At 39.9% G+C, this 130,514-nt stretch overlaps 2 protein-coding genes and 1 long non-coding RNA gene across 5 annotated transcripts; 1 reads left to right on the top strand and 2 right to left on the bottom strand.

The window, feature by feature from the left end:
- Window positions 1-3,189: 3,189 nt before the first annotated feature.
- znf281b (zinc finger protein 281b) lies at window positions 3,190-15,052 on the bottom strand. Its single transcript, XM_047376709.1, has 7 exons — window positions 14,899-15,052; window positions 11,809-12,335; window positions 11,548-11,661; window positions 11,329-11,452; window positions 7,686-7,769; window positions 7,461-7,579; window positions 3,190-7,216 (listed from the first exon to the last, which is right to left on the bottom strand). Exons 2-7 carry the CDS (start codon window positions 12,259-12,261, stop codon window positions 5,603-5,605), a joined length of 2,508 nt encoding a protein of 835 aa, XP_047232665.1. The 5' UTR covers window positions 12,262-12,335; window positions 14,899-15,052; the 3' UTR covers window positions 3,190-5,602.
- A 5,009-nt stretch (window positions 15,053-20,061) lies between these two features.
- LOC124874985 (G protein-activated inward rectifier potassium channel 1-like) lies at window positions 20,062-47,518 on the top strand. Of its 3 annotated transcripts, XM_047376711.1 has the most exons (4): window positions 20,158-22,533; window positions 32,535-32,751; window positions 47,247-47,316; window positions 47,413-47,518. In XM_047376711.1, the coding sequence occupies exons 1-4, from the start codon at window positions 21,865-21,867 to the stop codon at window positions 47,423-47,425; spliced, it is 969 nt and encodes a 322-aa protein (XP_047232667.1). In that variant the 5' UTR covers window positions 20,158-21,864; the 3' UTR covers window positions 47,426-47,518. The 3 variants fall into 3 exon arrangements, with proteins under 3 accessions (XP_047232666.1, XP_047232668.1, XP_047232667.1); XM_047376710.1 differs by lacking the exons at window positions 47,247-47,316; window positions 47,413-47,518 and adding an exon at window positions 33,115-36,661 and having other exon boundaries at window positions 20,062-22,533; XM_047376712.1 differs by lacking the exons at window positions 47,247-47,316; window positions 47,413-47,518 and adding an exon at window positions 33,087-33,292 and having other exon boundaries at window positions 20,137-22,533.
- On the bottom strand, window positions 47,433-72,407 carry LOC124874987. The gene is made up of 3 exons (XR_007039930.1): window positions 72,350-72,407; window positions 70,670-70,672; window positions 47,433-47,660 (listed from the first exon to the last, which is right to left on the bottom strand). It is a non-coding gene; the product is annotated as an uncharacterized LOC124874987 (long non-coding RNA).
- Between the last annotated feature and the right edge of the window lie 58,107 nt (window positions 72,408-130,514).

The following is a 130,514-nucleotide window of genomic DNA, read 5'->3' on the forward strand; positions in this document are numbered from 1 at the left end:
AGGGAGGGAAACAGATATCTGGTGAGCTAAAGCTGACAGTCTGTCTCCTGAAGGCCTTTGACCCTGCAGTCACTGTGTCTTTAATGAGAGAAGAACAGATAGAGTGAGAAGTTAATAAAATTACTTATTTGATTATGATTTATGAGTCCAAAATGGGTTCGGTCTCTATAAGCTTAGAAAATGAAACGGTGGAATGGATATTGACTGCAAGTAGAATGGAGTCTCACTGGAAACAGCTGCGTTGGAGGAAACCACGTAAATGTAAAACAAAGTTTCACTTGGTTAGCTTTATCTAATTTCCATAGAAAGTCATTTTCGCAAACATTCGTCCAATAAATAAACCATCTTGTTTTTCCTTTGACAACCATTTATAGTGATGTGAAATAGATTTTGCATCATTATAGATTTCTTGTTCTTGCTTCTTTGTCAGTTAACTTTTTCAGAAAATCAAATCAATTGTGATATTAGACTAAGCTAACATGAGTAAATGTAAAATACAGATTTCAAATGATTATTTCAATTATTAATGGAAAAACAAACGCCCGTCATATTTACTCAAGCCATGTTTGTCACCTTATTTTTTGACCTGAGACATTTTAACGGGGCGGAAAAACTCCCAAAAAACAAAATAGATTTGTAAGAAGGCAAATGCTTGTTTACTGCATTGCATTTCCTAGAACTGCTTACTGTAGATCATAAAAGTTATTAATATTAGCAGAGTCAGCTAAACTTTTTAATCTACTGTGATACTGACGGTAATATTGCTTGGCATGTGGTACTTAGCAATAAAAATGATTACTATATATACACCAATAATTTCCTTATTATTAGAGTCTGTATAATATATTATATTATATATATATTGGCTTATTCAATGGAAAATGTGGGTATCCTGGGGATCAAAATTGCTCAGTAAGCAGACTGAAAGCTATTCACTCTTTATAAAACCCTCGGTTTTATAAAGGCTACACATGAGTACCTCAAGGGATTGGACTTTATTCTCTGTTACCATGAGAACTGCTTGAAAAACATCTAAAGCTTTCAAGGTCAACACTCTTATGTAAAGGGGGAAGTAGCGTTTTTCTGACGCTGTATAAAAGTGTGATAAATTAGAACCCATTACCGAGTCCACTTGACCAGTGTGCACAAGATGCGCCATATTTTACAGCCATTTTTCTATTAAAACTTACTGCGTTGTTCCGGTTATGGTGGACGTGGACATGGCGGAAAACAGTTCCACCTTATGGCATCAAAGCTTAATGCATTTAGGGATGCGTTATCAGACCTAATCTGTATTTAAAGGCTTTCTTGCATATCATTTATGCAATGGTTTTGTGTATTTCCTGCAGGTTTCGGCTGAACTTTTTCAAAATAAAAGAACCAGAGCTCATTTAAAGGATTTTAAAGCACTAATGTTACCTTGTCACACATCGAAACTTTACAGCGCAGCATGGTGAAAAGAAAGTGCTGTAACCAAGCATAGCAGTTTGGTGTAACATCTTGATTCTCACACATTTTACATGAATGCATTAGCTGATCTCTTTTTAATATGTTAATATACAAATATATAGATCCATCAAAAATAACTTAATATCCTAATATTTAGATAACTGTCCCTTAGCAAGTTATAGGGAAACCAAACAAACTTCTTATGATCATTAACAAGCTTCTAGTATAATTCTGCTAGGACATGACCACCCAGATTAGTAGTTCATTAAAACCTGCTCGTTTGCTGCAATGTCCTGCAGCTGTTAAGCATGGTTATGGTAATACTGTGCTGAGAGCCAGTGATACTGGTGCATGGCACAAAGTGAGTGGAATAATAGAGGATCCTGATATTTATTTTTTACCTCAAGTCAAGAGCTAGGTGGATGAAACTCCACTTACTGTATGATTTTCAAGACAAAGATCCTGAACACATCAAAACAGGCTTTGGAAATGTATGAGAAAGGCTAACATGGACTGTCTAAAAGAGACTTCTTAAAGATCCCATTGAATATTTGTTAACTAAGCTTCAAAACAATGCGGAGAAACAAATGAGCCCTAACAATACTGCCAAATCTCCAACCTGTTTTACAAAAATCATTGAAGTTCTTTTCACCTCGTGAAAGCAACAGTTCAAATAAATAATTCAGACCCAAAAACAATCCCAGATTGAAGCCCATGATGAACGTGCAGGTGCATCTTAATAAAATCTAACAAATCTATATGTTTCACTTTTTTAATTATTGAAATAAATCAGTCAGTCAGGGGCTGCACGGTGGTGCAGTTGGTAGCACTGTTGCCTTGCAGCAAGAAGGTCCTGGGTTCGTTTCCTGTCCGAGGGTCTTTCTGCATGGAGTTTTCATGTTCTCCCTGTGCATGCATGGGTTCTCACCGGGTACTCCAGCTTCCTCCCACAGTCCAAAGACATGCCTGTTAGGTTAATTGGTCTCTCTAAATTGCCCTTAGGTGTATGAATGAGTGTGTGCTTGGTTGTTTGTGTGTTGCCCTGCGATGGACTGGCGACCTGTCCAGGGTGTACCCTGCCTCTCGCCCATAGACTGCTGGAGATAGGCACCAGATTCCCCGCGACCCACTATGGAATAAGCGGTAGAAAATGACTGACTGACTGAAATAAATCATCTTTAAGGAGTATGTGCTCAGTTAAAAGATGCATTCTGGTAATGGTATAAACTGACCTGCAGTTGAGCCCAAAATTATACAATCATCTGGACAATTTGGAAATTTGTTTCTGATTGGAAGTGAGAAAAGCATCTTTTCAAATGTAACTATTTTTTTGAAAAAAATGCATTATTTCAGAAATGGCATGCCAAAAATGATTTCTACCTTTCTCAATAGTCGATGGAAACCCCTGGTCTAACAGCAATAAAACCCTTCTTATAACTGCTGAGCAGCTTTCTGCATGTTTCCATTTGTATTTTGGTGACGAGCTCCAAGACTTCAAGGTTGGATGACCTACTTGCCATCACCCTAATCTTTAGCTCCCTCCACAGATTCTGGTTCAGAATATCTTGGCCTCTCCAAAATATTACTTCCAGTCACAAGAAACATGTTGGTAAAATTAAAATATTACTTTAAACCTAAATCGACCAGGGGTATGAATAATTTAGGACTTATATTCATCTACATGGTATTAAACATTGATCTACGTGGCTTCTGGGAAAGAAAAACCATAATATACCCAGCTTTAGTAACAAAACGTTTTTATTGGCTTCTCTAATTCGTTCATCATCTCAATAACAGGTATAGCCTGGGAAATCATAACACAAGGGGTCTAGAACGAATAAGACAAAGGAACTGCAGGGTGGGGGGGCATCTGCTACAAAAATTTGGTATTGAGGTGACAGAAAAAAAGCCGTACAAAATGTTTTCATGCATATTGGAAAAACAAAACAGATTTTTAGTGTTTTTGTACATTTTTGTAAACAATATCCTTCTAGAGATCATATCAAAACACATTATGGCAAGTAACAAAAATAAGGGATATAATGAGAAGAATGTTCTATGAGGCATCTATAATTCAACACTGCTTGGTGTGGATGTTTTTTTTTTTGTACAGAAAACAAAAATAATACATTTGCATTTTGATGAGTCGTTTGCTCTAAAATTGTAAACACAGGCAGTGTTAAATGATTATACAATATGTCGAACCTATACTACAAATATGTCCACTACATACATAAAACGCGTGTCCCTGCTTTTTTTTTTTTTAACGCTTTAATGATATGAGGTATATTTAGGTCAATCTTTTTGTCTTTTTTCTTTCCCCTCCATCTCATCCACTCATTTTTTGTCTCTTTAAAAGCATAGTGTGATTGGAGTGAAGTTGCTGGTCAGTCAGTCTTTGTCCCCACGTGATCTGAGCAGCTTCGAAGTCTCTGGTGGAGCTGTGGTGTTCACAGACATGGGAAAAGGAAGGGGAGGGGGTCACAGGAAACCAACTAAATTAAATATCAACCCTGGCTGCCGGACAGATTGGCTTTAGCCAAGGAAGACAAAGAAGGCCATTGTTTATTCTTGTGAATGCAGGGCTGCATTTTGGGTTAGGAAGCTGGATTGAACTCAACTTTGTTTCTGGACTGCGTTACTGAAGCTGTTTCTCGTAATCGAAAACAAAACAGAAATAAGGGGAGGGATTTGTTGTAGGTCCGTGATTATTTGCCTAAAAGAATTTGCTACAGAGTTTGTTTGAGTGATGCTATTGGTAAATAAATAGAAGGATATGTAAATAACATACCCATATAAGGGATCCAGCATGTCAGCCCAACTCTCAAAAACACTTAAATACAAAGAGGTACTCTCAACATATTGTATAACAAAATTATGGCAAATCATCTTTTTACAATATCACCTGAAAAACCGCAAAGAAAAAGAAGTCCCACCCATCCTATCCCTCATGTTTTACCGTTCAAAATAAAAAAGCAACAAAATACCCTTAAATGCCCACAGGGGCCTCGTAAAAAAAAAAGAAAAATCACTTGCCCGACCCACCCTTTAACCCTCCCTCCCATTCACAGTTTTCTCCTCTTAAAAACTAGCAATAACCGTTAGCATAATAATCACGTATCACACATGCAAATTGAATGGGTTATTGATGTTTCCAATGATTTGTTTAAAAGTGCTTGTCGATTCCATTGACACAAAAAAGGAACAGCAAGGAGTGGAGTAGAAAAGTGGTGACTTGTAAAAAAATGTAAAATAAAATAAAAAGATCACCGTCTGAGGCTCGTTGCATCCCGCAGTTATTTCTGGATAGAAATGAGTCACCTGACGCTACAATACTCAGTAATGTTGAAACGTCTTGGTAGGAAACGTGCCGCATGAAACGCAACCGGCGACTCTGCTACAGCTGACAGAAATTCATGTAGAAGAAATGTGGATGTCTTCACATTGACACAACAGTACCATAATCTCGACAAAGCTAAGCGAAGCACAAACCGAACATTACCGTGTATTGTAAATTTTGTTGTTCTTACAAGTAATAAAATAAAACAAAACTAAAGACACGAAAAAGCTTTGTAGTCTCAAAATACGCCTGTAAAAACTGTGCTAATTGCATCTCATAATACAAAGTCTTATTACACAATTTTGCCTATTTTCCTGAGTTTATATGTTTCTTGTAACAGACAATATATACTTTTTTTTTGCCATTTGAATTCTGGGCCTTTCCCTGACACAATGTTATTATTATTGAAATCATCAACATTATTCATTACTTTACAATGGTATGATGACTGATAAAAATCACAAAGAGTTCAGAAAAAGAAGGAAATAAAACAACAAAAAAAAAACAAGCAAGTTCATAGCTACCCTCTAAATTTTTTTTTTTAAATTACATTTAAATCTACGGTACGTTCATATCAAAAATCACTACTCTTAAACAAAAACGTAGGCGACTACATGATAAAAATGAGAATATCTTTAAAAAATTGCATTTTGAGGCCATAGAAGACCCTCCCTGGTCATTTTGTATTAACATTTCATGGCAGTGTTCATAAAAACAAAACTTTGCTACAGGAACAAAATTGGAGCGAGTGTGGGGGTCGGGTGGACAGCGAAGAAAAATGGCCCCCCTTACAGGCTTAACCTCGTCTGACCCTTATCTGAAACTTTGGCTTGTCGGGGTTTTTGATCCTGTACTCACTGGCTCACTGACGTCAGCTAACAAGCTGGTATACCCTGAGAATTCTGACACCGGAGTCCGTATTCTGTGTTCCACCTCTGCTCCTGGGTCGCTGCTGTAGCTCAGAGGGGTTCGTCGGCCAGACTTGAACTGGGAGCCGAAGGCCTGGGCAAAGTTCTCAATCTGGTACGTTGTTTCTTTTGGGGGGTTGAGCGGGGACAGGGCTGGATAGGTGGAGCCATTGGAGGCCGTCGCACTCCCTACGGCCTTGGACTGCTGCACCTTGGAGCCCTCTGCTGTGGTAGTGAGCTCCTGGGGCGGAAGGTTGAAGGTGCCCGGGGAGTGCTGCTTCTCCAGCTGTTCGGTCAACTCCTGGGACGGAGTCAGCTGCTGGTGACTGGTAGATTCCAGGCTGAGGTGGTAACCTGTCTGAGAGGGGGACCCAACGAGCATTCCGTAATGGGACTTGGAGGAGGACGAAGAGGAGGCCGACGAAGGGGGAGCAATGGGCAGTGGGGATGACACGGCAGGCGGGTAGCCGCAATCTAGAGGAGAGGTGCTGTATGTGTGTTTGTCGGAGAACAGGGGCCCCGTGGGGCTGGAACTGCTGGACAGAAGGGGGAATGGACCTGTTGGGCCGAGGCTGGGGAAGGGTCCGCTATGGCTGGTGCGCTCCAACGCCTGAAGGAGGAATTTTGAGTACTCGCTCATTACTGCCGTTTTGTCGCCACCGTTGGGGGAATCATCATCCAATTCAGGGGTTACAGGGGCTGCTGGCTGGAGATCCACATGGTGTGGGTGGTCTGACAGGTCAAAAGTCACATCATGGTGGGTTCCCTCAGGTTTATGGCTGTAATGATCAAGCAGGCTTTGCAGTACCTCGTCTGGAATGCCTGATTTATCGTGTTTAAGTTCCAGCGGCGAGGAGTCCAGCATGGCCAGGGTTGGCTCCGGCCCCAGAGAACCCTGGATCACGTTGTTACCCTGGGACGCCATGTGAAGGGAGCCAGCTCCGTAATCATTGTTGACCGCATGGAGATAGCGCCGCTTTTTGACAAACTGCATTGCATCATCATAGTTGCTGCTGGTGGTGGGACCAGGCTTATTGCCCTCAGGTCCCTGGAGTAGACCCATGTTGTCGAGGGCAGAACCCTCAACATGATCAATGGCATCAGGCTTGTGACATAAAAGCTTCTGTCCATCAGCACCATCTTCCAGGGACAGGAGGCCCTTGTCTAGCCCTTTGCGTCCAGTTTTCTTAAAGATCAATTTGGGGGTAGGCCCCTGCATGGTGGGATCAGAGCCTGAGGGGTGCTCCATACTGAAGTCCTGCAGGCCCAGGTCTCGGGCCATCCCCCCAGAGGATGCTGCTGCTGAGGCATTCTTTTTCTTCTTGCGTTCACCACCTTCGCCGATTTTGGACTTTGCCCTCTTTCGTCCAGAGGTGGTTGAGTTTCCCTGAGAGAGTGAATAGCTGCCTTGGCCTAGCTCTGCTTCATTGAGCTCCAGCATGCTTGGATCTAGAACCTTTTTTATGGCTTCTCCACAAGTCCGTTTGTGCTTCAGTAACCGGTCTGTTCTTGAGAAAAACTGAAAGAAGAAAATATGACTAGGTTTACACATGGAAAAAAAAAAAAAAACAAGTTTTTTTTTTTTCCCCCGCAAAAGAAAATACAAACACCTAGTTGAACATGTGAAGTTACACCCTGACTTGAGTGGTACCCAGTTACCTAAACACTAATGGATGAAAGAAAACTATACCCCACAAACTAGTTTATCTACATGAAAAAAAATGGAATTTAAAAACAGAAACTATGGAAAATAAGTACATTACCTGTTGGCATGTATCGCAGCGGTAAGGCTTCTCGCCGCTGTGTGTCCTTTTATGTCGCTCCATGTGGTACTTCTGGATAAAGCGCATGTTACACTGGTCACAGCTGAAAGGTTTTTCCCCTGTAAAAGATAACAGTAACAGTGTCAGGATCTGCGCAACTTCAGCAAAGATTATGGCAGGAAGTGATACATCTCACATTCTAGAAATTCAACTGCTCGGACTCACCACTGTGGATTTTCTCATGCCGCTGAAGAAGATATTTCTGAATGAAGCTCATGTTACATTGACTACAACGGAAAGGCCTCTCACCTGTTCGACCAAGAACAAAACATTTAAAACATTTAATTTGAATGTCAGTCAGTCATTTTCTACCGCTTATTCCATAGTGGGTCGCGGGGGAGCTGGTTCCTATCTCCAGCTGGTAATCCAGTTGGTAATGTACAATAGTAGTAAGCTAACCTTCCATTACTACCTGCTATTTTGATTGCAGAACAGAATTTACTAAAACAACAGAAGTGGGGGACAAGGAGGTTTTCAGCCTTCTTGAAGGTCAGCCTAAAACTCTTCCTAAAATATACATTTAGTGTCAAGCGTCTCCAACATTTCCAATGTTGTAGACCTAGGGTTCTGGGAAAGTCAATCCATGTCTGACATCATGAAAATGAAATGCTTCTATTTGAAGCTGCACAATATATCGCAAATATATTTTTCATCGCCATTTTAGTGTACAATATTTATATCCTTGGAATGTAATAATAAGTGTTGTGAACTTCTATTTTACATGCTAAAAAATATTTAGCTAGCTGGACAGAGTCTCAAAATGCTACAGGTCACAGAGTGATGGGAGCACAGATATAAAAAGGAGGAAAATAAGAAAATAGGCACCTATTGCAACTGATATCGTCACTGCAAAATGTACCAGTATTATTGCCATCGCAGGATTTTCTAACATCGTGCAGCTCTACTTTTACTCCGTTTAATGATTCATTTTTTTTGTGAATCTAAGTGTGAAGTGAGCACATTCTTTCATCAAAAAAGTTTCTATTCATATAGATAATGTTTAACAAAAGACGATATGGATACATCAAACTGAATTTAAAGCTTAAAAAAATCTGTAATTGATCTAAATATTTTTTGTAAAATAAAAGAAAACAGTACCATGTCTTTTTTGTAGAATTAAAAAAAATCAAATACACCTGTAATGAATCCTCTTTCACCGTGTTCATAGAAAAGGGTAAAATGCAACTTAATTGTCTTGACTCAGATTTTCTGGATTTTATTCTGTTTCTATGGAACATCACTTTTGGATAATATTTCAGTGCTATCTTTTACTTAGTATCTCCGTGTTAAATTCAATTCAATTCAGTTTTATTTATATAGCGTCAATTCACAACACATGTCGTCTCAAGGCACTTCACAACAGTCAGATACATACACTCCAAGTAATCCTAACCATTGAACAGTGCAGTCGGAGTTAGCTTTTTATTCAAATTGGATAAAAAGTTTTTCTATCTAAGGAAACCCAGCAGATTGCATCCAGTCAGTGACTTGCAGCATTCACTCCTCCTGGATGAGCATGTAGTGACAGTGGACAGTCATTGGCGTTGACTTTGCAGCAATCCCTCATACTGAGCATGCATGTAGCGACAGTGGAGAGGAAAAACTCCCTTTTAACAGGAAGAAACCTCCAGCAGAACCAGGCTCAGTGTGAGCGGCCATCTGCCACGACCGACTGGGGGTTTGAGAGAACAGAGCAGAGACACAAAGAGAACAAAGAAGCACTGATCCAGGAGTACTTTCTATGGGAAGGAAAAGTAAATGTTAATGGATGTAGCTCCTTTAGTCGTTTCACCTAGAAAGAAAGAACAGATCAATTCTGATCCAGTTTTCAAGGTTAGAGTCTAAAAGAGAGCACATAGAATTAGTCACAGTAAAAGCTCAGTCAATCGCCATGTCTAGGAGAGAGAAAGGGTTAAACACTAAAAGACAGGGCTCTGTGGATCATCGGTAGAGGGTGAGCATTAAGATGTTGCCAGCAGAAGCTCGGACGATGCCCCTCTCCAGAATGGTGTCACAGGTAGACACAGAGCCAGGCCAGGTGTACCTTCTAGGAAGAGAAAAGAGAGAGAAAATAAAGTTAAAAGCTGAAATAACAGCAAATAATGCAAAATTGGAGAGTAGTGTGAGAATGTAGCGAAGAGGGTGAAAGTGGTCATTATGTCCTCCAGCAGCCTAAGCCTATAGCAGCATAACTACAGAGATAGCTCAGGATAACCTAAGCCACTCTAACTATAAGTTTTATCTAAAAGGAAAGTTTTAAGCCTGGCCTTAAAAGTAGACATTTTGTCCATCTAGAGCCCACTGATGGTCATTGTTCTACTAAAAACCACAAGGATTGGGATACCTCTCTCTGTCAGATTGATTATAACCATTGGAAAAAAGAGGGGGTCATACAGGTAGCAGAAATGGAGGGTGTGTTTGCAACTCAACCATAACTGAGCCGGTTTAGGCTAAACCTGACTCCCCCTTACTCCAACCAACAGGGAGGGAGGAAGACTGAGGTAAAAAATAAGGAAGATGGCTCAGGATAACCTAAGCCACTCTAACTATAAGCTTTATCAAAAAGGAAAGTTTTAAGCCTAGCCTTAAAAGTAGACAGGGTGTCTGCCTCACGGACTAAAACTGGGAGCTGGTTCCACAGGAGAGAAGCCTGATAACTAAAGGATCTGCCTCCCATTCTACTTCTAGAGACTCTAGGAACCACCAAACCACAAAGTGCCCTGTTAAGGACATATGGAACAATCAGATCTCTGATGTATGATGGAGCTAGATCATTAAGGGCTTTATATGTGAGGAGGAGAATTTTAATATAATAATTTAATATAAATATGATGGTAGTACAAATATACAAGTTTGATCTTTAGCACATTCTATAGAATCCAATTTACCCTTTTTCCTACATTTTAAATATGAATACCTAATTACAGTCTGATTATAGACTGATTTGGAAATATGGAAAATGGTGTTACTGCCAGAGGATAAACCCAAATTATTAGAAAGCTGGGTACGAAGGTCCTAGACAGTTTTAATTGCAAAAGTTTATATTTTTCCGGACTCACGTTTGCAGATTTTAGCCTTTTTTTATTATACAAGTAAAAAAAGTTCCCCATAATGTTACAGCAGTTAATTCTAAAGGGCTTGGGTTTAAAAAAAAAAAAACAACGCACGCTGCAAACACCTTAATAAAATACACACTAATCAAACTAACAAATAATGACATAAATAAACAGGGAACAATCTTGAAAATGTTTTCATCAAGAGTTAAAGTCTATTTTCTTTGAAATATATTCAAAAAATAGTGGTGTTCCAAGACTTTTGCACAGAACTACATATATTGTCAAAAAGGAAAAGGTGACTTATCCTTTAAATCTTTTACGAGGTCAGATTCAAAAAGTCAAGTAAAGAATTCCCAGCAAAGAGAGTGACTAAGATGCTGAGAAACACATGAGCAACCACTGAGTCATCGCTGCAGTTAGTAAATGTCTGGTTTTGAGTGAAAGCCCCTGGATTGAAGTCTTATGAGCACAAAGCATATTTTATATTAGCAAACTCAGTTAACATGGTCCTAACCAAAGTTACTAATTTAAATCACCTGAAAGTAAAGGGTGTAGTTCAATCACACTTAACAGCCAACACAGTGACTCATAAAGCTTCCTTTCATCTGCTGCTCATTTAACATTTAATCTCTGCAGTTTTCCTGTGGCTGTATTTTTTTAATAAGAGATTAAAATAGGATACAAATACTGCAGAGTAGGACATACTTCAGATAAAATTATAGATAAGAAAAATGAAGAAGAGAATGTCTCACCTGTGTGTATGAGCACATGTCTACGTAAGTGGTAGGAGCTGCGGAAGGCAGCGTTGCAGTGCTCACAGATATGTGGTTTTGAGTTCGGGGATAGGCAGGCGCCGTCCCCATCCAACATCATAGCCTACAGAGAAGGTACAAAGAAATGGTTTTTGTTTTTTCTTTCTTTCAGACATTGTTAAAGTACTGATGCAGGTAGGGGAAATCTTAAGGATTAACCTTTGAAGAATCGTTGCGTTTCCTCCGTGCTTTGCCTCCTTGCCCATCCCCGTTGCTCCTTCGGCCTCTTCTACCTGAGGACTCTTTTGGCTCTTTACCTGGTCTTCCAGGCATCTGAAAGAAAACAACGGTTTTTAAAGAAAGCACATTTAAATGACTTCCTTAAAAAGAAAGGAAGATCCAGAGCAAAAACGGAAAAGATGAACAAAAAGGTGGACTAAACAAACGCATATATTGTTTACAGCCAAAACGGCTTCTTACCTGTTCTCCCAAGGTACGAACATTGCTGAGGCTAAGGTCATGCAGTAGCATGTTCTGGTGATTTTGGTGCTGGTTGCCAAAAGACATATCGGACATGTCAGTGCCACTCTTTCCCGTGACCCCTCCAGGACAGTTGACCCCTACTCCTCCACCCCCGCTGTAGAGGGGCATTCGATAATCCAGCTCACTCAGCCGCTCCTGTTTTATGCCCATGCTGTGGAGGAAGCCCCCCGTGTTGGCAGCTACAGGGCCTTGGTGTTCTGGGGGTGAGTCTCGCTCTTTTTTCAGGATCATCTCCTGGGGAAGCTCGCCGATGACAGACTGGGATGCCAGCCGTGTAAAGCTGGTGACGGGGGGCAAGTGGCTGAACATAAGCATACCTGGCGCGAAATTGGGGTCCATGCCTCCATTGCGCAAAAACTCATTGCCCAACTTGTCCTGAATAATACTCATGATGGTGATTTACTTTGTGCCAGGGGGGAGAAGGAGGGTAATTAATCTAATGAGGAATGCAGGAGGAGACCATTCTGAAAAAGATGACAGATAAAAAAATCATGTCTTCATGATAACAGACATGAAAAGTACAGATAGCAAAACTGAAAGCAACATTTTGGTTAATTGCACTTTTAACACCTCAAACGTTATCAGGTTTTGGTGCGATCATTACTGTGATAAGCAAGAATTACAAACATTTCAGTTACATAATAGAAACACATAAAAGGAAGTCCACTGTTTTGTGAAAAACCGAGGATAAATAGAAACAAGCAGACGATGGCAGCTAAATTGTAAGAGAAAAAAATCGATCTAATGACAAATCTCATATTTTTTTACTCCTAATGTCAACTGCAATCGCTTCTGCATAGACCACTGAAACAGTCGATCATTAAGGGGGAAATGTAAGAACATTTGAAAAAGACGTGGTATGTTTCAACATTCTTGTGGACCATTCAGGTTTGCAAGAGAGAGCAAGACTTTCAGAAGATAACAGGAAGGCTGAATGGAATACAGCAAAGAGACTGCTGTTTTAGTAAAGCTATTCACACTAACTGCTAATGAGAGCTAGAAAAACATGTTATTCACACTGTTAATTGTAGTTCCTAAAGAGAAATCTTGTAGAAGTAATTTAAAGAGTTACAAGAACCAGAGATTGAAAATCAGCCACATATCTTCTTGGGCAGCATGATATTAGAAGAACATGCAGTGCAGTGTTATTATGAAGTCTTTTCCACCGACCAACGGTAAAATAAATGCATGACTCATGAAATATGGCTCTCTACCGAGCAACCCTTTGCAACAGCGATATCACACACCTTAGCATTGTGATGCTGGTGCATCTCAAATCTTAGCTCTTAATGTCATACACTGAAGATAAATAAAAAATAAAGCTGAAATCGACTATAACCATGTACATAATGGTTTAAAGGACAAAACGGATCATTTCAAATCTGAATTTCAAATGCATGTGCCTTTACTTAAACAGACCTCATTGTCACTAGGGAGTGAGGCTACAACCTCAAAAGGATTCTTTAACAGATATCTTTTATTTGTTCTTTATTTTTTTTATTATAAATATAAAGTATGTAAATGCAGAAACACCTTATGAAACATTCATGTATGTTTATCTGAATTGGCGGTCTCCATCTTCATTGTGTAAGGGCATAAAACATGAAGCTCTGAGCACATAAAATTAAACATTTAATTGACTGTAGCTTTTATATAAAATATCTTAATTAAAAAAAAAAAAAAAAAAAGATAAAACATCTAATATGGCATTTGAGATGTTAAATCGACCTGGTATTGTTCCAAATTCAGCACCACGTGACTTGGACTGTAGCCAAACTATAACTGGTATAGTGGCTATACAGCTTTTAAACGCGCATCCCTGTTGTTTTCACACTTTTAAAAGAAGCTCAATCATGGCACTTCTAACTGAAAAAAAAGGATAAATGCAAAAGCTCGGGAGGTTTGCTACGATAGCACCAGCAAAATAATCGCTTCCGCACACTAGCCTAAAAACAAAACAAAACAGTATTTAGGTCAAATCTGGGGATACATTTCGGGGTTATATCAGACAGGCGCAGTATGGTGACTTTAAATGAGACGTGTAGCTAAACACGTACAGAGGAATAGCCTACGTAAGAATGTATTGTTTAGTCTAGACCTGCTGACCATTTGGCTACGCGACGCCGCATTGAACACAAAACGGATGAGCTTTTGTGATGCATAATAGTTAGCCAGCTAGTTAGCATAGTTAGCCTGTTACAATGAGACAATCAAAGCATCTCTGCGTCCTCAACCAAAACAATCAACCCAGTCGCCCCTAAAACCAATTTCTATCACTCAAATGAACCCGTGTTAACCTTAAAAGTCAAGAGACCACGTATATCTCCAAATGTAGTCAGTAATGTCAAACTAAAATCACCAGTGTAACGTTTTAGCATGTTACCTGGAGTTGCTATTAAGCTAGCTAATGCTAAAACAGGACTCGTGATTTAATGCGTACCCCACGTTTATTAACCCATTCAGAAAGATATTATTTTGGAAAGCACACAAGAGTCAAATTAGCTTAATAAACCAGGAACAGCATAGGCTTATTTAAATAAACTGGGCGAAATAGCACGTTTGCTTTGAAGTTATGTCTGCGGCACGTATTGCTCATTCTCCAATTCCCCAGCTTTGATGACGCCCGTGAAATCAAATCTGTCTGGCTGCGAGCAGCGCTGGCGCTCTATTTATTGATAGCTAACTTTAGCTGTAATTACCAGCGAATCAATCCTACAAAGCCCAGTTATCTCTGCGAGATATTCATCAGCGATTGTGCTCCGAGTAGTTTAATCTCTAAAAGACCGAGCGGAATCAAACGACTCACTTCGGGGGAGTTCTGTTTATAACAATCAAGCCGCCACGAGCTAGCAGGTTAGCTTCTTAGCTACCCGGTCTGAAAGCCGCATTAGGGCCCATGCAACAGAAACAATGATGCTGCGACTCCGTGCATCTCCTGTTTGCGCTTTGCCACGCAATTGTTCGCCTAAATCTCGACAAAGGCTCCACGCTCGACACAAACAAAAATCAGCTTAGCTTCCCACTCACCTACGCATGACCGCAGCTGGTTTCAAACGTGCCTATATTCTCTCCGTATTCGCCGCTGAGGGGGGTTTTATTGCCAAAACATTGTTCTCCGGCGGCCGCTGCTTTCTTCCATCTTGTCCCGGAGCGGGGAATTATGGGTGCAGCGGACGGGTCGTGAGAGGAGACAGGCGAAGGCTGCAGAGGTGTAGAGCTCAGTACTGCCGGAGAGAAAATAAGTTGGGATTTAATACATTGGCGTCCATAAAAATTGGTCTTCCTCTAATTAATTATCTCAGCTCCGTTTTCTCATTAAGTTCTCAAATGAACTTACAAGGTGAGAAACAAAATGAAAGTGAAATGTTTGGTAGGTTGGGAAACAGTTTCTGTGATGTTGTAGCTAGTCCAGTGCTTAAGATTTTTATTTCTGGTTGTTTTCCATTCTAAAAACATCTGTATTTGAGTTTATCTGTCTTTTTAAGGTAGATTTTGTAGTATTCCAGGTCTTTCTTCTCAATTTCCCTATATTACTCTGAACCCTTTGCACTGCCCTCGTTTCACTTGTTCTACAAGTTCCTGTTTTCCCAGTTTTTTCACTGTCCTTGAAATTTTCTTTCTCTATCTTTCTGCATTTAGGATGCAATTTTATTAACCTACATTCAATTGTGTTAAAGAAGTAAAGATGAAAATATTGGACATTCTATAGCCACAGATTTCAGCTCCATCATTTGTGTAGACTTATACAACTTTAAAACTAATAAAACATTGGCACCACTTTTACTTTTTACTTGTTTCCTCAAAATAAATAGATATCAGTAATATCCCACCTTTCCAATCCTGACCACATCCTAACAATTGTGAAGTGGAAAAAATCTCAAAAGCGGGAGATCCCTCCTCTCCATCTGCCTAGCTGCTTTTCCTTTCTTGCAGTCCCATATCATGAGTAACGGGAAAATGTTCTCCTGGTTTCTTTAGATCGTCCTCTTTAATGTTTCACTGGGATGGCCCCAAAATAACATACCAGCATTATCATCTCGTGACACAAATTCAAGCTTCATCACTAAACACTTCCTTCATCCAATCATCAGGATTCCATGAGTGCTTCTCTTTGGCCTGCTGGAACATTGCTTTCTTATTCTCTTTACATGTTATTGGTAACATTGACTCTTCCAGCCAATCTGCCACATGCAGCAGCTTGTTAAGGTTTGCAAGAAATCTCTTTTAACTGCAGACTGATTTCATGACCAATCAGACATGTACAGGTCCTTCTCAAAATATTAGCATATTGGGATAAAGTTCATTATTTTCCATAATGTCATGATGACGATTTAACATTCATATATTTTAGATTCATTGCACACTAACTGAAATATTTCAGGTCTTTTATTGTCTTAATACGGATGATTTTGGCATACAGCTCATGAAAATCCAAAATTCCTATCTCACAAAATTAGCATATTTCATACGACCAATAAAAGAAAAGTGTTTTTAATACAAAAAACATCAACCTTCAAATAATCATGTACAGTTATGCACTCAATACTTGGTCGGGAATCCTTTTGCAGAAATGACTGCTTCAATGCGGCGTGGCATGGAGGCAATCAGCCTGTGGCACTGCTGAGGTCTTATGGAGGCCCAGGATGCTTCGATAGCGGCCTTTAGCTCATCCAGAGTGTTGGGTCTTGAGTCTCTCAACGTTCTCTTCACAATATCCCACAGATTCTCTATGGGGTTCAGGTCAGGAGAGATGGCAGGCCAATTGAGCACAGTGATACCATGGTCAGTAAACCATTTACCAGTGGTTTTGGCACTGTGAGCAGGTGCCAGGTCGTGCTGAAAAAGGAAATCTTCATCTCCATAAAGCTTTTCAGCAGATGGAAACATGAAGTGCTCCAAAATCTCCTGATAGCTAGCTGCATTGACCCTGCCCTTGATAAAACACAGTGGACCAACACCAGCAGCTGACACGGCACCACAGACCATCACTGACTGTGGGTACTTGACACTGGACTTCTGGCATTTTGGCATTTCCTTCTCCCCAGTCTTCCTCCAGACTCTGGCACCTTGATTTCAGCATGACATGCAGAATTTGCTTTCATCTGAAAAAAGTACTTTGGACCACTGAGCAACAGTCCAGTGCTGCTTCTCTGTAGACCAGGTCTGGGGAATGCGGCACCTGTAGCCCATTTCCTGCACACGCCTGTGCACGGTGGCTCTGGATGTTTCTACTCCAGACTCAGTCCACTGCTTCCGCAGGTCCCCCAAGGTCTGGAATCGGCCCTTCTCCACAATCTTCCTCAGGGTCCGGTCACCTCTTCTCGTTGTGCAGCGTTTTCTGCCACACTTTTTCCTTCCCACAGACTTCCCACTGAGGTGCCTTGATACAGCACTCTGGGAACAGCCTATTCGTTCAGAAATTTCTTTCTGTGTCTTACCCTCTTGCTTGAGGGTGTCAATTGTGGCCTTCTGGACAGCAGTCAGGTCGGCAGTCTTACCCATGATTGGGGTTTTGAGTGATGAACCAGGCTGGGAGTTTTAAAGGCCTCAGGAATCTTTTGCAGGTGTTTAGAGTTAACTCGTTGATTCAGATGATTAGGTTCATAGCTCGTTTAGAGACCCTTTTAATGATATGCTAATTTTGTGAGATAGGAATTTTGGGTTTTCATGAGCTGTACGCCAAAATCATCCATATTAAGACAATAAAAGACCTGAAATATTTCAGTTAGTGTGCAATGAATCTAAAATATATGAATGTTAAATTTTCATCATGACATTATGGAAAATAATTAACTTTATCACAATATGCTAATATTTTGAGAAGGACCTGTACAGGTAATTCCATAATTATTTTTTCTTTACTTGACTTAAAAACAATATTTGTCTTAAATTAGAATAATGTCATTGTTGATGTATGTTGTTTGAGCTATTAATTAATTTATTGCACCAAATACATACCACTGATTTAGTATCCTGCAGGGGAGTTATCCTATAACCTCTGTCCAGAAACTCACATTTATTTCATTGTGGTGTGATATAAATGAATTTGCTTTGCGTGCAAGAAACAACTTTCTTTCTCCCATATAGAATGGACAATGTAATTTTCATTGTTTCATGACATCCTGTAATGGGCACAAGTCTGTTTCCTGTGTTTAATTTTAATAAATTCTTTCCTTTAAAGAAGGTTAGAGGAAAATAACTGTGTACCTTAGATACAAAGAAAAACAACAGCAGAACAAGTTGCTTCCTACATTATTTCAGAAAATATTCTAATATTTAACAAAACACACAAATAAAATGGCATTAAAAATAAAAATCCCCCTAAAAAAGACTTTTGTGAGTAGAGACATGTCTAAAGGCAATGAAAACATGTTTTTGAGTAACTGTTATTTTTTTTTTATAAATAACTTATTAAGTGACCAACATGAGTATTTTTAGCATGTGAACAAGTATAAGCTGAGCTGTCCACTGATCACCACCTGGTGGTGAGTTGGATCCACTGGAGGAGGAGAAAGCCGGACAGACTTGGCAGGCCCAACGCATAGTGAGGGTCTGCAGGGAACGTCTGGCGGAGCCCTCGGCCAGGGATGTATTCAACTCCCACCTCCGGGAGAGCTTCGACCAGATCCCGGGGGATGTTGGAGACTTAGAGTCCGAGTGGACCATGTTCTACGCATCTATTGCCGCATCTGCTGCCCGTAGCTGCGGCCGTAAGGTCTGCGGTGCCTGTCGCGGCGGCAATCCCAGAACCCGGTGGTGGACACTGGCAGTAAAGGACGCTGTCAAGCTAAAGAAGGAGTCCTATTGGCTGTGGTTGGCTTGTGGGACTCCTGAGGCGGATGACGGGTACCGTGAGGCCAAGCGTGCTGCGGCCCGGGCTGTGGCAGAGGCAAAAACTCGGGCCTTGGAGTAGTTCGGTGAGGCCATGGAGAAGGACTACCGGTTGGCCTCGAAGTGATTCTGGCAAACCGTCCGGCGCCTCAGGAGGGGGAAGCAGTGCTTCGCCAACACTGTTACAGTGGGCGTGGGAGACTGCTGACCTTGACTGAGGACATTATCGGGCGGTGGAAGGAGTACTTCGAGGATCTCCTCAATCCTGCCATCACGCATTCCCTGGTGGAAACAGAGGCTGGGGACTCAGGGTTGGACTCTTTCATCACCCAGGCTGAAGTCACCGAGGTGGTCAAAAAGCTCCGCGGTGGCAGGGCTTTGGGGGTGGCAGACTGGGGTGGTGGTCCCCCTTCATAAGAAGGGTGACCGGAGAGTGTGTTCCAACTACAGGGGGATCCCACTCCTCAGCCTCCCTGATAAGGCCTACGCCAGGGTAATTGGAGAGGAGAGTCCGGCCGGTAGTCGAACCTCAGCTTCAGGAGGAGCAGTGTGGTTTTTGTCCCGGCCGTGGGACACTGGACCAGCTCTATACCCTCTACAGGGTACTCGAGGGTTCATGGGAGTTTGCCCAACCGGTCCACATGTGTTTTGTGGACCTGGAGAAAGCATTCGACTGTGTCCCTCATGATGCCCTGTGGGGGGTGCTCCAGTAGTATGGAATTGGGGGCCCTTTATTAGGGGCCATCCGGTCCCTGTGCAAGCGGAGCAGGAGTTTGGTCCGCATTGCCGGCACTAAGTTGGACCTGTTGGACCAGGGCTGCCCTATGTCACCGGTCCTGTTCATAACTTTTATGGACAGGATTTCTAGACGCAGCCAAGGGCCGGAGGGGATCTGGTTTGGGGACCAGTGGATTTCGTCTCTTCTTTTTGCAGATAATGATATTTAACAATCATAAAACAAACATTTCTAAAACAGGTCGAAATAGAATTATATTGAGAACAGACAACAAACTCAGTCTAAAGTCTCCCGTTCATTATGTTGAAACTCACTTATCAAAGAGCATATAAGGCCAGGAAGGTGGTGGACCAGGACTCAGTATGAGGTCTGGGGAAATAAGTACAAAACATATTTATTCTGATTATTTATGATCTGGCTTACATTATTCAAATCAAAAGTTATTCTGTGAAATGTGTTGCCATAAAGTCTGATAAACATCAGGGGATCTTACAGTTCAAAGATCGAGGACTGCTAGGACGCCAGGAGGAGTTTTATTGTCTATGTGGTCAAAATTTGAAATGGGGACCCTAAGATATGTCCAAGCATGCAGCAGTTTAAATCACCGTTTAAAGAAATGGTGTGTCTGAAGTACAAGTTGGAGAAGACCTGATGACAATCAAGGAAATGTGCAGGGAAATTGTGTATTTATTTCATTTTATTATATTTAGGTAAAATGGGCCGATGGTCTACGGGTAAGAGGCGGGGTATATCCCAGACAGGTCGCCAGTCCATCACAGGACAACACAGATACACACAGGACAAACAACCATGCACACATCCATTCACACCTAAGGGCAATTTAGAGAGGCCAGTTAACCTAATACACATGCTTCTGGACTGTGGGGAAAAGCCAGAGTACCCAGAGAGAACTCAAGCATGCTCAAGGAGAACCCCAGCGCTAAGTCAGAATCAGGATCTTCTCGTTGCAAGGTAAAAGTGCTACTCACTGCTCCACCATGCAGCCATTACATTATATTATATATAGAAAAGCTTCTGCATAGAATTTGAAAATTTCCCATGTGCATTTGTGGGTTCTCTCTGGGTACTCCTGTTTCTTCTCTTAGTCGAAAAACTTTAAAGATTAATTGGTCTCTCTGGTGACCTGTCCAGGGTGTACACTTTACCTCAACCACCCAATTTACTTGAGTGACGTATAGTATACATATATATGCAAAACCATAATGAAAAAAAAATATTACATTGTATTGTATAATGCAAACAACGCTATAGCTTGAATTGAGTGGGGGTGGAATTTGATAAGTGGCTTTTTCATTCCACTCCCAATATACCCGTGTACATGTTGTCTTTAAGAATGATTTTGCTTGTATACTTTTTTTAATAAAGTAAAAAACTAAAACAATAAACAAAAGAAACAAACAAAAATTGTTGAATTGCAACATGTTAAGGCGTATTTAATAGTTTCTCCTGGTCCATGATTTTAAAACTGTATGTTTTCTTGTTTTTTTCTCTTCTTGTATGTAGTCTCATGATATTTTAATTCCGTTTTGGAGGTGTGAATAATGATCGACAACAAGACAAACATGCCAATAAATCCCTTGCCCTTGTCTTTGTCCGATTTCACAGAAGTATGACACAAAATAAAAATCACCTGGGACACCGAGTACACACATTTGTGCCAAAAATATTAAGCCCAGCTTTCATTTAAAAAATGCCCTGACAGTAAACTTTTCTATTTTCTGAACGGAGAACATTAAACACAAATAAATATTCCCAGCTGTTCATAAGATATTTCTTCACCTGAAGCAATACTTTTACAGAATTGCCTCAGTTCTACTTCTAACGGAGCAACACTAGGGGGAGCTAAGCAGCCGTAAAGAGGCAGCTGGCTACAGAAAGCTGCAAATTCTAGGTGGTGCGGTGGCCCACACTTATCTGCTCGAGATATGAAAATGAATTAATAAATAAATAAATAAAATCTAGCCTACGTAAAGTTGGCGCGCATTGCTTGTTTCTGAATGGATCAGGGCGTATAAAAACATGTCACTACTACTAGAACACTCCTGTGCCAGTGGTGCGCACTAAACTGTTTCTCTGGCACAGTAAAGGGGAGCTGTATTTGAATACAACGCACAGCTTATATTTTCAGTCCTAAGCCCTCCCCCTGAGAGGAGGAAGAACGCAAAGTTGGCACTTGGATGAGACCTCTCTGCGTAAAAGGAGCGACCCTGGATCGTGCATTGCGCAGAATCTCTGCTTGCTTACGATTAATTTACAGAAGAGAGGCGCATCTCCATCTCACAGAATGCAAGAATAGCGCGCTGAAGAGCGCTGCATGGTTTTGGGCACGGAGGACAAAAAGTTGCGCAAAAAGCCCAGTCCTGCGCCAGGAGAACCCTATTGTTGTCGGTTAGGCGAGTGGAAGGATGTCGGCTCTACGGAGGAAATTTGGCGAGGACTATCAGGTGGTGAACACCAGCAGCAGCATGACTTTTTCTGCGCAGGTGAAGAGGAAGCGGCAGCGCTTCGTGGAGAAGAACGGCCACTGCAACGTCCAGCACGGTAACCTTGGCGGAGAGACCAGCAGGTACCTGTCCGATCTCTTCACCACGCTGGTAGATCTTAAGTGGAGGTGGAACCTGCTCATCTTCATCCTCACCTACACGGTGGCGTGGCTGGTCATGGCTTCGATGTGGTGGGTGATCGCGTACATCCGCGGGGACCTGAGCAACACCGGCCACGACCCGTCCTACACGCCGTGCGTCGCCAACGTGTATAACTTTCCCTCCGCGTTCCTGTTCTTCATCGAGACCGAGGCGACAATCGGATATGGCTCCCGCTACATCACCGAAAAGTGCCCAGAGGGCATCATCCTCTTCCTTTTCCAGTCCCTGCTGGGTTCCATCGTGGACGCCTTCCTGATCGGTTGCATGTTCATCAAGATGTCGCAGCCGAAGAAGCGCGCAGAGACGCTCATGTTCAGCCAGGACGCCGTCATTTCGCAGCGGGACGGAAAGTTGTGCCTCATGTTTCGAGTGGGAAACCTGCGGAACAGCCACATGGTGTCCGCGCAGATCAGGTGCAAACTCATTAAGGTAGGCTGTGACCGGAATCCAAGGTGCTGCTTTTTGCGCAACCCTAACTCTGGAGATGCCATTATCAAGGGAGATACTAATTGTCTGTCACTTAATTCGCTGTGAGATTCTTCATTAGGTTCTCAGAGGACGCCACAACTTATCCATTGAGTTTCTGTTCTTTTAAAAAATTGCTGAAATTCCCTGCAGGTCTTTTATTCCATTATTAGATATACTTTAATCGATCACCATTCGATCAAGATACATTGGAGCTGAATTAATAACTGCGCTTGGCACTTTTTCTTCCTCTCAGCTTTGGAGCTGCTGAGTGTGCTGCCTGATAGTCAGGGTCATCAGAAGCAACGTCCCCGCGGTGTCAGGGCTTTACACTACCATGTTACAGCTACATGCTTTAATGTATTTTATTGGAATTTGACATGAAAGGCCACCATAAAGTCGCCCATAATTGTGAAGTGGAAGGAAAATAACACATGAATAGAAATCTGCAAAGTGTGCATTTACAGCTGGCCTCATTGTGGAATCATCTTCCACTGCAATTACATCTGCAAGCCTTTTAGAGTGTCTCAAATAGCTTTGCACATAGCAACTCACATTTTTTATTTATTCTTCTCCACAAAATAGCTCAAGTTCAGTTAAAATCTTGCCTCAGATTCTCAATAGGAATTATGTTTTTGACTTTGACTAAACCATTCTAACACACAAGTATAGTTCGCTGTAGCTCTAGCTGTTTGTTTAGGCTGGAAGGAGAACCTCTCTCCCAGGCCTACGTCTTTTGCAGCCTCTTCCAGGATCTCCCCAGTATTCCCAGTATTTAGCTTTATCCATCATCCCATCAATTTAGCTTCTCTGTCCCTGCTGAAAAAAAGCAACCTAGTGGTGGGAATTGTGTTTTCAGGGTGATATGGGGAGTTAGCTTTGCATCTAATTTTGGGTTTTTCTAACCAGAAGTCTTTTTTACTTGCTTTCTCTGCAGCTCCAGTCACTATAAGCATCTTGGCTGCTTCTCTGTGTAGTTGTAATTAGGGCTGCATGATATCAGGAAAACATGCAGTATAGGATAATGTCGATAAATGTTGCAATGATGATATGACTTAAGATAAATAAACAAAAGTATATAGCGTTAATGTCTTTCTCCTTTGGGTTTATTACAAATATACACCCAGATGTAGGCTTAAACTATGGCTCCTGATTAAAATAATGATTGAACCAATATCCATACATACTAGGCGGTACCCAATGAATACAAACCTCTAGAGTGCTTTTTCCTGAACATAAAAACCCTGCACAGATCTGAAGCACAGAGAGCTGACAGTGAAAATGCGTTTTATGAATCGCTGTCAGTACCAAAAAAAGCATGAAGATAAAAGCAAAGCTGAGGCAGCTTCTGGTGGCTGTTATAGAAGAAAGGAGGAACACACACAACAAGCAAATTCACAACTGAAACAAAAGAGTCTAACTTCAGCAACAAAACAGGGTTTTTACATCTTTTGTTGTCACTGGGGAGATGCGTTTTGCATTTCTTTACAGTAATATTTTTACATCAGTGCTAAAAAAGCAAACCTCTGCACCAAAATATCACACTGCATGGTCTTCCTCGGTAGCTCCCCTGTTCAAACCATTAACATATGTCTAAAGGGGCTTGCATTGCTGCGTATCTGTGACAGGTAGAGTTAGTGGTGCGTTCAGGGTCTCCGCGTTATGATCTAATGTCACAGGCTACTTTCCAGTTTCCAGTTAGAACTTCTACTACTAAAGGGTTTCTGCTTTATTCTCCAGACCTTACATGACATCATGTATAAAAAAAGGACTTCTTGCTTGCTCTCTGTCATTTTTCATTTTAGTTTTAAGACTAAAACAAATCACTGCACATTTAAAAGCTATGGATAATTAATTATTTATATCTTTAGTTTCAGCTCCTTCTAAGATAGCTTACATTTCACTTTGTTATCACTCCTTCCCCAATTAATAGCCTGGAAAGGCAAAGAAAAATATGGTCTCTTGATTGCACTTAACAACCAATCAAAGAGGACAATTCAGTGGAAAAAATGCACAATCATCACCTTTTCTCCCTGCACAAAGAACAATAATAAGTCTTGGACAGTTTTATGTTCCGTTATCATTCTTTCTAATTCAGTCTGTTGCAGTTTTAAACAGCCAAGAAGAATCGTATATCATGTTGACATTATCTCTGTGGATTTACTATGTAGGAACTAGATTGTTAGGACAGTTTTAGCTTTGTTTTTTTATTCCAAGCTTCCCTTTACCTCTTAGATTTAATGTATGATAAATTACTGTACGAACTTTAATTGTCTTTATGTATTTCATATGTCCTTCAGTTAAATCGTGACTTCTTATGTGGTCATTAATTTACCTTTTCAAGCCAATTTATTTGTTTAAATGTCTATCTAATTATTATTCCTGAAAAGCTTCACACTCAGTTGTGCCTACAGGAAAAGCTATAAAAAATCCAAATGTGTTATCCCAACCCTTTGTTATAGTGCTGTTTTATTCCATATAGGCATAAAGCTCTCTGAAGCAGATGTGGTGATTTATGATAAACTAAGAGCCAGTCAGAGTATTCCGGAGTTTTAAACAGTATGCAGCATAAGGGTGAATCATCTCTAGATTAAAGTCTTAGAACCCATAAAGCTGCTGCTGCTCTATATGTTGCATATTATTACAGAGCCTTGCAGAAAGGTTTTTTACACCTTGATCTTTTCCAAATTTTGTCAACTAACAACCTAAAACTTTGATACATTTTTTTGGGGGGGTGGAAACTTAGAGCTACATTGTTTTCAAGTTGCAAATGAAAATCTGAAAAGCGTGGAGTGCTTTTGTATTCATCCCATTTTACTCTAAAACCACTAAGTAAAGCCAATTGCTGTTTCCTTTAGAGATCACCTACAGTAACTAGTTGGTAGTATACCTTTGTGTAATTTCATCTCATCGAAATTCGAGGTGTTCTGTGAAGGCTTCAGGGGTTTGTTAGAGAGCATTAGTGAACAAACAGCATCATGAAGACTGAGGAGCGCTACAGACAGGTCTGAGATAAAATGGTGGAGAAGTTTAGACCAGGGTTAGGTTAAAAAAACCATGCTTCAAACTTTGAACATCTTACAGAGCCCAAATCAGTCTAACATCTGAAAATGAAAAGAGCATGGCGCAACGGCAAACCTACCAAGACGTGTATGTTTACCTAAACTAAGAGGCTGGGTCAGGAAATCTTGTGTTCCCATGAGAACTCTTGTGGGGCTGCAGATATCCCCTGCTAAGGTGAAAGAATCTGGTGAGAGGACAACTATCACTTGTGCACTCTTCAAATCTGACCTTTATGGAAGAGTGGCAACAAGAAAGCCACTATAAAATGACTCTATAAGAAGTCCTTTATGCAGTTTGCCACAAACCATTTAGAAGACAAAGCAAGGTTGTGGAAGAACCAAATGTAACTTTTTGGCTAACACTGATACTGCTATGTGTGTTGGCAAACTGCCAGCACAGCTCAACCCATCCCCCGATGTGATACATGGTGGTGGCAGTATCAAAATCTTTGGAAACAAAAGCCGCCAGGTTTTAGTTTTAGTCTCTGGATGTGCAAAACTGATACAGATATTCCCCAAAAGTGCTTCCGCAATATATTGTATGTCAAGGGCTGAATACAAATACAGGCCACACTTATCAGATTTTATTTATTAAAGAATGAGACAACCATGGATATTTTTTGTCTGATTTCACAGCCATTCACAGCTTTATGTTGGTATATCATGTCACATCCCAATAAAAGTAAATTGAAGTCTGTTGTAACGTGACAAAATGTAAACCACTGTACACATCACCAGGAAGTACTACACAAGCAATTTTGGAAACAATGTGCCATTTTGTGGTCTGGTAACATAGTTCTTAGGGTCACTCAGATGGTCTTCTCAAAACCTTGTCCTGCAGAAATAAGAGCTGCTGCAGTAAATCTCAGTGAATGGTGTCTAACTGCTGTGTGACATGGCAGTTACTGGGAAATTCAGGGTCAGGAACAGGCTGTAAATTCCTTAGAGGCCTGGATACTCAGGGTTTTAGCAAAAAAGTAATTAAATGGTGCATATTTTGGTACAGTACCTCATGTCTTAAACTGTGTTATCATTAGTGAAAGGAAAATGATACATATTTCTGTTCCCGGTGTGTCTGCTGTCAACAAACATTGGAGTTAGCCTTGATCTACTTCATTTTCTCAGAATAATATTATACAATTTGAAATGAAATCCTGCAGAACAACCTGACAGTGTTGTGGTAAGTATTTTTGGCTGCCTGAAAGAAATATTACTGGTTTAAATCTTTGTTTCCTATGTGCAGCCTGCACCATCTCTGGCTTTGTTAACATATTTATCCAAAAACACCCAAGCTGGTTAACTGGTGATTCTAAAGAACAGCTGGTATTAAGTATGTTCTTCCATCATTGTGCACCCTGGCACCCTGACCAGCTTTGATTGTCTACACACTATTAATTATACAACAGTTATATTGAAAATAAATTACACAAATCCTATAGCACTTTGAAAATTTGTTACAGTGTCATCATCCTTTGGTACCCACTGTGTCTGTGCTTTGTGGGTTTTCTTTTCTAGGCTATCTGCCTGTAGTATGCAGAATGTGATCCTGAATCTCCAGTCTTAATACAAGTATAAGACAAAAATAAAAATCAAAGCAAAGCTATGCAAGTGGGCACCCCTTCTGAGTGTCATTTTTCCAGTGAATTACTTTTAATCTAATCCTAATGGGTCTTTAATAACTTAATAACACAAATAGAAGTTGCAGTTGATGTTACATAATCTTCTTTTATGTAAGATTTTGTGGCCTTTATTTGATGGTTGTCTTACAGGGACGGTGGCAGAGATAGAAGGGGACAACATACAATAAATGGCCAGGGCTGGGAGTTAAGCTTGCGAAGCTGTGTTGAGGATTGACAGCTTCAGTACATGGTGCACCCAATTTCCCCACTGAGCCTTATGGCACCCTGCGCCTTCTGCTTTTTAACTGTTTCCACATAATCATGTCATTTAAATCAGTTAGGCTGGACAGAAAGGCCTAAACTGTTTAAATTAGCAGCTACTGTGGCTAGAATGCTATAAATATGCAAACATTAAATTTACTGTGCTCCTTTACTTTTAAACTCCTAATTAGTTAATAGAGTCCATCTGTGTGTGATTTAATTTCGGTATAAATCCAGCTGTTCTGTGAAGGCTTCAGAGGTTTGTTAGTGAACAAACAGCATCATGAAGACCAAGGAACACAGCAGACAAGTCAGTGATAAAGTTGTCAAGAAGTTTAAACAAAATACTAGCCCATGAACATCTCCAAAAAGACTGTTCCACTGATCATCTGAAAATGGTAGACGTTTGGCACTACTGCAACCCTACCAAGACATGGCTGTCTACCTAAACTGGTCTAAAAAAGGGAGCATTAATCAGATCACATAACTGTCCAGGACCACAGTTCAATTGGTAAAATCTGTTGAAAGGACAGCTATTAGTTTTCCACTCCACAAATCTGACCTTTATAAAAGAGCAGCAAGTAGAAAGCCAGCTTTGAAAGAAAGCTATGAGATTTCCTCTTTCACTTTGCCACAAGCTACGTGCATGAAAGTCCCCTGGTCAGAGGAGACCAACACATGGCTTACTGTAAAGCATGGTGGTGGCAGCATCATGCTGTGTGGGATGCCTTTTTTCAGTAGGGACAGGGAAGCTTGTCATTAGAAAACATGTAAGAGGCTGCAAGGCTTGAGATGGCAGCAGAGATTCTTGAAATATGAACATTATGCAGTAATAACTTAAAAGCCTTTAGACAGAAACCTAGCCTAAACTGTAACTGTGTGCTTACACGCTGCCCTCAGTTTACTCACTTTAATTCTGAAGAACAGCAATTATGTGGGAAAGAGATATCAATGTAGTAGGACAGCTTCTGTCACTTTTAAAATACTCTAAATGAGAATTATAATCATGCTGCATTGTCAAAGGCTTTGTGGAGTCTGCCGATATTCTGTCACATTTATCGCTCATTTGGAAATGTAAAAAAAATATTTCAAGGATTAAATTGACAAGAATGCATTACCTGGACTAAAGAATACAGGGATTATTGTGTCTTCTCTCTGTGAATTGAATGAAACTATTTTCCATCTTTAATTACCAGCAGAAATGCTAACTGCACATTCTTTATATGTCCATGCATGGGATCTTAAAGAGATACAAGTCCTTCAATCTCTATTAATATTAATGCTGCTATTATTAATAAAACATCAGAATGCAGAGGTGCACTGAGCCCTGCATCATTATGGGATATGGTTTTAAAAAAATGTCTGCTATTAGACCCCTACGGGAAAAAAACTGAAAAATGCGAGGAACCATGCAGTAAACAGCAGCAATGTGGCAAATTGGACTAAGATGCAAAGAAAGGGAATGACAGCTGGATGGTGCTCATCAGTGTCAGCAGAAGCTTGTTTTAGCAGGTTGCGAAGACAGCAGGAGATGGGAGACAGACATGCAGGAAGACAAGTCCACATTACTTGAAACATCTGGCACTGCCAAACACAGGAGGACAAGAAGAAAAAACAGGAAAAAGAAAAAAAGGAGCCAAAAACAGCAATATCCGACCAGTTTTCAATCTCATTCAGAAAATGTTGTGAATGACGTCTCAGATGAGCCTTGAACATTTGATGTATGGCACCGAAGCTGAGCTGAACATTTAAACGTCAGTAGATTTCCATTGTCAAAGCCAAGGACAAATCTAAAACAACATGCTTCTTTTGCATTTCATTTGTACAGTTTGTGTTACTTTACAAGTTGTAAGCACTCACACTCAGCGTTGCACTGTTGCAGGTGGAAGTGAGTCACTGGGGATTGGCCTTGGTTTTCCACCACCTGACTCTCAGGTGGCCTGGTAAATTAAACACTCCCCCCATATCAGGACCTCTTTTAAAGGCCATTAATTCCTTCCCCCTGTGGCACTGAGTGTTCAGCAGCAGGAGAACACATAAGGCTTTCACCTTGTTAGACCTTTCAAAGTCAAACATGGTTATTGTTCCTTAGCAGGGTGTATTGGTTTAATTTAGCTAGTGGACTTTAGTGTAAGTCAGTGCATCTAAAAATAAAAACGTCACCTTTATTGCTAAAGTATTTTAAATAGGACATCCAAGGAAATTATTTTTCTTTTTTTAATTGATTTGCACTGCAGATTATTCAAAATAAAATTCAAAAAGTAATAGGTGAGGTATTGCAGTGTGCGAGTAAGCTTTTATTTTGTTTAGCATGTCAATATGAGAGAAAGTCTGCAGCAACAAACATATTTTTTTCAGAAAATGTTTTTTTTTTGTGTTTGTTTTATTTGAGAGCAGCACAAAAGTCAAAATAACAGCTCAAACCTAAGCTCCCCTTGTTTTGGCTTACATACAAGCAAGTGTTGGCTCTGCAGCACTGCTAGCTGGTAGAGGAAGTTAGAAAAGTATCAGTTTAAAATTCCAGCATGAATTGTCCTCAGTCATTAGGTAGTTTAATTGTGTTTTTTTATTATAGCACTATGATTTAGGCAGACATTTCCATAGTAAGAAGAAAGTACACCCACTATCAGTATTTGGGATTTTTAGTAAATTATTGATCCGCTCTTTTCCAAGCAGTAAAGATCTAAGCCAGTGTGTACAAAAATTCACGCCATTATTTGTTAAACAATAAACCCCAAATTTGTGAACATTGCTTCCATTCATTGAGGTTTAGAAGCATTTTCTTTAAGCCCTGCCAAAACATTTCAGTCAGCTTGAGCTCCAGACATTGACTAGGCCATCGTTTCTGTTATTGTCCTGTTGGATGACCAAGTTACAGTCAAGCTTTAGCAGTTGGATAGATAGCCTCACATTTGATTTTAAAATATGTTGCTGCACTGATGAGTTCATGGCTGGCTAAATGACTGCGAGGTGCCAAGATCCAGATCCGGTTTTATCAAAACATGGCCAAAAATATATTTTTTGGTCTCATGTATCCACAAGGCATTTTACCAGAGGTCTGGTGGTTATTTCAGATAATGTTTTGCAAACCTTATTAGTGGTTTTGCTTGCCCTTCTAAACTTTGCATGGCATCATGTGCCCTAAAAAAGACAGCACAACCCGTTACGGGTAGGGGTGTGTTCTGTTGTTTTGTCTGGTCGTGCTCCATTACAGTAAAAAAATAAAGACAGTACAAAAGTAGCTGCAGTGTGGGTTTTTTCTACTACTTTGTATGGCTGAAAGCAACCACAAACATTTTATTCATTGCAAAGTGTTAAATAAATTTCTAAAACCACTTAAAGGTAACACTTATGAGGAAAACTGTTCTAGTAGTTTATGAAGAATTTACTGCCACATGTTGAATAGTGGCAGACTTTCTCTATATTAATATCTACTATTTAAAAGAAGAGCTAAAAGTGAAAGTTATGTGTTTGAAGTGGCAGACTACATTCATGCTGATGTCGTAACTTATTTGCAGATGGAGCATTTTGGCACAAAAAGGCTATCTTCTTACTTTAACCCTTCAGCAAAGTCAAATGCTAACTGTACTGTCATGTAGTTTAACATTTAAAATGCTTACTGGAGCTTGTAAAATCTGAAATGGATTTCTCTTCTAATGGTTTCTTCCTTGCTGAGTGGCCTTTCTGTCCATGTTGATTCATGACTTGCTTCACTGTGGATGATGACTCTTTCTTACTAGCTTTAGCACATTAATATCTGGGACAATGAACCCATCTCCTTCCTGAACAGTATGACGGCTGGACATTTGCATTGTGTTTATACTTAAATATAATTGTTTAAATAGACGAACATGGTACCTTCAGGCATCTGGAAATTGCACCCAAGGATGAATCAGACTTGTGAAGGTTCATATTTCTCTTCCTAATATATTGGCTGCTTAGCTTACATTTTTTCCGTGATGTCACACAAAGAAGCATGACACTATGTTGAGTTTTGTTCTTGTGGTATCTGAATTTTTGCTTAACTCCAAAGATTAATTAATTTAGAAGCTTCATAGTGGTTAAAGACATCAAACTGACTCACTGATTTCCTCTCTCAAGAGTCTGTTCAGACTGGAAGATTTACACATTAAATACACCAGACTGGGCTTGTATGTGACTGTCTGTGTCAGTTTCAAGAAGAATACCATTGTTCTGCAGCCAAAAATGGTGCCTACAGTATTTTCTTGCAGCCTAATGTGCTGTTAGAAATAGGCAATGTGTTTCCTGAAATAATCTACCTTGGAGATTGATACATAATCACATCATTGATTGTTGTGGCTTTTTTTAATAGCTTTTTTTAGCCTTGTATTACTCATATTAAACAGCTCATGGCCTTGCTCTCTGCGTTTCTGATCTAACTTTGGTGGATGTGTAACATAGGCTCCATGTCTGCGTATTACAGAAGAAAAAGACACTGATGCTGCATGATGGATGACACTTTCCCTCATGATGGTTAGCCAGGAATCTGTGGGCACAGACGTCTTCCCGTGAAATGTCACACCCTTCTGTCCTCAACATCACTGTGAATACAAATGACAGCCTGTTTGCCATCTGTGGACCAAGTGACTCCTTACTAACCGATCCCAAAAGCAAAAAAGTTTACATTAGGCAACAGAAAGAGGTTCTTGATTTTAGACAGGGTTCCATAATTTCATATTGTTGCTGACTCAAGTTAACAGAGGTCTTAGTCCTATGTGGATTAGATTAAATCAACATTCAAATCAATTAAATTTTTGTTTTTGCAATTTTTCTTTGTATGATTCTGACATTGTGGGAAAATAACTGCTCGTATGCATCATTAAAAAGCCCAAAGTTACAGTAATACCCATGCTCATGATGAGTGTCTGTAACCCTTTTACCTGAACTTTGTGTTCAATCTGCTCATTTCTGGTGACATTTACTGTCTGTCTGAAAAGTTCTACTTTTGGCAAATAAAAATGTCAATTTAACTCACAAATGTGTGAATCATGTGTGCTTCCAGTCTAGACAGACCCCAGAGGGAGAGTTCCTGCCCCTGGACCAGTGCGAGCTGGATGTTGGTTTTGGCACGGGGGCGGACCAGCTTTTCTTGGTGTCACCTCTCACCATCTGCCACGAGATCAACACTAAGAGCCCATTCTTTGATCTCTCCCAGCGCTCGCTCATGAACGAGCAGTTTGAGATAGTAGTTATTCTAGAGGGCATTGTGGAAACCACAGGTAAGAGCAATATCTTACTTTGTCATTTCTGTCTTTTTTGCTGTAACATTTAAAGAAGCGCTCCTGGTCCCTATCTTTTGTTTCATACTTTTTTACCCCGTGGCACAGGGCCCTTTCTCAGTAATATTAAATATTGAACAGAATGTTTAATTTCATGGTTTTAATTATTCAGTAGCACAAGCTTTTATCCATCATGGCTGTATTTTTTATGTCTCTTTCTCCCTTCTTCCTGAAGCAATTCACATTTTCCCTTTCTTTTTGGCTTTCTGTACTTATGTACTTTTCTTTGTTTCTGTTTTTGTACTTATCCCTTTTCTGGTTTGCTTTTTAAACAGTTCTCTGCTTTGCGACACCTCTTTGTAGGTATGACATGCCAGGCAAGAACATCTTACACTGAGGATGAAGTCTTGTGGGGCCATCGGTTTCTCCCTGTCATGTCTCTAGAAGAAGGATTTTTCAGAGTAGACTACTCCCAATTCCACAACACCTTTGAGGTCCCCACACCTCCCTACAGTGCCAAAGAGCAGGAGGAGAAATCCTCTCTGACGTCACCGACTTCCATACCCATTGCTCCCTCTCTCCCTTCCCCTCCAATGGGTAACAGAGTGGGCCGCCGGGAAAGGCTCCTGTCGGCCGATCACGCAGAGCACCCAGAGGACCAGGCCTCCAGGTTGCCCAGCAAACTCCAGCGGATGAGCTCCACCAAGGAGGAGCATCTGTGGAGGGCGCTGAAAACAGGGACGGCATTACCTGGGGGTAAAGCCTCCAGCACAGGAGACCTTTCGCTCAGTATCCAGCGGCTCAGGTCCAGCTCCATCCCCGCCGTGAGGCAAGGACAGCCTGAGGAGCAAGTCAAGCTCCTGTCCCTTGATTTTAATGCTGAGGAAGGGGATCAGGTGAAACACAGACAGCCAGCAGCAATTAGCACCATCACCGCTGCAACACCAGCCCCAGTCCAATTCCCCCTGGTGGGGAGTCGGCCAGAGGACAATTTACCCCCAAAACTGCGCAAAATGAACGCTGATCGCTGATAAAAACTCTAAAAACTCAAACAGTCTTGAAGGACATTGCATAAAATCAAAGACTACTGTGACCTAGGTTTTCTCCCCCCTCTGCAGTTTTGGTTCTTTACAATTCTTACAATTCTTTACAATTTACCAATTGACAATTTGGTTCTTTTCGATTGCCACAAATAGGAAGATGCCAATAAGCCATCCATCCGCTCAAACTGTGAGTCAGTTTTGATAGATCACCATCTGTGCCCCCCCACAGACTTCTAACACTTATCTCTGTGTGCTATTTTATGTTCTACACAGTTACATAAAATGCTCTATTATCTTAGTTAGCTGGTGCACCCTTTTCTAACTGAAAAAGCAACAAAGTGATGAGTAAATAAGCAGAACTGACCATTTGCTAAACCTTCCCCCAAACCACTAGCTGACCAGACACACCTTAGCAAAATAAAAAAGGAAAACGATAAAGAAGCTAATTAGAAGTTTTTTGTAATTTTGTTATTGAAGTTCTGATTAATTAATTGATTCAGTATTTATTTGCAATGTTGTTTTTATATTAACTGACATTTTTTGTTTTTCTGCATTTAGCCTTTAGAGTTAGCCTTTCTCAGGATTATATATGTAGCCATTACTGGTTGTACTCATGAGTATTTATGAGCTACACCTTCAGAGAAGACCAGGAGAAACTATAACTTGATTGTTGAGTTGTTGGTTTTATTGCGAAGTAGGGATGAATAAGACTCAATATGCTTGATCAACTTGGTCTTTCTACTTGGCCTGTAGGGCCAAACATTTGCTCTAAATGGCAGCCCTACTCCAGAAAAGAAGTTTAGCCACTGTTTTCACCTCTTGTCATGATCCTAACTTTGCAACAGGAAATATTAATCATTCAGGGTTAACATAAAAAACTGGTTGCCATGGCTCACTATTTTCTTTAACTGTCATTATTCACCAGGGTTAGGTGTTTGAGTTTCTTTTTTGTCTGTTTCTCTGCACTTTCTTGTTTATGTCTTATCTTTAGTTGCTGCTGTTCTAGTTCATTCATTAGGTTCTTGGTTCATTATTGTGTTTTGTTACATCTAGATATTTGTTACTTCCCTGGATATCTCTGTGTTCCTGCTCATCTGTGTTGATTAGCATCTCTTCTTCTGCTGGTCTGCATTCTCCCTGCCATAGCTGCTCCATATTTCATCTGATTAGCTGTTCTGGTTCATTAATCATTTCTCCAGCCTGCCTCTGAATATAACCCGTTTGGTCTTCATTGTTCTTTACTGGATTCAACTGTTGGCTTACCTGCTCGATGTCTGTTGCTTCCATGCTAGTTACTCTGCCTCTGCTCTGTGTCTTACTTTTCCCTGTAAGGTACCAGTTTTCATTAAAACATTTCTTCTCACCATGCTCTGACGCTCCTACTTGCACTTTGGTCCCCTGAACAACCAGCACTAACACATTTCTGTCACATTAGGACTTTTTCAATGTCTTCTCATACTGTGAAAGTTACACCCTGAGTGGTTAGCGTTAAATTAAAGTCAAGAGCAGTATGTCATCCCTTCACAGCCCATTACATGCCATGAAACTCACAACTCATAAATGCATAATGGGACTCAGTATGTGCAAATTATATTTAATAAAACCAGCTATAATTAAATTGCATTTTTTGAAATGGAAAAAAGTTTTCAAATCTGCTGCCATAATTGCTGCAAACTGCACATTCACAGTATAGACTGGTACTAGATTGAGAGAGGTATGACATGAGTGACTCACTGTTAAGTTGCTTACTAAATCAGATAGTTTTACTCTTCCATCTCCAGAAAAGAGCAAAACAATTAAGCTATAAAAGAATAAGTTGGGGTACTTTACTCATTGTTAATATAAAAATATAGTAACTACTGTACTTTTATATATGGTGCATATTATTATATGAAGAACTCAGCTCTTCTGAGTTACAGGTGGAATAAACCAGCTGGAATGCCTACTGAATTGGGAATTGTGCTTTGGAATATTGGAGGTCCCTGAGCTACCTGGAGTTCAAAATACATTTTGCAGGAAATGTCAGCCATATCTAATTATTCCAGTGGCATTCATAGGAATGTACAAGCCCTATTTGTGAGCATGTTCCTTTAGAGTTTGAATGCACAGGCTGTAAATGGACAGGAATACAACATTATTGTCTTGCATTGCTAACAGTTGTTAGCCATCCACAGCAATTAGCAAATCCTGCTGGTTTTGTGATTTGCAACTAGAAAACTTCCAACTCAGGTGTCGTCTCATTCTTAGATCCGAGACCCGACTTCTGAGTAAGCACAGCATAGGATTATAGGCATATTTGTGACCTAGCTCTGTTAACATTTTCTTTTATTTTGGCTCACAGGTTCTAAAAGTTTAAATACTGGTTTCGACCTTTTAATGTGTAAACTGAAAGCTGTTCCTATCAATACATTTTGGTGGTTTCAAGGTTCATTGGCTGGTAAATTAGAAAAAAAATAAATTTTGGCTGAGATTCTTTAAACTTTGGCACTATTTTCTATATTTCTACAAACACTCTTCTGCTTAGACATGATTTTGAAACATATTCGGGTAACCTGTCAACAGCAAAACATTTGAAACAGATGGGGGAGCAAGGTTTAGCATATGGTCAGTCATTTTGATTTGGTTCAGAACTTACTGATAAAATATCAGGTCAAGTCGGACACATATGCTTAAAATATTAATCACTTTTTCTCTTTGTATGTTATTTTCAGTCTTGATTTAAGCTGTTTGCTATGTTTGAATAACTCAAATTTTTTGACGCAGTCCATCACCTTGGTAGCATGGTTGAATACATTGTGGAAAATAAGTATCCGATTCCCTGCTGATTTTCTAAGTTTGTTTTCTTTCAAATAAAAGCATAGTCTCTAGATTATTTGGTATCTTCGTTTTAATGAAAAACATCAATGAAATACCATATCCCATCAAACCCAACCAGAATATTGGTTTCCACCATGGACAGACCAAAGAGCTGAAAGATCATGGATACGTTACTGGATCTGCACAAGACTGGAATGAGAAAGTTGAAGGATCAGTCACAATTAAACAGGAGGACCTTGTTAATGATCTAAAGTCAGAATGCCAAGTATGACCTGAAGAACACTCTCTCCACTGTGAAGCACAGAGGTGGAAATGTTATGCTTTGGGACAATTTTTCTGCAAGGGGTACACAACAACTTTTGCTGTGAAATCTAGAATGACTAAAAACTCTAAAAACAGCTAATGGATGTATCTTCTTCTTTGACACCTTAAATAGACTTCTTCAACAACAACAGAGTGGTCAAAGAAGAACCTTAAGGTCATTGAGTGCCCTGGTCAGTCTCAAGATCTTGTTCCTAAAGAAAATCTGTAGAGCAATCTGGTTACCAGGAAGCAGCCATAAAACCTAAACGATACTGAGAATTTCTTTAAAGAGGAGTGGGTCAAAATCCCTCCTAAGAAGTGTAAAAACCTTTTACTAGCTACAGAAAAGGTCTTAGTGCTGTGCTTCCAGCTTGCCAAAACAGGTTTCTCCAGTAGGTGCTAAGTCATGCTTTGACGGGGGGTCAAATACTTATTTCACTTAATAACATGGTAAATGGTACAGTTTCTTTCCTCATGCTCCACAACTGCTTTACTAAAAACGTTAAACAAAGTCTAGGAATACAGGGATGGTATAGAGGACATGTGTATTATTACAAATATACAGTAAGACATAACTTCATGGTACAACTCTTAAACAATAAATTCTCTAACCAAAAACAGTAAGCACTTTTTGATATATTAAAAAAGAAAAATCTTATTTTTTGTATAACTGCACTGTGCTTGGTGAAGGTATTCAATATCCATAGCTCTCTCAGATTGCAAAATGCATCAACAGCGGCTCATATTTCACCTTGAATGGTTAAATCACAAATCATTAAATATTAAAGCCTTGCACATGAGTCTAAGATTTTTCCCCTCTTTTTGAAGGAAGTTTAAGAGGGCACAGGTTATAAGTGTAAGAAACTCCAGAATAAAATTCCCTGGTTGCTGATAACCCCTCGCTGGAAGGTTAACTAACTTCCCTCCTTGTTCTTTCTTGAAAATCAAAGCCCTTGACCTTCTCCTCCATCCCCAGATTTGGCTAATTATTGCATCTTCAAGCCTGCATAAGTCACGGTGTTGACTGGCTCGTTCTGGGTCTGGTGTTGCCTTGATTATCGCTATCAAGATGAGAGGCAATTTTCCAGACATTACACATCTGAGGACGTCCAGTGCTAATTAGTCATACAGCAGAGAATAGCAGAAAAAAAATGATTATGCAACTTGTTGACAGTTCAAAATGACCTCCATCCAGCTTAAGTTTAAAGTGGCTTAGATAAAAGATGTGGGAAGAATGTTTTCAAAGGTAAATTTTCACTTAGAGATAATAGCATAAAATGACAGACTTAGCTGTAGTGATTTAATATTCATTCAGATTACATTCTTGGGCTTCATGCAGTTATATGCATGAAAAATAGACATCACATTTAAATTATGTGATTAAATAAACATAATAACTAATAATAACTCATAATATTTTAACTAAACAAGTCTGAAAAGAGCCGGTTCATACAATAGTGTTGCCATGGGTCAGTTCCCCTGCTCTGCTCCAGAGAATGTGACAAGAAATTAAATTATTGACCTTTATTTCTTTTATTTTTTCAGAAAACTATGTTTTTCCATAGATTTGAAAACAAGTGTACTCAAATTGCACTCATAATGTTGTTTTAAATTGGAAACCTTTATCATAGCTATGGTCTCCTGGAAAATGAAGCACATTGGTCTTGTACTGGTTGGAGGCGGGCCCCTTGCTGAGGAGTACTGTTGTAGAGTCATTCACTCCAGATCTGACAAGTCTTAATATTAGATTTTTAAAATATAGATTTTCACGTCTGTCTCAATCTAAGGTTGTCTTAATGCCAAAAAAAACATAGAAATTATTTTGTTGTGTTTTCACAAAGAGAATAACGATATCACACATCACAAACCATGTTTTAGAAATTAGATTTTGAATTGTAGATAATCAAATTCAGTCCAGAGTCCACTCTAATTAAACACTGATTTGAATATTAGGAAGCAGGTACAAACTTCAGGATAAGTATCCAGCTGTGGTGTACAGTTATAGTTTCTTACAAAGCTTGTAATTTTAAAAATATTTAAAAATTACATGTAGATTACATAAATTACATAATTACATAAATTGTTAAATAGCATTATTTGATCCCACATAACATTAACTTAAAAGATATACTGTGATTGTCATCTCTTTTGTATCTTATTATTCCCATTAGCATTTCTATCATATTTATATAAATACTTGAAATCCTAAATGTGGTGGTCTGATGACCCAAACGCATGCAATCAGCAAATAAACAATAAAACATTTTTGTGGGGGGATGGGTCGTGCCACCCCTGACACATTGACACCCTGGGTCAGACTCCATATTGCCTCAGAAGCCAGTACTACGTGTGAACATTCTTATAAAATAGTGGATTCACAACGAATAGCATCTGAGTGCAGGCTATAAATGAAATAGCTATTTATATTAATTATATATATAATATATATTTTTATATAACTATGTGCTTAACCAGAATGATAAATGTGATAAACACCAAACTGTACACCCATCTGTAAACACACCTTTCCTCCCTGATATTTATAAAGCATATGCTATATTCAATACAAGTAGATTAGAAAGGCTATAATAAAGACTGACCTTGAGGTAAGCTATGAAGAGCTTGTGTTTTATGAGCTTTCCTTCATACAACACATTTTTATGTCACAACGTAATGTTTCTCTGCCACATTAATTTAATTACTGCGACTACTAGGTTCCATTTGATACACAATTGTTTGCTCCGTAAAATGGTATGCAAATATATTGTTTATCGAAGAGTAAATGTATGAGTAGCATCTGCCGGGTTATGGCAGTAAACAGGATGATAGCTGTCGTGTTTTGACAAAGCCGCTTTACCCTGAAACTGAAAACAAATGTATACTGGCAGGAAGACATTTAGAGATGTCTAAAAGAATATATTTAAAGAACTGTTCCTCAGTTTGTCTATTATTTTAAAGAAAACAGTACAATTATGTTCATATACTAGACCAGATATTAGATCACTAAGAGCCATGTTGCATTATATTATTATAAAACAATCACAGCTATTATGTGATTGATGATTTTGAATGATTCAGGTCTACTAACTTGCGACATATTGATAAAATTTACTCTACAACTAAGCAGAAATTGCAGTTTTATCTTTGTATTAAATGTATCAATTAAAAAGTATTTAAAAAACACGTAGAACTTATTAAAAATTGTCAAATAGGGTTATTCAATCCCAGGAAACATGAACTTTTAGAAATTTCCTGTGATTTTCATCCCTTCTGTATCTTATTATTCCCATTAACATTTGTATTATAATATATTATAATATTATAATATAATTATTATAAAGTCCTTGAAATCTTTAATAACTCAATCTTTAATATCGCAATATCAAAAGCTTCAAAGAACTCAGGTTTGAGCCTAAATGGAAGAAATGACTAAATGACCATAAGTAAAAGTTTCTACAGGTACAGTTCAATTAATTAGATTATCAGAAAGTTCATTTCTTTCAGTTGAAAAGTCAAACTTATATAGATTCATTACATACAAAACAATATTTATCAAGTTTTTCTGTTGCTTTTGTTAAACCAAACTTCAGTTTCTCAGAAAACTTGATTACATTAGATTCTCCATAGAAGTGTGGGTGAGGCGAGTTAGCAAGCCAATCCAGCACAGTGAAAACCATGGTCGTTAAACCATGTATTAACAGTGTGGGCAGTACCTTTGGCAGTGTGGGTAGGCGCCGAGCACCGCTGGAAGAGTAGCTAAAGCTTGTCTGTGGAGGGACGGATGAAAACACCGCCAGATAACATGGTTGCTGAAATCATCACAGACTCTGGAAACGCCACACTGGACCTCAAGCTTCTTGGATTCAGTACCACTCCGCCTTTTCTTCCGACTCTGTTATCTTGATCACCAAATAAAAAAACAAATACTGAAATCTGAAATGTAGATTTTGGAGCACTGACCAACAGTCTGATCCAAATTATCACTACTCCAGGTAATATGTTTTTGACCTTTTCAGTGGTTCAGAAGTAGCTTAAACACAGGGAATATGACAATTGGTGATCAGGTCATGGATATCTCTATGTGTGGTGGGCCTTGAAGCTCAGAATCCAGCTTCAATCAATGCCACTTGAATGTGCTCCAAACTCTTAAATGACATTTGCTTTGCAATCCTCTAACAGTAGTGGTTGTGGCAGTGTCTTTTTCTACCACGTTTTCCACATTATAGCAATCTCTGAATGGCCAACTTCTTTAGCAAATACCCTGTTTGGATATTTTTTGGTACGATACATGAGCTTAATGTTTTGAATTGAAATACTGAAATAAATGAACTTTTCAAGGATATCCTGATTTACTGAGTTGAACCTGTATACACAACGGCAGAGGGGATTATGGACTGAATAGAAACTAAGAGGACATAAAAAAAAACTCAAAACACAGCATGCCAGATTATGACACTTTAGGCGTGAAGAATCAGATTTCATGTCACAGTAATATTGATAGATATGTCAAATTCATTAATAAATTTCCAACTGAAAATTCAGTCTCCAACTCCAATCAACAGTCACTGGACTGCAATTCGTAGATGCAATCCTGTTCCAAAACCCCTGAATCAACTGAATTACTCATTACCAGAACTCTGGAGAACATAAAGCTGAGGAGGTAATCCACCCAATGGATTCATGTGTGTTTAAACTGGGAAGCATCTTAAACTACTGTAGCAGAAGAGTAGATCCACAGGACTGGAGTTAGAGATTCCTGATCTACTCGCTCACTTTGGTCAGTTATAATGCTGGTATAGTACTGCAATAACAGCAAGACCACTTGTATTTTTTAATTGGTCTTGACTGTTATGTTTTGGTGGGACTTTAGGGACTTTATTCTTGCTATTTACTATTTATCAATTTTCACTCTGGTACTGAGAAAAATAAGAGTAAGCCCAATACATACTTGGCAAAAACAGAAAAATCTGTTATGTCTCCCAGAACTGCAAGAAGAAAATTACGTTCTGTCCTTCTGTCCTGTTCTTGACACATATTCTGGGCAGAACTTTTTATTGTCTTGTGTCTGACAACTGACATCATCTAAAATCCTCCAGCACTTTCCTCATTGTTAAATCCTTCACAAACAGAGCTGGTGATGTAACCTCCCTGCCTTGTTCCTTCTGGCTGCCGCGGTGGGTTGGGGGCTCTCGGGGAGCCTCCCTTGCTGGGTGCTGGGCGGTTTTGTTACCGGGGATTGGTGCTGGCTCTGGGCTGCCAGTGGGGCTTGGGTCACTGAGCTTAGCCAGTCTGCATGTTTGAAGATGGCAGTGTGGCGGGGTTGCCTGTGCCTCTTTGGCCTGGGGGCTGCTGCTCCTGTGCTTCACTGACGACATACATCTGTGAAGTGCGTATGGGTGTCCTGGGATGATGCCTTTTTTGGGTCTGAATGGGGCTGCTGTGGTCTTTCAGAGCAGAGTCCACCTGTCCTTTGCTGCTTTTGGGTGCTGTCTGTTGCCGACTTTTTAACAACTAAGAACTGTGCACCTCCAGGTGACAGTCAGCAGAATCACACTTACGCTCATCCACCCACACAAACACCCAAACACCCATGCACCAACACACAAATAATCTAAATGGTTTAAGGCTATACAAACACAGGTTATTATTATATCAATGTGGCCTCCCTTTCTTTGATGCTGGATCCAGTCTGGATTTAATTAAGTCAATCAGGCAATTAGGATTCATCTTTAGAAATCCTTTTTATAGAATAATTCTCTGACCTATGAGGTCTCAGATTTTGTAGAGCATGGAGAGACCTATGAGGACTGCACTTGTGTTCTTGAGAAGTATGACCAGAACGAACCTAATGTTCTTGCCACCTCAAGTAAAAGAACAAATTTATTTGTTCTTGATGAATATGTGTCTAAATTTACTTAAGAAAATCACAGATTATCTTTTCACTGTCAAAAGAAATATATTCACTGATTTCAGCAGTGACGTCATCTAAAATCCTCCAGCATTTCCTCATTGTTAAATCCTTCACAAACAGCTTGCATTACTTCCATTTCAGTCTAAAGTTGCGATTGCATCCACCGTAGGGGTTGATGTGGGTGTGGAGCGTGACTTTGCGTTCTGCGAATCCGCTTGTTTATCTTGTGCACAGGGAAACACATCAGGCATCTCTCTGGGGGAGCACTGTGATCAGATAACACATCCACATTGACCAGATGCTCATACATAGTCAATGAGCACGAAAAAATGTCGCTTCCCGGCGATGCCATTAGGTTTATGAGTTACATTTTCATGTGAATTGAGAGCTCATCTGGGATGTGGGGGATTCAGCTGAGCTGTGTTTTAACCTCTTGGCTCAGATTCAGTCATTTACAGGTATGCAGCAGCGATGTGTACATCTGCATGTGGGTGCTTATATCACTTGAAAGGTACGTTTCCTCTCAGTGGTGGAGAGATGATTAAACTAATGAAGTTGAGTGTTTGTATCCTAACTACTACTGTTTCTGCACATAAGAAGAAAAAAAAAACCACATTTGAAAAGAGCAAAAGTATCATCCAAATGTGCCGAAAAGATGTTTTTGAAGCTGAAATGTTCCTAAACAGGACAATGTTTTATTCAGCAAAGAATGAAATGTCCAAATGATGAGGGAGTCAAACCGATTTTGAAATATTGTCTTTTGATCACAAGGAGACATCATTTATTCTCAGTGTGATCCGTGTGTTGCGCCCACGGGGCTCACCGTGGGCAACACGTAGTAAGCAGTGCTTGGCTCTACCCTGCAGAATCTCAATTGCTTTTCTTTCTTTGCTTTTCCAAGACTCACTCAATACATCAGTTAAAAAGCTTTTATTGTTGGAACGTCCTTTTATTGAGGACTGCAGACTGTTGAGAGAAATCATTTATATCGGTAACTTCAGAAAAAGCCTGAGAATGACATTTTTTAGAGATGTTTTTTTTATATATCTGGGTTTTTGTCTCCACAACACTTGAGAGAACTGCAATCTCACTCCCTTTTATTATTTACTATATACAGTTTTTACTTTATAATATCATGGTTATTTTTTGGACTATAAACCAAATAGTGTTATTTAATATGTTAACATTTTTCCAACAAAAAAATCATCCAGAACACAATTTATTAATTTTGTGTATTTAAGTTTGAGAGAAAATCACACTCTTAACAGTGGAGATGGCAGTTACTAGAGTGTAAAAAGAGGGGATTTTTTGAGGAGAAATGATTTTCAACTGCCACTCACAGCCACAGATTTCGCTCTAAAGTCACCATTTTCGGTCAGATTGTAGGGCCGGTCCTCTGCTTTCACACAATAACTTCAAAATTGTTCCAAGTCTCATAGTTTTCTGTCAAACACCCCTCGATCGCCAAGAGTCAGTAGATTTCTGTAGGCCTTCTCCCATGTATTTTCAATGAGAGCTTGACCTGTAATCCACGAGTGACACCATTTATTTCCATAATCATATTTTATACTGTGAATGACATAGAGCTATGAAAATCTCCATGATTGGGGACGAGGGATAGCTGTCGCCCACAGTTTAAAAAATTTCAAATACCATGTACGGATTCCGAGATATTAGACTTTGTTCGGGAGCATGTTCGGGAATTTTTGCCTTTTTCTCCATTTTCCCTCTCTTTTCACCCAGTGTTGTGCCTTTATTATTATATTTTCAAAAATAAAGGATGAATATTAATGTTCCCCTGTCCGTTCTGATAAAAACGGTCCAAGAATGACATCGATAGCCCCTATGCTTTCCGAGTTATGGCCAGTCGTTCGGGAGCATGCGCCTCCATGTTATAAAGCCTAGACCAGGGGAGACAGAGAGAGAGGTGCTGCGTGAGTGAGAAACAGCAGGTGTCACGTTACACTGACGCTCTTTGCTGATTGGCTGATTCATTCCTCACTGTTCTATTTATAGCTCTGTGTATCTCCTACTGTAGATGTCTGGATGGGATTCTGTCTTTCTGCCTCTCTGTGTCTCACACACATCCATGGATTACTATCTTTCTGAGGACTTCCATTGACTTTCATTCATTCCTATGGCTTAAACCTGACCTAACCTTTTGACCATCTTCATAGGAGGCAACTACATGGCGGCCATTTGGTGTAGGGTCCTTAAACAGCATGTACTGCTGTTCCAACATCCAGACAACAGTGATTAGTCCTAAAGGGCAATTTATTTCATCAACCTTCAATGGTTACTAATGAGTTTTGAAAGCTGATAATAGCACAGACAATGATTTTAGAATAGCACATGGGTTCTACATAATTAATGGAAGTAACCCAGACCTGACAGGAGAACCATGCTGGATTTTCAAAATAAGACAAAACATGCTCTACAAAATAAAAGCCTTTAAACAATAGATGATTGCAGCACTGGGCTTCACACTAATGTTGGAGCTCACCCAGTGTTGGAAATGGGACCATGCTGGTCCTTTGAAATAAGGCTTAGTGAAACTATCAAAATAAAAGCCCCAATCTTTAATAATTACTAGTGATTGTACAAAAGACAAAAGAAGACAAAAGACTGCCTTCGCTCATGCTTTGAAAATTTTTACAATAGCCTGTATTGCTTTCGATTGCGAAGGATCTGTTCGGACTACTGTTTTGAGTAAATCCTGCTGAATCAAAGGGGCAGAAATGGAGTTCGAAGGCCTGAGCAGTCAATCACACAGCTGTTGGGGCTGAAATATTTCAGGTCTTTTATTGTCTTAATACGGATGATTTTGGCATACAGCTCATGAAAACCCAAAATTCCTATCTCACAAAATTAGCATATCATTAAAAGGGTCTCTAAACGAGCTATGAACCTAATCATCTGAATCAACGAGTTAACTCTAAACACCTGCAAAAGATTCCTGAGGCCTTTAAAACTCCCAGCCTGGTTCATCACTCAAAACCCCAATCATGGGTAAGACTGCCGACCTGACTGCTGTCCAGAAGGCCACTATTGACACCCTCAAGCAAGAGGGTAAGACACAGAAAGAAATTTCTGAACGAATAGGTTGTTCCCAGAGTGCTGTATCAAGGCACCTCAGTGGGAAGTCTGTGGGAAGGAAAAAGTGTGGCAGAAAACGCTGCACAACGAGAAGAGGAGACCGGACCCTGAGGAAGATTGTGGAGAAGGGCGGATTCCAGACCTTGGGGGACCTGCGGAAGCAGTGGACTGAGTCTGGAGTAGAAACATCCAGAGCCACCGTGCACAGGCGTGTGCAGGAAATGGGCTACAGGTGCCGCATTCCCCAGGTCAAGCCACTTTTGAACCAGAAACAGCGGCAGAAGCGCCTGACCTGGGCTACAGAGAAGCAGCACTGGACTGTTGCTCAGTGGTCCAAAGTACTTTTTTCAGATGAAAGCAAATTCTGCATGTCATTCGGAAATCAAGGTGCCAGAGTCTGGAGGAAGACTGGGGAGAAGGAAATGCCAAAATGCCAGAAGTCCAGTGTCAAGTACCCACAGTCAGTGATGGTCTGGGGTGCCGTGTCAGCTGCTGGTGTTGGTCCACTGTGTTTTATCAAGGGCAGGGTCAATGCAGCTAGCTATCAGGAGATTTTGGAGCACTTCATGCTTCCATCTGCTGAAAAGCTTTATGGAGATGAAGATTTCATTTTTCAGCACGACCTGGCACCTGCTCACAGTGCCAAAACCACTGGTAAATGGTTTACTGACGATGGTATTAAAGTGCTCAATTGGCCTGCCAACTCTCCTGACCTGAACCCCATAGAGAATCTGTGGGATATTGTGAAGAGAACGTTGAGAGACTCAAGACCCAACACTCTGGATGAGCTAAAGGCCGCTATCGAAACATCCTGGGCCTCCATAAGACCTCAGCAGTGCCACAGGCTGATTGCCTCCATGCCACGCCGCATTGAAGCATTCATTTCTGCAAAAGGATTCCCGACCAAGTATTGAGTGCATAACTGTACATGATTATTTGAAGGTTGACGTGTTTTGTATTAAAAACACTTTTCTTTTATTGGTCGGATGAAATATGCTAATTTTGTGAGATAGGAATTTTGGGTTTTCATGAGCTGTATGCCACAATCATCCATATTAAGACAATAAAAGACCTGAAATATTTCAGTTAGTGTGCAATGAATCTAAAATATATGAATGTTAAATTTTCATCATGACATTATGGAAAATAATGAACTTTATCACAATATGCTAATATTTTGAGAAGGACCTGTAGTTAGAAATCTGCATGTTCATGATTTTAAATGATGATGATTTTTCTTAAGGCTTGAAAGTTTTATCTTGATGTCTGTGTTTCATTCAACATGCCGTGGGACTGGTCATCGCCATCAACAACTTGACCAACAGCTGGAGCGTCAACGAGGCGGGAGCAAACCTCAAGCATTTGCGGCACACAGTCTGCAACCTCTGGACTTATGTAAGCTTAATTTCCACTGCATTTGTTAATTATCAAATAAATCAAAAAATGTACCATGTATATTAATGTTTTATTTATTTAAATTGAATTTTACAGGTGGCTATTTTGAACTTTCCTCCACTTCTCACCATGAAGGCTCTGATGTGAAGCAGCAGATCACATCCCAACAGGAAACTAAAGTGTCTCAAGTCAAAGAGCTTCAGAAGAAACTATAGCAGGAGATCACTGAGCTGAACTAATTACATGTATTGCTTTGTCAGACCAAATGTTATTGTTCAAATCCGTTCTGAAGGAAACTAATTGTCATGTTTGTCATCGCTAAGGACTTCAGTCATTTCATAGTGCTTTTTCTTAGTTCTTCAAGTTTATTTGGATCAATAAATGTCTATCAGTTGGTCGTGGCAGATGGCTGCTCACACTGAGCCTGGTTCTGCTGGAGGTTTCTTCCTGTTAAAAGAGAGTTTTTCCTCTCCACTGTTGCTACATGCATGCTCAGTTTGAGGGATTGCTGCAAAGTCAACGCCAGTGACTGTCCACTGTCTCTACATGCTCATCCAGGAGGAGTGAATGCTGCAAGTCACTGACTGGATGCAATCTGCTGGGTTTCCTTAGATAGAAAAACTTTTTATCCAATTTGAATAAAAAGCTAACTCCGACTGCACTGTTCAATGGTTAGGATTAATTGGAATGTATGAACCTGACTGTTGTGAAGTGCCTTGAGACAACATGTGTTGTGAATTGGTGCTATATAAATAAAATTGAATTGAATTATCTCAAGTATCAAGAAGTGGATTTACTTGTGTAAATTACCATTAAAACTCATGGTACAAACGCATCCTGATTCAGAAAGTTTTTATTTCCTCATCAACATGAATCATACTCTTGGCTACAGAATAAAATTTAACTACAATATTTAATAAAAACATTTAGTCATGTAAATGTAGAATGCTGAATTTGGTTGAACATTATTATTGCTGCTAAACTATTGTTCCCAGCTGTTTTTGAAATGCATTATTATGACAGGTTCCAGTCTGAGGCCATGTTTTAACCTCACGTAATGAAACCTGAATCCTGTTTCAGGTAAATGGAAAACAGTTTTTGGTGACTTTAATTGAACTAACACACAAATTTACAGTTCTTTTAAGCTCTTCATAGTTCTGCCCTCAAACCTGATGGGAGCTAAACCTAACGGCCAGAGAAACTTTGTGGTCCCAGAAGCACGCACCAAGAGGCAGGCCCCGTCTAAATTTCTTCTGAAATTTTCTAGTTAATTTATTCTATGCTATAGATGCACAGAAATTGTGTTTTATAAAAGCAACAAACAAAAGCATTGCAACAGTATCTTTTTTCCTACCAGGTTGTGCGTCCCAGGACCAGGACAGCCCCGATAGAAATCTGCTCTTCTGTCACTTCATTACATCGTGATAGAATCTGATTACATGCCCTCCTTGGCATCCTAATCGAGTTTTCCCACTCAAAGCTTTTTCAGAACCCTGTATTGCAATCCAACCACACGACACGCAAAATCACTCATCGCACATTAGCGGATGATGCACCTCTGGAGAGGAGAGCCCGATTTGAATAAGTAATTCTCTTTTACAGCATTTTTTTTCTTATTGGCTTTAAATAGACGGAGTCCTGAATTGTTAAAGACTGGCAGACTTGCAGAGTTACTGAAGCAGGCAGAATCATTTATGGTTAAATTGTTACATGAGTGAAAATTTATGAGCACGTTCAACTCTCTTGTGAGCTGTATGCTCGTCTAATAAATATTTGATTGATCTTTTAAGAAGTGGGAAGGATTCCTTTGGGAAGACTTTCATTTTTAAGTGAATGATTTCGTCTCTAATCCAAGACAATGACTATAGCTTTAAAGCTATGAGAGCCATATTATTATTGTATTATAAGATTTCATGGTGAAAAGATTTAAGTGTTTTGTATTACCATAAAAAAGCAGATCTAGATGAGAAATTTGTTTTTTTGCTTTATTATGATGATCTAAAGGCTGTAAACAAATGTGCTCCAAGGTGCATTTTTCTTTGCTTTTAATACAAATACAACTAAACTCTGTTACATGCCTCTCCTACACACTAGTCCATCTAAGAGCCTTGATTCAAATGAGACCTTTGGAGAGCGACGAAGGCATTATTCACCTGCCTTCTTTGTCTTTTATATGTGGAGAAAAATACACCTACAGCACTTTTGTTGAGCAGCACTAAAACCTTTGATCTTCCAGAAAAAGGCCTTGCTTCACTTATACACTGCACAATCTCCATCAGATTAGTCTATCTACCCCATTTGGATTACCTAAATAACAGATTCAATAAGTACCATGTGGGACAATTTAGTAAACTTCAAAGAGAGGCTTGACAAAGACAACTTGTTCGTGTCCTAGAAAATTTACATATTTTCTGGGGCACAGCGATGTCTTAGTGTCTCTTGTTGATTTTCATCATTCCTCCTACATATGAGAGCTTTGTCTCGACTTCCAAGCAAATACATTGGAAGCTAACAGGTTTTGAGCAATACATTACTAGTCAGACGTTTACATACACTCAGGATGGGCATGAATGTCATGCTAAATTGTTTTTAATGAACCATTTTTTTTCCAAAGTTGAAGGATCATACAAAATGCTTGAGTACAGATGCCTGAAGGTGCCATATTAATCTGTTTAAACAATTATGTGCAAGTATAAGCAGCATGGAAATGTCCAATCAGGCCATTTAGGACGAATATGGATCACCGTCCCAAACGTAAAAAACATGTTTTGGTGCATTTCAACCTCAGAACAAGAAGCAAATGGCCTTGTGAAGATTGTGGCTGAGGCTGGTAAGAAAGGGTCATTGTCCACAGTTAAACAGCTCAAAGGCCACTCCGGAAGGAAGAATCCATTTGTCCAAAAGCAAAAAAAAAGCCAGATAAAGTTTGCAAATGTACTTAATGTTAAAGACTTTAATTTCTGGAGACATGTCCTGTGATCTGATGAAACTGAAAAAGAGCTTAGCCATATTGATCACCAATAACGTCACCCAGGAGTAACTGGTGCACATCAAAATAATTGGAGAATTTGAGGTAAGAACATTATATGTAAATACTGACATCAGTCAGGAAGCCAGGAAAACGTTTGGGAAAATGGGTCTTCAAAACAAACAATGACTTGACTGAACTTGACTGCATACTGAGGAGGTAATACGGCCATAGATTCAGGTGTGTTTGACCAGGTAAACATCTAAACGTTTGAGGACACCGGCCCTCGAAGACTGGAGTTTGACATCCCTGCTATAGTGGTTTCCCTTTGCTGACTTCAGGCTTGTACTGGAGTATTCCTGGACCTCAAGCCTCAAGTCATCTACCTCCTAACAAGAACTCCTAATTTCCTCCATGGCAACCTCATAGCTCCTCATTTCCCTCCTCTCTGTGCAACCTGTTCACTCTCCAACGCTTAGGTCAAGGTCCTCCGACGTCTACTGCTTGTCCACCTTTTCATCTCACACTCGAATTCTGCTCATTCCCCTGGTGTCATTATCTGCAGCTACCAGTAAGCCTCCATTGTTCTCCTTCCCTAAATCTCTGATCATTATAATCCCACTCACATCTCCTCTCCTCCTCAGTGATGCTGCAGTCCCATTACCCTCAGACGTTCCTGGTCAAGATCAAAATCTCACTAGTCATTTTTCATCATTGTATTCAAAACCTTTTAAATTCTTCCCAGTCTCCTGAGAGTGTTGTGCATGTAGGTCAGGCAATTAAACAAAACCATGATACACGAAGCTTCTGAGAAGCTTGTGAAGGGATACCCAAAATGTTTCATCAAAGTCATAAAGTTTAAAATAACATTTCATCAAACACCAACATGTGTGTAACCTTCAAAATCTGAAGGAACTTAAAAAAAAATTAAAACAGTCTCTCCTATTATTTAGACATTTAACAATACAAATAATATGGTCTCCAAACTGAGCTAAATCAGGAGCTGTTCACTCTAATTATCAGACAGTGGGGAAAAAAAGGTTGGTGTGTCTTTTTATACAGTGTATGCAAATATCTGGTTTCAACTGTATTTGAGTTTTTATTCATATATCTGATTTTGTAGATTAGAGAAAATCCACAATAAATTTAAGCTCATGCAGCTAATTCTGGTTTTAAAAAGTAATTGAAGTTGTACATTGTATAAAACAGTCCAAAAGAACATTTTAAATAAATCATAAAAAGCTAAATATTTATGCTTGTGATGATTATATAAAAATCTCTGTCCAAAACTATAAATGTTAACTGGATCCAAAAGAAATATATCTGGTTTTTAAGAATAACGTCTTTGCATTCTGCCATGTTTCAGCCGACTTGGTGTTAATCCTCTCTTTGTTTTGTCCAGGTGTATTTCTTCAAAACAAATAGCTTCCAACACCAATTCAATTTGCCAAGCGCACAGACCTATTTGGAGTGGTGCTATGACAGGTTATTGAGTCATGGATGTTTCTTGCCGACTAAATTTGATAAATAATTCAAACTTTTATAATATCCAGATGCCAGGAAGCAATTCTCAGGAGAGCTGAGATGACATTAGTGGCTGCTGATGTGAGTCAGTGAACTCAAGAAGACGCTGCAGCTAAGAGCCTTCTCAAGGATCTACAGAGGAAAGAAAACAGTTAGTATGTTTCGTATCTCGGTGGCCCAGGTCTATTTGTAGAAGGAAATTGAATCTTTTCATTCAAAATTCATATGGTTAAGCTCAACATTTACATGTCAGTGGTTCCAGTTATTTATTACTGTTACATATACTAGTCACAATCTACATTCACAATATTTTTATATTTTAGCTACATTCATGACTGCTTGGTCCTTCATTAGGATACAGGGTCAAGAGAGATGTGTTTCAAACATAAAACAAAATGTAAAGAATACTTAATTACCAGAAATTTATACAACAAATCTTTTTGACAAAAAAAACAACTATTTCTCAAAGGATTTGTTCAACTGATGAAACATTCCCATTTTAGTTGCATAGTGTATATACAAACATCTAAAACTTGACCTTTCACCCACATTCAACTGCTTTCAACAAGGCCGTTCAAACCGACCTTGCCGGACTCTCAGCCTAGACACGATAACCTCTGTTGATGGCGTTCTGAGTCTTCAAAATAGGAAGGTTTTTATGACCTTGAGAGTGCTCAATGTATCTTGCCTGAATGTCTGTCGATTTTCTCAAATTTTCTAATGTAAATGCTTTAGCTGATTTAGAAACTCAGAAAACTGTTAAAGTAATTGTTAAGTAGTTTAATAACTTTAAATATTCTCTAACTGTTAAACTCCTCAGTCTGTCGGTAGAAGTATAACATGTTTATACACACAGTATTTTATTTATAAGGATATTTTGTCCAGATTCTACTTCACTCTATGAGTCTAGAGTGTAGTTGAAAACAATTGTAGAATTCAATTTTGTTATTGGCTGCTTAGCTTGATATGACTCATAGATCTTCTGATTGGCTGATCGGATACTTGTGACGACTCCTACTCCTGGAAGCTGCTGGATACAAGTGCAGCTGAATTCTAAGACACAAATACAGAGACAAAAAGAACCACGGACCCAGTAAGAAGCCTTGCTCATCACCCTCTCGAGATTTGGTTGGGATAATTTTTTTCTTTGCATTAAATACTTTTTACTTTGGTTTAATTTTGTTTCTTCTGCACACCTGCAATAAGCTCAGTGTCACACAGTGATTTTCTCTGAGAACATTTTATTCTTTTTATTTGCAATTTAGTTACAAAGTGATCTAAAGTAGGAAACCATCCAAACAAATATCCGAAGTGCATCCAGTGACTTTGGCCAGCCAAACCAGCTGCCTCCTTCTGTCACAACATTAACTTCAGGATTGTTTGAATAGCTGCTGTAGTGAGGTTTTGGGTAACAGAACCATGAGAACTGCAGAAACTCTACAGGCTTACTCCAGTTATTTAGAGGGAACACAGGAAAATCCGGACTACAGTAAGGCATTATATTTTGCTTGTAATGCAGTTTTCTGGTGTTTAAGAAAGATTCTGGTAGTTCAGAAACTATTTTCAGATAATATTAGATATTTTGAATATTCAGCTTCCTATTTAGAAACATTTCCCTATTTCCATGTAGCAGTAAAGCAGAATTAGTGATGCATCTCATTTTCTATTTATTTGTCTTATTTCAATGTAATTAAACCGACAGGAAAAAGACATTAGTGTGAATAAAAATAAAATTGCTTCTTGATTACAGACATTTCTGGCTTTTTTAAATTGTGTTGAGAATCTTTCGTTTCTTTATTTTGACAGATCATGAGACTGATTAATTTGAATAAATTATGAGACTAATTGAGGTATATTATTATGGACATGAAGCTTGTTGTTTGACATAACTTATCAACTTCTATTGTTAGCATGACATGTCAGAGCCATAAAGTTGCACATAGAGATGGTAGGAACCACTAAAGAAGCTAGCTCCTACAAATAACTTTTACATTTTTCTTGAACATAAAAAGTAGTCCTGGACCAATGCTTCTGTATTTTTGTTTGTTTGCCCTTTCTTCCCAAACATCCCGGTCGGTCACAGCACATGGCCACTCACACTGAGCAATGTTCTGCAGGATATTTATATCTGTTAAAGAGGCGTTCTCCATTCCACCGTCGCCACATGCATGCTCTGTGTGCAGCAAAGATAACACCACCATGCAACATGCAAGTTTAGCAGGAGCAATTGCAGCAAAGTCAGTGACTCAATGCAGTTGGCTGTTTAATAATTGGAATAGTAAACTGGACTTAACTTCATTGTTTTCTAGCTTCTAGAATTAGAACATCTGTAATTAACTTTAAATCTACCTTAATGATTGGATTGGATACAACTGACTTCACCTTTATTAATATGAATTAGTTTTATTTTGGTTTGTGTGCGTTAAGTGCCTTGAGATTACATTTGTTGTGAATCTGCGCTATTTAAATAAACCGAAACAAATTTATGGATTACATCAGCCACACCGTAAACATGTGTTTCTAACATCTGGTTTCCAACACCTATTGGAGCATTTGGAGGTTTGGTACAACCACAACTATTTTGGCTTTAGCAGAGACTTTTGGAGTTGGGTTTGTCCAATGTTCCTGCCTTGCCTCATGGAACACTGGATAAATTACTTATAGGTAAAAACGACGCTGTGCTCCATGCCCAGCAGTTTCAATGATTTCAGACTGCAGAGCATTTAAGCAAATAAGGAGAGGCCAAATAGATGAGAAATTGACAGATTGTGTACACCTCTTGTATAGGTGGTAATATTGCAAGTAACATGAAAAAGCGCTGGATGATTTCAAGCACAGCCTGCTTGCGCAGACTTCAGCTGGTTGTGCTTGAGAGTGCAACATAACAGAAGCAGTGGCTATCGAGTTGAAGATGGCTGCTCAGTTTAAGCATCTCAACCCTCTGCAGAACTACATGGCATTTATTTTAATAACTCAGTTGTACTTATGGTACATGGAGTATACAAATATTTTAAATAACTGTCTGATTTCTTGTTTTTCCTTGTTTTCTCGTACTCGTCGTCTTCCGCTTTATCCGGGACCGGGTCGCGGGGGCAGCAGACTCAGCAGAGACACCCAGACGTCCCTCTCTCCAGACACCTCCTCCAGCTCCTCCAGGGGGAGCCCAAGGCGTTCCCAAGCCAGTCGAGAGACATAGTCCCTCCAGCGTGTCCTGGGCCGTCCCCTGGGCCTCCTCCCGGTGGGACGTGCCTGGAACACCTCCCGAGGAAGGCGTCCAGGACGCATCCGGTATAGATGCCCGAGCCACCTCAGCTGGCTCCTCTCAATGTGGAGGAGCAGCGGCTCTACTCCGAGCCCCTCCCGGATGGCCGAGCTTCTCACCCTATCTCTAAGGGAGTGCCCGGCCACCCTACGGAGTTTTCCTTGTTTTCCAAAAGTTAAATCCCAGCATTGAAGGCATAAAAGCAATTCAAGCAGCAAAACGGATTTTGGACAGTCTATGTAACTTTCAGTGGTTTTATACACAGTATGGGTAAATCTGTCTGACTGCCAACAGATAACAGATTTGTCAACAGTGCAGGAGTATAGTGATAAAATTGTCTCACACATTTTCCAATTTCATGGGAAAAATAAAGATACAAAAAAAAGAAAAAGCAGCTGAGCAAACTGGCTCTCCAATCTGGCAAACACATTAATGTTGACTGCAAATGTCCCGACTGGCCACAATGCAGGTCTGCCCTTAGGGAAAATGATGCAGCACTCGCCAGAACATGAGTTTTGCAGAGGCTTAATGTTCTCTTCTTTTTAATGCAATGCTTACCGGGTTGATTTACAGCATCTGGCTGTAGTTAATGACAGGATTGTTTGCGGGGAACAAAATCATAAGCTGGGAAGTGAGTCATTTGCTCCACAAATGCTGACCTCTGCTCTCTAATTCTACTCCACAACCAGATTTTTTGGCTTTTAAGGTAAACGTTGGCAGCACTACAGTGACACTGTAAACATGTTTAGGGCAGAAAATATATATTTTGGTCAGCACTTCAGATTGAACCCTTCAGTGCAGCTGTGACCTATCCGGCTTTTTGCCCTGGCTCCAGTATCCCAAATCAGTTGGGACTAGTTCCAATCAATTAGCTCTCCATTACGTACCAGGCAAAGCCCTTGTGTATAATAACTCAGGCAACAACAATTAATGTACCTCTCATCCACCCTCTGGAGAACTAACCAGCAGGAAAAATGAGTCAATTCAACCAAATCCCAGAAGAAAGATATCATGCCCATTCTTTCCTTCTACATAAAACCTGATTCATTTGTATTTATTTAGTATTTTTATAGGGTCCTTATATGGCTTTCTAACTGCGAAAATATTATAGAGCAAAAGTATCTCTGTTTTGGTGTATTGAAAAAAAAAAGTAGAAACTAATTATGGAACACCATCGCAACTGAAAACTATAAAGGACATAGTAATGGTGAAACAGGCACCATGTTTGATCTTGTGTTCACTTCATATCTGCCACAGAAGTCAAACCAAGTCTATTACAGGGGGCTTAAAAAAACTAAAAAGGCATTAAAAGTATGTCTTCGGGAAATCCTTGGCAGCCTTTAAATGCTGTGTTGGATACCTTGTGCCAGTAATGTAGGTAGAGTTTATATACTAACACCATGATCTGAGGAAATTTGCTTCATTTTGTATGTGTCTGTGTTACACAGCAGAACCAGTCAGTTTTTGAGAAAAACACCAATATGTGCAGCAAGAAACAAGACATTATGACATCTGTGATGTTGAGTTAAAAAGAGTTTTTCTGGAGAGTTCTCTGCCATCTGGCTTAGTTGGACTGTTGGGAAGTTGTATCAAGGGGAAGGTTTATATGATTAACACGCACAGAAAACTTTTTCTGGCTCTGTATCCTGCTGCAGATATTCAAGGTATAGCGTGTGTTGCACAATGCATTTTTTAGTCTCTTGCTCTGCTAAAAGTAATTTATTTGAGACAAAATCCTCCCTGTACTGATAATCCTAAGAAGACATTCTTGCAGTTCAGCAGTTTTTGATATGAGTGGCATGGCTGTCCACCCAGGGCTGTATGGCCTGGAGGGTGTCACATAGCAAATAATAAATACTTGTCAGTTGAGTGTTGAACAAGTTTTCTGTTAGTTACTGTCATGTCCAGTCAGTTGGGCCCCTTTTCCTTTGTTGTGTACAAATAATACTGAAAATACTGACAATGGTGTCTGATTGACATTAAATGGGGCAGGGGTCTGCAACCTTTACAATACATAGAGCCAATTTCACACTTAGTCCAGCTAAATAAAACGTGCAAATGTTACATGACCACAGGTTGCAGATCCCTGGGCTTAGCGATAAAGGCTATTTCTGAGTTTATAATCATTATAGGCTAATTTCACCATTTCTAGCTTAAAATCTTAGAACGTTGGCATGCTCCAACCTCAACTGGATTATTCAAAACATTTCCAATGTTTTTTTGACAACAGGACCACCTGAAGACAAGTGTGAAAAGCACGGGGGGAGAGAGGCCTGAAACAAACCGGTGTATGAACAAAGGCTGCATTCCAGTTGAACACCCACTGGTTGGTTACAACTACTCAACTTCTGTCCCACTGGTATAAACCAAGCAACTGGTTCAAGAAAGAACTTAGTAGTATTTCCTGTGCACATGCACCTGTTATTGTCCTACTGTTTTAAGTCAAAACATTTCACAACAAAACAGGTCTAGAGTACAGAGCAGATGGTTTAATTGTAAAGGTCAGAGGGGAGTTGGTCATGTACACATTTCTAATAATCTTTGGGTGAATACAGGTACCAAGCTATATGCAGAGCAAATACAGGGGAATTATTTCAGTAAAATGTAATCTCAAAATGTGTTTATTGTTTCCATTAGCTTCATTAAGATTCACTGTGATTAAACAACAAGAGATAGTCAAAAACATCCAAAGCTTAAAAAAATCAAAAAATCCAAATTGTTTAGCTGCTCACAATTGCTTTTAAACCGAGAATAAACATTTGTTATTTTGCAGCATTTTCTATTATTGATCTTTTCTCTGTGTTATACCCTCAACCCTTATTGCCTTGAGTGTGTACAGATTACATCTATGCTTCAGTTCTTAATGCTCAGCCATTAAGCAGCCTTCATTTCCTTCATTATTAACAGCTTCCTTGCAGTGACGCAATAAGGGAAACAGACTACTAATGCCAAGATGCAGGAAACTGTCAGCTTAGTGGAAATCCCTTCAAAAGAACCTACCACCTGTTAAAGGTGTTAATTAAAAATTCTGCCCTCTAAAAATCTGTAAATTTGGTCAGTAAATCAATGACTTTATGCGAGAACTGAACAGCTTTGACTTGATGGATCGGGGACATGTGAGTATTCTCAAAAACAGCAGGGGTCTTATCTTTATTACAAAGCCAACGCACAGTTCCAGGAGCTTCAGTAATGATGGGAATTATTGTTTTGAGTGAACATGTTTTAAGAAACACCCAAATAACTAGAGGTCAGTGAAGCACAACACATATCCATCCATTAATCAATCAGTCCATCCATCCATCCATCCATCCATCCATCCATCCAGGGGTGGATGGGTGGTTGTCTGTCTCCAGCAGTCAAGGTACTGGAGTGGAAGTACTCCCTGGACTGAGACTGATTCCTGTATTCAGAAATATCTTTACATTTGACATTATCATCTTCAAAAGCAGGTTTCTTTGTTGCGAGGGTGACCTTCTCATCCAGTCACCATTAAGGGACCAAAATAGGTCCCTTTAAAAAGTGAGCGAGGGGGTTTTACATTCAGTTCGCTGTTAGAGCTGGAAGAAGTCACGGCTTGATTCATACCTCCCAGTCTGTTCAGCTGCAAAGACTGTGTAGCACAAGATTCATCTTCGGTACTTTCATCTCTTTCTTCCTTTCTTCGAAATAGATGGAATAGACAACCGGATTATCATGCCCTTTGACACTGCAGTGAAAACTGCATATGAACATTCTGATTTAAATGAATCCAGAAACATATATGTTGGTGAGATCCATGCAGCTTGCATAAAATGATACAGAGATGCTAAGGACACAGGTATGTTGAGACCTTAAAACATTAAAACCCATAAAAATGCCAAAATTAAACATATAGATGTCAGGAATATAAAACAAAAATATATAATATATTTAATTAGACTTCAGCAGCTGCACCTATGACAGTTTATAATTGCCTGGCACCAGCTCTAAATGATTTGTGCTTGTTTCAACATGTCTTGTTGATAACTGTGTTAAAAATGATGCCTAAAAACCAAAGCCCCATCTGTCCTTCATTAAAATTAAGAGAGTTTGAACATCTGCTCCTGCTATAAACACTGTTATCTTTATACTTAACAAAAAAAAACTTTAAAAAGTGGGTAAAATAAGAATGAAACGCATCAATGATTTGCTCAATTTAAATATTTCTAATAAGGCTGTTTACATGACATTCACATCAGATGTTGGCAACAACAGAAGTTATCCACACATTCAATACAAAATCTAATTAGTTGACAAATTAAGTCATGAGTAAGAAATTCAAATGACACCAAGAATAAATATTGAACACTAACAGAATTGTTTTAATACTTGTTTGAATACATTAAATACTTTGTAGAAACTTGTCACATGCATTGCTAAGGTATGATTTTGACCCATTCTTCTGCTCAAAATGTCTTTAAATCTCGAAGGTTTTGGGGGTCATTTCTATGCACTCTGATCTTCAGTTATTTCTGTAGATTTTCAGATGGATACAAGTCTTATTTTCTTTCTCTGAAACCAATTAGGAGTTTCCTTGGGTGTGTATTTGGGGCTATTGGAAGTCCACACTTACTTCTTCAGATTCTTATCAAGAATACCCTGGTACATTTCTCCATTCATCCTTTCTTCAGTTACATTAAGTCTACCAGTACCATATGCTGTAAGACAGCCCACACCATGATGGTACCACCTACATTCGTAACCTCTGGCATGGTGTTTTTAATGTGATGTGCAGAACAATTCTTCCTCCATAAATATATGTGAAATGTCAACCAAACCAACCAACCAATCTGCTTCGGCATCAATTAAAGCGAGTATGTCCTTTGAATATTTCACTGGCTTATCCAAACCTTTTGCAGCTAAATTTAAGTAAGCTTCAACATGTTTTTTCTTCAGCAGTGAAGTCTTCTGTACATTACTAATAATTTGTATGAGAAAAACTTAACCTGCTATTTGCAGGTCTTTCTAAAGCTCTCTTTCTCCTTGGCTCATGGACAACTCTTTTGACTTCTTTTATTCCGCTATCTGAGGTCTCATGAGGGGCATGATGAAATTAGATTCTTTCCACTTCCACTGGCACTCACTGGAACATTCAGAAGTTCAGTATTGTAGCTGTACCCATTGCCATTAGTATGTTTTGCAACATTAAGACTTTTTTGTGAAGGTCTCTTTGCTTTTTCCAATTGTACCACTCTGCAAAACTTTAGTAATGAGAAACCTTTTTTAGGCCATCAGTTAAAATTAAACCAGCTGACGTTGATTTGAATGTTAGCAGCAACAGAAATTCTCTTTAAATTTCAGCTGGTTTCTTGGCTTTCTGTGCCTTTTTACATTATTGTCTTCACTTGTTCAGCACCTGTTCCTTGTACAATTCAATTTCATTACACATAATTCAATGTATGGACTAAGTTGTTTTGCTTTCTTTGTATGTGTGGATGACTTGGGTTGTTACTAACATCTGGTGTGGCTTTCTTGTCAATTGAAAAACTAGACATAATGTTTACTCTAAAAAAACTGATGTGTTAAGTTCTTATTTCACCTGCTGTATAGAATCAGCATCCACTTGAGTCCAAATAGCAAATTTTCTTCAATATTTGTATAGGGGAAATAGTCATCCTTAGGCTGACTCATTGTCTTTTTTCTCATATTTAAATACATTTGATAAGGCCTAAAATCACTGTAGGCTCAAAAAACATAATAGCTAAACTGATACATATTGGAATTAAGGAAAATCCAAAGTTAAGACACAGGAAAAATACTTAATCTTATTAGCTGACATACCAATTTTACTGGAAATTAAGATTCCTAGCTCTTGTCTTTGAAGGGGAAGACAGAGCACCTCCTGCTTTCTCTCATCAGTATTCATAGTGAATCGTGTGTCATGAAATACACCTAATACAATTTGTCATGCTCTAATTAACCATAGAGGGGAAAAACAGATACAATCATTGCTCTGAATATTGTTATCATGATAAGTCAATATTTATCTAAAGGTTTCTTTCTCCTAAGGTTCACCATCAACTCAGATGGTTTAACTTGTTTAGATCAAATCTTTTCTGCAGCTATGAGGCTGCAAACAGGAAAAATTGACTAGAATGAAACTCATTTGTTAAGTTGACAGGATCTATAATGAATGCCAAATTGAGGATATGCTTAAAAAATGCTTCAGGATCAAGAAAGCTCTGCAACTCTCTTTAGCGAGTTGAAGTCCAAGAGTCACTGTTTTACAGTGAATAAATGGTTTATTAAGAGCTTTATATTTAGTAACAAGGTTAATATTGCTGTGTGCTCTTGATGTTATCACCCAAAGCCGTCAGCAGTGCCATCAGAGTTCAGCAGAAAAAAAACCAAAATCTGTGACAGTCGGGATGCAGGATGTTTGCTGACTGATTTCTTCCTGTCTCATCATTACCTGTGATTGGCAGCTACGTCATTAGCATTATGATAAGTGTGTCAGTCTGTGACTCAGACACACACTTGGCTGCATTTCATCTGATAGGATGTATTTCATTACAGCCTTTGCTGGCAGACATACAGGGGTTGGACAATAAAACTGAAACACCTGTCATTAGGTTTCAAGGCTAAATTGGACCAGCCTGGTAGCCAGTCTTCATTGATTGCACATTGCACCAGTAAGAGCAGAGTGTGAAGGTTCAATTAGCAGGGTAAGAGCACAGTTTTGCTCAAAATATTGAAATGCACACAACATTATGGGTGACATACCAGAGTTCAAAAGAGGACAAATTGTTGGTGCACGTCTTGCTGGCGCATCTGTGACCAAGACAGCAAGTCTTTGTGATGTATCAAGAGCCACGGTATCCAGGGTAATGTCAGCATACCACCAAGAAGGACGAACCACATCCAACAGGATTAACTGTGGACGCAAGAGGAAGCTGTCTGAAAGGGATGTTCGGGTGCTATCCCGGATTGTATCCAAAAAGCATAAAACCACGGCTGCCCAAATCACGGCAGAATTAAATGTGCACCTCAACTCTCCTGTTTCCACCAGAACTGTCCGTCTGGAGCTCCACAGGGTCAATATACACGGCTGGACTGCTATAGCCAAACCTTTGGTCACTCATGCCAATGCCAAACGTCGGTTTCAATGGTGCAAAGAGCACAAATCTTGGGCTGTGGACAATGTGAAACATGTATTGTTCTCTGATGTGTCCACCTTTACTGTTTTCCCCACATCCGGGAGAGTTACGCTGTGGAGAAGCCCCAAAGAAGCGTACCACCCAGACTGTTGCATGCCCAGAGTGAAGCATGGGGGTGGATCAGTGATGGTTTGGGCTGCCATATCATGGCATTCCCTTGGCCCAATACTTGTGCTAGATGGGGGCATCACTGCCAAGGACTACCGAACCATTCTTGAGGACCATGTGCATCCAATGGTTCATATATTGTATCCTGAAGGCGGTACCGTGTATCAGGATGACAATGCACCAATACACACAGCAAGACTGGTGAAAGATTGGTTTGATGAACATAAAAGTGAAGTTGAACATCTCCCATGGCCTGCACAGTCACCAGTTCGAAATAGTATTGAGCCACTTCGGGGTGTTTTGGAGGAGCGAGTCAGGAAACGTTTTCCTCCACCAGTGTCACGTAGTGACCTGGCCACTATCCTGCAAGAAGAATAGCTTAAAATCCCTCTGACTACTGTGCAGGACTTGTATATGTCATTCCCAAGACGAATTGACGTTGTATTGACCGCAAAAGGAGGCCCTACACCATACTAATAAATTATTGTGGTCTAAAACCAGGTGTTTCAGTTTCATTGTCCAACCCTGTATGTCTATAGCAGCATGCTCTTCTCCGTCTTTCAGGACTCAACTTGAGCACTGACATTTTACTCTTTGACCAAATTGTGAAAGTAATAAAAAATACATTCAATTTGTGTTTGTCAACTTTCTATAGAGCATCTTACTGTCAAAACAAGCAAAAAGAAAACAGTTTAAAACTGTACAAATAAAATTGGGTTTCAATTACATGTCGACAGAGAGAAGGAAATGTAAGATAAAATAAGTCAGTTTGAGAAGATGAGTGTCAAATACAGGTCCTTCTCAAAATATTAGCATATTGTGATAAAGTTCATTATTTTCCATAATGTCATGATGAAAATTTAACATTCATATATTTTAGATTCATTGCACACTAACTGAAATATTTCAGGTTTTTTATTGTCTTAATACGGATGATTTTGGCATACAGCTCATGAAAACCCAAAATTCCTATCTCACAAAATTAGCATATTTCATCCGACCAATAAAAGAAAAGTGTTTTTAATACAAAAAACGTCAACCTTCAAATAATCATGTACAGTTATGCACTCAATACTTGGTCAGGAATCCTTTTGCAGAAATGACTGCTTCAATGCGGCGTGGCATGGAGGCAATCAGCCTGTGGCACTGCTGAGGTCTTATGGAGGCCCAGGATGCTTCGATAGCGGCCTTTAGCTCATCCAGAGTGTTGGGTCTTGAGTCTCTCAACGTTCTCTTCACAATATCCCACAGATTCTCTATGGGGTTCAGGTCAGGAGAGTTGGCAGGCCAATTGAGCACAGTGATACCATGGTCAGTAAACCATTTACCAGTGGTTTTGGCACTGTGAGCAGGTGCCAGGTCGTGGTGAAAAATGAAATCTTCATCTCCATAAAGCTTTTCAGCAGATGGAAGCATAAAGTGCTCCAAAATCACCTGATAGCTAGCTGCATTGACCCTGCCCTTGATAAAACACAGTGGACCAACACCAGCAGCTGACACGGCAAGCCCAGACCATCACTGACTGTGGGTACTTGATACTGGACTTCTGGCATTTTGGCATTTCCTTCTCCCCAGTCTTCCTCCAGACTCTGGCACCTTGATTTCCGAATGACATGCAGAATTTGCTTTCATCTGAAAAAAGTACTTTGGACCACTGAGCAACAGTCCAGTGCTGCCTCTCTGTAGCCCAGGTCAGGCGCTTCTGCCGCTGTTTCTGGTTCAAAAGTGGCTTGACCTGGGGAATGCGGCACCTGTAGCCCATTTCCTGCACACGCCTGTGCACGGTGGCTCTGGATGTTTCTACTCCAGACTCAGTCCACTGCTTCCGCAGGTCCCCCAAGGTCTGGAATCGGCCTTCTCCACAATCTTCCTCAGGGTCCGGTCACCTCTTCTCGTTGTGCAGCGTTTTCTGCCACACTTTTTCCTTCCCACAGACTTCCCACTGAGGTGCCTTGATACAGCACTCTGGGAACAGCCTATTCATTCAGAAATGTCTTTCTGTGTCTTACCCTCTTGCTTGAGGGTGTCAATAGTGGCCTTCTGGACAGCAGTCAGGTCGGCAGTCTTACCCATGATTGGGGTTTTGAGTGATGAACCAGGCTGGGAGTTTTAAAGGCCTCAGGAATCTTTTGCAGGTGTTTAGAGTTAACTCGTTGATTCAGATGATTAGGTTCATAGCTCGTTTAGAGACCCTTTTAATGATATGCTAATTTTGTGAGATAGGAATTTTGGGTTTTCATGAGCTGTATGCCAAAATCATCCGTATTAAGACAATAAAAGACCTGAAATATTTCAGTTAGTGTGCAATGAATCTAAAATATATGAATGTTAAATTTTCATCATTACATTATGGAAAATAGTGAACTTTATCACAATATGCTAATATTTTGAGAAGGACCTGTATAGTCAGGTAGGTGATGTAGGCATGAAGGACTGAGCTCAAACTGTGTTAAATTGACAGCTGAATATTTTTTAAACCAGCCACCGATCGCAGCTGCTCCTAGTTTGTTCAAGGAGTATCCTTAAGAGTCTCTCTTTCCTCTACATCTCAAACATGCAGATCTGTTGACACTGGAGGCCATTTTGACTACAGGGACATGTTCAAGAAACCAGTTTGAGATTATTTGAGCTTTGTGACATGGTACACTGTTCTGCTGGAACAACATGTACACTGTGTAGTGTACCCATAATTTGCTTTGTTTTCAGATGCACCAGTTGCATAGTCAGATGTAGATAAAACAGAAAATAAATCTGGAATGAACTTAAACACTCACTGAAAGTGAACGACGTGCTACATAGAGGTTATTGGACTAATACCACTACTCTGCGTCTTCAGTTATCCTTCTTTGAAACAGTGTGTGGAGGTAGGTTGCATTCATTTTCATTAACAGCAGACAAATTGTATTTGAGTGGGATTTAATTTAATTGCATGTTCTGTTGAGGTCTGTGGCTTCTTATGCAACCTTGCCCTCCATCTCTTTCGATTGAATTAGTTGATTGATTTAATTATATTGATTTAATCAAAGGAATAACTACTAAGAAACTGCAGCAGTCTTTCAGCTTGCTGAGAGCAATTTTTAGCATCCCAGCGACTATTTTTAAACAAAATCTAGCTGTAGACTTTTAAAATGGGCCAAATTATGGACCGTATAACTGACACAACCCCAACATTTTGATTTATCAAAGCTTGAGCTTGGGGAGTGGTGGGGTTATTTAAGTTTCAGTCATTTTCTACCACTTATTCCATAGTGGGTCACAGGGGAGCTGGTGCCTATCTCCAGCAGTCTATGGGCAAGAGGCGGGGTACAGCCTGGACAGGTTGCCAGTCCATCGCAGGGCCACACACAAACAACCAATTACCAATTAACCTAACAGGCATGTCTTTGGACTGTGGGAGGAAGCCAGAGTACCCGGTGAGAACCCACACATGCACGGGGGAGAACATGCAAACTCCATGCAGAAAGACCCCAGGGCAGGAATTGAACCCAGGACCTTCTTGCTGCAAGGCAACAGTACTACCAACTGCACCACCATGCAGCCCTATTTATTTAAGTTTCATTATCTGTCATATTGGCCCAGACTGGATCAGAGCAGAACCCCAATAAATCGAAACAAGGTGTTATGCCACTTATATACAGAATTAGAAAATTCAGTCTCTACCAATAATGTATTTTTTTCCTCACAGCTAAATGTAGCATGTGTGGTCATTAGCATAGGAAGTGATAGCTGTGGCACCTTCCTTTTTGGTAGCTGATTAACTAGACTTAAACTCTGAAGCAGCAAAAAATTGTCTATTTTCTATAACTAAAGATGTTAACAGCAATGCTTTTATGTGGAATGATAGATAAAGAGGAAGACAGGACTAAAACAGCACTGCAGAAAATGAATCTCCACTTGCACCTGTTTACCTAAGCTAGTGTTTGTACTGTAACACAGCTGGGTCCTACAGGACATTAGAAAATTAGTAGCTTAAATGTCTGATGAGACATTGCTTCTAAACCGAAGCAAATATTTGTCAGATTGTTTATTATCTGGTAACTGATTTTGTAAGATACCTATTGTATTGGATGTGTTCAGGACATTTCAGTAATATTGGTGATCAATAATCAGAATCTATGTGCTGCCAATGTCTATAGTATGGTAAAACAGTGAAACACCTGTCAGTGAAACCCTATAGACATACTCACTAGCCTACATATTCTGGGGCTAACAGTGGAGCAATAACTCATAATTGCCTGCAGCCTCTCCCTGAAAAGTTCATCTGGACATTGCTGTAGATATGGAGTTTAGACGCAAATTCAGAATGAAAGACTCACCTTCACCGCCTCCACCTTCCAATGACTCTTCTGTGCGTCTCCCGGCCTTCCAATCAGTATCCTGTCCGCCTGATTCTCCGTCCAATCACCTTCCGACGCCTTGCTTTTAAAGGACCTTCAGCGGTGTTCCTCCTCGCTTGTCAGCTGAGCTCATCCCTACTTCACCCCACCTCCACCATCTTCCTTCCCATCTCCTCCCGGCTTCCTCACTCCCTGGCCGCCAATCCACCACCAGTGTCGGATCGGGGGGGGATGACATCTCTAAATCTAAGCCTTACAAATGTTCATCTTAGCTCATGTCATTCTCAGCATTCATGTCTTCCTCCCAGGTCCGAGCGCCAAAGAAATAACCATGTAATTTCTCATCATTAAAACTTTTCTAATTGGTAACCCTTTTCTTTGTGAGTCTTTTCAGATTGAATTGCTACCATAACATCAATTTTCCACGACAATGACGTTTTTTCCACCTTTTACAATATTTGCAGAAATTGGCTCTCTTCAGTTTTGTTCTTTCTGATTTCATCAGCTCTTTGCAGTCTAGGAAGTGCTAATTGTCTGGGGTGATTTTCTGAATTTAGCCTGTGGTCAGGTTGTGCCTGAGCTGACCTTCAAGAGGTGCTCACACTGCATATTTCTGCTTTTGTTTTAAAGTAAAAATCCCCTGGTACAGCCAAAGGAATGAAAGGCTGGGGTTCTTACCTCCAAGCTTAAAGAATGTTGAAGGTTTTTCTCTATTATTCATTACCCTAGAGTTGGACCAACATGCTGCAGCATGCTAATGTTTTAAATGCTTCACTAGTGAGCACACAGACCTTGCGACACCTTTGAAAAAAGTGACTTTCACAGACAGGGGAGGGACAGGTGGAAAGAGATATGAAGCTGCTAAAAAAAAGTATTTTTAAAAGATCGTAGGAAAGCCAAAGGTCACCACAGTCTAATTAATCTGGTGTGGTAATGTTAAAGTTCTCTGTGAAGATTAAAATATTGAGGTTGCTTACATCATCACAGAGGTCCAGAAATTGAAATACAATGTAATTCTGAATTCATGGAATCGTGTTGAATTTTGGCAAAATATATTGGAAAATATTTTTTTAAATAGTTTGCAGAGCCATGTGAATAACAGAGGTATTTGTTGGTAGTTTTTATAAATATATATATGGACAGAAACATTGTCTGGTCTTTACCAGGTACCACCATAATTTAGATCCAACCTCAAGTGTGCAAGAAATCCAAACAGATTCCATTAAAAAAAAATAAAACCAAAATTATAAAGTTGTCAGTAAAAATCTAGGTATCATCTTGCTACTTGCATGGTATTTAGGAGGAAAAGCAACATCTATGTGCTGCTAAACAATCCACTGCATTAGTTGATCAGGATCAGCATGACAACTGCTATAAAAGCAGCTTGTATTTAAGATTTTCATTCTTTTGGTCATGATGATAAGTTCTTTGGGGTCCTCGGACTTTAAAAGTGCTATACAGGCCATTTACCATGTTTCATACCTCATGATCATAAGTGAGGGCTGGTTATATCAAGAACCCTTTGTCACAGCTCCTTCTTCACCACGACAGACTGGAGGATCTTCCACATTAATTTAGATTAAGACCATCCTACAATCCCAAGATGGGTACATCCTGGGTCCATCCAGCAGGATACATAAACTCCTCCATTTAATGCATAATGCACCATGTTTGGCATAGACCTCAAACCATCTCTCAAGCATGATTGTGGAGGGGTGATGATCTGGGTTGCAAAGCTGTCACAAGACTTGGTCCCTTTGTAATCTCCGACTGGACCATGAACTCCTCTTTATGTCAAATATTCTAATGTGAAATTTTAGGCCAAGCTGGGGTTGGTAACACAAGCATGGACGTGATGTTACACAAAGAACCAGTTATGAGAGACCAAAATACCCATATATTAAATGACTTCTAGTTATTCTTGCTGTAGATGGTTCAAGAACAGTGTTGTCCTTTCAAGCACTGATGTTCTGCATGTTTTAGACATTTCCTTGGTTCAACACTATATCATTGAATGAATGGTTCACTACCAGGCCCAGATAAAACTTGAATAATGAGGTACTGAGGTGTTAATCAGACTCTTAAATCCGCGTTGTTGGAAAATGGACGTGTAAAACTTGCAGGACACCAGCCCTTCATCACTGGAGGTGGACACCACTGTTCTAGAAACTACTGAATGAAGCGGTCTGCTTTTCTTATTTTAGCTAGTAAATCCATAAGTGTTAGATCAACAGAATTTGCTAGCATTAAAATCTGACAAAAGTTACTTGCTTAGACTTTAAATTAAATCAACATTATGGCAGCCTGTGTAGTTTTAGTGAGGATGCCCATAAAAAGAGATGTTAATAAATCCTAAGAGGTAAAGGATGGAAGATGACATAAATCAGAGCATGCTTGATGTTCTGGGTTAACTTTGGAGAGGGAAAGTTTTCATTGCTCATTCCCCTGCCTATAGACCTGAAACCCCTGAAGCGACTTTCAGGAAAAAAAAAGATAAAGCGAGAAATATTAAAAATGTATACATTTAAGTACTTTTCTGTTAAGATTTATTTGAAAAAGTTCATTGCCCATTTAAGTAAAGCATATTCTTCTGTACCTTATTCCCCAGGAAAGTACTACACTGTGTTTTGCTGACAATCTGCAGTCAGCACTGCTGAGTTGGCCCTTGACAAAATAGCAAAGAACTGCTCATGCACATCAACAACCACAGCAGAATTACAGCTGACTCTGGTTTAGTGTCATTTTGTAGTGAAAATCTATTTGTGAGACCTTTAATGGATTTCTGCAATGTGATCCATTGATACACAGGGATGGATGAGTCGCTGTAGCCAGGGTCGCTGCAGAAGAAAAGGACAAAGACTTGACCTGATAATTTGACGACTTTCTGCTTGAAAGAGGTTGACTGATAGTTTGAACACTGGAACTGACTTGCGGCTTTGATTACTGTCACAGTGACTGAAACAGCAGCCTTGGTGGACACAAAACCCACTCTAAATTACAGTGTTATTTAGATATCGAATGTATTTTAAAACGGAGCCTGCAGATATCAACTGTACCACACAACAATGGCAACAATGGATTACCCTTTTCTTCCCTTTAGAATACTTGAAGTGAAAATTATTAATCCTGAAGAATCCTGAAGAAGTCTTTTCTGCCTTCGTCTTTTGTACTTTTACAGTTTTTATCTTCTGTTTGTTGACTTTTTCAAACATGAAAATGAGCTGTCTGCCATGGGATGTTTTGTAACCAACATGTTGCAATTAATTCCCATCTTAGTGACATTTTGTTCTAATTTCAATACATTTCTATAAAATCATACTTTGTTGTATGGAAATGAGGTTAGGTGCTTCTGTGAATAATACCAACCAGCTCTTGGTCATTCACTGATTTTTGGTTAGATAAGGCGTCAGAAATTTACATGATTCATAAGAGTTGCTCGGCCCAAACAGGGATCAGAACGACAACCAGTGGACACTAGGTGTGATACTCTAAATGTTATATGTAATTATTTTAGCATTTTTATTATTAATGCCCTCCATATTTCATCTAAAATAGGTAACTACTAGAATGAATAAACTGAAACTGAAAAGTAAATTAATTAATTTAATTAAATTGGTAATAAATGGTTTATCTGCAGGTAAAAAGCGAAGGTGAGAAAGCATAAAGAGGCAAAGTTTGGGTACAAAATGGGGCATTAATTTGTTAAGGAACAAACTGACCTGGAGGCAATTATGATACAACAGCTGCACTGTTTTGGTGTCTCCAACTTTCAATAATGACTTTGAATATGGATAATATTACTTTCTGCCCAGGACGTCATTCGAGCCAGCAACACATTCTCTTTTGCTTATTGCAACTTCAGAGAATGTTCCCTCTCCTTTGTATGAAAATGTTGCTATACACCACGTGTGGCCAGTGAGGCTGAAGTTAGCATCTGATTCGCAGCTTATACTTTGGTCGAGTCTGGTGTTCATTTGACCATCTCCAGTTTAAAATCCTACAATCTTACAGACTGGTGAGATGTAAATTAGATGATTTTACACTGGCATCTACTGAGAGAATCTTTAAAATAAAACTTTGGATATGTGAAATTAAATTATATTTGTGAAAATACATATGTTTTGTGCTTTCAATTCACAAAATCACCTTAAATTGAGACAGTCAAAGCCTAATGTATGGACTGGACTGACATATTTTATATTGATTATATATGTTTTAAAACTGTGGGATTAATTTGTCCATCTATTTCAATTATTGACAGATTGATATATTGTAGTTTTTAGTGTTTTTGGTAAATGATAAGAAAAATTTCTTTGTGTGTGGGGCAGCATTCCTGCAATAACCTCCACAGCTTTGTTTAGCACTGTGGGTGGCAGATGAAAGTAAAATTTGAATTTAGATAACATGGAAAAACCATTTTCTTTTGTTTTCTTTGAAATATCAAAAAGAAATGTGTGAATTCATCAGAGTTTAATAGACTTTGAAGAAAAACATAATGCGTCTCCCTCTGTTTATGGTTTGTAAAACTTCATTGAGCTGTGACAGATTTTTAATACACAATAAAGTTAGTAAACATTGCAAGACAGGTGGGGGGACTATTTTTAGTGAAATGATTGACTGATTTTCCTTGAGCAACTATTAAGACTTGACAGTTTGGTTTGTGTCTACTTCAAATGAAACAACTGACTACATGTACAGATAACTTCAAGTTCTGTTGATTCTTTGCAACCTGGAGATTCTTTCAGGCCTATTGTGTTGGCTTCTCTTTAGCTGGGTCCCAGCTGCAGCTCGTGTTACATGCTGCCTTTCTTCAGCTGACTAAATTTAGTTTACCAGGGAGGGAGCCTTCCTCCCTCCCTGTTGGTTGGAGTAAGGGGCATTCAGGTTTAGCCTAAACCGGCTCAGTTATGGTTGAGGTGCAAACACACCCTCCATTTCTGCTACCTGTATGACCCCTTCTCTTTTCCAATGGTTATACTCAGTCTGACAGAGAGAGGTATCCCAATCCTTGTGGTTTTTAGTATAACAATGACCATCAGTGGGACCCTTTGTGAGGTGCCTTGAAACGACATTGTTGAAAATAAGCGCCGTTCAACTAAATAATCTGAACTGAAACTTTCTGTGTAGTTATGCTGCTATAGGCTTAGGCTGCTGGAGGACATAATGACCACTTTCACCCTCTTCTCTACATTCTCACACTACTCTCCAATTTTGCATTATTTGCTGTTATTTCAGCTTTTAACTTTGTTCTCTCTTTTCTCTTCCTAGAAGCTACACCTGGCTTGACTCTGTGTCTGCCTGTGACACCTTTCTGGAGAGGGGAATTGTCCAAGCTTCTGCTGGCAACAACTTAATCCTCTACCGATGATCCACATGGCCCTGTCTTTCAGTGTTTAACCCTTTCTTTCTCCTAGACATGGCGATTGACTGAGCTTAACAGTAACTAACTATGTGCTCTCTTTCAGGCTCTAACCTTGAAAACTGGCTCAGAGTTTATCTGTTCTTTCTTTCTAGATGAAACGACTAAAGAAGCTACATCCATTAACATTTACTTTTCCTTCCCATAGAAAGTACTCCTGGATCAGTGCTTCTTTGTTCTCTTTCTGTCTCTGATCTGTTCTCTCAAACCCCCAGTCGGTCGTGGCAGATGGCCGCTCACACTGAGCCTGGTTCTGCTGGAGGTTTCTTCCTGTTAAAAGAGAGTTTTTCCTCTCCACTGTCTCTACATGCATGCTCAGTATGAGGGATTGCTGCAAAGTCAACGCCAGTGACTGTCCACTGTCTCTACATGCTCATCCAGGAGGAGGGAATGCTGGAAGTCACTGACTGGATGCAATCTGCTGGGTTTCCTTAGCCAGAAAAACTTTTTATCCAATTTGAATAAATAACTGAATCTGACTGCACTGTTCAATGGTTAGGATTAATTGGAATGTATGTACCTGACTTTTGTGAAGAGCCTTGAGATGACATGTGTTGTGAATTGGCGCTATATAAATAAACTGAATTGAACTGAATTAAATTTAAAGAAAATGCAATCCTAATGCTGTATTTTGATGACAGTCTAAGATCAGTAATGACAACTTAACTTGGAGCAGGAGATCTTAGCTTTATTCAGCAATATTTATTATTTGCATATCCATACTAGCTGTTGAATATCTGACATTGCCCAATATGGTTAAGTACCCAAAAAATGAAGACCTAATGTAATTTCCTGTTTTACTGTTTTGCTTGCCTAAGTCTCTCTCTTGTCTCGCCATGTAAGCATGGTGAAGTATCTTAAAACACATTTTATCTAAATGTCGAAGAATGAAACGTATTTGGCGGAACATGAAATCTTTTTTTAATATCAGACAAAAATTATTTGAAAAATAGTGAAATTCAGTTTTGAAAAAAAATATTTTATTTATTAAGGGAAAAAATCTATCCAAAACAACCTGGCCCTGTGTAAAAAATATAGTTGCCCCCCTTGTTAATTCAATAATTAACCGTGATTTAACACGTTTGGCAAAAGTTCACTTGCCACATCAAGGCCTGACTACTGTCAGACACTTATAGTCAAGAAATGACTTTAATAAAACTCATCTGACAATATAGACTAGGATTAAATAACTGAAAAAGAAACACATCAAACCCTGATCTAATGAAGTCATTGACACCTATTAGTTTGGAAAGGGTCACCAAGCCATTTCCAAGGTTTCAGGACTCCAGTGAAACACATTAACAACTAATATCCATAAATGGAGAAAACGTGGAACAACTGAAATCCTTTCCACTTGTCGACCTACTAATTACTCTAAGACCTCTTCATCGACTCATCCAGGGGTCACAAAAACCTTAGAACCACAGCACTGCAGGACTTATGGATTAGTTATGGTCAGTGTTTATAATTCAACAACCAGAAAGGGACTGGGCAAAATTTGCATTCATAGGAGAGTTCCAAGGCCAAAACCCCTGCTGACCAAAAGAAAACAAAATGCCCATCTCTTATTTGCAAAAATACATCTTAAGAATTCCCAAGACATTTGGGACACTTTTCTGTGGACTGAAGAAAAAAAGAGTACAGTGTCCTGGGAGGTGTGTGACCTGACCTGTTATCTCTAAATAAAAACTTATACAGCATATCCGAAAATGAACATCATACCCTTCAGTCAAACATAGTAGTGGTAGTGTGATGGTCCGGGGATGTTTTGCTACCTTATGATCCGAATTACTTGCCAAAACTTTCAAGGCTAAAATTAGATTGAGATACTGTGACATAACTTTGTAAAGACGTTTATTACTGGAAAGCTCTTTAATGTGGCTGAATTAGAACAATTCTGCAAAAAGAGCAAGCCAAATTCTTCCGCAGCAATGTAAAAGTTTCATTGCCAGTTATTGCAAATGCTTGAGGACAGTTGTTGCCATGTAGGGTGGCTTAATTATTTATTAGGTTGAGGGCACAATTACATGTTATTAAGATATGTGCATTTTATAAAACAAAAAAACACGAGAGCTTGACAGTGCTACTCACAGACTACCTCTGTGAACATCTACAGACAGGTGCATCCATCAATGCTCACTCATGCAAACCACATGCAGCAGATGAACACAGACTGACCCCCTTCAGAGGTTAGCTTCTGTCAAATGTTGTTCATTCATGCACACTGAAAACAACAGTTTTCTCTGAGGTATAGTACACAATTGTCAACTTATAATTCTAAACTCATCCGCTGCCAGTAGATTCACACCTGATCCCACGATCTTCTTCCTGCTTCCTGCCAGAAGCAATAATGAATGAAGCATGAACACCAGAGCTTATAAAATTTTTTTTTTTTCGATAGGGACATTCAAAGCTCCTTGTTGCAAGGATGCTTAAACCCCATTCCAACTATTTGATTTTATCTCATGTTAGAGACAGGCATTGAGTCTGAAAGTTACATGCAAGAAGACTTGAACTTGATTTTTATATAATTCATGTGCCATGCACACATAGTGGTGCATGCAGATTGCAGTAAGGACAATTAAAATATTCTGTGTTTGTGTTAAATTTTGATGATTAAACTTAACAATTCATCATGTAAGCTTATGTTTGTATGTTCTCTAAAGAGTTGCTGTTAACATGTGACGATATTAATGCCAAAAGGCCCAACAGGGATGGAGAGCCTGCAAACTGATCTATGATTGCTTACATCAGCTGATTCACCAGCTTTAACGAAGGGAACAAAGGCAGGTTTTATGCAAAAGGAATTTCATGTTTAAGCACAAATGGATACAAATTAAATAATTGGTAAAATGAAATCAGACTAGCTTAACAAAGTATGGCTTCAGTCATTCATATTATGTAACCATGTCAAAAGGGAACTCACTTCAAACACAAAATTCACACATCAGACAAGTAAATCACAAAAAAAAAACACATGTGGAAACACACATTTGCACACAGTTAGAGTTGACCTCATAGTTCTCCCCAGGACTTTAAATGTGTTCAGTTAAGATCAAGTTCAGATATGTTATTCCAGGCATCATGAGCCAAAAATCTTTCTTTCCTAATTTGCTGTTGGAGCCAGCAATTTCAAAATGTCCTTTGATGGACAATTGTGAATACATTAACTCCATAGCAAAAGGCTTCATAAGTAAGAAGGATGTCACATGTTGCACATTATGCAAAGACATTGAGCATTCATAAATCTCCATAGTAAAACCTATAAAGACAAATGACACAGGAGTTTCTGATAAGAGGGGCAAAGGCTTAAACACACAAGAGAAGAAGTGCAGTTACCTTTTATTTAGGCACTTTGGAGTCCTAGGTTATTAATGTATAGAGAAAATAAAAATGGACCAAATTATGAACCTTGAGAAATCTGTTTAAAGATTTTTAATATATTTGAGGTTGAACTTGCTATCTCAATCACCAGGGTTCTACTTATGATATCATTTGAAAACTATTTAGCTTGTGTTCAGAAAATAAATATCTGTAGGATGTTCAGTTATTATTAAGTGATTAACAGCATTAAAGGCTTTTAAGGTTAATAAGTTAATAAGGCCCTATTTCAGAGAGCCTTTTGCATCCCCAAATCTTTTGCTATGTTAGAACTCAGAGTAATTCACAGATGGATTATTTTTATAATGGAATATTATAATGTTTTATTTGTTAACAAAGCAGTCTGAATTGCACAGTTTGACAAAAGTCTTCCATATGCCCCCCTACAAATGTAACTGGTGAAAAGCCTATTTTGAAAACTGGTGAAATCAAAATAATTTCCCAGATAATTGAAAACCTGTTTGACAGACTGTCTCTCTGTGTGTGTACTGAATATGTGAGGGAGAGCAACTGTCAGGCTCTAAGACTCTGCAACTTTGTTAACTGTGGTGCAACCCTGATGATAGCCTGCCATAGTTGTAGGGAATGAAAAGAGAAATAGGTCATTTTCATAGTAACAGTTCAGTTAAATTTATACCCTCAAAAACCCACATGATCCCCTGTGTCAGTTACTAGGATTTATTTGAACCTGAAAACTTAATTACCTGTAATTTTACCAATTTGCCAATGACCCTGTCAGTTTAATTGTTGAGCTGTGAATGAGTCTGTAAGTCACTGTCCAGGCGATGAACACCATGTGTCCAAATCACATTCTGAAGGTCTTTTTACACCACAAGCTCGTTTCTGGCAGTTGTTTCACTTTGTTGCAAAACAGGAACAAGAAAGTAAATCTTGGCACAGACAATTATTTTATTTAGAAGTAGAACATTCTGACTTTGTAAATCATTCTTCAAAAAAAAATCTAATGATATTTTTGAAACAAATAACTCTTGTCACAGCAAGTACATGAGGAAATATGAAATTGCTCAATGTTGACAAACACATTTGGAAATCACCCTGTATCTGCAATTTTGAAGCAAATACCTACACAAGACTGTATATTCTAATCAAACCCACCCTTTAGAAAATAAAAATGTAGCCCCTTGTCAAATCAGGAATTAACTGTGACATTTTATGTACAGGTGAATTAAACTTGACTGGCAACACCCAGGCCTAATTACTGAAAATCACATAAACAGAACCTTCCTGACACCATTAAATAAGCCTAATGTATCTAAAAAAAAATAAAACATCTTGGCCCAGTCTAAAGAAATTCAAGAACAGGTGAGAAACAAAGTAATTGACTTTTCTCTGTGTGGAATTGCAAAGTCATTTCTAAGCCTTTAGGTTTTTAGTGAACCACAGTGAGACCCATTATCCACAAACGGAGAAAACATGGAATAGTGGTGAATCTTCCCAGAAGTGGTTGGCCTATCAAAATTACCCCAAGAGTGGATCGACGACTCATCCAGAAGGTCAAAAGAGAGCCCAAAGAAATGTAAAGCTCAGGAGGCCTTACTTGCCTCAGTTAAGATCTGTGTTCAAGATTCCACAATAAGAAAGGACAGGCCAAAAATAACATACATGGGAGAGTTCCAAGGCCAAAACTCCTACTCACCAAAATGAATACAAATGCTGGTTTCACAAGCATGGCGGAGGTAGTGTGGTGGTCTGGAACTGGCTTGCTGCTTTAGAGTCCGAATGGCTTGTGGATTCTGCTCTCTAATAAAAAAACCATACTGAAGGAGATTGTCCAGTCATCAGTTTGTGACCTAAAGCTCAAGTGTACTTGGGTTATGCAGCAGGATAATGATCCAAACCACACAAGCAAGTACACCTCTGAATGGTAAAAATGAATGTTTCTGAAGTGGTCTAGTCAAAGTCCAGGCTTAAATTTGATTGAGATCATGTGGCTTGACCTTAAGCATGTTTTACATGCTGCAAAACAGTTTAATCCAGCTGAATTATAACAATTCTGCAAAAAAGAGTGGGTCAGAATTCCTCCACAGCAATGTAAAAACATTTTAACGATAAAATCGTTCTTTTTACTTCACTACATTTTTATTAAGGCTTTTGTTACTCCTGTTGGATATGTTTGTTGATGTACTTTGTGTCTATTTTGTCCAACCGACACACTGTAAAATTACACACCACACCAAACTGTAGTTGGCAATATGCAGCTTTAAAACTGGTTGCGAGGAGAAGAAGAAGTATCATTTTTGTTCTACTTGCGTTGCTGTACAGGAGATACATTGGGCACCCTCAGGTCGGGCAGGCTGCATGCATGCTGCATTGCGCGGATGCTGTAATAATGACTGTGCCTGCAATAGACAACAAAGACTCTCTACTGGAGGGAGCATTCATGGCCGTTTCTTACCTTATGTGTGTGTGTGCGTGTGTGTGTGTGTGTGTGTACCCACGCTTACACACTAGTGAATGAGCATTTAATGCTTGTGCATGTATAGTTGATATCAAAATGAAGAATATTGTGGAAAGGTGAAATTATGTCAGTAGTTCAAATCGTAATTTGTACACTTAAGTATATACAGTATACAGTGACATATTTAACTTCTTTTTGTGGTTGTGAAGATTTTGATGTTCATATTATGCAAGATGCTAATTATCTGAGACAGAGATGTTTTTTATCAAGTGTAACCCATGATCACTGACGAAATAGGCCATATCTCAGATTTCATTTTTGTGTCCTGAATTTATAACGTGTTTCTACTTGTATTAGACTAGTAAAATTCTATCACCCTTCCACAATAAACCATTTTTAAAATGTACCTGTATGTGTGTGGGTTGAGGATATCCAAATTTCTTACATTTTGTTGTAAAAGAATTAAACATAAATCTTGACATGTTTAGCGTTTAATGCCAATATTGGTTAATATATAGAATCGTTGTTTTTTTTTCTACTGTCATTTACAAAGAAAGCATGAATCACGATGTTTAAAATATGTTGACCTGACAGCAACTGTTCACAAAAGAAAGGCTGAAGTTCATCCTAGGGCATCTTCATCAAAACAAAAACAATTGAAACTTATGGACACAAAACAGAGCATTGACAATACTGGACTCCACCTATGTTACTATGTGATTGTGGTGGATTGGAGGGACCGTAGGTGCAGAATGGCAGTCGCATTTTTACCAAGGAGTGTGACTGAGAAGTGAATGAACAATGCAATAAATTGTTAAGCGTCTTTGAACATATAGAAAAGCTCTATATAAGAATAATGCATTATTGTAATTATTATTGTTATTATTATTATTATTATTATTATTATTGTATATATACGGAGTTACTGATCTTTCTGATTTAGCACAAAATGTTCCCAATTATTCTCGACTACACTCATTTCTAAATGCGCTGTTAAAATTCTTTCTGGATGCTAAAAAACTTTGAATACTTATGTATGTTCTTTTTTTGAAAGCACAGACTGCAGTACTTTAACTTAAGTAATAATTTGACAGAGCTACTTTTACTTTTATTGGAGCAATATTTGACCAGTAGTATCTGTACTTTGACTCGAGTAATGAAACTGAGTACCTTTTCACCATTGTTTGTTAGGAAAAAATACAAAGTTGCATTCAACGACTTGGGCAGCCACAGAGCAGACTGTTGATTTTAATTGTAACTGAAATAGGTTTGAATCAGTGGTTAGGCTATCTTGTCTTGGGACCTTTGGTGTTAGCTTCACACAACACAGTCTTACTCAGTGCAACTACACTTACGACTGGAAAACAAGGAAATGAAAATACAGTGTGAGCCTCAGCAACCACAAGTTCACAAGTCACATCATTACATCCTGCAGGCAAATGACAATAAAGGCCAGAAACCACAAAACACACAAGCAATAATATGGATTTCATTTTCTGGTATTAACATAGCCAGGGGAAGAATTAACACAAAATCACACACATTGATACATGCCCCCTAATTTTTACTCTCCTCCACCCCCAATACTTCTCGACATGCAATTAGATAAGCGAGTGCCCAATGAGCCACTTGACGCCCACATGCTTCCATTTCAGAGCTGCTTTCATAACTCTGAAGCTCAACTCTACAAGCCCACTTTGACCAAATGCAGCCCCCCATTCCTCTACAACACAGAGAGCCTCATCCTGCCAGCCCACTCTAAACAACCTAATTCCCACTCTGTTATTCAAGGTTGTGTGCTTTAATTTGTCAGAACGAAAGTGATTCTTTTAGTTCATCCGTTCAGGCAGGGAACTGACTAATAATTGTAAAACTGTTGGTAAAATTATCTCCTTGCAGTAAAGTCATTATAAAAATGGTTATAAAGTTTAAAATATGAGAGCATAACAAAATTATTATGTGGTTCCTCTCAGGTCTTAAAGTTTGGTAAATATCTAAAAACCAAAGATGAACGACAGCACTTGATGCAGTTAAATTTGCTAAAGTACGTTGAGTCAATAACCTGTTTTTGACACAATTTGGGTCAAGCTGTTGTAGTTAGATAGCCTTAGACTACTTTGTTATACAAATAAGTTTAAGATGAAACTTTTGACTGTACAGTGATCATTAAAGAATAAGCCTCCCACCACCGTGCTTTGCATTCTTCCAACGTTGTATGCTTATCTGTAGGTTTGGATTACCCACTATGGTTTGGTGTGCATTCTTCCAGAAGTCTTACAAATGGTTCAGGTTAAATTGACAAATCATGAGTGGTAAGATAATCTAAGTTTAGATGTCAGTTTAAAACTCTGCAGGAAAAACTCTGTAAGATACCTTAACTCTCACGGTCTCATTCGAAAAAAAAGTTATGAAACATTACACTATAGATCGTGCCATGGAAAAATATTCACTGTTTTCCATTTTGTCCCGTTACAACAACAAACTTCAATTCTCTGCTCTGTCCATTTATCTCATAATGCCACCAAATATGGATACATTTCCACCTTCACTGTGGTGCAGCTGCCCAACATTGTGTTTTTGTTTTAATCTATTGTTTACATCAGCATGAAGTTTGCCTCTCAGAAAAGCAGATTTGCACCTTTACAAGATGTGCATCGTTGCTCTTTCCCCTCCATTTAACCTTAAGGATTTTTCAGACGTTGATCTCTCTGCAGCAAAGGCAGAAACATTATAACTACTGCCTGCAACATTAACCTCTGATACTGTTGGGCTGAATCTCTTAGCTGGTTAGACAGTTTTTCATTTCTCATTTCCAAAACAGGTCTGACAAGCCTGCCTGCTTTGGTTAAAAAAATGCAATTCTATGAAGGGATTTTAGGACAAAGTGCCTGCAACATCGCTAATGTCCATGTTTTGCTGGTATGATTCATCTTCTCTCACTGCTCTGTCCTGGCAGGTTTTTCTTGTTCACTTTAAATGTGACCTTTTATAACAGCTATAAATGTCTTTGGCCTCGGGCATGTTTTGATGACACTTCAAACAAATGATGCTGCTTTTTAGGCTTGTTGAACTCTAAAATGGACTGTAGGTGTAACTCCTATAGGGAAATGACTTTAATGGATATTGTTCATCCAGCAATAATACATGACTTTGTAGTTAGATTCGATAGATTCCCCAAAAAGAAAAGAAAAAACTAACCTTTATTCAAAGTATTTTTGTAACTAAAACAATTTATATCCATTATTTTTACCATGTACATTTCTTTTAGCTAAACAACAAGGAGGAATCCCCAGAATGTCAGATAAAAAACAGAATTCAGACTGTTTGGAAGATATTAAATGTTCACAGAGCCCATTTGTGATTTGATTATCCAAAGTGTTTTGGTTCAAACAAACAGATTTGTTTGCGTTCGCAGAAAAATCATATTTTCCTCACTGCCAAGGGGCCACGCCTTGTCATATTGTCTTATTAGCATGCATACTGTAAAATATTTAAGTGAAACTTAAACAGCAGACATTGCCCTTTTTGAACAAAAAAACAAACAAACTGTAGAACATTTTAAAATGATGTTGAAAAATGCAACTTATGTATATCAGTTCAATTCAATTTAACAGCACCAGTTTAAAATAAATGTGATGTCAAGGCATGTTACAACACAATAAACATGATTCAGTTCCATCCATTTCATTCCGTTAGAATCCACTGTAGTTAGATTCAGATGTAATTACATACAATCCAATTCAGTCCCTTTTCTAATGTACTGCAGTCAAATTCAGTTGATCACATAAGGCCTAAGGGAACTCAGCATGAGTGGCCTTCTGCCGTGTTATACTAGCGATAAAGGGCAGGAAAGTCGATCAGACAGCTGCAGTTGATCCAGAACGCTGCTGCCAGCGTCCTCACTAGAACTAAGAAAGTGGAGCACATCACCCCGATTCTAAAGTCCTTCCGCTGGCTCCCTGTAGCTCAGAGAATAGACCTTAAAATATTTCTGTTAGTCTATAAATCACTGAATGGCTTAACACCAAAATACATTACAGACTTGTTGTCAGTGTATCAACCACCCAGACCTCTCAGGTCTTCTGGCTCAAATCTACTCTGCAGAATCAGAACCAGAACCAAACATGGAGAAGCAGCTTTTAGTTCTTATGCTCCACTAATCTGGAATAAACTCCCAGAAAACTGTAAAAGCACAAAAACCCTAAGTTGCTTTAAATCAAGATTAAAACCTTATTTGTTGAGAGTGGTCTTTGACTGTGCCATCTTAACAATATTAGTTACGTTTTCAGTTCAATTTTCCTTTCATTGTCTTATCCATCATTCTATTCTCTTTATTTTATTGTATATTATTTTTTTAAATTACCTCTGTTGTTTGATTTTCTGTATCATTGTAAAATTTTTCCTTATGTATAGTGCGTTGAGTGCCTTGTTGCTGAAAAGCGCTATATAAATAAACTTGATTTGACAGGAAGCAGGACCAGAAAAATACAGGAGCCATGGATCAGGAATATTTGGTGTAGGAAAGAAATGTAAGCTGAGGACACAGTTACTGGCAATGCCTCCATCAGTTGCTCTCTCCGGGAATGAGACACAGTGAAACACAGATTGAGTAAGGAGTCCTTTCTGTTGGAAGGAAAACAAAGTGCACGCACAGTAATTGGCAACAGCCCTGTCCATACCTTTTTTTAAGTAAACGATAAATATAAAATCGATGGACCGGGAGTGTTTTTTATGGAAAGAATAACATAGAGAGAGAACAAGACAATGAACACAAAATGGCAGCAATAATTACAAATAAGGCATACTTGGTGAATAACGAGAGACAAAAGAGAAGAGTACAGAAAAGTGTTAAGCACTTATGTCCTCCAGCAATCTAAGCCTGTAACTACTGAGGACATTCTCAGTAGTTATAGGGGGCTGCACGGTGGCACAGTTGGTGGCACTGTTGCCTTGCAGCAAGAAGGTCCTGGGTTCAATTCCCGGCCTGGGGTCTTTCTGCATGGAGTTTGCATGTTCTCCCCGTGCATGCGTGGGTTCTCACCAGGTACTCCGGCTTCCTCCCACAGTCCAAAAACATGCCTGTTAGGTTAATTGGTAACTCTAAAATTGCCCTTAGGTGTATGAATGAGTGTGTGCATGGTTGTTTGTGTGTTGCCCTGCGATGGACTGGCGACCTGTCCAGGGTGTACCCTGCCTCTCGCCCGTAGACTGCTGGAGATAGGCACCAGCTCCCCGTGACCCACTATGGAATAAGTGGTAGAAAATGACTGACTGACTGACTGGTTTATTCCTCTAAACAGTGAACTAAGCTAAGTTCTCTGTCTAAATCTCAATCAAATTGGACCAGAAAAACCTCTTCAATGTTTGTCTTCTTCTGCAGTCAAACTTGCTGCTAGACACAAATATGCTAACTATGTCTCTATGCAGCAGATTTCTGCATGAAGATGATTGCAGTTGTGGTTTCGAGTCTCACAGTCACAGCTGAATGTGTGGAAGGGCACCTTGAGGGTCGATGGAGGGCCGCTGCTCTTCGAGAGGCTGACAGAGTCATTTGTCATATGAGGGAGGCCATGAATTTACTTCACCCACTGTCTTTCTCTCCATGTTTAACCCCCTTCACTCCACACACACACCACCTGCCCCTGCAATGCATGCGAGGGGATCCGGATCTGATGGAATTAGAGAGAGACAGGGAGAGAGTTTATTTAATTAAAAAGAGACAGGAAGAGGACTCAGTGACATCATTTCAATGTCGCCTCTCACCACCCCAAACCCAAAAATGTTCACTGTCAAGAGTTCCATCTGGTAGACAAATGACACACTCGCATTCATGTCCACACTCAGATCGACACGGACACACAAACACCCATGATTCTGCACTGAATCAGCGGTTCTGATAAGAAAAAAGACAAAAACAAGAAAAAAATGTTCTTCCTTTTTACGCATCCAGGATGTAAATCGGCTGCCTCTGTGCCGCCATATGTCTCTGACATTCTGCTCATGTCAGTGCTCATGCAAGGACTCATCCCTCTAAATCTCTCGGCTCTGTCACACAGGAACACATGCATGTTAGATACTGATGCCTCAGTTTCACACTTCCTCCCTGGAGGTCAAAGAGCCAGAGCAAGCAGAGTTACAACAGAAAAACTTCTTCATATGTTCACTAAGGACAGTGTGTATTTAATATTTACTAATAAGATGATTTATGGTTGAGAAATTTAAAATGATATTTTCTAACCTCAATCTCATTAAATGGAAGAAAAGCGTTATTCTCTAAGAAGTCCTTCGTCTAAAGAAGCTGAAAGTTACTAATTCAATCTTTTGTTTTATTACCTTCTGGAAATTGTAAAATATCGAGATTAAAACTGAAACTGTAATCAATATTGTTTCTTACAAGAACTATAGACAGAGTATATTATCACTCACTCATAATGAGATCATCCCCAGCAAGTATTAAAAATCTAATTTGCCTAACTGACATTCACTTTAATGATTGCTTCATTAAAACTCTGGAAATGGAAGTTCAATTTCCCTCTAGTGCACAAAAAGGCAAAATCCATTTGAAACTTTCTCATTTGTAATGATTGCATTTTTTCCGAAGTTACAGCCTCTACATAAGCTTTAGCAACCGGGAATGGAAACACATATAACACGTCAAAGAGACACTAGACGGAATGAACATCATTAAACAACATATGGAGTAGTTTTTTTATTTGAATAAAACCCTAAAAACCCTGAACCAGTGACAACAACAGAAGCGTCTTGTATGGGCTAAGGAGAAGAAGGACAGCACTGTTGCTTGAAGTGGTCTAAAATGCTCCTTTCTATTGAAAGTAAAGAAAAACAAATTATATTTCGTTTGGAAATTAAGATTCCAGTGTATGGGAGAAGAGTGAAAAGGCACAGAATCAGTCAGTCAGGAGGTCATGATTTGGTGAGCCATATCATCTACTGGTGTTGGTCCACTGTGTTTTATCAAGTCCAACGTCAGCTCAGCTGTCTACCAGGACATTTTATAGCACTTCAAGCTTAATGGAGATGCGGATTTCATTTCCCTGCAGGGCTTGGCACCTGCTCATACTTCTAAAGGTACCAATACCTGTTTAAATGACAACTAAACCCCTGAACAAGTACAGCGTGCATTCTGCAACAAAACATCTTTAAAGGCCTTATGTAAGATTTTGTTATGATTCTGGGCCATCTGCCTGCTCTGCTCTCACTCATGCAATCAACTCATCTGCTTCACCTGTCTGCTGCTGCGCTGCTGCGCAATCACCTTCATGCCACACACCTGTGGAGCTGCAGTTATATACAGCCCTCTGACAGGCAGACAGTGTCCGATTTTCGAAAACATTTGTGAGTAGTTATCCAGCGTTCCTTCCTGACTGATCTTGTTCTCTGACCTTGCCTTGCCTCACGGATTTTGCCTTCCTGCCTGCCCCTTGTCTGACGGATTGGATTTCTGGATTTCGACTCTGTTTTCTGTCCCTGGATTTACTCCTCAGCCTAACCACTGGTTTATTCAGCCTGAGCACGCCTGGCTCTCTAGTCGACCTGGAATTATTGTCAAGAGGACAATCACAGCTCTCTGTGTTCCTGTCTCAGCTTCAGCTGATTCCTTGGAGGATTTGGATCAGTTGGCAATCCGACTTCAGTGTGTTGGACGCTTCCTCATTAACTGTCTGGATCACTTCCTCCTCTGGATTCTGTGCCTCATCCCCAGACTGAGAAGGTTAGTGGCTTTATCTAACTCTTTGCAAATCCTGAGTTTTATTCAGCCACTAACTAGTCTCTCTGTTCTCAGTGGTTCCTGGAAGCTGACTGCTGTTCTCCTGCTCTCTGATCCTGAGTTTCTGAATTAACTTTTTAACTTATCACTTTGTGTTTGGCTGAGTTTGGGTTCTCTGTCTCTGGTTGTGATAGTAAAATCTGGCCAAAAGATGGACCCATCGCCAGCACAGCACACCAATGTTGATCACACTATTGCCCGTCTAAATTCCGGCATGAGGGAAATAATTTCTATGCTGCGCTCCATGATTCCTGCCTCCACGTCAGCGCCGTCACAGCCTGTTGCCCCCAGAGTTCCTGATCTTTCCGCTGTGGTAAGAGAACCTAGACTCACGCCACCTGAGCTGTTTAAGGGAGATCCTGACCAGTGCCGTGCTTTTCTTACTCAATGTGAGATTCATTTTGAGCTCCAGCCATCTTCGTTCCCTTCTGAGCGCTCTAATGGTGTGTTCACACCGAACGCGGTTTCTGCGAAAGGAGCGGCCAATTTACATGTTATCCCTATGTAGAGGCACGGTCAGGAGCGGGGCGCTGCGAAGGACACGGAGGGCGCGGTGCGGAAGGCGCGCCAAGCAAAGCGGGAGCGGAGCGAGAGCGATGGACGAGTTGACAAATCTGAACTTTTTCCTAAATTTGCATTGCGTCAACCAATCAGGGACTGGATGTGGCTGTGATGTAGGGTGAAGGACCAAAGCAGAGAAGAAGCGGTTGTCAGTGAAGATGGAGGACCAGATCATAGTGGCGGTGTGCGGCAAGCCAGAGTTGTATGACTCAACTCATTACTTTTACCGAGACAAGTACAGAAAGGACCTGGCCTGGTTATGCTTAGGCACAAATATCTTATATTTAGGAGATGTGGACTATAAAAATCAGCTGTTTTTTTTTACTGAACTGAGATTTATTTACTCACCAAAGACAGATGGACAGGCGTTCAGCAATGGGGATACAGCGCCGGTAGACCGCGGTGAAGTTAGTTTGAAGTTGGATGTTCAAGCTCCGTGGAGTTAGCGGCATCTAGCTCATGGTTGATCCGATTCAGGCACTCAGATTTTCCACGATTGTTTGGTTCGGACACTTATTGACGGTCCCTAGTGAACCACCGCACGTCAGAAGAGGGAGCAACAGAGAGCAGCTAGCCAAAATCTGGGTGCCTGACTCGGATAGGCCGTGGGCTGGATGCCGCTGGCTCCGCGGAGCTTGAGTGTCCGGCTTCGGGCTGGCTTCACTGCGGTCGCCGGTAGTTGGCGTCCCGGAGGCCGATTCATCTCCCAACGCGGGGCAGCAGATCTTCGAACTGGGTCCTGGATAGACGGAAGTACCGCTGAAATTGACCGTCATCCAGACGCAGCAACCTGGAGTAGGTGGTGGTAATCTCGAACTGTTCCCGTCCCTGAAGAATCTGGTGAACCCAGGGACATTGACGTCGGCGGCGTTTTTCGGCTCTCCACAGGTAAAACACCGCGATTATCTGGGAAATCCATGTCCAGCATGTTCAGTTGAAACCAGCAAGCAGCAGATGGAAGTTTCTCCTATTTGATGACGCAGCGAAGCGTTGCCGCTTGTTGCCAAATGCCAACGCGGAGTTCACACGGAATGTCAAAAAAAAAAGCACACAAATGAGGCGAATAATTCGCAGAATTCGCGTTTGGTGTGAACGCACCATAAGGTGGCGTTTGTTATTTCTCTGCTCTCTGGAAAGGCTAAACGTGTGCTTTTTATTCTGTATTCTCCAAGGAACTCATCAGGGTTTTTGATCCAGTTCTCCCTAGTTGTGAAGCTGCCAGAGGTTTACTCTCTGTTAAACAGGGAGAGAGAAGCGTCACATCTTATATCATTGACTTTCATTTATTGGCAGCTGACAGTTTTTGGAACGAGCGTGCTAAAATGGATGCTTTCATGCAAGGTCTTAATGAGAATATCAAGGATGAACTGGCTACCCGGGACTACCCTGCCTCCCTTCACCAACTTGAGGACTTGGCAACCCACATTGATTTGCGGCTCACAGAATGGAGGAGGGAGAGGCTTCATAGGGGGGTTAAACCTTCTTCAGCTCGCAGTCCTGTTCCCCACCTAGAACCCAAGGTTCTTCCACCCCCTTCTGATCACCATTGTGACCCGGAGCCCATGCAGTTGGGTCGTTCGAAGATTTCTGCGGGGGAGCGTGATAGACGAAGGAAGAATAACTGGTGTTTTTATTGTGGTGGACAGGGTCATGTTGCCTTCAGGTGTCCATTAAAAGCCGAGGCTCAGTAGAGGAGAGGAGAGCTCTACTGAGCCGAAGTCAACTGTCTGTCTCCTCATGCTCATTTCCTGGAACTATTCAAGTGTCTTCTACTTCTACTTCTACTTGTCAGTGTTCATTGACTCAGGGGTGGACACAGAGTTTATGGTTGAGTCGTTCGCCAGGGACCATGACATCAAGCTCCTTCCCACACTTGTAATGTTCTGGCATTGGATGGTCATAGTATCAACAGTTCACACTACAAAACCGAGGTAATAAGACTCACACTGGGGGGCAATCATCAGGACGAAGTCGCATTCAGGCTCATCAACTCTCCTAAACTACCCATTGTTTTAGGGGCCTCCTGGTTACAAAAACCCAACCCCCACATTGACTGGCAAGCCAAATAGATATTGGGCTGGGCTAAGTCCTGCTTGGCCACTTGTCTGTCTTCTGTCTCTACAGATATTATTCCGGACAATGACATTGAGGAGACATACCCCGAGGTGCCGCCCAAATATCATGTGTTTAAGAAGGTTTTCAACAAGTCCAGGGCCACGGCACTTCCACCTCATAGACCCTATGACTGCGCCATTGAGCTCCTACCAGGCACCTCTCCCCCTAGGGGTCGATTGTATTCATTGTCAGGACCAGAGAACCAAGCCATGAGGAAGTATGTTTATGAGTCACTAAAAGCTGGTATTATCAGACCTTCTTCTCCAGCAGGGGCAGGCTTCTTCTTTGTGGGAAAGAAGGATGGTTCCTTGAGACCATGTATCGACTACAGGGGTTTAAATTACATCATCATCAAGAACCGATACCCTCTACCACTTATGAACACTGCTTTTGACCGAGTTCAAGGTGCCAAGATCTTCTCTAAGTTGGATTTGAGAAATGCTTACCACCTTGTTTGTATCAAGGAGGGGGATGAATGGAAGATGGCATTTAACACTCCCACTGGTCACTATGAGTACTGTGTAATGCCTTTTGGTTTAACCAATGCCCCTGCAGTTTTGCAGGCATTGGTGAATGATGTCCTGAGGGACATGGTTGGACAGTTTGTTTTTGTTTACCTTGACGACATTCTGATTTATTCCCAGGATCTGGAAACTTACAGAAGTTATGTTCAGACCGTTCTCCTCCGTCTTCTTCAAAATCATCTGTTTGTCAAAGCTGAAAAATGAGTTTCACACCACTACCACTTCATTCCTTGGATTCATCATTTCTCCAGACCAAATCATTGTGGACCCCTCCAAAGTCAAGGCGGTCTTAGAATGGCATTCTCCTACTGACCGCAAACAGCTTCAATGGTTTCTGGGGTTTGCTAATTTTTACAGACAATTCATCAGGAATTATAGCCTCATAGCAGCCCCTCTTAATGCTCTCACCTTGTCTAAGACTAGGTTTGTTTGGAACGAGACCGCAGAAAGAGCTTTTGTTAAGCTCAAAGGATTATTTACATCTGCTCCTGTTCTACGGTCCCCTAACCCAGATAAACAGTTCATTGTGGAGGTTGACGCCTCAAACACAGGGGTTGGAGCAGTCCTAAGACAAAGAAATTGTGATGACCGTATTCACCCATGTGCCTTCTTTTCTAGGACTTTGTCCCAAGCAGAGCGCAATTATGATGTGGGGGACCGAGAACTGTTGGCAGTCAAGTTGGCTCTTGAGGAGTGGAGGCATTGGCAGGCAAGGTGGGCTTTATTTTTTGGAAGGTTCAACTTCTCTCTGTCTTTCAGACCTAGAGTCAAAAATGGCAAACCGGATGCCCTGTCCAGAATACCGGAACCCTCCGAGTCACAGGCCTCTGGGGAGGATGAATTTATTCTCCTGGAATCATTGAGACTCTCTGTCACCATGTTGGAGTTGGAGGGAGAGGTTAGAGATGCCATCAAAGACCTCCCTATCCCAACTTTATGCTCACCTGACTGGTGTTTTGTCCCAGAGCGCCTTGTACCCAAGGTACTTAATTCATGCCATAATTCACGTCTGTTCTGTCATCCTGGTATCAGCAGGACGTTGCAGATGGTCCGGACTCAGTTTTGGTGGCCCACTCACGGGCCCCCCCCGGATCAGGCGAGGTTCTGTAGACCAGGCGGCGGCCAGCTGTGGCCCTGAAGCGGCCGGCTGAGGCTCTGTAGACCCGGCAGCGGCCGGCTGAGGCTCTGTAGACCCGGCGGCGGCCGGCTGAGGCTCTGTAGACCCGGCGGCGGCCGGCTGAGGCTCTGTAGACCCGGCGGCGGCTGGCTGAGGCTCTGTAGACCCGGCGGGTACCCCTGAATGGCGACAGCTGCTCCGAAGCTCGTCTCTCCTGGCAAGCGGACCTTTCTGCGACTCGCCGGAAATATTCCCACAGAGTGATCTGCTCTTCTCCATCTGCCTGGTCCTTGTGGCGGTGTCATACTGTCATAGTTCTATTTTTGGGGTAGACCAAAAGGCAGACAAGCACGGAGAAAAGCAGAGAGGTGGTCGAAAACTCCTTTTAATTTAAAGCGAGTCCACTTACATGCAGGCGAGGTGCAGGGTGACAAGATTATCCAGTTCAAGGACAAAATCCAAAAGACATCTCATGAGGACATTGAAAAGACATAATGACACCGCGTGGAACAAAGGACGAAGGCAAACTTAAATCCAGACAAAGGTGGACAAGAAACAATAGGGCAGGTAATCAGAGGAACAGGGAACAGGTGACACAAGGAGGCTGGGAGGCAGAGGGAGCAGGTGAAACAGATTAACCAATAAGGAGAAACACAGACCCAAGCAGAACAGGAGAAAAGATGACTAGAATAAAAGTAAACAGTAACTAAAGCTAACCTGTTAAAGGAGGAATTGGAGAATAAAGATAAACAGAAGAAACAGAGCTCACAGGGACAATAAATGTAAAGGGAACAGAAACTGAGTAATTAACAACTAAAAGAGAAAAACTAATGATGAGAGGAGAACAGACAGGGAGGCAAAAGGAAACCAGAATTGTCATCCTGACACTCTATAAAGTGGAACTGCAATGATTTCCTCAGAACACCTTGTTTTGTAGCTCCACAAGCCCCTCCTTTACCTCTGTTCTGAGGGGCATCTAAGAGCAACTCATTTTGGTGCTGTCTCTTTAAATGCTCTTGAGGCACTTCACACCCTGCCCCCCTTCAAGTCATAGAGAGTTCAACTCCACCCCATTCGGCCATATTTGTAGTTTGATAGCAGATATACAATTATCCAACGGCACAGAAACAAGACAAAAACTGAAAAAAAACCAACATGAAACTGTTTATGTAATATTATTCAAAACACACAGTAAGGCTGTGTCCTCAAAGAGCTAAAGGCAGCACACAGCAAAAGGCACGATGCTACTGCTATCAATAAAATGGCCAAAACATCATATCAACACACAACAAATGTATGTCTAAAATAAAGTTTGTCATTTTAGCGTTATTTGCAGCTTACTGCATTGCTGCGTCCGTCGTTTCCATAAACAGCAGGAACCAACCCCTTAATCAGATGAAGTCTTTCAGCAAATACTTTTTGATACTGGCGGAGGTTGCTGAAGAACTCGTCCTTGAAGTGCTTCATTCAAATATAGAGGAATTTCCCAACTGGTGTGGGAACATTTCCATGAAAAATAAAATTTAACCAGGAACCTCGAAGAGTTTCTGATGCTGGGGGACAATGTAATAAACTGTGTGGTTTAATACACCCAACAACCAAACATTTAGACTTAACAGCATAGACATACTTGAGCTTGGACTACAAATATGAAAACAAATATGAAACTGATCAGCTGGAAGTCCATGACCTTGTTTAGATGTTCCACAGCAAATGCTGTGATGTAACAGTTCAAAAAACATAAAGAACAGAGATAACTGAGCGGACTGAAAAATATGACTCAAACAGAATATAAAGATATCTCCACAGTACCTGGAGAGACTAACTTAAACTTTTCTTGCAGACTCCAAGTACACCACAAAATGTATTTAAAGGCTAAAAAGTTGGATTTTGCATGAGATATCCCCTTTAATCAGTCTAATTCTTGTAGAAAAGATCCCCCTCTCCATTTTAACTCTGCCAACAAACAGCGTGAAGATTTTAAGTAGAATATTTTTCCTGTAGAAAGTAATTTATGTACAGTATGTCTTAATTTCTGTAGTTTCGCTTAGGAGTTTGAAGTAGATATTGACTGGTATCAGTGGCCTTTCTCTATAACCATTAGAAAACAGATTTGAATAATTTTTGTTATATCAAATATAACTCATAGAAATGTGATTAAATCTCCCCTGTTTTTTTAAAACCACAATGAAAAGGTGTGAATGATGCTTCAGATACAAATTTATTGATGTCTTTTGGGTTTTGATAGCGAGCGATTCTGGTTGAGTTATGGACAGCAAACTCATTTAAAGGTGCTGAAAATGTGCTATTTCTTTATGCCAATGAAGTTTCAAAGCTGTTTCAGGATGATGTATGATCATCTCACTGTGTCTACTGTGTTACTGTAAGGTCATGTGCATTTAGCCCCTGGACATGCATAGCACAGACATGCATTGATTCTTTAACAGTGTACAGTGCAAGTGTTGTTTAGATGCAAGCAACTTGATTGGTTTATCTGCAGAAAGTGTGTTGTGTGTGTGAATGTGTGTATTCCCTCCCAGCTTTTTAGCCCAGAATCTCTTACGGAAAACACAAATGTTGTATGCAGGGAAGTGTGCTTCATCTGTCTCATTGAGTGTGTGTTATGTATACTCTGGCCAGAGTGAGCGTACCCTGGATGGATCAGTGGCTGAGCCCAGGAGAGGATGTGTAGATGAATGCAGTGAAATCTAGCATGAGCAAATCTTTCACATGCACTGTTGACTTTTCTCAGATCTGCTTCTTTTCACCAGATAAAAGATACTACATATTTCCTGACCAAATGGTGCTCATTTACTCATTCAAAAAAATGTTTAAGCTCTTAAATATAGTGTGCTTTAATATTATACTCATATCATTAATCCTATTTCTATATACAGGTCCTTCTCAAAAAATTTGCATATTGTGATAAAGTTAATTATTTTCTATAATGTCATGATGAAAATTTAATATTCATATATTTTAGATTCATTGAACACTAACTGAAATATTTCAGGTCTTTTATTGTCTTAATACGGATGATTTTGGCATACAGCTCATGAAAACCCAAAATTCCTATCTCACAAAATTAGCATATTTCATCCGACCAATAAAAGAAAAGTGTTTTTAATACAAAAAACGTCAACCTTCAAATAATCATGTACAGTTATGCACTCAATACATGGTCGGGAATCCTTTTGCAGAAATGACTGCTTCAATGCGGCGTGGCATGGAGGCAATCAGCCTGTGGCACTGCTGAGGTCTTATGGAGGCCCAGGATGCTTCGATAGCGGCCTTTAGCTCATCCAGAGTGTTGGGTCTTGAGTCTCTCAACGTTCTCTTCACAATATCCCACAGATTCTCTATGGGGTTCAGGTCAGGAGAGTTGGCAGGCCAATTGAGCACAGTGATACCATGGTCAGTAAACCATTTACCAGTGGTTTTGGCACTGTGAGCAGGTGCCAGGCCGTGCTGAAAAATGAAATCTTCATCTCCATAAAGCTTTTCAGCAGATGGAATCATGAAGTGCTCCAAAATCTCCTGATAGCTAGCTGCATTGACCCTGCCCTTGATAAAACACAGTGGACCAACACCAGCAGCTGACACGGCACCCCAGACCATCACTGACTGTGGGTACTTGACACTGGACGTCTGGCATTTTGGCATTTCCTTCTCCCCAGTCTTCCTCCAGACTCTGGCACCTTGATTTCCGAATGACATGCAGAATTTGCTTTCATCCGAAAAAAGTACTTTGGACCACTGAGCAACAGTCCAGTGCTGCTTCTCTGTAGCCCAGGTCTGGGGAATGTGGCACCTGTAGCCCATTTCCTGCACACGCCTGTGCACGTTGGCTCTGGATGTTTCTACTCCAGACTCAGTCCACTGCTTCCGCAGGTCCCCCAAGGTCTGGAATCGGCCCTTCTCCACAATCTTCCTCAGGGTCCGGTCACCTCTTCTTGTTGTGCAGCGTTTTCTGCCACACTTTTTCCTTCCCACAGACTTCCCACTGAGGTGCCTTGATACAGCACTCTGGGAACGGCCTATTCGTTCAGAAATTTCTTTCTGTGTCTTACCCTCTTGCTTGAGGGTGTCAATAGTGGCCTTCTGGACAGCAGTCAGGTTGGCAGTCTTACCCATGATTGGGGTTTTGAGTGATGAACCAGGCTGGGAGTTTTAAAGGCCTCAGGAATCTTTTGCAGGTGTTTAGAGTTAACTCGTTGATTCAGATGATTAGGTTCATAGCTCGTTTAGAGACCCTTTTAATGATATGCTAATTTTGTGAGACAGGAATTTTGGGTTTTCATGAGCTGTATGCCAAAATCATCCGTATTAAGACAATAAAAGACCTGAAATATTTCAGTTAGTGTGCAATGAATCTAAAATATATGAATGTTAAATTTTCATCATGACATTATGGAAAATAATGAACTTTATCACAATATGCTAATTTTTTGAGAAGGACCTGTATTACTCCCCCACCTCTTTCCATCTTCAGATTAAAACATTTAATTTTTACACCTACATCTTTAAGGATCCTGACAAACCTGCTCTTATTTGTGAAGCATTTCATTTTAGCCGCTGTTGTTCCAAATTTGGGTGGAAACATGTGATCTCCTGCATCCAGTGTAGGTGGAGAATATGATTACAGATTAGTAATACGAAACCAAAATAACTTTTCCTCCTGCCTACTGTTGTATTCATGTTTGCATGTCTACAGATCAGTTGTCACAAATTCAAAGCCCCATCAAACCATTGTTTCATTTTATTTCTCTTACCCTCTGGCTAGAGTGCAACTAACCCAATTGGGGTGTTTTGGGTAAACTAGTCCTGGGTCTGAACCAATTAAGCCCTGGTTTCATTTAACAATAAAGGGTTGAGGTATGGGTTTGAGCTAGCTTGGAAATGGGTTAAAGTGACTAATGTCTAACTATAAGGCCACCAAACTGTGGACTAAAAGGAATAGGATAATCCTTACAGAGTCACAGGGAGATTGGTGATCAGTCTGCGAGAGCCACAGTACATCCTTGACAGGTTGCTAGTTGGCGTCACAGAGAATCGCGAGACAAACAACAATGGATGTGCAGAACCTAAGAAACATGACATTGGTTGGTGGAGAATATGTACGGGGAGAACATGTAAATACAGAAAGTCTTCATTTGGGATTCCAACTATAAAGCAACAGTACGGCGCCCCGGAACTGACATGGTGAAAAATAAATAAATAGTGTATGCATGAAATACTAATTCGTTCCCACGAAATACTGATTCATCCCCAGAAAATACAAATTTGTGCCCACCAAATATATATAACGTGCACACAAAATACAGCACACTTTCTCAAACATACAGAGGAAAACAACAACAACTGGATGGACAGGGATAATCTGATTGAGTTTTACTTCAGGCTGGAGAGGAGCAACAAAAAGACACATTCTTCTTCTCTCTATGCACTCTTCTTCATGGCTCCAGTCTGACAGTGCACAGCGCCACCGCATGTATGCACACATACACATTTTCACACCCACTGTACACTGAGCTCCATCACTTATGAGTTACACATCTCCTGCAACACAGGTCACTTGATACATACTTCGTGGGAACGAATCAGTACTTAGTGGGCAGAAATTAGTATTTCGTGGGAATGAATTAGTATTTCGAGGAAACGAATTAGTATTTTGTACGCACGCTATATACAGTGCCCTGCGAATGTACTCGGCCCCCTTGAACTGGTCAACCTCTTGCCACATTTCAGGCTTCAAACATAAAGATATAAAATTCTAATTTTTTGTGAAGAATCAACAACAAGTGTGACACAATCGTGAAGTGGAATTAAATTTATTGGATGTGTCAAACTTTTCTAACAAATAAAAAACTGATAAGTGGGGCGTGCAATATTATTCGGCCCCTTTACTTTCAGTGCAGCAAACTCACTCCAGAAGTTCAGTGAGGATCTCTGAATGATCCAATGTTGTCCCAAATGACTGATGAAGATAAATAGAATCCACCTGTGTTTAATCAAGTCTCCGTATAAATGCACCTGCTCTGTGATAGTCTCAATGTTCTGTTCAAAGCGCAGAGAGCATCATGAAGACCAAGGAACACACCAGGCAGGTCCGAGATACTGTTGTGGAGAAGTTTAAAGCCGGATTTGGATACAAAAAGATTTCCCAAGCTTTAAACATCCCAAGGAGCACTGTGCAAGCAATCATATTGAAATGGAAGGAGTATCAGACCACTGCAAATCTACCAAGACCCAGCCATCCCTCTAAACTTTAATCTCGAACAAAGAGAAGACTGATCAGAGATGCAGCCAAGAGGCCCATGATCACTCTGGATGAACTGCAGAGATCTACAGCTGAGATGGGAGAGTCTGTCCATAGGACAACAATCAGACGTACACTGCACAAATCTGGCCTTTATGGAAGAGTGGCAAGAAGAAAGCCATTTCTCAAAGATATCCATAAAAAGTCTCGTTTAAAGTTTGCCACAAGCCCCCTGGGAGACACACCAAACATGTGGAAGAAGGTGCTCTGGTCAGATGAATCCTAGTTAGGAACATGAACTGGTTTGGTAAAAGGACCTTGTGACTGATTTTTGACTTGGAGCTGGAACGTAGATAAATTGGCTCCAACATCATTCCTGGATCCATGGTACAAATTCAGAAGTAAACTCGCTGCAGTAGCAGTCAACCATGTCACATGATCAGAGCTTGCCTTTGTGCATTCTTGTTGCGTTATTGGCTGTATCCAACATGACTGCAAACAAAACATGTAGCCACTAAGGATTTTTACCTGCATTTAGTTCATTTGGCACTCATTGGAAACCATTCTTATATTTGCTATGTTACTGTGACCCTTATCTTAATCCCCTCACCATTAATGACAGAAATATTTTTAAAACATATATTGAGGGATATATAAGGCCTCAGAAACTTCTTCTTGTAAAGATACCAGCTATATTAAGAAAGTATTTAGTCAAATTTAAATAAAAGGTCTTTGAAAGATGTCATATTGGAGACATGACAACTGATTTGGTTACTCTGGAGCAAAATAACTAAAGGACAAGAAACAGAGGAAACAGCAAGTCTTTGTTCTGTTGAAGGGTTCAAAAAAATATTCACCCAGAAGGTTCACTAGTTAGCATGCTCTATTTCATTTTTCCATTCTCCATTTCAAGGGTCCAAATGACAATGTCACTGTCTATTTGCCATTTCACTGGGTTGTTATGTGTGGAAAATGAAATATTGAAATCTTGCCATCATATTAACGTTGCCCAGCAACAGGCAGAGACTCATTTCTTATCATCAAGAGACAGTCCATTAAATTTGACAGTTGATGTTTGTGTTTTCCTGATGTAAAAGTGTGCAAAATAAAGCTTTTTAAAAATGTTCAAAGAAATGTATTAAAATACAGGCCAAGCTTTAATGTGGTTACTGTTCTCTGCTTACGTTTTTGACTTACCTGAATTATCTCATAATCTGACAGATATTCAGAGACTTGCTCCTACTTTAATGTAAAACGTTGAGAGACATGTGAGCATGAACATTGTTAAAATGATCCCGTTAGTTTAGACTTATCCACAGCCCACACAGATTTTCTGGTAGGTTTTATTCTAACTTCTGGCTCAGTCTTTCCAAAACAGTAGTTTTCCTCTCATGAAGTCAATCTCTGGCATATTTTTTTTTTAATTTACATATGTTTACACACACAGCGGTCTGATCCTGAAAAATAAAATTCCGAAATAAAATCATTTTTCATCTTCAGCTTTCGAGGACACACCAAAAAACCTAACTTGGTTGGTATGTTGAACTGTTCATGACATCATCTGTGTTGACAAAAAGTGTTGTTCCATTTAGAGATGAGATGATCCTGCCGCCATCATATTTTACTGTGGGTACGATCTTTTGGTGATGTGCAGGGTTGTTTTTTTCCAACCTAACCTTTTGGAATTGGGGCCATATGTTCAAGTTTGGTTTTATCAGACCATTCTTCATCAAGGTTTTGGGAGATTTTAGCCAAGTCTGGATGTTTTCTTAGGAAGAAAAGACTTCAGTGTTTAAATCCTCCTCTTTAGTATTGGTACTTTTACATAGAGAGTACAGAAGATGTGAAGAACATAACCAATTCTAACCCAACATTTCTGAATCTCCAGAAATGTTGCTGTCAAGTTCTCGGCAGCCTCCCTTACTCTGTTTCATGGCATCTATATACAAAGCTATGGATGTTTTTGTGCTTTTCTCCTGACCGATACCTTTGTACAAAAAGATCCTTCTGATTCTTTCTAACCTCTCTGCAAACTATGGATTTAGTTTAGGGAGCGATTGTGAAAAAGTAGGGAAACCCTTGGACGGCTAAACCTCATTTGAGCTTAAACTGATAGCAGATGTGAGCCCAATTAGACAGAATGCTAATCAAAAAAGGGGTTAATAAAAGTATCAGTTAAAGGGTGTGCACCAGGTTATTGCAGCTATTTCTGTATATTTTGCCATTTGATTTTACAGGATATATACAGTACAGACCAAAAGTTTGGACACACCTTCTCATTCAAAGAGTTTTCTTTATTTTCATGACTATGAATATTGTAGCTTCACACTGAAGGCATCAAAACTATGAATTAACACATGTGGAATTATATACTGAACAAAAAAGTGTGAAACAACTGAAAATATGTCTTATATTCTAGGTTCTTCAATGTAGCCACCTTTTGCTTTGATTACTGCTCGACACACTCTTGGCATTCTGTTGATGAGCTTCAAGAGGTAGTCACCTGAAATGGTTTGCCAACAGTCTTGAAGGAGTTCCCAGAGATGCTTAGCACTTGTTGACCCTTTTGCCTTCACTCTGCGGTCCAGCTCACCCCAAACCATCTCGATTGGGTTCAGGTCCAGTGACTGTGGAGGTCAGGTCATCTGGCGCAGCACCCCATCACTCTCCTTCTTGGTCAAATAGCCCTTACACAGCCTGGAGGTGTGTTTGGGGTCATTGTCCTGTTGAAAAATAAATGATGGACCAACTAAACGCAAACCGGATGGAATAGCATGCCGCTGCAAGATGCTGTAGTAGCCATGCTGGTTCAGTATGCCTTCAATTTTGAATAAATCCCCAACAGTGTCACCAGCAAAGCACCCCCACACCATCACACCTCCTCCTCCATGCTTCACGGTGGGAACTAGGCATGTAGAGTCCATCCGTTCACCTCTTCTGCGCCGCACAAAGACACGGTGTTTGGAACCAAAGATCTCAAACTTGGACTCATCAGACCAAAGCACAGATTTCCACTGGTCTAATGTCCATTTCTTGTGTTCTTTAGCCCAAACAAGTCTCTTCTGCTTGTTGCCAGTCCTCAGCAGTGGTTTCCTAGCAGCTATTTTACCATGAAGGCCTGATTCACACAGTCTCCTCTTAACAGTTGTTCTAGAGATGTGTCTGATGCTAGAACTCTGTGTGGCATTGACCTGTTCTCTAATCTGAGCTGCTGTTAACCTGCGATTTCTGAGGCTGGTGACTCGGATGAACTTATCGTCCGCAGCAGAGGTGACTCTTGGTCTTCCTTTCCTGGGGCGGTCCTCATGTGAGCCAGTTTCTTTGTAGCGCTTGATGGTTTTTGCGACGGCACTTGGGGACACTTTCAAAGTTTTCCCAATTGTTCGGACTGACTGACCTTCATTTCTTAAAGTAATGATGGCCACTCGTTTTTCTTTACTTAGCTGCTTTTTTCTTGCCATAATGCAAATTCTAACAGTCTATTCAGTAGGACTATCAGCTGTGTACTGTATCCACCTCCTGCACAACACAACTGATGGTCCCAACCCCATTTATAAGGCTTGAAATCCCACTTATTAAACTTGACAGGGCACACCTGTGAAGTGAAAACCATTTCAGGTGACTACCTCTTGAAGCTCATCAACAGAATGCCAAGAGTGTGCAGAGCAGTAATCAAAGCAAAAGGTGACTACTTTGAATAACCTAGAATATAAGACATATTTTCAGTTGTTTCACACTTTTTTGTTCAGTATATAATTCCACATGTGTTAATTCATAGTTTTGATGCCTTTAGTGTGAAGCTACAATATTCATAGTCATGAAAATAAAGACAACTCTTTGAATGAGAAGGTGTATCCAAACATTTGGACTGTACTGTACATCACACTGAAGGTGGATAAAACCAAGATGATTCATCATGATCTGATTTTCTTTTACATAAAAAAACTTTGATTTTAAGAGTGGTGTACACTCTAGAGACTCAACTTAAGACAGACCCACATTCACGGTAAACTGCTGTGTAGTAGTTTAACAGTGTATTAGATTAAGCTACTTCAGTCTAAAGAGCGCCACAGGAACAATTTAGGATTCCATAATTTGCAATATAAAAAATTCATATGAACAGTCTCAAAAAAGTATTACTTCCTGCCACCTAACAGGAAAAAAATGATCTGTTTCTCTCATTTAACATAAGTGCTGGTGTGTTCACGTACCAGAGCAGTCCATAAAAGATGAATTACTTTTTAATACAGACATTTTATTTTAAACCATCTGTTTAACTCATGAAGTGAGCACAACCAACCCACATAGGAGTCTTCTTCAATGTACATGGAAATTCCAGGGTGACATCAGGGGTCATGCTGAGACAGATCGGGGCAAAGTAAAAGCAACCAGGCTGCACAAGCAGAAATCATCAGCGAGGCTGTAAAACAGCAGGCATGTTTTTTTATAACCCACTGACAAGCACAGAGATTACTCTCGAGACATGTCAACATGAATGAGCACCATTATAGGAAATACCCCCCAGTTGGAAGCAGTGGTGGGATCACAGTGATTTTTGTCTTTCCTTGTAACAAAACCCTCCTGATGGACTGCGATGAGGTGAGAGATCATGAAAAAAAGAAGCAGGAGCAACGGGCAATAGAGACAATCCCTTCTGCTGCTCTCGAAAATTAGTTTTTCATTGAATATCTCTGCTGTTGTATCCCATTTATTGCATCACTGAGAAATACAGAACCACAGAGAATTCTGCTAAACCAAATCTAACAGAAAATTTGTAGAAATTGGGGACAAAGCAGGTAATGAAAGCTCTCCATCAGTTCATAGATTTTTTCCCTTTTTACTTTTTCCATTTAAGCTCGTAGTGGCAATACAGACAATACCACAGGGACAGAAGGTGAAATCAGAGAAAAATTCACTATTGGTGGAAAGAAACCTGAAGTTTAATGAAAGAAAGAACATGAACCTTAGGGTTGAATGAAGAGATTACTCTGTGGTGTCACAACACTAAAGTTAATGATTTCCTCAGGAAAAACCCTTTACTATGTCCCCAGCTTTTAAGGTGAAAGTAGAATCCTTTTACATTAAATATTGTCATTTTCAATGCTTGAACCTGTACAAACTATATATAAATCTATTTTGACACAGTCTGATCTGTGCATGCTTAGATACAAAGTTGGAGAATTGTTTGGTGCTTCTTCAGGGCCCATGATGTCTTGTCCCTCAGTGAGCAAATGTTATCTGTGTTAGTGTTTCACTGTGTCATACCCCATTTGTCCCATTTACAAATGTGCTATTCATTTAAAGAACACAGCACTCCTGTTATCAGGATGGCAAAAAAAAAAAAAAACAACCTATTTCTATCCCTAGTCCTTGGAGCTCTAGTATAGTTAGATTAAGATTAACAGAGAGGAGTGGTTAGGATACAGTTAAACACAGAGCAGAACTGGCTAAATGCTTTAAAACAAATAAAAAAAAATAGTCTTGTACAAGGAGATCAACAAGAAGCACTGGAACAGGACTGGGCATGGGAAAAGCCAGAAGAAAGAGAGGTGGGAAATATGGCAGAAGAACAGAGGCAACGTAAGAATCCAATGAGAAACAAAGAGAACCAGTCAGTGTGTATACTGAGGCAGAAAAGTGACCTATTTAGAGGGAATGGGTTGCAGCTGAGGCAGAGAGATAGAGAGAGCAGCTAAAGGAAGGAGAGTAATTAGCCAAAGAAAAGCAAAAAGAGAAATACAAAAAACCCAGGGGGCATTATCTAACTGAGATCTAACAGAAAATAACTCTAAGCACAAAGAACACAAGAATAAACTAGGAAACTAAATACAAATAATGAACTAATAAAAAATACATCCAACAAATGAGCATAGAGAAATAAACTAAGGAAAGCAAGACAGCATAGAAATGGTCAAAATGAACTCAACAGAAAATCAAAAACCCAACACCTCAGGATTGTGACAAGGAGTTTATCTTTAAAATCAGAACATATCCAGTGGAGAAGCTAAAAAATACACCTTAATCATTTTCACATTTTGTTTCAACATGTTTCATGTTACAACTATAAGCTCCATTGTATTCTGACGGAACAGGAAGTATTAATAATTAGTAAAGCAGCCACTAGAAGAGTTGGAGAAAGCCACAGCTCCATTTGGAGAATGTGACAGAAAGTGCTTTGGTCACATGAGACCACAACATTTTGGCCTTCATGCTAAACACTGTGAAAAATAAGATCCTATCCTTTTCTATTCAGCAGTGCCATTTGGTCGGCTTCTGACGTCTAAGCGTGGAACTGAACAATACTTTTCAAACCTGTCAACAGTTCTGATAAAGCTGTCCATGGCTGAAGTCCAGTACTCTGTTCTGTCTTGGCTTAAGCACAACACATTCAATGTGCTAAGAGGAGCGCTTGATGAGCGTCATTTAAAACAAGCTCCCAATGTGTTTTCCTTTTAACACTGCACATGCCCCTGTACAAACCATCACAATGTTGAAACATGGTGGTGGCAGCATCATGCTGTGAAGATGCCTTTCTCTGGAGAGAAATACCTGAAAAGACTTACCAAATACATTTCTGATATTTGTAAAGAATATTGAAGATTGTACACTTCTTTGTGTTGGTATATCACAAACTAACTTTATTGAAGCAAACTAGATCAGATTTCTTCTATGCAAACAGAGTCTGTTTGTAAGGGGTTAAGTTACCCAATTCCATATTAAACCTATTTCATTTACCTCTTCAGTGGTTCAATGTGTGCCTTGCAGCATCTATGACTGAGTTACAGATAGTGGGACTGAAGTGGAAAATGGCCTTTCCACCGCAGCTGATTGTTGATGACCTGGGTTGGAGGGCAGGGGGTAGGAAGGATGATGGATCGTTGAAAAGCTCAGTGCAAACAAAAAGAAAGATAGTATTAGAATAACTGGGAAAACAATGAAAAGGGGGAGAGAATAGGAAAACATGCCGCTGCTCTGCAAAGAACCTGCAGAGACACTGAAAATCAGCTGAGAATGCTCTGATTGAGTTATGAATTTTGAATATTTTCAGATCATTTTTAGTAATGGCAGAGCAGCATGCGAGTGTGTGTACACGTGCATGGACATGTGTGTGTGCAGAAAGCATTGCAGGCAAAGGTAAACAACTGTAAAAGCAATTTCACAACATCTGCATAGGAGAGTGAGATTTTCCAGGAGGCACATATGCTGTGAAATTCTAACATTTTTACGATTGCTGTACAGCAATGAAAAATAAAACTACAAAAGAAGTTCAATGGGGAATCTCTAATCTAGGAAAACATCACGGCTTTAAAGTACAAAACAGATGAGGAAAGCCTTAGAACACACAAACTCTACATATGCACCCACTCACACACACAAACACAAACTACTTGGTTTTAACATGGTTCAAATGAGAATGACATGCTTGCAGTGTAAGTCCCTCAACTGCAGTCTAATAAAAAAGGGAGAAGGATAAGCACTGGTTAGATTGTTAAAGGCTACTTTCTCTCATAACATTTAGGTAAAAGGAAAATTGTTTCTGGAGGTTCCATGTGGCATTTAATGCTCAAACACTCAATCTGTGCTGACGAAGATTCACTTCCACTAGCCTGCCTGACATATTAAAGTAGAGGAAATATCCAAATGCAGAGCGTAGTGGAGAAATTAAGATATTTAATAAATAAAGAAAACTTACAGGGAGACCAGGGCACAGAACACTGTCATACAAACAGACATGGAACCAGGTAGTTAACAGGAGGAACCAGTGATGAACAATGAAAACCAGAAGGTATAAATACATAGGTAGGTGGAGAATGGACTAATGAACAAGGGGAGTTAATCAGGAGAAATCTGGAGCAGCTGGTGAGGGAGAGAATGCAGGACAACTGAAGGAGGGACGCTATTTAACGCAAAGGAGCAGGGAGTCCAGGAGAATAACACAACATCTAAGCACAATAATGAACCTAAACAACAATGAACAAAAACATACCAGTAGCTGAAGAATATAACCAACAGGAAGGAAATCCAACAAAACATAACTGTATGCAATTATAAGAAACAGCAAAAAGAGAACATCCACAGGAGAACAAGGAAACCAAAAAGGCCTAAAACAAGCAGATCACGACACTGCCAATCTCTTGCAATGACTAACTGGTGTGCTTTGGTCTCTAATAATCTCTGTGCTTGTCTGGAAAACTGTCCCTGCCTTCTGATTAATTCAACAACTAATTATTTGACCACTTGGGGTTGCTAACAGATTGTGTGCAAAGCATCCAACTTTCAGCCCAAACAGAAAAGAGGGTTCATGAGGGGATTAACCTATTTTGGAGAACTCAGACCTAAACAATGCTGTTTTTATTCAACAAACCTGGGCTCAGCACAGTTCTCCTTGGTGTAATGAAAAAGTGTTCAATCCAGGAGTGAATTAAAGATGCAAACTAAATTTTTGGTTGGTATATTTCAACTACTTCATGCAGAAAACAGCTGTGATATTTCCCCTCAAAGGCAAAAACTAGGTGACTGGTGTATGTGGGCACTGGTGAGCTTCAGCTGGTTATGAACACACCAGTGGCCTTTGCGGGGAACCGTTTTTAAGAATGTATGTCTTCCTGTCATCTTAAAACTGGTAGTGTAAACTAAAGGCTCCAATACTCACTATCAAATTTGATAGATTGATTGAGTTAGTTCTGCATTCAGGTTCTCTAGTTACTGCGTGGGAGCCTGCTGCAGGCAGGGAGACCATTTGGGTAGTTTGCAGGTACAACAGACACAAGCACAGGTGATGATTTGATTAGCTGATGTGTTTAAGTAGGATTATAATTTTATGTGAGAAACAGCAATCTTGCAGTAGGCTGAAACTGACAGCAATAAAAAAACATAATCTTAATAGGCAACCTTTCTGTCAAAATTTCTGATGTAAAATAAAGTTTATGTGAGCAAAAAGCCCACGAGATAATTGTTTTTTCTTTGTTGATCTAATGTTTCTTTAGTGTACGTTCCTACTTCAGAGAAATATACATTTATATACTTTTGGAACGTTTTATGAAAGTGGCACTGCTTTCGAGTCATGTGGAAAAAATAGAACACCCCATTAAAAATTATATACAGGGGTTGGACAATGAAACTGAAACACCTGTCATTTTAGTGTGGGAGGTTTCATGGCTAAATTGGACCAGCCTGGTAGCCAGTCTTCATTGATTGCACATTGCACCAGTAAGAGCAGAGTGTGAAGGTTCAATTAGCAGGGTAAGAGCACAGTTTTGCTCAAAATATTGAAATGCACACAACATTATGGGTGACATACCAGAGTTCAAAAGAGGACAAATTGTTGGTGCACGTCTTGCTGGCGCATCTGTGACCAAGACAGCAAGTCTTTGTGATGTATCAAGAGCCACGGTATCCAGGGTAATGTCAGCATACCACCAAGAAGGACGAACCACATCCAACAGGACTAACTGTGGACGCAAGAGGAAGCTGTCTGAAAGGGATGTTCGGGTGCTAACCCGGATTGTATCCAAAAAACATAAAACCACGGCTGCCCAAATCACGGCAGAATTAAATGTGCACCTCAACTCTCCTGTTTCCACCAGAACTGTCCGTCAGGAGCTCCACAGGGTCAATATACACGGCCGAGCTGCTATAACCAAACCTTTGGTCACTCATGCCAATGCCAAACGTCGGTTTCAATGGTACAAGGAGCGCAAATCTTGGGCTGTGGACAATGTGAAACATGTATTGTTCTCTGATGAGTCCACCTTTACTGTTTTCCCCACATCCGGGAGAGTTACGGTGTGGAGAAGCCCCAAAGAAGCGTACCACCCAGACTGTTGCATGCCCAGAGTGAAGCATGGGGGTTGATTAGTGATGGTTTGGGCTGCCATATAATGGCATTCCCTTGGCCCAATACTTGTGCTAGATGGGCGCGTCACTGCCAAGGACTACCGAACCATTCTTGAGGACCATGTGCATCCAATGGTTCAAACATTGTATCCTGAAGGCGGTGCCGTGTATCAGGATGACAATGCACCAATACACACAGCAAGACTGGTGAAAGATTGGTTTGATGAACATGAAAGTGAAGTTGAACATCTCCCATGGCCTGCACAGTCACCAGATCTAAATATTATTGAGCCACTTTGGGGTGTTTTGGAGGAGCGAGTCAGGAAACGTTTTCCTCCACCAGTATCACGTAGTAACCTGGCCACTATCCTGCAAGAAGAATGGCTTAAAATCCCTCTGACCACTGTGCAGGACTTGTATATGTCATTCCCAAGACGAATTGACGTTGTATTGACCGCAAAAGGAGGCCCTACACCATACTAATAAATTATTGTGGTCTAAAACCAGGTGTTTCAGTTTCATTGTCCAACCTCTGTATGTTATAATGAAATGTTCAAAAATCTCTGAAAAAGAGTTTAATTACAGATAAACACCAAAATTGTCCTTGATTTATTCATTGAACAAAAGATATCAACAAAATGTGTATTCTAACTTAGGAAAAAGTAAGGACACCCTGCCCTGTAATTGCTTGTGTTATCACTATTGGGTGGAATAGCTGCAGTGAGATGCTTTGTGTAGCCATCTACCAGTCTCTGACATCGATCTGAGGACATTTTGACCCAGTCCTTACTTTCAGATGTAAACTATTTGAGGAGCTTCTTGCATGCTCAGCTCTTTTTGAGTCCCCACACAGCTTCTCATTGAGATCAAGATCCAAGTTTTGATTCAGCACAGGACTTTTCCACTTCCTAATTCTCAGCCAGTCCTTGGTGGATTAAATGATATGTTTTGGGTGTTTGTTATGTTGCAAGGTCCAGTTGTGCTTCAGCTTTAATGTTTTTAACAGATGGTCTCAAATGTCCGACATTGGGTTCGACTCCCGGCTGGGGGTCTTTCTGCATGGAGTTTGCATGTTCTCCCCGTGCATGTGTGGGTTCTCACCGGGTACTCCGGCTTCCTCCCATAGTCCAAATACATGCCTGTTAAGGGTTGTCCTGTGAATACCAGCCCAATAAGGCGGTGGTATTAGAACAAAACTGAAAGGGATTAGCCAAACTTCGACATTATTGAACAGCAAAACTCTGTACACAGAATGAATTCACACAATTTCTTAAAATACAAGAATTTATTAACAAAAATAAGTCAACTCAAAGTCAAACATATTTCAATCAACAAACTCTTCACTATGCTAAAACAATCCAACTAAACTACCAAGAAGAATTAAAGAATACGGAAGACTAATGGGCTATGTAAAATATAAACAAGTTGATCAAAGATCGTTGAAAACCATGACTGAAAGAGTGATGCAACATTACCATGCAATGTTATTTATATTTGAGAACCAACGATTATCTAAGTTAGTCTTGGAACTTAGGCAATAATCAGCATACCTTTAGACAACCATTCACAATGCAAGATCAGATAAAATATTTTAAGAAAATAATATTTTAAGAATGATTTGCTGAATAAAACCAACCTTCTGGATGACCAGTTCTCAACGGTGTCTAATTAGAAATATTATTATATTATTTTGAATAAGAACCAAATCTTTCTGGAGAAATGGTTTACACCAAACATGTCCTCTGCCAGTTGTCTAAAAAATTAGGTTATAGATTCATCTGTCCAAAGGTTGTTTGCTCTCTGTCTATGTTCTTCCATAATGACATTTAGTGTTTTTGGAGACTTCTTGCCATCTCCTTTTAGGGTGAACTTGCTTGGACAGCCAGACCTAGGCCTGTTGGCAATTGTTTTGATCGTCCTCCACTTGTAGACTATTTTCTGCACAATAAATTGGCTAATTTCAAATTATTTTAAGACCCTATGTAGCGTCTGCTGCTACATTTTTCGTTCTGAAGGCCTCCGACAGCTCTTTCAATCTCACTATGGTGTTCCCTCTTAGTGACACAACCCTGACAATGTCATTTTGAAGTCTCCTACAGGAAGTAGGAGAGGATGTGTTACTGTGTGTGTGTGTAAAAATTGGTAGTGAGAGAGTGGGAAAAAAATGATGGCTGAGGAGTACCTGCAGCCTTGCAGAGGTAATTTGGTTTCTTCTGCCGCACAAGAAGACTCCTTTGGAAACAGTGAGCAACTCCATTTAGTTGTGTCAAAGAAGCCAGCAGGCTTAGCAAGGATTAGACGGCAAGCTCAAGAAATTCATCTGGCTTTAATAAGAACAAGCAGAGCAGCAAAACTGAGTCTCACCAGCATAAGGAAATTATATGTCAGTTACAAAGCACATCTTTTGGCCTTTGATCACATTTTCAGTGATTATTTTCTCCTATTAAGATTAACCAAGCTTGTATGGGGTCTCAGATGACACAAAGGAAACCTACACTGAAGGAACCAAGCTTGTGATTGTAGTCAACTTAACAACTTCAGACATATTTCCATCAAATGCAAACCTAAACAGTTTTCACTTTTGTAAAAAATACTTTTCCTGGCCACAGTTAGTTACATCTACCCAGTTACTTGTTAAATATAATTTGCTTGTTGAACACAAATATCAGCTCAGCCAATCACCTGGCAGCCAATCAACACAGACATTGTGAACATGTGTAGTTCAAACCAAGCATCAGAATTGGAAAGAAAGGGGATTTAAATAACTTTGAATGTGTCATGGTTGTGGGTGTCAGATGGGTTGGTCTGATTGTTTCAGAAACTGCTGATCTACTGGGTTCACACACAACCATCTTCACAGAGAATCTTTTTTTTTTTTAAATAGAAAATATCCTGTGAGTGGGACTTATGTGTGCAAAAAAGTCCTTTTCAATGTCCGTGGTCCAAGTAAAATTTTCAGACTGGTTCAGGATGATAGAAAGTCAACATAAGGTAAAATAACCCCTTGCTAGACCTAAGGAATGAGGCATCCAATCTCTGAAAGCACAACATCTTTAACTTAAAAGAGATGGGCTACAGCAGCAAATGACCACACCGAGTGCCACTCCTGCAACTAAGAACAAGACTAAAGAACACAGGCTCATCAAAGTGGTACAACAGATTGAGAAAAACCTTTGCCTGGTCCAATGCAACATTCTTGTAGGTTTGGTGTAAAAAACACAAAAGCTTGGATTCAAGTTATACCCACAGGCTGCTGCTGTTGGTGTAATGCGGTGGAAATATTTTCTTGGCACACTTTGGGCAGCCGAGTCCCAAATGAGCATTGTTACAACATGGATGGGCAGCTGACACATCTTCAGCAACTGCTTGATGCTATCCCATCAATAAGGACCAAAATCTGCTATCTTTCCAACACCTTGTTAAATCTTTCCTAGGAAGAATTAAGTAGTCCAAAAATGAGGTCCAGTCCTGTAGGAGCAAGCTGTATTTTTAAAAGTGGCACGTATATACTTAGGAGTCAAGAATCAATTAAAGTACATTGATTCTATTGTCTGTGTTTATTATTTCCAGTTTGTCATATTGTTGGTTAAATATTTCTATAAGAACAAAAATGGTGGCCTCTTAGAAATACAGCTTATAAATAAACTTAATACAAATGGCCACAAGAATTATTTATCTTTGCTTTTTACTGGTTGCTCCAAATTCTCCCATTTTTTTTATTTTGCCAAACTAAAACTGCAAATTCATGCTGCAGATACATGTTCCTTGTGAAATCCTTTTTTTTTAATATTGTATTTTGCTCCAACCCATTTTTGGTCCTATCATTATGACAACCTTTTCCTCAGTGTAGTAAGGACAGAGGAGCATGTTCCCTGCATGCTTTTCAACACTGACCCTGACTTTGCTTTCTTTGTGCATCTGCTGATAAATTGGAGGTCTTTCAGTGTCGGCATTATCCTTTTATCAGGATTGCTAACGGGGAGCTTTCTAAGGCAGGTAACTGTGCAGTATTGTGGTTGTTGTAAATATGAATCTGAGAATATTATTTAATATTTAATATTAATATTTTATCAAATAATATTTCAGTCTGTTAAGGATTGTCCTGTGAATACCAGCCCAATAAGGCGATGGTATTAGGACAAAATAGAAAGGTGTGAGACGAGCTCTGACATTATTGAACAGCATAAACTCTGCACATATATGGAATGAATTCACACAATTTCTTAAAATACAAGAATTTATTAACAAAAATAAGTCAACTCAAAGTCAAACATATTTCAATCAACAAACTCTTTACTATGCAAAAACAATCCAACTAAACTACCAAGCAGAATTAAAGAATAATGAAGACTAACGGACTATGTACAATATAAACAAGTTGATTAAAGATGATTGGAAATCATGACCAAAAAAAGTGATGCAACATTAACATGAAATGTTTATGTTTGAGAACCAAGGATTATCTTGAAGGATCTGGAAGTGAAGTTAAGTTATTCTTGGAACCAACTTAGGCAATAATCAGCAATGTTTAGACAACCATTCACAATGAAAGATCAGATAAAATATTATTTTAATAAAATAATGTTTTAAATAATGATCTACTGAATAAAACCAACCTCCTGGATGACTAATTCTCAACGGTGTCTAATTAACTGCCTTTATTTATTAAAATAATATTTGAAGAAATATTATTGAGTATTTTGGAAAAGAGTCGAATCTTTCTGGAGAAATGGGGCTTAATGGTGTTTACTTAGTTATCAACTCTAGCAAATGATGTTCAGGGACGATTATTCACTAGCTTGAAAACTAACAACCTTTCTTTTGAATAGTCTTTAGTAGCACATGTTCTCTACCGGTTAGCCGTTAAGCTAACAAAGAAGCTAGCTAAAGTGCTAAGCTAGAAGATAGCTTAGCACCAGAATCAACACATACCTTTAAAATACCAGGGTTAAAATGCATAAGCGCGGACGGCGCGTTATGAGCAATGTTCTGGTTAAAACCACCCTTTAAATGAAGTTTATCTTAGCTTTAAAACATACAAAGAACACGGAACCGGAGCGTGCCGTAGCTAGCCTACTAGCGCTAAAGATAGCCAGGTTCCACAAAACAAAACTTCATAACATGAAAACGTTTAGATCATTTCATCCTAAACCTATCTGTTAATCTGCCCAAACCTAACCTCTGACTGTAGCGAGGATATGTTGTCCAAGGGCGATGAAGTTCGACGAAACGTCCACAGTCAACAAGCGGAACTTCTGCGTTTGCTCTGAGAATGATAGGGTTAGCTTCCCGCTAACCTCCAGCTGTGGATGAAGAACGAACGTTGTCCGCTGCGGTCTCTGCCGTCTTCCTTCAGGCCGGGGCTTCTCTCGAACACCGTTTGAGTCTGCGGGGCCTCGGAGAGAGAGTCAGCAATGCTTGTACCTTAATTATCCGCGTTCATGAATGAAAATACCGGATACACAGACAGTATTTCATTCTACTTAACTTTGCATATGATCGATGATCGTATGTCTTTTTGCCAGCAAAAGACATTCGCGCGCTGGGCCTCTCCTGAACAGTCCTCCTCGAAGGCCGTGTGGAAAGAGAAAGACTTGTGGAAAGGTGGGGGCTTATATGCGGCAGTGTCATTGCAGGAAGTCCGCAGTTACCCCCTTTGCTGGCTGGGCTTTTATTTGGGAAATGGCGCCACAGGAAGTCCGCAGTTACCCCCTTTGCTGGCTGGGCTTTTATTTGGGAAATGGCGCCACAGGAAGTCCGCAGTTACCCCCTTTCCTGGCTGTGCTGGAAGAAGGTTAATGCACTTTATTTTGAAAAGTTCCAGGAAAGTATGTACCGGAGTTTTAGTGTTGAAATCCATGGCTGTATGGTCCCAACAGTGGTTTTACATTTTTCTATTCAAAGTGAGAAAAGGAACAGCAGGAAAAATTACAAAGATCGGTTTGGCTGAAATCAACCATTTAAAGGATGGACATGTTCAGAAAAAACAGCCAAGTAAACAAATTATGTTATAGTTGAATAGACTTTATATTATCATTTTATTCTAAAAATCTGTGAATACATATATTAATTTAACTTGGATTGTCATTCAATATGACAAGTACAATCCTCTGTTTGTTTGGCAAACTAATTTGACTTTTTCTTTCATTTTATACTATTTTTGTATCACATTTCAATCCAAATTTACAATAACTTACCAGTAGGATGAAAAGAAGGCACCTGAATGATGCAGCCATCAGGTTTGATTCCTGACCTTGCATATTTCATGTCTGACCTAGCAAAAAAAAAACCTAGCAAAACAAAGACTTAAAGTAAAAATAAATTAGCATTAAAAGATATATATATTTTTTTGCTTATACAGAAGGGAGAAAAAGTATTTGATACACTGCCGATTTTGCAGGTTTTCCCCACTTGCAAAGCATGTAGAAGTCTTTAATTTTTATCAATATGTACTCTTTAACTGAGTGACGGAATCTAAAACAAAAATCCAGAAAATCACATTGTGTGATTTTTAAGTAATTAATTTGCATTTTATTGTATAATATAAGTCTTTGATGCCCCAGAAAAACAAAACTTAATGTTTCCTACAGAAACCTTTGTTTGCAATTCCAGCTATCAGACATTTCCTGTAGTTCTTGACGAGGTTTCCACACACTGCAGCAGGAATTTTGGACCACTCCTCCATACAGATCTTCTCCAGATCTTTCAGGTTTCTGTGCTGTTGCTGGGCAATATGGACTTTCAAGCTTCCTCCAAAGATTTTTGATTGGGTTCAGGTCTGGAAACTGGCTAGACCACTCCAGGACCTTGAGATGCTTCTTACAGAGCCACCTCTTAGTTGTCCTGGCTGTGTGCTTCGGGTCATTGTCATGCTGGAAGACCCAGCTACGACCCATCTTCAATGCTCTAACTGAAGGAAGGAGGTTGTTGGCTAAGATCTAATGATACATGGCCCCATCTATCCTCCCCTCAGTACAGTGCAGTCGTCCTGTCCCCTTTGCAGGAAAGCATCCCCAAAGAATGATGTTTCCACCTCCATGCTTCTCTGTAGGGATGGTGTTCTTGGGCTTGTACTCATCCTTCTTCTTCTTCCAAACACAGCGAGTGGAGTTTAGACCAAAAAGCTCAATTTTTGTCTCATCAGACCACATGACCTTCTCCCATTCGTCCTCTGGATCTTCCAGATGGTCATTGGCAAACTTCAGACGTGCCTGGACATGTGTTGGCTTGAAGGGGACCTTATGCCTGCAGGATTTTAATCCATGGCGGTGTAGTGTGTTACTAATGGTCTTCTTTCAGATTGTAGTGCCAGCTCTCTTCAGGTCATTGACTAGGTCCTGCTGTGTAATTCTGGGCTGATCTCTCACCCTCCTCATGATCATTGATGCGCCACGAGGTGAGATCTTGCATGGAGCCCTAGACCGAGGGAGATTGACCGTCATCTTGAACTTCATCCATTTTCTTATAATTGCGCCAACAGTTGTTACGTTCTCTCCAAGCTGCTTGACTATTTTCCTGTAGCCCATCCCAGCCTTGTGCAGGTGGCTATTTTATCCCTGATGTCCTCACACAGCTCTCTGGTCAGAATCAGAATCAGAAAAGCTTTATTGCCAAGTACATTTTTGGACATACAAGGAATTTGTTTTGGCGTAGTCGGTGCAATACAATACAAATTAAACAGTATAAACATATCTACAATATAATATAAATGTATGTGCACAGTTTTAAGTGAATGAGAGTAAATGTAGAGCAGTATAAGATGCGAGAGCAGTACAACAGTGCAGATGATCAGTGTGCAAGTATGGCAGTGCAAGTCAAGCAGGAGTCCAAGCTGAGCGTTAATGTAACGCATAGAGTTGCAGGTTGCAAGTGTCCTGTCAGCAAAAAAGGGGGCGTGTGGGCAAAAGGGAGAATGTCAGGGTGGTTTACGGGCTTTGTTAACAAGGCTGATGGCAGATGGGAAAAAACTGTTCTTGTGGCGTGAGGTTTTGGTCCAGATGGACCGCAGCCTCCTGCCAGTGGGGAGAGTTTCAAAGAGTCTGTGACCGGGATGGGAGGGATCAGCCAGAATCTTCCCTGCCCGCTTCAGGGTCCTGGAGGTGTACAGTTCCTGGAGCGACAGTAGACTGCAGCCAATCACCTTCTCAGCAGACCGAATGACACGCTGCAGCCTGCCCTTATCCTTGGCTGTAGCAGCGGCGTACCAGGTGGTGATGGAGGAGGTGAGGATGGACTCAATGATGGCTGTGTAGAAGTGCACCATCATAGTCTTTGGCAGGTTGAATTTCTTCAGCTGCCGCAGGAAGAACATCCTCTGCTGGGCTTTCTTGATGAGGGAGCTGATGTTTGGCTCCCACTTGAGATCCTGGGAGATGATGGTTCCCAGGAAGCGGAAAGATTCCAGTGTCAATTGTGGAGTCACAGAGGGTGATGGGGGCAGGTGGGGCTGGGATCTGCTTGAAGTCCACAACCATCTCCACTGTCTTTAGAGCGCTGAGCTCAAGGTTGTTCTGGCTGCACCAGTCCAACAGATGGTCCACCTCCCATCTGTACGCAGACTCGTCACCATCAGAGATGAGTCCGTGTGGTGTCGTCCGCAAACTTCAGAAGCTTCACAGACTGGTGACTGGAGGTGCAGCTGTTGGTGTACAGGGAGAAGAGCAGAGGAGAGAGAACACAGCCTGGGAGGGAACCAGTGCTGATGGTCAGGGAGTCAGAGACGTGCTTCCCCAGCCTCACACGCTGCTTCCTGTCAGACAGGAAGTCAGTTATCCACCTACAGGTGGAGTCGGGCACACTCAGTTGGGAGAGCTTCTCCTGGAGCAGAGCTGGGACGATGGTGTTGAAGGCAGAGCTGAAATCCACAAACAGGATCCTGGCGTAGGTTCCTGTGGAGTCCAGGTGCCGGAGGATGAAGTAAAGGGCTAGGTTGACTGCATCATCTACAGACCTGTTGGCTCTGTAGGCAAATTGCAGGGGGTCCAGGAGGGGGTCGGTGATGTCTTTTAGGTGTGAGAGCACAAGGCGCTCAAAGGACTTCATCACCAGAGGTCAGGGCGACGGGTCTGAAGTCATTAAGCCCTGTGGTCCTTGGCTTCTTGGGAACAGGGACGATGGTGGAGGACTTGAAGCAGGCTGGCACATGACATGTCTCCAGTGAGGTGTTAAAAATGTCTGTGAAGACTGGAGACAGCTGATCAGCGCAGTGCTTCAGGCTGGCTGGTGAGACAGAATCCGGTCCAGCAGCTTTCCGGGGGTTCTGTCTCCTGAAGAGTTTGTTGACGTCCCTCTCCTGGATGGAAAGAGCCGTCCTCGGCGTGGGTAGGGGGCTGGTGGGGGGGAACTTCAGGGTGGGGGTTGGAGGTGCCATGGCCCCTCTTGGGGTGGGGGTGGTGGATTGTGGCTGCAGGTGTTGGGGGGCGTCGTGGGGGATGGTTGCAGGACTGTCCCTTTGTCTTTCAAAGCGGCAGTAGAACTCGTTCAGGTTGTTGGCGAGGCGTCGGTCGTTGATGGAGTGGGGGGCTTTCGGCTTGTAGTTGGTGATTTGCTTGAGCCCTTTCCACACAGACGCAGAGTCGTTGGCTGAGAACTGGTTTTGGAGCTTCTCAGAGTACAGTCGTTTGGCCTCTTTCACTGCATTGCCAAACTTGTATACTCTCTGTATATGTCTTTGTCCGCACTCCTGAAGGCCTCTTCCTTATCCAGTCTTAACCTTCTGAGTTTGGCTGTGAACCAGGGTTTGTCGTTGTTGTAACTCACCCTGGTGCATGATGGTACACAGCTGTCCTCACAGAAGCTGATGTAGGAATTCACAGCCTCTGTGTACTCGTCCAGACTGTTGGTAGTAGTCCTGAACACATCCCAGTCTGTACAGCCTAAACATGCCTGGAGATTCTCCACAGCCTCACTGCTCCACTTCCTTCTCGTCCTCACAACAGGTTTGCAGAGCTTTAGTTTCTGCCTGTAAGCAGGAATCAAGTGGACCATGATGTGGTCGGATTGGCCCTGTGCAGCACGTGGGACGGCGTGATAAGCGTCTCTGATGGTGGTGTAACAGTGAACCAGAATGTTGTCCTTTCTGGTCGGACATTTAATAAACTGTCTATATTTGGGGAGTTCGTGGGTGAGATTACCTTTGTTAAAGTTGCCAACGACGATAACTAAGGAGTCCGGGTTGGTCCGCTCCACACTCAGTATCTGGTCAGCGAGCATGTGCTGTGCGACCTGCACGTTAGCTTGCGGCGGGATGTAAACACCGACCAGGATGAACGAAGCGAACTCACGGGGGGAATAGAAAGGCTTACAGTTTATGATGAAGGCTTCCAGGTCTGGAGAACAGTGCTGCTGAATCACCGTCACGTCGTTGCACCAACCACTGTTGAGGTAGAAACAGATTCCTCCACCTTTCGCTTTGCCGGAGAGTTCCGTGTCTCTGTCCGCTCTGTAGAGCTGGAATCCTGCCAGCTGCAGCGCAGAGTCCGATATTAATCCACACAGCCACATCTCCGTGAAGCACAAAACTGCCGATGAATAAAAGTCCCTGTTTTTCCCCAACAGCAGTTGTAGTTCCTCAATTTTGTTGGGAAGTGAGTTAGAGAGAAATATTCCAGGTAACGGCGTTCGTAGTCCACGCTGGCGAAGACGTACCAGACAGGTGTCTTTTATACAGATAAGGAGTTCAAACAGGTGCATTTAATACAGGTAATGAGTGGAGAACAGGAGGGCTTCTTAAAGAATAACCAACAGGCCTGCGAGAGCCGGGATTCTTACTGGTTGTTAGGTAATCAAAAACTTATGTCATGCAATAAAATGCAAATGAATTACTTAAAAAACACACCATGTGATTTTCTGGATTTTTGTTTTAGATTCTGTCACTCACAGTTGAAGAGTACTATGATAAAAATTAAAGACTGCTTTCCAAGTGGGAAAACCTGCAAAATCGGCTGTGTATCAAATGCTTGTTCTTCCCAATGTATCTGCAGTTTTCTTAGGCTTTTTCAAGGTCTCTTAAAGCTATTTAACATTTCCCAAAATTACTTTTTGGATTACTTTACTATATGAGAACAAAGACCTCATCCTAGCCTTCAGGCACCAAACACTACAACAGATTATAGCCAGTAATTTTTTGTGATATGGTGTCCCAAAATTCACATTTTTAACTGGCATTTTTAACTGGCATTCCGACGTGAAATCTACTGAAAAACAATGTTAACCACTATTAATAGTAATTGTGTTTTTTTATTTTCATTTGTTTCTTTTTTATTTTCTGAGAGAATTATTTTCTTAAGACCAAATATCTGGGTCATCCACCACACAATCCTCCTAAACGGCCCTCTTTCTGCAGCAGTCTACAAAGGATTTTAGCTAATTTCCTTGAGAGGCAAAGTTCCTTCTTGCGACAAAACTTTTCGAAGGTCATAATAAGGCAAATACTTAACCACATAGGACCAAGACGCTGAAAATATATAAATAGGACAACTTTTTATAACATGTCATTGTATATTTTAGGGATGTCACAATCTGATCCCAGGTATCTGACCAGAGTCCTAATGAAGACACGTTTTAAATGATCAGTACCAGAGCCTCTGACTAAACTCTACGCACAATACCTCTTGTTTATAAATTGCCTGTGACTTTGTCAGCTGGACCCCCAGCGAGCCGTGCAGTCACACCTCTTACATGACCAATGTTTTAAAATGCCAGCCTATCATCATGTGCACGGATTACACAGCTGCAGTATAGGCTGACTCATTATTCTGCACATCTAAAAAATCAGGGTTTCCTCTAACTATCAAAGTGTTGTTTTTGCCTCGGCAATGATGGTTAAAGTGATGAAGAGACTGCATTGGCTGCTGCAGAACCCACTGTGTCATATGTCGGTCTTTTACATTCAAAGCAAAGTATAAAGTCTGTGAAGCACAGAGCATGTTTTTTCCTCACACAACTTACTGTAACTCCAATGAACTATGACCTATAACACACGATCAACCAGTCGTATCCAAACAGAGAGTAAACATGTTAACAGTACCATTTTAGCTAACTGTTTCAGATGAGAACATGATCAGTAGGAGCTAGATTACAGGAGCTACAGATTTATTGTCTGTAGCAGTATGTGTTGAGACAGACACACAGAGGTGTTAGAAATTTACGACGAAGCTATGTTTGCTATAGGTAGTGTGTTGTCAGAACATCACAGCAGCTTTTTCAAACTAGCTAACCCTGTGTTGGAGCTTATTAAAGCTGTCTTGAATGACTCCTGTTGCGACAAAATCTGCCGCCGTCAAGCTGTGGCTGCTTTTGATTTGGGCCATATAGGCAGTTTCCCAAGGCAGTGTAGGAAAAGGGGGTGCACAAACACCAGGAAAAAATACATAACTTATTTTTTATATATAACTTTATAACTTATAATATAACTGGTGTTAGCTGAGTCAGGGATTTGTTTTCTATTGTGTTTTTTGCATGTGTAGACAAGGAAGAGTTGGAGGGCCCTGGTGGTCACTGGGAATAGGGAGACTATTTTATGTGTAGTACTGCAATGCATTTCATCCTTCCTCAGAATTTAGATGATTTCCTGCATTTTCAGTGATTGGCAGGTGGAAGAAGGAGGAGCTTGCCCAGGGCGCCATTCATGCAACAACTGCTAGTGATGTCAAGAAAAAAGGATACTGCAGTATCAGTGCTATAGGTGCTACCAAACTGCAATTCTAATGTAGACAATATAATAGTAATGAAATGAAGTTTATTGTACTATAAAGCATATTCACTGATTTTAATTAAGTATCAGACCAGGACTGAGTGTTAGCAAATGTCTTATGTTAAAGCCTACAGATCTGTGTTGGAAACACAACATTCCTAACCAGGACATCCCTAGTTTAAATTCATTAACTGACAGACCAGTTGAGGTTAGAAATCATTTATTGTGCAACACTTTATAGAAATTAAGAATATACATTTTGAAGTGACTGCTTATTGTAAATTTTTATCCCATAAATGTTAATGTTATCATCAAAGGATAAAAATTATATAAGTTTCAGGGCTGTTTGAGTTGTCATTAAGCCCTCATTTAACTAGCTTGTTAATCAACTATCACTGGCTTACCCCAGTAATAGTTGGGTCACAACGTTTACTGAGTTATTTCGTAGGTCCAAACCTAAAAAGTGGAGGAACCATTAATGTAGATTGAATCTGTCTGTTTGCTCTCAGGGATGATTTTTATGTCCTTTATCACTTTCCTTTAGAATTTTTTAAGATTATTGATTTATGCAGGCTTAAGCTATGTTGTATTATTGTGAAATGGAGAAGTCTCAGTAAAATAAGGACCAGTTTTGCAGCAGATACAACATACAGCCGGAGGTAAGGTTTCTCCATTTCTCACAAGCTTGTGATAAGAAAGCACATTTTAAGAAAGTAAAACCCAAATGTCTTGGGTCATTAGTTTAGACATATCTTTGAAAAACGTAAATATATGTCCCATCAAGTCCCAAGATTAAATTTTGCCCAGCCTCCAGCCTTCCTTAGAGGCTGAGAAATCCTTCACAGAACTTTTGGCATTAGATTATAGGCCAGCTCAAACTACCACAGTGCCTAAAAGATTCAGTCATCTTCATTATTGGGAGCAGATCTGACACCTTTATGCTCAGAAAGACAAGGTCAGGTAAATAACACTGTATTAATGCAGACCGAACAAATCACCGCGTTAGAGCCCAGCTTCAAGGTCTTTCTGGGTTGTCTCAGTGGTGAGGGCTGGTCTAAATGTTTTTGTCCCTCCTTCCAGTTCAGGTGGCGAGCAGCAAGAGGATGATTAACAGGCCAACATGATGGATAAGAGCAGGAGGGGGATCTTTCAATCAATCTGTCATCCACGGTTCCTATGTCATCTGTGGGAAACAGGACTGATGTCTTGGTCAATACTGGCAGGCTCCTGTCACAAGGTCATTGTTTGTTCATGTGTGTGTATCCAGTTGGCACACAGACGATGTTATGGTCCGAACATGTTGTAGAAATTAGAGAGGTATCCATTTTTTTAATTTGATGAAACTATGTGTACTTTAAGCATGTGAGCACATTATGCAGAAAATAAAATGACCAAACTGTCACCATCTGCTGTCTGGAAAAACCCGCTGACAACACAAAACAGACAATACAAATGGTAACTCCAGCAGTTGGCTCATAGGGGTCATCTCTCCTGGTGCTAAACATCTGTCTGATCTCTCCACTTTAAATTCACTCAGTAAAGTACATCTTAGATAAATGTCTCAAATGGAAAACAGCCCTTTATCAAATGAGGCTTAATTATGTGCAAAAATATATCTTAGGTAGATGGTTATTTTTATTTAAGTTTCTAGTTGCACCATTCTCTTTCAGTTGTTAGGTGATTGAATGAATAGTACTGTCTAAAATGGTCAAATACTTGCAATTACGCTCTATTTTGTGCTGAACTTTCAAATACAATCCCAATAACTTTCAATGGGTGTGGATATTGTTCACACCTTCCTTTTAAAACAGAATTAGTGTTTTCTAATATTTATAGGCCTAACATTTGCAGATAATTTGTTCAAGGCCATCCAAAAAGGAGAAACCACCCACTTATGCCTCAATAGTTTTTGGTAAGCTGTCAATTTGTGTTGACAAGTAGTGGGCGCACAGCAGTAGGCAAACAAATACTAAAGAAATCCCTCTACAATAAAGGGGCATTGTAATAGAGGGCTCAGTATGAGCAACATGAAGTTCCAGATGGTTTGTACCATAAAAACCATCTGGGAGGTCAGCCTTTGAAACAGTTTGAGAAAGAGCATGAAGGATTAAAATCTGCTCGGTCCAAAAAAGCAGTGAATCATCTGTCTGTCACTGTTGACAGCTAATAGAACCAGCTACTAAATCATATTCTTACCAAAGCCTCTCTGCAAAAGAGTGAGAGCTTCTTTGTAATCCTTGAAGTTATTCAGGGATAGTATTTGCTCCTTTTTCACTCAAGAAATGAAGTTTGACGCAACTGCTTATCTTTTGCAGCTGAAGTTGACAATCCGCTGTTGTAAGTAAAATATGAAATATTGTCAGTAAAAGACCTGTCTTGTGAAGTGTTCAGTTTTCTTTTACATTCTTTGCAGTGCAAATTATTGATAACCACATATATGAAACCTGGAAGAACCTAGAAGAACAAAATGCTAAAAACTTTAATTTCATAAAGTATACCCCTGCTGACACCTTACAGCTTACACAGATTTCCGGGGCATTTAGAGATTTGCTTTCAACTCTGGTTCAGTTGCCAATCTGCTTTACATCAGTAAGCAAAAATATCTGAGTGAAAAACTGTCATTTGCTCTCATTTGTCTAAACAATTACAAGAAAGTAAGCAGGACTCTTGCAATTACTAGCTAAACGTATACAGTGTTGTCTGGCAGCATAAAATGTTGTCATCCCCACGATCATTCAACCAAAATGCATCTTATGGTGGACCAACTAAAATCTTAAGCCACTTTCACATTGTTTCATACCATCAGACATGTGTTATGTGGGTCCAAACATGATGAAATTAACTGCATTTTGTAAAACATCAGGTTTTATCACAAATATCAATTATCCCTGTCACTTAAAGGGAATAACAACGTTAAAATAAACAGTGTTACTAACGCTGTTACTGTTGCCGACAATTAAATGGGGTGCGTTATAAACTGAAGCTACTCATTGAAGCTCATGTCATCTGTCATGGCTCACAGCCACAGGAACTAAGCTTTTTTTTCTTTGGTGAAGGGAGGAGCGAGGGTCGAGACAACAGCATAAGTGATGATGGTTGGCTAAGCTAGAGTAAGCTTTCATTGTAAGCCAATCAGAGGCGGTATTCAGTTTACACACAAACCACAAACGTACACAGTGGCCCTGCTCCGGCAAACTAGCAGCTGTAAGCTGCAACAATGGCGTGTCTGGAGGGAAAGATTGCGTTTTCAAGTGGAAGTACAGACACTTCTTTATTCTCCTTTAGGTAAAAGGCAGGAACTTACATGTGAAGTAAATATTAAAATTTTGAGTGTACTTGTCTATGTAATTCCACTTTATGCAACTGGCTTGTGAAACCTTAGAAAAAAATATAAATTCGTAGACATATTTAAACTTAAAAAAAGTAACGCAATAGTTACTTTACCTGTTAACTAATTATTTTTATAGTGGAGTAACTCAGTTGCTAACTCAGTTACTTTTTGGGAGAAGTAACTACTAACTCTAACTAATTACTTTTTAAGGTAACATGCCCAACACTGATTATGATGCAACCCTGCTTTGTGTATTGCATGTATATTGGGATGAAGAGTGTAAAACCCACAGCCTGTTGCAGTGTATTGGGTCATTATTTTCTATTTTCTGTTTCTGTACATGATGTCTTGGTCTGATCATCTGAGTATGAAAGTTTAATGCTCCTTACACAGTCTACGGGTGCCCCTAAGTGGTCAGATAATAACAGATTTCAGATGCCTGAAGGTACCATGCTCAACAATTATATATAATGCAACAATAAACGCCATAAGAATGTCGGGAAGAAAAGTTCCGTGTCCCGCAATGTTGGTGCAAAATGTGTTTATCAACCCCAGAACAAAAGCTAAAGACCTCGTGAAGATGCTGGCTGAAGAATATGTATTTTATTGTAGGCAAACATCAAGTTTCAGCTGTTGGTCCAACTTCCCTGACGTCTCAGTCAATTTGAGCATTCAGATTCTAGCTATTTTACTGGTCCACAGGCTGGAAGATAATTGATCTCCTAATTTTGCATATTAAATTAAATTCAGTTTAATTACATAGCATTCATTTGCAACAAATATCGTCTCAAGGCACTTTACAAAATAATTCCAATAGGACAAAAAGATTCACAGTCAGTTACATACATTCCAATTTGATCCTAGTTATCAAACTATGCAGTCAAGTTCAGTTTATTATTGAAATTGGTGAAAATGTTTCTTATATAGAAAACGCAGCACATTGTATCGAGTCAGACTTGCAGCAATCACTAATCCTGCATGGTGTTTGCTCCCATAGTGAAGTTATAAAGTTACAGAACACGCCCAGTTTAAATCCTGGTACCGCAGCAAAGAACTATTATTATTTGAAGACAGTGTAATGATGATACAACCAGAGAGTGCAGCTTTTTTCCCTCTGTGTCATTTCCAGACCTAACAAGGTTTCACATTCTTTTAGGCCCGGGAATATCCCACATTTTTGAGGAATGATATGCAGTTCGTAATGGGTTTCATTTTTCCAAGAAAAGAGCTCCATTAACTGAAGGGTGCAGTTAGGGCCTCGCTTTCAATTTTGGTGTTATTTGTTTTGGTCGGAACTTCTGCTGTTTCGGTTCCACTGAGGGTTATGTATTACCCACTGAAAACACATCAGAGGGCTAGACCTATTACTACTGGAGTTAACAACACTGAGTGAAAAATCCACAGCTGAGATTCCCACACCCATATTCACTCAGATGATTTATGCTGTTGCTGCAAATGTGCAGATTAATCAAATACTTCCAGCAAAACATCACATCCACTGTAGAAAAACACATTGAATCACTGTTATGTTTGGATACATCACATGTAAATTATTTCTCATTGTCTTTAACATCAAGTTATGTTTGTTATTATTTTTTATCATGATAATAATAATGTTTATCAAATCAGTAGTGTCACTTTTTTTTTCCTTTTTTACTTCAGCTTGAACTTCACAGAACTTTCTAATTTAGCTGGACTCAGTCCAGATGGCTCCTCTGAAGAATGAAGGTGTTCCACTGACTTTTATAAAGAGGACTTTTTGTTTACTGTATTTGCAGCAGGAAACAGTTTTTTCAGACTCCAAAATCTATTGTGCTGCAACCCGACCTTATTATTACACAGCCTTTTATTACTCACTACCTGTAGCGTGGGTTTTCCTGTGGCTCTGATAGCACGCTGGTACTTTCATCACACACTAAAGGGAGATCTAATGCTCTCAACACACAATAAACTACCTCATTATTGTAACCAATTTATTTTTGTCTCGTGTGTATTTTAAGATAACTGTTTGATTAATTAGCTCTGCTTCAACTTTCCATTTATTCATATAGCCTACCAAATGTTTATTCTGCTATTTAGTAGAGGTGTTTGAAGAAATTTGGGGTTTGGATACAGTAAAGGTAGTGCACAGAGTTTGTTCACAACATCAAGGATGGATCTTAAATGCTCTGAACACTGAGTTGACCTGTAATGGTAATACTAATGAAAAGCTGATTAATTTTTCTACATTTAAAACTACCTAAAATTATTGCTGTTGTGTCCAGTCATTACATGGGTTATCACCTTCAGCTTGGTGGTAAGAAACACTAGCAGCTCTTTACAGTCTTTACTTTCCATTTATGCAATTTATGCAAATAATGTTGTCTAAACGTCAACTTTTTATCTGTTCTTTTCTTTTGAAAGAAGGCCCAGCTGCTTCACTGTTTGGCCTTGTCTCTTTCCTAGACGGAGACACTGATGGATCTTTTGCTGCTGCTAAGTACTATGTACTGTCCTATGTACACAGAAAGTACCCCTGGCTCAGTGGTTCAGTGTTTATTTGTGTCTCTTCCTTAGACTGAACCAAATATTGATACAGCTATTGCTACTATTAACTTTATTTACATTGTTTTTTGCTTTTCTTTCATAGCTCCATCAATTGCTGATCTAAAGCTACTATTAACTAACTGATAGAGCTATTGCAACCATTAATTGTTTATCTGCTTTGTTTAATCCATTTGTTTTTTACCTATACAAGGCAAACCATGCTTGGTGCTTCTGTGCTTAGCTGAGCTTCTTTTTTAGACTGTGCCACTGATGCAGCTATTGGTACCATTAGATTGGCTCGGTCTCTATTTTTCACTAAGGAAAGTACTCATTACTCAGTGTATATCTGTGGCTATAATTTAGCAGTGTCTTTTAATGGATGAAGTCATTAACTGAGCAGTTGAAAACATGAGCTCTGTTTACTCCATCGTTTTTCTTTCCCATGAAAAGTACGCCTGGGCTCGTGCTTCTGTGTTTGTTCCGTGTCTCTGCTGGAGATTTATTCCTCTTAAAGCAGGGTGGTTCCCTTCCACTGTCACCACATTCTTTCTCTGGGAAGGAGATTGTCAAAAGGTCAGTGACTTAATGTAATTATGTGGACTTCCTTATTTTGTCAGCTACTTACAAATTAGCAGTAAATGAACATGTAAATCTGACTTCAAAGTGTGTAATACATGTACTTGAATGAATTTAAAACTGACTATTTGACTGGATTGTATTGAAGTGAACTGGAATGATTTGAACTGAATTTGGACCAAATTGGATTATATGTATTTGGATAAGATGGGATTGGTTGTTAAGTATGCATTTGTTTTGAACTGCATACAGATAACTGACCAGAATCTCCATGCCCATGCTTTGTTACAATGGATTTTCATTTTTAACAAAGGGGAGCATTTTAAACAGTCTCACCTGTAATTTTGAGACAAAAAATAAAACATAAATAAAAACCTGTGCAAATCTTGCTGGTTTGAGTTATTTTTCGAAGGTAACTTAATAAATATGTTGGACAGCATTGTGAGTTATTCCAGTTGTAATTGTTCAAAAGTCTGTGAGAACTTGCTGAAAAGGCATGTCACCAGCAGAGATGAAAGGTCAGACCACTACTGGGAGGTATGCCAGGGTGAAGCGTTGATGAGAAACATTATCCACTGCCCACTGTCTTCAGTTCAAACACACCAAGGTGTGTAACAGCCAAGGTTATTGCAGGATTCCTTTGGTTCAATATTAGCTGCTTCGCTCAGGCACTGCAATGAATTTTTCAAGGCCGTGGATTTCTCATGTGAAACTATGATTTCTTTTTTAATCTCTTTTTCAAGCAAACCAGGTAGAATAACTTTGTGTGCTATAAATCTTGGTTTAAAAGAAAACTGTAAAGCAACTGCGTTGCAGTATGTGGGAACAGATTGATTCTTTTGTTGTCTGGCTGTTTTCAGATTGTGCAGAGTAATTATGACTTCTTCACATATTTCGCGTAGAAAGTCAGCATACACAAAAACAAATTAAGAAAATCTGATAACTGTGGAACCTCAGAGAAGGCTTCACACTCTGAGAAAGCTGCAGAATTAAAATGCAAACAGTCCAGCGGAGTGTTCAGCGGCAACTGACTTTAAACCTTACGATTCCTACTCTCATTCTGTATCTATTCATGGTGGGTCTTTATCTCTCTTGTATCTGTTTTGGTCATTTAGGACCGAATAGTTTAAAACATCTGCAGTCGTTCTCTAACTTTGTTTTCATCTCTTTTGGTTCATTTTGGGCATTCGTTGTATCTTTCTGGGATGAGACCCAGGTCCCTCCTGATTCCTGGCAGTCAGACTGTGGCAGATGTCTAAATTCACACTGTACATAGAAGCAAACGAGCTGTTCAAGCGTGGAAAACCAAATTAGTCCACTTGGTCCAGCTACTAGCGGGGGTTTCTGGAAAAGTTGCAAATACAAAGGTTTCATGCCCAGCTGCTAATGCTATTGTTTGCTGGCTGTGGCTTCATATGAAAATGTTTCACCACTACTATGAATTAAAAATTTTACATCCTATATCTCAGATTGCCATTCTCTCACACCAGTTTGGAGGCTAATTTTAAATGTGGAAACTACAGGTTCTGTAAAATCATAGTAAATCTGTAAATATATGTGAAATATAGTCGCTGCAATTGCCAGAATGACCCTATATTCTTTTTTACATACTTCAAGGGAGACAGTTTTTATCTTGTCACAAGTTGACATACACTCTCTGGCCACTTTATTAAGTACACCTTATTACTACTCCCATTGGCTTAAGATCTGCTGTAATCCTTTGTGGCATAGTTCCTCAGAAAGTTCGGTCCACTATGACATGATAGCTTCATACAAACGCTGCATATTTGTCGGCTGAACATCCATGATGTGGTTTTTCTGTTCCACCACATCCCACAGATTTTCTACTGAATTGATATCTGGTAACTATTGGGTCCATTGGAGTACAGTGAACCCAATGTCATGTCCAAGAAACTAGTTTCAGAGGATTTGAGCTTTGTGACATGGTGGAGTATCCATCTTAACGTAGTCATTAGAAGACAGGTACATAGTCGTCATAAAGCAATGGACATGGTCAGTAAAAATCCTCAGCAGGGCTGCATCTCAAAAAATAATGCTAAATTGGTGCAAAGGGGGCCGAAGTGGGCCAAAAAAATATTCACAATTACACCACCACCAGAAGGTTGAGCTCTTGATACAAGGCAGGATAGATCCATGATTTCATGTTGCTAGAGACAAACTCTGACCCTACAATCTGAAGGTTGCAGCTGATATTGGGGTTCTTCAGACCAAGGAACGGTCTTCCAATCTGTTGTTGTCTAATTTGGGTGACCCTGTGTGAATGTTCACACAGGGTCACAGTTTTCTGCTCTTAACTGACAGAAGCAGGTAATACCCACTGACAGGTGAAACGATGAAAAGACAATGTTGTTCATAAGGTTATGCCCTTTCGGTTTAACAGGTTCTTTGTTATATAGTGGCCCGATAAACCTGAATGCAGTGTTCAGTATTCAACATTTTTAAGCCGAACAGAAAGACATGCTGTTGGTTTGGGTTTTATGTCTGCTTTTAGACATGATGCATTCAATGACAAATGGAACATTTCATTTTATACTTCCAACTGGAAAAACAGTAATAACTCAGGTATTCTAGTTAGGATATGAATATTGATGTCATGATTTGGGGTTGTTTGGTTTTTGGTTTCGGGTTTTTTCCTTATGTTTTTCACTGTTCAAGTTTTGAATCTCGTTTCTGTTTATTTTCCTGGTCATGCTTTTGTTTTGTCGTCTTGTTCATGTTTTGTCAAGTTTGGTTTTCGGATCTGGTTGTGCTTTTGCTTCATGTTTTTCAAGTTTGTCTTCAAGAGTCTCTGTTTTGCTCCAGTCACGTTTTGTTCTGTTAATTAAGTTTATTCGGTTCACCTGCTTCAAGTTAATCTGTCTCCTTGCTCCACCTGGTTTTCACGCCATATATTCACACCTGTTCTGTTAGTTGTTGCGGAAACATTTTTCACTCTCATGTCTAGTTCTCAAACCAAGTCTTGTTTTTTTGATCACGCCATGCCTGTCTTGCCTGCCCGTTTGTTTTGTTCCTGCCTCCTGCTGAGTGTGAGTTTTTGTTATTAAACCTTTTTTCACTTACCATCACGATGCCTGCTTGTCTGCATTCTGGGGTCCACTATCTTGCAAACCCTAACAATTGATCAAAATGCTGATGGAGAAACATTAACAGGTTTCTATCAGAAGTTAAAAATGCACAATTATTTTGACAGCTCACATGAAATGCATTGAATGAGTCATGAGTCTGAACCATTCAGTGAAGGAGATTTTATTTTTGTGGTATTTTATTATTAGTTTTTGAGTAAGAAGTTATTTCACACAGAAACATGTGCTCTGAAAGACAAAATTATGTATTTTTTATATGTTCACTGAAGAAGTGATGCTTTTAAAGAAAAGTGGCTGCACTTACACCTAAGATCAGGTGTGTTAAAGTGAATCCAGGAACTCTTCTGGCTCATTTTCACTCAGGATATGGGTCCTGTTGAGTATTCTCTCCCTGGAAACTCTGTGTCCAACTCATTCATCTCATATGAAGCACAGAACCTCTCCAGCTAATGTGCCTTATATTAGCAGCTTCATTGTCTCCCTGCATGTAGGCCACACCGTGGGGATGCTGCTGCACCTGAGCCAGAAGGCAGAGTGATGCATGTGATTAATGCTGGCAGGGCAGAGTTGATACATGATAAACAAACAAACAGGCGGCCCAGTTGCTGTTCTGAGGAAGCGGCAACTGGCTCGTGCCATCTGTTGTGCGAATACCTTTGCCTCTGCTTGCTTGTCGGTATCAATAAGACATGAGAACATAGAGGGAAGAGAGAGCTCTTTGATTTTTAAATAAGTCTCCTTCACATTATGTGCATATAAGCAGTATGAAACAAACCTGAGTTGGATGAACACATGCATTCCTAAATAGACAGGTGTTGTTTAAAACAGCTATTGCAATGCATGAGGCAATCAGATCCTAGGTAATATTCATGGACATTCATCATTTTCATTTAAACAAAAAAATATTGCAATACTATATTTGTATTACAGGTTTTATTTTTTCTAAATGACTCATGTTCCAATGAGGTTTCACAGATTTGAAGTAAAGTTTTACAGCTTAAAGGTTGGATAAACACCACCCTCTAGTGGTTAACACAGGAAACATCCATATTAATTTAAAGGGTTCTGTGCAACTCCAATTAAATTACAATTGTACTTCTGCACTCATCACACCGCAGCACAATCAGGACTGTAGCTTTTATCCTTCTTTAATCAAGAGAATAAAGGGGGTATGTGTGCATAAATAAATGCTATTCTTAAATCTCTTTTATAAGAGAAGTTTGGCTCTGAAACAAAGTGGTTGGAAAGCACAATTTGTCAAAGAAAATCAAATATTAGCCATATGATTTACAGCTTATGGCTCATAGCATTGCTCATTAATCCAGTACAATAAAGTTTGTATTTCAGCATAATCAGCTGCGGTTTTTGTTTTCTAGCCAACAGCATTAATGTTTCAGTTTACTGTGTTGAAAGCACATTACTTCAAACCCAAACAGCTCCAGACCACAGACACAGTCACCAACTCCCCTGCCAGATGAATCCTTACATTACCTTTGGAAATGTCTGGAGGTAGATTGCTTTTTATCAATAGAAAAAGTGCCAAGTTTTTATTATAATCATCTGTTTACTCCTATAAAAAAGGTTTCTTTATAAAATAGTGTCTGCAGTGTTTGTTTGAAGTTGCAAGAGACAAACGGGTTGGAACTTACCATCATTTTTCACCTTTCATTGTGTAAATCTAAAGCAAGTAACACAATAATCTGAAACATGTGTGCAAAAATCATTGGAGACATGATTAAGTCAAATTACAGTCCTATCAGTCAGACCAACAAAGGGTTCACACTGCCAACATATCGCAAGTTAAGCCAGCCATGCAACACTTACCAATTGTTTGTCTGCAATTACATATAAAATAGTTTCTTAGTTAACAGTTTTTATTCATATTTTGCATGTTTTGAATGTTGGTGGTTTAAACAATATAATAAGTCAGTGGTGGTTGTTTCTGTTGTTTGATTTGGCTTTAGGTCTGCTGGATGCCTGCTTTTATTGAACCTACCAACAGGCTTGTAAATCGAGTTAATCCGTTTTCCAATGGTTCTTGTCCGCCTGTTTCATGTTCATAATTACTTGTCTCAATAGAGTGTTTACAGATACAGTAAAAGCCTATAAGAAAGCATACAGTATGTAAGTGTATTAACCACACCCAGTTTAAATTTCTGACCAATCAAACAA

The sequence above is a fragment of the Girardinichthys multiradiatus genome, chromosome 10 (assembly GCF_021462225.1).
Source record: "Girardinichthys multiradiatus isolate DD_20200921_A chromosome 10, DD_fGirMul_XY1, whole genome shotgun sequence".
Taxonomy (NCBI): domain Eukaryota; kingdom Metazoa; phylum Chordata; class Actinopteri; order Cyprinodontiformes; family Goodeidae; genus Girardinichthys; species Girardinichthys multiradiatus.

Coding starts and splice junctions, on each gene's coding strand:
- znf281b (XM_047376709.1), bottom strand. CDS start 12,261: ATGAGTATTATTCAGGACAAGTTGGGCAATGAGTTTTTGCGCAATGGA. Junction 7,770..11,328: donor ACATGTGCTCATACACACAG/GTGAGACATTCT, acceptor TTGGTCGAACAG/GTGAGAGGCCTTTCCGTTGT. Junction 7,217..7,460: donor GCTGCGATACATGCCAACAG/GTAATGTACTTA, acceptor TTCTTCTTTCAG/TTTTTCTCAAGAACAGACCG.
- LOC124874985 (XM_047376710.1), top strand. CDS start 21,865: ATGTCGGCTCTACGGAGGAAATTTGGCGAGGACTATCAGGTGGTGAAC. Junction 22,534..32,534: donor TCAGGTGCAAACTCATTAAG/GTAGGCTGTGAC, acceptor GTGTGCTTCCAG/TCTAGACAGACCCCAGAGGG. Junction 32,752..33,114: donor GGGCATTGTGGAAACCACAG/GTAAGAGCAATA, acceptor ACCTCTTTGTAG/GTATGACATGCCAGGCAAGA.